The sequence below is a fragment of the Salvelinus fontinalis genome, chromosome 1 (assembly GCF_029448725.1).
Source record: "Salvelinus fontinalis isolate EN_2023a chromosome 1, ASM2944872v1, whole genome shotgun sequence".
Lineage (NCBI taxonomy): Eukaryota > Metazoa > Chordata > Actinopteri > Salmoniformes > Salmonidae > Salvelinus > Salvelinus fontinalis.
Window position 1 is genome coordinate 25,732,913 of NC_074665.1, and position 144,179 is coordinate 25,877,091.

A 144,179-nucleotide genomic window follows, 5' to 3' on the forward strand; every position below is an offset into this window, starting at 1 on the left:
GGGGTATGAATACTTTCTAAAGGCACTGTAGCTCCATCGCCTTAATCTCAATTTCGATTGGTGGTGGTTGACCCTCGCCCTTTTACCTCTGTGGATTACAGGCTATGGCATCTGATAGCTGACGATCCTAAAGCTTTGAAAACTTCTACTGTCAATGTGAAGGGTGTGGATAAAGTGTGACTAAGCAACCCAATAACAACACATCCAGTATATATGGTTGATGAGGAGTCACACTTTGTAGATTCTGCAAACTGTGTCTTACATTATAATATTTTGTTCCAGTTTTTGATATGAGTTCCTTAATTTCAGCTCAAAATGTTCTCCTGGGTTTCAAAATAAAACAGTGCTTTGCATAAATCATAGAAAGCCATCAGATGATAATTATGCATACTAGGCAGATTCTTCTATCAGGGACTGTGAACTGTGAAGCCAGAATAGGTGAAACAAATTGGCTTGGGATGCAATCTAGGTCAAGGTGTGAGCCTGAGTGTGAAACTGAATATGCAGATGTAGAGTAGGTGTGTCTCAGATTTGCGTGAGTAGGCGTGTTTGTAGGGACAGAAAAAAGGAACTGAGCTTTAAAAAGCACCTGCGAATGAACAATAGTGCACTTTGGAACTGCTGATAAGCGTTACACCAAATCCACAGTTTTCACAGGAACAGGTGTGAGCTCCACAGCACGAGAGGGGTGCTGTGGCTAACGCTGAGGTAGCTAAAGCAACAGAACAAAGAAACTAGAGAGGAGCACTGGAACAACACAGACCCGACCCTTTATGAAGGTAATAAGAGACATTAAATTGGACAGGACAAGTTATTATGCCTTCCAATCCTTCCTATTACCACATACATGCATGGCTTTGTATTATAACTTAATTCAGTCGGTGACAGGTGGTTATATAAGATTGTTACGGGTTTGTATGCAGATAAGAGTTTCAAAGAGTGTCCAATAGGTCAAATGTTTTGCTGTGTTGTACCATATGGTCCTGTTCCTTTATGCACACATACGAATGTCCTATATGTACACAGCACAGGGGATCAAATGCAGCATATGTGGCACTTTCATTTTGTTTGCTGTCGTGGACATAAACATGGACATTAGTATTTTGTCTTGTGGGTATCCCGGGAGACAGGAATTAGATCAACCATTTATCTACAATATGACAACATCCAACTCCCATGATGCTCTCTGGCACAACCCCAACACACCACATCTCCTCCCCACCTACTTTAATTGTCCCCACTATGAACAACAGTCCTGAGAAGGTGACTTTAAACCCCTAGGTGACGACTGCTGGGTCAGGGTGTCACCTAGTAACAGTTCTAAACCACTCACGACTTGTGGTTCTGTCTGTGTTACTTTTCTCAACAGTAACTGATCTGTGTGGCTTTTCCAGACTACGGCCTCTGCAGTCTGGACAATGTAGGACACAGGACGAGTCTGAGCAATGACTGTAGCAGGAACCCACTTTGGTCCGTTGAGGTAGTTCCTAGCTAAGACAGTTTCTCCAGGATTGAAAACTCTGTCCTTTGCTCTCAGTTCACAACGTTTGACTTGACTCTCCTGTTGACGTAGGACTGTCTCATTTGAGTTCGAATGTTTGAGTAGATCGAAACTTGTGCGTAGCTCTCTCTTCATGAGTAGCGATGCAGGCAAAGCCCTCGTGGTTGCATGAGGCATGTTCCTAAAGGATAGCAGGAAGCTGTTCTAGCGTTGGTGCAGTGTCCCTTGACCCTGAGATGTTTCATGGTCTGTACGAACCTCTCCACCAGCCCGTTGGTTGATGGATGATATGGCGTGGACTTGATGAGTTGTACGCCATTCACCTGTAGGACATTAGCCATTTCTTGAAACACTAGCTGTGGTCCGTTGTCACCAATGAGTTGGAGTGGCAAAAATTAACACTGATGATTGACATTTGTCCTTACGAACTTGCAGTTCATAATCTTTTAATCTCTGTAAGGTCGCATCCAAGTTCTGGAGATGGTCCTCTTCGTCCTTTCCAGTAAAGAGGATGTCATCCAAGTAGCATTGTACTCCTGGCAATCCACTCAAGATCTGGAACATTGCCCTCTGGAACAGCGCTGGCGCACTTGTGAATCGAAACGGTAATCGACAGTACCTGAAAGGCCCCTTTTGTGTCCTTTGACTTTTCATCCACGTGCATCTGCAAGCAGGCTTGTCAGAGGTCGATTTTGCTTAACTTTTGATTGTCAGCTAAACCCTCAAAAAGTTTGTCTATGTGTGGTAGCGGATACTGCTCAGCGGACCACACAGGGTTAACTGTGACTTTAAAGTCTCCACATATCCTGATTCCACCATCCTTCTTAAGGACTGGTATGATGGGTGTTGCCCATTCACTCACGCTGACAGTTCTTTGTTTTTACTAAAGCGTCCAAGTCAGCCTCGACTTTTGCTCTGAAAGCATAAGGTACGGGCTGTGCTTTCAGAAATGTTGGTTTGCTGTCTGACTTAATGCTTAGCTTCACTGTAATGTCTTTAATGCTACCCAGCTTTCCATGAAAGATTTCTCCATATTTCTTTAAAAACCTCTACAGGATGGGTGTCCCTAAACCGAGACGGTTGTTGCTAACGTGCGCTAATGTGACTAGAATGACGTTGTATACAACAACCAACTTTCCGGGACATAGACATGTCTTATATGGGCTGAAAGCTTTAATTCTTGTTAATCTAACTGCAGTGTCCAATTAGCAGTAGCTATTATATAGCATTTTTGTATGTTCTCTATAGTTATGTACTTGAAAATGTATCAATTGGGGCCTCCCGGGTGACGCAGTGGTCTAGGGCACTGCATCGCAGTGCTAACTGCGCCACCAGAGTCTCTGGGTTCGCCCCCAGGCTCCGTCGCAGCCGGCCGCGACCGGGAGGTCCGTGGGGCGACGCACAATTGGGCTAGAGTCGTCCGGGTTAGGGAGGGTTTGGCCGGTAGGGATTTCCTTGTCTCATCGCGCTCGAGCGACTCCTGTGGCGGGCTGGGCGCAGTGCGCGCTAACTAAGGGGGCCAGGTGCACGGCGTTTCCTCCGACACATTGGTGCGGCTGGCTTCCGGGTTGGAGGCTCGCTGTGTTAAAGAAGCAGTGCGGCTTGGTTGGGTTGTGCTTCGGAGAACGCATGGCTTTCAACCTTCGTCTCTCCCGAGCCCGTACGGGAGTTGTAGCGATGAGACAAGATAGTAATTACTAGCGATTGGATACCACGAAAATTGGGGAGAAAAGGGGATAAAATAAAAAAAAAAATAATAATAAAAAAAGAAAATGTATCAATTGACCAATTCGGCACATTTGGGCAAACTCCTGACAGACTTGATACAAAATATTGTGCAGTAATGTAATTCTTCACAGGATCAGTTTGAAACTTTGCACACACACTGCTGACATCTGGTGGCCAAACACTAAATTACACCTAGACTCCTATCTGAAAGTCTCTTGCATTTCAAAATGATTTTAAAAAGTAAAACAAATTACCGCATGTTTTTTTGTTGTTGTTGTATTATCTTTTTCAAGTCCCATGACTTGAAAATGATTTATGCCACACATGTTAAAACATGAACATGTGGAAACAGTGCCAGGGAAACTAAACCAAAGCATGGATTGCTGTCATACCTTGTCCACAGACTACTTACAGGGAAAGGAAACCAATGTGCCTTTTTGTAATACCAAGAAAATAATGTTTTTGTTGTCAAGTTCCTTAAATGTGCTGAGACTGTATCAAAGCCAAGCAACTATCCTTCACCATTCCCAGAAAGTTGTGGGAAGGTTGTATGCAAAATAACACATGGTTCTGAGAACGTTATGTGCTAGCTGGAACTGCTGATATAAGGTGTTTTTGTAATGCTTATTCAAATGATCATGGATAGTTTGCGCAAAGAATTGGGGAGTTGTTTGTGTGTGCAGGGAGTAGTAGGGGATCTATTCAGTGAGCCGGGTGTATCAGCCATGTTATATCTGAATTATATCTGAATGCATGCAGCTAAGGCTTTCCTGTCACAACAATGCCGGGAAAGATATCACGGCCATGCTAGGGCATTGCTGTTGCTGAGATACTATCAGGGTTGTATGATAGTGGATCTCATTTAATTTCAGTTTGCAACAATATGGTTTGCCAGCTGGAGAAATTTACTGACGAATGACATTTGTCTCAATCTGTCTCCTTACCCTTCCTTACGCCTGATACTATTTAGGTCCTAAAACTGTTACTGTAATTGGTACAGGTGCCCTCCCTGACATTGTTCTTAGCTGTGAAGGCTGTTGGCCAGCAGGATCTTCCACAATCCTCCATCCCTCGCTGACTCTCTCTTTGAAATCTGACTTTTAATCCCCACACGTCTATCCCTGCCACTGCCCTCCTCCAGATGTTCAGTCTGCCGTAATGAGACTTTTGCTCCTAATACTAACACTACCTCCCTCCCCTCCCCCCAGAACTTCTACTAAAACAATCCCAACCCCTGTACTTGAAATACTGCACAAGTGTAGCCCATCCAATCACACACAACCCCTACCCTCACCTCGGTTAACAATGCAAAAAAACAATATTTTTTTTATCATAGCAGCATGCACTAAGCACCGCTAATTACCAAGATCAAAGATTACTTGTGTTCCTTCTGCCAGATACATATCATTATTCCATTTGAGCTTCTACAGATGTACAATTAAAATAACCCAAACAAGGAAATGTGATATGTCTGACAAGCTTTGTTATGACTGCCTTTTGTTTGATCACACATTTTCTGTCTTACACTCAAACCCCCTGTCTGTTTTTATTTTCCACCTGTTACTGCGGTGAGGAGTGGTCCTTTACTCTGGGTCCCCATCCCCCGGTCTTTACCCTCTTGTACAGCCAACAAACTCTCACTCACACATCTGTAAATTAGCCAGGTTTGTCTGACTAGCATGTTAGCAAAGCAGGATACAGTAAATTGACCCTGGATAATCATCTAAGGTCAGTTTTTCATTGTTCCCCCTAATGGTTAAGGTTTGATTTGGGAAGGGTAAGCTGATCCTAGATCTGTGCTTAAGGGCAACTTCTACCCATAGCCGTATGAACTACAAGAAATACTGTTTAATACTCCCATTACTTCCCATCTTAATGTGACTTCTCAAGCAAATGACATTACTGCTTTTTAATTAATTGTCATGCAAAACACGGACATACCATGGCATGTGACATCAATGCACAAAAAAATTGACATAAAATCACATTGTTCTCTTGTTACTTGACAACCATGAGCACTGTCGTTTCCCGGCTGACATGTTTTTGCTGTCTGTCGCCTCACAGCAACATAGAAAATGAACATTCATCAGAGTCCCATTGAGTATTGCAGTTTCCATAGCAACAGGGACAGAGTGATGGAGAGTGGGCGAGAGTGATGGGGAGTGTGTAAAGGAGTAGGTGAGGTAGGAGTCAAAACAATGTGTGTGTGCGTGGGTGTGTGCATATGTGTGTGTGTGTGTGTGTGTGTGTGTGTGTGTGTGTGTGTGTGTGTGTGTGTGAGAGAGAGGAGGATGAGTGGGAGAGAGAGAGAGAGAAGAGGATGCGAGAGAGACAGAGACTGACTGTCTGTGTGAGGGGAGGCTGTTTTATCGCCGTGAAACCTTCTATTCGATAACACCCATTCATGCATTTTTCTGTCTCTTTTTTTTCTCCCAGGTGGATGGAGTGACAATGACGCTGTCTTCCTGACTATCTGTGCATCTCATTATCATTCCCCCTCCCCCTCTCTCCATCCAATCCCCTAGTCCTATCTACCACCCCCCTGTACACCACACACAAAGCCAAACAACCACCACCACCCATCCTCTAAAAACGTCACACACACACACACACACACATATAGACACACACACATTCGCACACACACTACTCTTGTCTCCTGGAAAGGGATTTAAAGATTCGCAGCCTCTCATTTGTAATCAGATGAAAGAGAGGATTATCTCAAGGTTTCCTCCATCTTGTTCACAGCCAGGAAAGAGGGAGGGAGGGAGAAGGAAGAGGAGGAGACTAGTCGAAGGGAGGGCGCTGTGAATGGTGCGTGGTGAGAGAGGGGGGGGTCACCTGTGGATTTGAGGGAAGGAGAAGCGCTTTCCTTTTCCTTTCCAACATCCTGGACTAACAGGGGTTCTCCTGGGATCCTGGGGGATAACTGGACTCTGACAGAGAGTGATTGAGGAAGAGAGGGAGAGGAGGAGGAGAGAAAAGGAACATAAGGCACGGATCTCATATTCTTCCTGAAAGGTAAGCAGGGGTTACAACAGAGACTTTTCAGGATGAAATGGTTAAATCTCTGCGTGTGGATGTGTGTGCATGCGTGGCTTGCATGTGTGTGCGTGCGTATGTACTGCATGCATGTGTGTGTAGGGTGGGGGTGGGGGGGGGGGGGGGGGGGGGGGGTTGATGTAGGCCCTTGAGTGAGTCAATACATGCAGTCAGTCACAATCTGCCCCTAGTCTCATACAAAGTTCAGATAGTTGAGGCATTATTATTATTTAGATGTGTGTATAGCATAGCAGAAAGAATATCCATTTGTTGCATTGTGTGAGGAGGTATATTCTGAAATATTATTGTAAAAAGAAACATTATTGTAAAAAGAAAAAAGGCCACGAATTCATTAATTTGACTTCTCACATCTCTATTTTCAGACTACCACAGATCAGATGTTTTGTTCTCGTGTCAGTGGGCAAAGTGTTAGCACACCATTATTTTTTACTGGCTAGCCACATGTTCCTACACTTTATGGCATATCATCTGCCTGTTCTGTCTATTGTCAGAAGTGACCTTTGCTTCAAACCAGCTTAGATGTAGCCAATTTACAGGAGAAAGACAACTCCGCGCTTCGGATCAACAGCAGCTTGTTAGCTGTGGGGAACATGCGGCTAGTCAGTCAGTATTAAAGAGAGGCATGCTAACACTTTGCCCACTGACACCAGGCCATACAGTGATTTCACTGCACAACATTAAATGACTTGAGCGTTTGCTGTTATCTGTCAACATTGTAAACATTGAATTGAATGGGTTTGTCTTGTCTGTAGACAATAGGATTTACATATGTTGTAATTCACTGTGGAAACATTCAGCTTGTGAGCTGTCAACACAGATTCCTTCAATAAGTACACTGAATAAGGCACAGAGACCAACATGGTCTTTATCATGCATGTTATCCCAAAAAGACTGTAACTGATATTCATTATTCATTATAATATTCATATTCAGCCTGTAGAGCCCCTCACAGAGACCCTACATGTAAATAACGAGGAGGTGTACCATGGGACTGGGGTGGGATGGAGAGCCACCATGGGGCATTTGGCTCCAAGGGTAGAGCAGACTCATTGGTGATGCTTTTTAAACTGCCCCTAGAGGCCTCATAAGTAAAGTAGAATAACAAAACATCAATGGAAAATTAAATGCACATTTTTCAAAAGCCCATAAAAGGTACATGATCATTTATGTTTTGTGTGTATATAATATAAGGGCATTTGGCTTAAAGGTTATGTGATTGAGGTTCAGCACTCTAGCCGACATCGTATCATCACGCCATGTCACAAGTTAACACATCCACTACCAAAGCTTTAGAGAGCCTACATTGAAGACACCCCCTAATGCTCTCAAAGAAGACATAGACAATCCTGTGTTTCTCTTGTAATCTTATGGATCAGTGAGGGGCTGATCCAGACCCAATCTGAACGGCCTAATCTCTGCCACTGTGAGTGAGAGATACCTGACCAGTTTGCTCATGGCATGCCCCCTTCTGTAGTGGACAAAACCAATGACCCTCTGGTTTAGGCTGGCACCACAATCTGTGTACAAGAGATAATCAAGGCCTTAACGTTTAAGCTGCAGAGACCAAATGGTTGTGTCTGTGTCTCTCTTGTAAAGCAACAAAACAACTACACTAACACTTTGAAAACACTTGGGACTAGACTCAACTTCAATTATAAAAATGTAAAAAAACACTGTGAAATTCTAGCTGTCAAGTCTGGCGTTACACTAGACTACTCCCAGCCGGATGATGACTCATCTCATAATGAAGCAATTAGCAAGGTACCAGATGACTGGTTTCATCAGGGCGTCCTCATGCATAAACTGTGTTAGCTCTCCGTATCATACAACAAGAGCTTATATCCCTGAGCCATATTGTTGATGCTCTGTCTGTTTCCATTGTGTTCCAGGGCTTTCCCATGGCAGAGAGTGAGCGTCCTGTGTCTGAGTTATACCCACCAGAGGGCAGTGTTTCCCTTGACTCTGCCCTCATTACCGACCCCTTTCTACCCCTCTCCCAGAGCTCCACAGACGGGCTGACAGGTCCCCCGAGGCAGGAGGAACTCAGGAAGAGCTCCAGCGAGCATACAGCTCTACGCTCTAACAGAGACAGAAAAAATTACAGCCAGGGTCCTACTCAGGCTGTCCAGCACACCATCCAACAACACACACCTGACCATGTGGACCCCAGGACTGCTGTTCGCCCTCACAGTATGGCTGAGTCATCATACACAGCCCATCGCCATGAAGAGGGCATCACCAGCCATGGTCACCAAGCCAGCGGGGACGTGTTATCAGCCTTCGGAGAGAACCAGGAGCCCTACCCCTCGTCATCATCCCAGAAAGACCTGAGAGGACTCGATCTGTCCAGGCTGCCTGTCCAGAGGAGTCACTCAGATACCCTCCACATGCTCAGGGAGGTCCCTGCCCCCCCACCCCGCAGTGAGACCAGCTGCCCTTTGTATCCAGGGAGAGACTACCTTTTCCAGGATGCCTCTCCTCAGGCCTTCTCCAGGTTTGCCTGCAAGCAGCCCATGCAGGTCCAGAACTGCAATCCTGTCAACACCACCTGCAGAGGGGGAAATGGTGGAGGAGGCAGCCCCACACAGCAGCCTCAGGCCGGGAGTGTCAGGGTCGGTGCCCCTGGCCCCTCTAACACAGCCGCTGAGGTCAGCGATGAGACCCAACAACAACATTCATGTGAGGAGGCCATCTGCTATTGCGCTTTTGTCCACCACCACGGGGCGTTGGAGGACACGTTTGCGGCGTACTGCCACCCCCAGCCCATCCTCGCCCCTGCCCAGCTGCTGCCACGCTTTCCAGGCACCGAAGGTAAGTTCAGGGACCAGAGGGTGCTGCCACCTCACCCGGCACCTACCCTCATCTCTCTCCCTTGCCTCATGTCCTCCGTCAGTGAGACAGGACTGGATGCCAAGCGCCTGCTGCAATGCTGCAACCTCAATTGCAACCTCAACTGCTCCTGGGCCAACACTCTGCCCCCTAGTGGAGCCCTGCAGCAGCAGGAGTATAGCTGTCCTAGCAGCAACAATAGAGCCACCAGGAACACAGGGACTATGACATCCCACAGGGAGCTCAGGGACGTGGGGGTGCAGACTGGGCAGATCCACGAGGTACGCCTGGCCCATATGTTCCCCCAGGTCTGCCTGGTGGAGAAGAACAGGAACGAGAATGGGAACGAGAGCGGGAATGAGACGGATACATCCCAGAAGTCCCCAGTGAAGGAGGTGAAGTGGGACGCGGAAGGAATGACGTGGGAGGTGTACGGGGCGTCCGTGGACCCTGAGGAGCTGGGTCTGGCCATCCAAAAGCACCTGGAGCTGCAGATCAAGGAGACGGCTGGCCGCGCTGCTAACCTTTCCTGCCAGGATACGGCCACGTCCAGGAAGAGCAGTAGTGGCGCCGGCGGCAGGAAGAAGAGGGGAGGGGTGATGGGCTCAATCAGGACCCCAGCCTGCTGCGCAAGCTCCAGCACGACTGTGGACTGACAGGGGGAGACCTGAACACTGTGCTTAGTGGTCAAGATGGCTGCAGCTTTATTATGCATCAAATGTGACCCCAAAACACCAGAGACAGTGTGACCAGCCTCACGTAGTGAATAAGATCATCTGTGTGTCAGTCAGAATATTGGCATGTGTACAAGAACCTACCATCATATTGATAAAAGAGGTGAATGGACAGAGAGTGAAAGGTTGTATTTGGATGGAATTCATTCGTAATTGTACCTTCATCATCAGCATAGATGCCCAGTGATAGAACAGAGCGCTGCCACAACAGTCAAACAAAGGGATACAATTATTTCTTTATCATTTAGAGTTGATTTATTTACTAGGGGGGAATAACTAGGGGTTTCTGTAAATAGACAAGCTAAAGGTTATTAACAACACAGAGTGGGAAAAGAAAGCATCAATACACCATAGACTTCTAATCACAATGGCTAGAAATATATGTCTATCTTCCTCTCATTTCTAATACTAGGATTTAATCAAATTCTGTGTGAATGTTTGAAGCATACAGTAGTTTTCGTTTTTGCATTTCTTTTCACATTATTTCTACTGCTCCATAATCACATTAAAAATCTAGAAAAGTTATCACAATCCTGATTTATCAGTACTTCATTCGACTGGCATAAAATAAGTCTTTAACTAACCTCAAATTCTGTGATCTCAGATGATTCGTCTGACACTGATGCAGCTGAGAACACCGTGACATAGAGAAAGGGTTAACAGACTGGAAAACGTTGATCAAGAAAGCTGAAATCTCAGCAGATATCATTCAATATATTAATGCACATAACAATAGGCCAAATAGCCTATTTGTGAATAATATTTTCTTTACATTTTTCAACTTTGTCATATGAACATTTATTGCATTTGACCCTGTACTTTAATATGTCTCTAAAACATTATGGGTAAAGGATCTAATGTGTTATATGTTCTGCATGAGGATTGTCTCAAAACTACAGCCAATGTTTTAGTCATGTACTGTATCTAACCAGAGGGTTAAAGTTTAACTAGCACCACTGTAACAGTATCTCATCAATTTACTGTGCCATAAAAATGTACTGAAGTGGTAGGCCTATTGTAAAATGGATGAGTTACAACTAGCCGGTCAGTTTGATAAACCTTTCAAGTATGTCATTTCCATATTGCGTTTGAAAGAGATTTTGCTCAATCAATTATAACCAGATTTAAAGTAGCTTTTACTGTTGCTACAATGCGGGAATAACTGTTTTATCATTAAATCAGTAATATGAATGTTTAAGAAAGTTATTCTTGTGTATTAAATCATTACCAAGCTTGGCATTAAAGGGCTCTTTTGTTCTTTACAGTATAGTTTGAATACAATTCCTTTATCATATTTTGCCATTTCAGGTCACAGCACAGGCTGTTCATCATTGTTGGGTTTGTAGTGGAGGGCGTGATTGTCACGCCCTGGCCATAGAGAGCTTTTTATGTCTCTATTTTGGTTTGGTCAGGGTATGATTTGGGTGGGCATTCTATGTTCATTTTCTATGTTTTGTATTTCTTTGTTGTTTGGCAGGGTGTGGTTCTCAATCAGAGGCAGCTGTCTATCGTTGTTTCTGATTGAGAACCATACTTAGGTAGCGTTGTTATTTTTGTATTTAGTGTTCAGTTGAAATAAAAGCATGAACACTTGCCACGCTGCGCTTTGGTTCATCTCTTCTTCAACAGACGACCGTTACAGAACTACCCACCAAAAGAGGACCAAGCAGCGTGGTTACCTGGAGAGTTGGACATGGGAGGAAATCCTGGGGACAGACGAGAGAACATTGCCGTCCTGAGGAGGTGGCACAGCGGAGCAGGCACGAGAGGCAGCCCCCAACATTTTCTTTTGGGGGGGGCACACGGGGAGTTTGGCTCAGTCAGATTGTAGACCTGAGCCAACTCCCCGTGCTTACTGGGTGGGGCGTCGTACTGGTCAGGCACCGTGTTATGCGGTGGAGCGCACGGTGTCTCCAGTGCACATTCACAGCCCGGTATGCTACATCGCAGCTCCTCGCATCGGCCAGGCTAGAGTGGGCATCGAGCCAGGAGGGATGGTGCCGGCTCAGCGCATCTGGTCTCCGGTGCGTCTAATCGGCTCGGGGTATCTTGCGCCAGCCCTACGCACGGTGTCCCCGGTTCGCCAGCACAGCCCAGTGCGGCCTGTTCCAGCTCCCCGCATTTGCCGGGCTACAGGGGGTATCCAGCCAGGATGAGTTGTGCTAGCTCTGCGCTCGAGACCGCCAGTGAGCCTCCACGGTCCAGTGTATCCAATGCCTCAGCCAAGGACAAGGCCTCCTGCATGTCTCCCCAGCCTGGTGAGTCCTGTGCCTGTGCTAGGAACTAATCCTCCTGCATGTCTCCCCAGCCTGGTGAGTCCTGAGACTGCTCCCAGAGCCAGGCCTCCTGTGTGTCTCTCCACTCCAGTGGTGATCCATGGCACAAAGCCTCCAGTGATGATACATGGCAAGAAGCCTCCAGTGATGATCCATGGCACAAAGCCTCCAGTGATGATCCATGGCAAGAAACCTCCAGTGGTGATCCATGGCACGAAGCCTCCAGTGGTGATCCATGGCACGAAGCCTTCCAGAGACGGCCTCCAGCCCGGAGCCTCCAGAGTCGCCCTCCAGCCCGGAGCCTCCAGAAGCGCCCTCCAGTCTGGCCCCCGCTACGAGGGTCCCCAGTCCGGGGTCGGCGGCGAGGGTCCCTAAGTGGGCCAAGCCAGAGGTGGAGCGGGGTCTACGTTCCGCACCAGAGCCGCCACCGCGGTGAAATGCCCACCCAGACTCTCCCCTATAGGTTCAGGTTTTGCGGCCGGAACCACACCTTTGGGGGGGGGGGGGTGGTACTGTCACGCCCAGACCGTAGAGAGCTTTTTATGTCTCTATTTTGGTTTGGTCAGGGTGTGATTTGGGTGGGCATTCTATGTTCATTTTCTATGTTTTGTATTTCTTTGTTTGGCCGGGTGTGGTTCTCAGAGGCAGCTGTCTATCGTTGTCTCTGATTGAGAACCATGCTTAGGTAGCTTTTTCCCACATGGTTTTTGTGGGTAGTTATTTTCTGTTTTGTGTTTCTGCACCTGACAGGACTGTTTCATTCCTTCTTTTTGTTATTTTTGTATTTAGTGTTCAGTTGAAATAAAAGCATGAACACTTACCACGCAGCGCTTTGGTCCACCTCTTCTTCAACAGACGACCGTTACAGTGATGATACGTTAATAGCAGTCCTTATCAGTAGAATATTACTGCTGTTATCAGGTCTTTAGTAACCTGTATTAATGGTTATGTCTAATGTATATCACTGGAGGTTGCTGAAGGGAGGATTGCTCAAAATATTGTCTGGAATGGATTAAATGGAATGGTATCAAACGTGTTTGCTACCATTCCATTCACTCCATTCCAGCCATTATTATGAGCCGTCCTCCCTTAAGCAGCCTCTACTGATGTATATTAGGACATAACCAGTTTATTAGGTACACCCAGCTAGTACCAGGTTGAACCCCCCTTTGCCTCCAGAGCAGCCTGAATTCTTCGGAGCAATCTACAAGGTAAACTTTCCACAGGGTTGTTGGTCCATGCTGATGTGATGGCATCACGCAGTTGCTGCAGATTGGACGGTGGTACATTCATGCTGCGAACAGCCCGTTCCATCTCATCCCAAAGATGCTCTATAGGGTTGAGGTCTGGGGACTGCGCAGGCCCCTCAAGTTAACTGAACTCCCTTTCATTGCCCGGGCAATGTTTTTCAACTCTTCAATTGTCCAGTGTTGGTGATGGCGTGCCCACTGGAGCTTCTCGATGAGTTGTGCGTTCCGAGATGCAGCTCTGCACACCACTGTTGTACTGCACCGTAATTTGTCTGTTTGTGGCACGTCGGTTAGCCTGCACCATTCTTGCCATTCTCCTTCGACCTCTCTCATCAATGAGCTGTTTTCGACCACAGGACTGCCGCTGACTGGATGTTCTTTGTTCGTCGTACTATTCTCGGAAAACCCTAGACACTGACGTGTGTAAAATACCACGCTCAAAGTCGCTTAGGTCACTGGTTTTACCCATTCTAACATTAAATCGAACAGTAACTGAATGCCTCGATACCTGTCTGCCAGATTTATATAACAAGCCACGTGACTCACTATCTATAGGAGCGATCCATTTTCGTGAACGGGGTGGTGTTACCTAATAAAGTGTATGTCTCAGATAATGCATTCTAGGCTACTGTTGATGCTAGCAATAAAGTCTCTTAGATGAAGTCTGAAGTGGTGGTAGCATCTAGGAAACTGTTTCCCCTTTTGTATTACTGAGGTTAAACTAACCTTTGGTGACACTGATGTCAGGTATTTAGAATGTCACACTGTAATTCAGTCACTACAAAGAATTAAAATATGTTGTGTCTCATTGTCTACCTTGCTGTAAAGCTATCAAAAACAAAGTCACTGGAGCGGAAAATTCACAAAATGCTAAATATTTTTCACCTACGGAAGGTTCAACCTGCAGTTGAGAGCTTGAGAAATGTAACCATGTTCTTAGGCGATACAGTTTTTGTTTATAATCAAGGGAGTAAAACAAGCTTATCTTTTGGAATATGATCGGGTATGACAGTTGAACTAAGCTCACGGGGTATTTAAGAATCAATGGGTATATATAATTAATTTAAACGTTTAAAAAAAATGAATGTACTAACGGAGATTGCCCCTTTAAATGAAACTTAAAAAAGGTGTGTTTAATTAAAAAAAATATTTCACCTTTATTCAACCAGGTAGGCCAGTTGAGAACAAGTTCTCATTCACACTGGCCAAGATAAAGCAAAGCAGTGCGACACAAACAACAACACAGAGTTACACATGGAATGAACAAACGTACAGTCAATAACACAATTGAAAAAAGTCTATATACAGTGTGTGCAAATGGCGTGAGAAGGTAAGGCAATGAATAGGCCATAGTAGCGAAGTAATTACAATTTAGCAAATTAACACTGGCGTGATAGATGTGCAGATGATGATGTGCAAGGAGAAGTACTGGTGTGCAAAAGAGCAAAAAGTAAATAAAAACAATATGGGGATGAGGTAGGTAGATTGGATGGGCTATTTACAGATGAACTATGTACAGCTGCAGCGATCTGTTAGCTGCTCAGATAGCTGATGTTTAAAGTTAGTGAGGGAGATATGTCTCCAACTTCAGTGATTTTTGCAATTCATTCCAGTCATTGGCAGCAGAGAACTTGAAGGAAAGGCACCCAAAGGAGGTGTTGGCTTTGGGGATGACCAGCGAGATATACCTGCTGGAGCGTGTGCTACGGGTGTGTGTTGTTATCGTGAACAGTGAGCTGAGATAAGGTGGAGCTTTACCTAGCAGAGACATAGATGACCTGGAGCCAGTGGGTCTGGTGACGAATATGTAGCGAGGGCCAGCCGACGAGATCATACAGGTCGCAGTGGTGGGTAGTTTATGGGGCTTTGGTGACAAAAATGATGGCACTGTGGTAGACTGCATACAGTTTGCTGAGTAGAGTGTTGGAGGCTATTTTGTACATGACATCGCCGAAATCGAGGATCAGTAGGATAGTCAGTTTTACGAGGGTATGTTTGGCGACGTGAGTGAAGCAGGCTTTGTTGTGTAATAGGAAGCCGATTCTAGATTTAATTTTGGATTAGAGATGTTTAATATGAGTCTGGAAGGAGAGTGTACAGTCTAGCCAGACACCTAGGTATTTGTAGTTGTCCACATATTCAGAACCGTCCAGAGTAGTGATGCTAGTCGGGCGGGCAGGTGCGGGCAGCGATCAGTTGAAAAGCATGCATTTAGTTTTACTAGTGTTTAAGAGCAGTTGGAGGCCACGGAAGGAGTGTTGTATGGTGTTGAAGCTCGTTTGGACGTTTGTTAACACAGTGTTTAAAGAAGGGCCAGATGTATACAGAATGGTGTGTGTGTGTGTGTGTGTGTGTGTTTGTATGTGTATTCTCATTCATGTTTCTGTCTCTGTCCTCTGCTGCCTGAGGAGGTCCAGCTGTATGAGTTGCTCCAGGAAGCCAGAGTTTGGTCCGATGGATCTGTTCAGATAGAGAAAGGCTCTTGTAGACCATCAGATACCCCAGGGCCAGAACATTGGATGTCCATGGCACAGTGAACAAACACCTTGCCTTCAGGACACACAGAGCATTATACCTTAGTAACCATTTTGTTTCAGTGTGTGTGTGTGTGTGTGTGTGTGTGTGTGTGTGTGTGTGTGTGTGTGTGTGTGTGTGTGTGTGAGATGGATAGATGGATAAGAGGAGAGAGGGATGAGGTGAGAGAAGCGAGGGATGAGAGGAGAAAGGGATGGCTGGTGGTCCATCAGTGGGCTAACAGGAACTCCAGCAGCTCAGAGACAGATGGAGGTTCATAGCACCGCTTCTTTAGAGACATGCTGACACCGTCTGGAAAGGAGGTGTGTGTTAGTTACAGAGACAGAAAAACCTAAGCGGAGCAGAAAACAGTCTGGTCAACAACAATCAAACAAAACCTCTTTCCCATTTGATCCAAGTCAACTTACCTTAACAGGCAGCACAGTCCCTCCTCTTACCGGGTCTGCTCCTCTTCATACACACACACGCACATGCACACGCACGCATACACACAAACACACGCACACACACACCTCTGCAGTTAGCTTCCATTTTTAGCATTCTGCAATTCTTTACCTCCTCACCAGTGACGAAGCATCCTCCAGAATTTACTGGACAGATGACACTATTCATAATGTAAAGGATTTATAGTTCCTAATATAGTAGTAGTACACGCCTGAAAGTAATATAATGGACACCAATCTGAGAGAAAAAAGTACCTATAAAATGTGGAATCTCATTATTAATGTTTCCACTGATAGATTCCCAGGAGACAACGCTCAGCTGCACAACTCACAACGGGCTCAACATGACAGTGTGCATTGATTGTCATGTGCCTTTCTTTTACTGAGGAGTGGCTTCCGTCTGGCCACTCTACCATAAAGGCCTGATTGGTGGAGTACTGCAGAGATGGTTGTCCTTCTGGAAGGTTCTCCCACCTCCACAGATGAACTCTGGAGCTCTGTCAGAGAGGCCATCGGGTTCTCCGTCACCTCACTAACCAAGGCCCTTCTCCCCCGATTGCTCAGTTTGGCTGGGCGGCCATCTCTAGGAAGAGTCTTTGTGGTTCCAAACATCTTTAATTTAAGATGAATGGAGGCAACTGTGTTCTAGGGGACCTTTAATGCTGCAGAAATGTTTTGGTACCCTTCCCCAGATCTGTGCCTCAACACAATCCTGTCTCGGAGTTCTACGGACAATTCCTTTGACCTCATGGCTTGGTTTTTGCTCTGAACTGCACTGTCAACTGTGTGACCTTATATAGACAGGTGTGTGCCTTTCCAAATCATGTCCAATCAATTTCATTTACCAAAGGAGACTCCAATCAAGTTGTAGAAAGATCTCATGGATGATCAATGTAAACAAGATGCACCTGAGCTCAATTTTGAGTCTCATAGAAAAGGGTCTGAATACTTATGTGAATATGTTTAAAAAAAAAAAATTATGTATAAATTTGCTAAAATTTATAAAGCCTGTTTTCGATTTGTCATTATGGGGTATTGTGTGTAGATAGATTTTTTTTATTTAATACATTTTAGAATAAGGCTGTAACGTAACAAAATATGGAAAAAGTCAAGGGGTCTGAATACTTTCCGAAGGCACTGTATCCATCAGAGAGAAAGGGTTACAATACAGGGTTGATAAATGAGAGATTGAAATGGGGAGAGAAGGGGAAAGAGAGAGAGAAAGAGCAGAGAAAGAAAGAGAGTCATGTAACAGGCATTATGTCACAGCTGAGGTCACCAGATGACAGGAGGGAGGAATGGAGGGGTGTGTGTGTGTACTGCGTGTTTATCATGTGTGTGTGTCAAAATGTGTTGGTTGCGTACACAGTTTTGCAGATGTTATTGCAGGTGCAGCGAAATACTTATGTTTCTAGCTACAACAATGCAGCAATACAATAATAATACACACATAACCCCCCCCCCCCCCCCCCAAAAAAAAAGAAAGAAATTAAGACATATCAGAACGAGCTTGTGTGTCAGACCTGGGAAGACCTGGGAAGACAATTGTTGTATTTGTAGTTTATTTGAAAATACCAACTTTAAAAATACTCAAGGCAGTTGAATATAGGCAATTATTAGTTAAATACACAAAAAGTAATTATTTCCTTTGGCATTCAAATACAAGTTTCAGAAAAACAAATCATTTCCTTTGGCATTCAAATACATGTTTCAGAAAAACAAATCATATTTGAAAGTATTTTGAATATCTCTCAGAAAAACAAATAATATTTGAAGGTATTTGAACATATGCAAGTTATTTGAAAACAAAAATATATATATTTGATGGCTGCCAAATATTTGATGAAGAAACATAAACTACAACAGTTAGTTGAATTAGTCTAAATCAGTGTTCACCAACCTTTTCTGAGTCAAGATCACTTCCTCAGTAAAAAATCAAGCCGAGATCTACCACTCAGATTTTTTTTAAGCATGACTTACATTTTTTTTTACATTAACCTAATAAAAACTGTTCTGTAGGAAAGAGGCTGGGCAGTAGGCCTGCTACATTATCACAGCATATTGGCTATATGTCTGGCCTGACAATATTGTTATTCTCAGACCATATTACAGGCTATTTCAAAACTCAATCTTTGATAACAAAATAGATCGGTGGGTGTAGAACTTGAGAGTTACTGCTGAGCATTAATTTAAATAATTCGCTTTTTTATTTTACTGGACTGATGGTACATCAGCATCTTGTGGTAATGGTGCTGGGACAACTGGGAACTCTGAAGAAAAAAACCCGATGTCAAATCATAACGTCATAGATCTTCAGGTCGGAAAGTTGAAGCTCTAGAAAGATTCCCGAGTTCCTGATTTGGAATTCCGAGTTGGATGACCGTTCAAAAAAAATCCCAGTTGGAGCTCGTTTTTTTCAAGTTCCCAGTTGTCTTGAATACACTGAATTCGGAAGTCAGAGATTTCCGAGTTCCCAGTTCCGAGTTGTTTTGAATGGTGCATCTGTTTCCCACCTGATGGCGAAACTCTAGTCGCACCGCATCTGCCATGCACAAATTCATGTTGTTCCTATGACCAGAGAAAGTTAAATATTCCTCATATTAAAATAGACATTACGAGCTGCTAATAATAATAAAAACGCAGGCCTATCGATACACTTGGCTAGGCCACTCAAGCGCATGTTATGTTTTGTAATAGTGTTGAAAGTGCTGAATAAAAAGTGAATCATGAACTCATTCGTAAAAACAGCAGCTATTTGCTGTATTCTTTGACATTCTCTCTGTGGCCATGGTTTTAAAAGTTGTAAAATCTTACTTAGGCTAATATCAATATTTGCTGTGGCGGAGGTCTTGGAAGCGCTGTAGGTACGGTGATTTGAGCTATCCGATTGGCCAGCGCAGTAGGCACACTCGCACGATCCACAGATGCCCCTGTCCCCCGGGAAAGGCGGAGTTAGTTTTTCAGACAAATTAAATTGTTCAAAATGGGAACACTTTGTTTACCCTGTGCGCAGGGCTTCTGAATCAATCGCACCGGGAATAAAAAACGAAATGTTTAGTGATCGACTAATAATGACTTGAAGATCGACGAGTTGGCGACTGCTGTAAATATCTAGTGTGATCATTTAATGTTACTGAGAATGCTAACAGTAACTGCTAAAATATGTCAGTTAATTGTCTAAGGGAACTAAATATCCCTAAACTGCCTTCTTGAATCAACTACAGACAAGGTAGGTTGAAAATCATGTTCATTTGTATTCTGAGTAAACTATCCCTTTAAAGATAGTGTGTGTTTGATATTTTAAAAAATACAAAGAGTTGCACACTACATATGATATATTTCGGGGATATGTTGTGTAGTGTGTATTTGAAACAAAAACTCTCAGATGGACAAAGAGGTTCAAAATAGTTTTTTCTGAGCATCCAACTTCCCGTTTGCAATGTTTACAAATGGCTTTGAATTTCTCTGAAGTATTTTCTGGTATCATAAAATTAATTACAGTTTTTGACCGTTTCAGTTCTGTTCTAAAGAGTCATACACTGAAAAAAAACAACAAGGTATGAATACTGTTGTGTGCATGTTTTGTATAATATCTGTATAATTACAATTTTTTTTTATTCATAAACTTCCCCCTCCCTACACCTCTGAATATAACAGGAAACCTGTTTGATCACCATGCACTGCAAAAATCATTCTGGCTATGGATAAAGAGAACATCAACACATTAACATCAACACGCCAGAGGATATGTAGTTGAGCATCACAACTCATTTATACTTATCTGTACAAAATATGATTGGTTTGACTTGATTTTCTACACCTGGGGCCGGTTCAGGAGATTGGAAATGTACAGAATGTTCAGATATAAATGCATTATGTACATCAAATATGATCGACTGCAAGATAGATTTGAATAGTATAGGAAATTGTGTTTGCTCTATTCATTCTATTTCTATCTGCAACATGCATTTCCTGATACAGCCATGCCTTTAGTTGAAGGTAGCTAATCCAATAGTTTATGTGCCAGATACAACCCTACCATTAGTTAAAGGCATCCAATCGTTAAAAAAAATAAGTGGTTACTTTCTGAGATCTGTATTTAAAAAGTAGTCATTTTGGGATCTATAGTCACAGGTATAGTTACTTTCCACAAATAATATTCAAAACTATAGTTATCCCAGGTCTGGTGTGTGTGTATTCAGTCCCTTCTCTCTCTGTGAAGAGTGTAGTCCAGGTTAATAAGCTGCATTAGGAATCCTCTGTTGGGGAACACCCATCGTTTTTGCTGCACCAGCCGGATGGCTGCCAGCAGAGGATGATGATGATAGATCATGAGGAAGGCTAGGACCAACGCAGCCGACCGACTCACTCCTACAGCACAGTGCACTAACACCTTGCCTAGGGAAGACAATAAAATATATACAGTCACGCATCAGTCACTCACACTCACGCACACACTCACGCACAGACAACACACACACCAGCGCACTGTATGGATCGTGGCTTACCTCCTGACTTTAATGCCTGGTGGATGTACTGAGCAGCAGGGTAAAAGAAAGGTGAGAGGTCAAAGGTGGGTAGGTCATTGGCAGGAACACCGTAATAGCTGACTGTGGTACCGTAGTAATCATCACTGCCTTTACAACACATCTTACCATGGGCTGCATTCAGAACATGAGTGATGCCCAACCTCCACAGCTCATACTTGTTATGAGACATATACCTAGGAGAAACAACGTAGAGATATCACCACAATAACACGCATCTTCACGCACACACACGCCAACAGAACATACTGATTCAGCCCATACCTATCATGAAACATGTAGCTGAGACACACAACACACCATCACACACACCATATCCAAACATACGTGATGTGTAAGTATAGGTGTGTGCATGCACATGTGTGTGTCTGTGTAATTACGACTGGAAAAGCAGGTGTACTCACATATCCCCCAGGTATAGGTTGGGCCACACCTCGTCTCCATGCCTACAGGAGCTCTGGGCTGAATGTAGCACCTCTTCCAGCTCTTCCAGAGATGGAGGCTCACACACAGCTGGCTCACATTCACACCTCTGCCCAGAGTCACATGAGCCTGAGACACCTGACACACAACCCAGTAGCTCACCTGTCTTGCTGGACACTGTACTTGAAACTCCCTCACTGGCCATTGTAAAGCCGAAATATAAACAGTGACAGTCCTCAGCTCATACAGGTCTCGAACATAAACAGACCATTGCCTCTGTACTGCAAACTCTCACTAGGCACACTTGTTTTTGCTTGCCTGGTGTGCCAGGTAGGAAGAGTTTTCAAGCTTGCGTTATGACAGCAAGTGACTGACATGAACAGGTGGAACAGTTAGCGGTGTTGACAAAATCTATAACTCCAACTTTATACCCCCTCTAGTGGACATTGAAGCCCAATGGCTTCAATGTCTGCAGGGTTGAAAAAAGGAAGAATGCTATTACAACCCTACTACATCTCTGGCTGCATACAGCAGCATACAGCATGATTCACAGATCCACACATTTCGGGGAGTGACAGTCTAAAACGCATTTAGGTTTGTCAGCAAATATACTGATAACTAGTTTTCCCTTTTGTCTTTGTTGTCAGTTTTCATTTTATCTGACGCCTGAGAGCGCCACAATAAGTAGAGCGAAGCTTGTGACGTCAATGAAAACATTGGCTAAAATGGCAGCGACCATGAGCAACGTGGATGAAATTCGGGATAGAGTGATATTAGGTGAATTTGATATAAAAAATGTAAGTGATTTAAGATTATACAATGAAATCAGATAAATTAAGATACTGTTTGTGTCTGAAAAATATGTGCAGATCTTATTGGAATTAACGGGTAGCCAACATTTGCTGGCTAAACATAATGTGCAGCTAACGCGTTAGCTAGCTAACGTTAGTACGGTAGAAAAAACAACACAGTTCGCACACAGCATATTTGTCATGAAATATATGTACTGTGTTTAATACGCCAATACATGAGTTGATCTGCGACGTATAAGTACTTTAAAACTGTTCAAATGTTTCCAGGTTCATACAACAGATTACCCTGGCAATTATCCAGGCTACGATGACACATGGAACTTGCAGAAATTTCAAAAGGTATCTAACTTAGCTAGTTAGCTAACTATTATCATGCTGGTCTAATTTTACATTCAGGTCTGTTGAGTGGAATGCCAAAAATACCCTTTACGTCAATATTATGTATATATTGCAGAATTTCAGAATCGACGTGGTGCAAATGGATGAGACTTTTCTGGAGTTCGACATGGTGGGCATAGATGCTGCTCTCGCCAATGCCTTTCGAAGGATATTGCTAGCAGAGGTAGCAACTACTCAAAAGCGCCCTGGCAATAAAAATATATAATAATTAGTGGTGTCCATGTTTATTATGTTTTTATATGGTACATAGCAACATGACGTGTATTAATCCGCCCTCTCCTAGGTCCCCACTATGGCTGTCGAGAAGGTGCTTATTTACAACAATACATCTATCATTCAGGATGAGATCCTTGCCCACAGGCTGGGCTTGATCCCTATCAAGGCTGACCCACGACTGTTCGAGTACAGAAACGCAGGTACATTTATGCTGCATACCTTGTCTCCCCTTCCTCTGACAATGTTAACAGAAAGTTCCAAGACTTGTCTTGTAGAGGGTCACTGCCAACTACATCAGTTTTAAGGCATTTGTGCTTTTCTCAGGGGACGAGGAAGGCACAGAAATCGACACAATTCAACTTCAACTGAAGATCAAATGCACCAGGAACCCCAGAGCCACCAAAGACTCCGCTGACCCCCGGGAACTTTACTTGAATCACATGGGTAGGTAAGGCCGTGGACTAGGACCAGCTCCAAGCATAAGTGGTCACTGGACGCTCAGGGGCCCCATTAGGAAGTCGGTGGGAGTCTCAACTTACTGTTGAGAGTTAGAATAGTAGAATGCACATGGTGCAAGTTTGAAATTTGGTTGTGTGTCAGTAGTTTTTATGTCAGTCACTGACAGTCACTCAATTAGCCATGTCAGCTAACAATTTTTAGATTGTTAAGTTAGTCTAGCCAGTTATCTAAACTTGTCGTAATCGTTGTCGAATACCGACCAGGCATGCAGGGCACGTGGCCAGGGCCCCTGACCTACAGGGGGCCTCTATTGATTTTTTTTAGTTACTCATATGATTAACATGGCATAAGTCATGGAAAAATGTGTAGACTTGTAGGAGATTTGCTTTAAAACTGCAAAGATTTCTCTGTCCCATGGTAAAATGAGTAGAATTGTATTACGTTTTTTATAATGTTTTTCCTCAGTGTACTCTAAGGACATGAAGTGGGCCCCTATTGGGAACCAAGCTGATGTGTTTGCAGATGCCAACATCGGTCCAGTACATGGGGACATCCTTCTGGCGCAGCTCCGGCCTGGACAGGAGCTGGATATAGTCATGCACTGTGTGAAAGGCATTGGTGAGAGGACTTTCTCTGCAAAATGTTATAATGTCTGCACAATGGCAATCTCACTACAGTTTAACCTTTCTCAAGCCCTGTAACCAGTGATGTAGTATACAATTTAAATAATGTGGGTAAATCCTGATATTTGTCTGAATAAGTTGATGCTCCCTGTATTTTCAATGCATTTTTAGCAATGGGTGGATAAACACTCGTCCAAATAAAAATACTTTACGTTAATTTACCCTCGCTACACCATTGCCTGTCGCTACAGATCTCCGTCATATTCTGTGGAAATTAGTGATCTTTCTTAGCTGTTCTGATTGCTTAATCCTATGCTCTATGTTTCCAGGTCAAGACCACGCCAAGTTTTCACCTGTGGCTACAGCCAGTTACAGACTCCTTCCTGAGATCACACTAATGGAAACAGTGGAGGGGGAGAAAGCGGAGCGACTAAAACGCTGCTTCTCACCTGGAGTCATTGAAGTGGAGAACCATGGGGGTAAAACAGTAGCTATAACATTTTGAAGCATTGTCCTTTGCACATACTGAAATTGTACTTTTACTGTAGCTATTTAAGTTCCATGTAGTTAATTCTCCGTCTCTGTCTCAGGAAAGGTTGTTGCCAAGGTGGTGAACAGCCGCTTAGATACCTGCAGTAGGGAGGTTCTCCGACATGACGACCTCAAGAATGCTGTGAAACTTGCAAGAGTGCGGGACCATTTTATCTGTAGGTACCCAGTGAATTTAGAAATCACTATGTTGCTGTTTCGTGAAATGTACAGTCATAATGTCTAGTAAACTCAGCATAAAAACAAACGTCCCTTTTTCAGGACCCTGTCTTTCAAAGATAATTCGTAAAAATCCAAATAACTTCACAGATCTTCATTGTAAAGGGTGTAAGCCCTGTTTCCCATGCTTGTTCAATGAACCATAAATAATTAATGAACATGCACCTGTGGAACGGTCGTTAAGACACTAACAGCTTACAGACGGTAGGCAATTAAGGTCACAGTTATGAAAACTTAGGACACTAAAGAGGCCTTTCTACTGACTCTGAAAAACACCAAAAGAAAGATTCCCAGGGTTCTTGCTCATCTGCGTGAACGTGCCTTAGGCATGCTGCAAGGGGGCATGAGGACTGGAGATGTGGCCAGGGCAATAAATTGCAATGTCCGTACTGTGAGATGCCTAAGACAGCGCTACAGGGATACAGGACGGACAGCTGATACATGTGGTCTGCCTCGCAGTGGCAGACCACATGTAACAACACCTGCACAGGATCGGTACATCACACCTGCGGGATAGGTACAGGATGGCAACAACAACTGCCCGAGTTACACCAGGAAAGCACAATCCCTCCAGTGCTCAGACTGTCCGCAATAGGCTGAGAGAGGCTGGACTGAGGGCTTGTAGGCCTGTTGTAAGGCAGGTCCTTACCAGACCTTACCGGCAAGAAGTGCTCTTCACTGACAAGTTGCAGTTTTGTCTCACCAGGGTGATGGTCGGATTCACGTTTATCGTCAAAGGAATGAGCGTTACACCGTGGCCTGTACTCTGGAGCGGGATCGAGGTGGAGGGTCTGTCATGGTCTGGGACGGTGTGTCACAGCATCATTGGCTTGAGCTTGTTGTCATTGCAGGCAATCTCAACGCTGCGTTACAGGGAAGACATCCTCCTCCCTCATGTGGTACCCTTCCTGCAGGCTCATCCTGACATGACCCTCCAGCATGACAATGTCACCAGCCATATTGCTCGTTCTATGCGTGATTTCCTGCAAGACAGGAATGTCAGTGTTCTGCCATGGCCAGCAACGAGCCCGGATCTCAATCCCATTGAGCGCGTCTGGGACCTGTTGGATCGGAGTGTGAGGGCTAGGGCCATTCCCCCCCCAAAAATGTCTGGGAAGAGTGGGGTAACATCTCAGCGCAAGAACTGGCACATCTGGTGCAGTCCATGAGGAGGAGATGCACTGCAGTACTTAATGCAGCTGGTGGCTAGACACTGACTGTTAATTTTGATTTTGACACACATTATTACATTTCTGTTAGTCACATGTCTGTGGAACTTGTTCAGTTTGTCTGTTGTTGAATCTTATGTTCATACAAATATTTACACATGTTAGGTTTTCTGAAAATAAATGCAATTGAACGTTAGAGGACGTTTCTTTTTTTGCTAAGTTTAGTACATAGCCCATAGTGTTTTCACTAGAATATTTTTGCAAGGGTTGTGGGAAGGGGGTTGGGGGAATTAAGGCTTTAAGTTTTGTTACATTTTTATTTTAGGTTTTCACACAATCAGTCCTTTTTTTTCTTCCTTTTTTTTCCAGAACATCCAATTTTTGTTGTACATAAAAATGTTAAAACCACACCAGGAGACCACTTTTGAGGTCTGGGAAACATTTATGAAATTCTAACTTTTGCTTCAGTTACCCCTTAATTCAGGTACATATGAACAGCATTTGTATCTTTGGTTAGCTGTTTGTAGCTCACGTGAAGGACTTGCAAAACAAATGCCCACTGGATTGATGCAAATAATAATGATAGCATTCTGCCAGGTAGATAGGAATAGGTTACTTTGTAGCTAGTTAACATTTAATTGAAGGTTTTTGGGAAAGCCTTTCCATCTATCAGAAGACCGATCATTAGCATAGCTATATTTTTTTCCCTGTTCAATATTTTGTTGTAGTGGCCCATATTGTTTTGCACTGTAGAAGCTAATTGTTTTTCCTCAGTGATTCTAGTACTTCGTTCGTTTAGTATAGTTTGGCATTCTGTGCATGAACACTGTCATCAATCCTGTCTTTCCTCTTTCCCATACAGTTTCTGTAGAATCCACTGGCATCCTGGCACCTGATGTCCTGGTCACAGAGGCCATCAAAGTTCTCATGACCAAGTGTCAGAGATTCCTCAGTGAACTCGATTCCACAGAGATGGAATAAGAGCTATTAAGTTGGGCCAGATGTAAATACCCACTACATGGGTTAGATATATGTGTGTGATGAGCCGGTGTCAACATGCTTTGGACAGTAGAATACAACACCAGTTGGAATAGCAGAACAATGTGTGAATCCTGAGGATTTCTTTTATTTTTTATTTTGTCCTTTTGGGTATACAAGAAAAATAGGTTGAGGTCTTTACTGAATGAAGAGGGATTTAGAACTAATTTGTCAATGGCGGGATTGGCTCTTCTCAGCCAGGTGCACAGTTATGTGTTGTTCTGTATGAACTTGTTTCATGAAACAATAAAGGTAAAGCATATTACTCTATATACTGATGTTGCAACATCTGTGCATACTTTAGATTTTACGGATGCTCTTATCTAGATCAATTACAGGACTAATTGGGGTTAAGTGCCTTGCCCAAGGGAACATTGACAGATTTGTATTTTTTTACCTAGTCGGCTTGGGAAGTTGAACCAGCGAACTTTCGGTTACTGGCCCTGCGCTCTTAAGTCCTAGGCTACCTGCCTATACGTTCCCCCCTCCAGTGCTATTCCACAGTGAGTTTGTTATTTAAAGGTACAATATCTTGAACCTATACTGAACAAAAAATATAAACGCAACGTGCAACAATTTCATGGGATTCACTAAGTTACAGTTCATATGAGGAAATCTGTCAATTTAAATCAATTCAGTAGGCCTTATCTATGGATTTCACATGACTGGGAATACAGATTTGCATCTGTGGGTCACAGGTACCTTAAACAAAATGGGCCTCAATGGGTCACGGTATTTTTGTGCATTCAAATTGCCATCGATAAAATGCAATTGTGCTCGTTGTCCGTAGATTATGCTTGCCCATAGTATAACTCCACCGCCACAATGGGACACTGTTCACAACGTTGACATCAGCAAACCGCACACAATGTGGTTGTGCGGCCGGTTGGAGGTACTGCCAAATTCTCTAAAATGATGTTGGAGGCTTATGGTAGAGAAATTAACATTACATTTTCTAGCAACAGCTCTGGTGGACATTCCTGCAGTCAGCATGCCAAATGCGCACTCCCTCAAAACATCTGTATCATTGTGTTGTGTGTCAAAACTGCACATTTGAGTGGCTTTTTTATGTGTAATGATCAAGCTGTTTAATCAGATTCTTTATATACCACACCTGTCTGTCAGCTGGATGGATTATCTTGGCAAAAGAGAAATGCTCACTAACAGGGATGTAAACAAATGTGTGCACAACATTTTAGAGAAACAAGCTTTTTGTGCATATGGAACATTTCTGGGATGTTTTATTTCAGCTAATGAAACATGGGACCAACACTTTACATGTTGCGTTTATCAAATCAAATGTTATTTGTCATATGCGAAGAATTAAACAGGTGTAGTAGACCTTACAGTGAAATGCTTACTTACAAGCCCTTAACCAACAATGCAGTTTTAAGAAGAAAAAATATAGAAATATAACAAATAATTAAGGAGCAATAATAAAACAACTGTATTTTTTGCAGTGTAGATATGACATGCGCTAGTCCATATGAGGTTTTGTTGTCAGCAGGCTTTCATTACTTTTGCAGATTTTCACAACCCAGATACAGAAAAAAGATTGGGTAGCGCAGCTTGATTATTGCTTCTTGAACAATATCAGTTGTAGCCAATGCGATGACTAAAGTGTAAATCAGATTGAACGAAGGGTAGGTACATTATAATTGTGACACTATAACCCAGGGCTGGACACAGCTGTTTGTAGGGACGAGTGGGTTAATGCAAAATAGTTGTGTACAGTCTTGCGAGACGTTTTCGAGCGTTGTTCAGAGAACGTTCCCTATGAAACGTCATTTCCCCCTATCTAGCAATTGAAGATGGCTGCCGTGGTAGAAAGAGTCGAGGGAGGTTTTGGAGCCCTGGATTGCGACTCGGCGTTACCGAGATTGTCTACACCACCACCGGATCAACCACACCAGAACAACCCGCTTTTAGGACTTCCCATTGTGGCGATTGAGACGATTCTCAATTTCCTGTCTTACGACGAAATCAGTCTCCTACGCTTGGTGAGAGAAAACAAAAACAAACCATGAAGCAAATACCAATGCAGCGTCTGGCTAATCTAGCTCCTGCCAACGTTAGCTATTTAACGAAAGCTAGTAGTAGTAGTATTAGTAGTAGTACTAGTGTGTTTAACTTTCGATAAGTCACTGCTTATATGTTAAATGTGGATGTCTTTCCCACTTTTAATAATGGCTAAGGGTACCGACATATAGACAACTAGTTAAGCTAGTTTAGTTTATTTGCATCGTCTTTTATTTCAATTCCATTTCCAGTTGCTTTAGCCAGCTAGGGCCCTGTCCTGGCTGGAACTAATGACAAACATGTCAAATTCAAACAAACAAATGGCTGTTTTGTTTAAATCTCTACTTTTCTACCTAAGTAAATGCGTTATCTAGTTACTTAGTATGTTTGTCAAGATTTAGCAAAAAATCTGTGTAATTCTGAATGTCCACACTAAATTGGCTTGCTAAACATTCAAAGTTGGGTTTTATTTCTGCTTTCCACCAAGTACAGTAAGACTTCCCTTTAATTTACAGTGGTGCAATAGGCCAATTGACATCTAGATGTTTGTTTGTGTGTGTTGGGGAGGAGTAGTAGGCTATTTCAGCTCTACCTCAGCCCTTTTTGATCTGGCCATTGTAGAGTCCCAGTCGGCGTTAAATTGGAATTGACAGCATTATAGCAACATGAAATCTTATTCAAATCTGTTCGTATACACCCTCAGAAATGACACATACCTGACACGTGTTCACTTAGATATGGTAATTTGTACAATGTTTGCGAATTGTCTACTAAGGCATTTGTGAAAATGTTATCGTAATAATAGTGTGAAAGCGGCCATGTGTTTGGACAATTTAATAGACACTGCAGTAAATACAAACATCTGTCTCCTCCAGGACTGGAGTCTACGCAGACCGGTGCACCATAGCCAATCAGAGCTACAGTAGGTCTTTATGCAAACAAGAAATTGCCACAGGCCTGCCATCATTCACTTTGAACTGGTCTGTGTTTACAGGCAGTTGTAACAGCATGACTTTAGGTCAATAGAACAAATTCACCGAAAGCCACAAATACACCTGAATGGATTTCTGCAGATGTCAATACCACGAGTTCTTACGTTTGGTAATTTTGCAGTCCTATTGCTCAAACCATGAAAAGGTAGGCTCTCTCCCTCAATTATGCACAAGATCAACAACTAATGCTAGCCAGAGCAAGAAGCTTACTGACCCCGGTCATATTCAGCAGGTGTTGTGTAAATTCATCAGTTATTCTGCACTCTGGCACACAGATGAATGCTCTAAAATTGACATAGACAGCCAGAGTAAATTTGCCAACACAAGAGAGGCTAGCTGGATATAAGTTTCAAGTTCTTGCTAGCAAACCAAATGACCCCTGCGTCTTTAGCTGTGTATAGCCACCGAAAATTAGATATGAGGGGGGGGTCACTCAATGACATTCTCCTAGCAGCTAGCTAACGTTAGTCTATGTGTTTAAAGCTTGCTACATAAATGGGTAGCTAGCCTATTAGCCATGTTATGACTGACTTGTAATCATTACCCTTGCTAGTTTGATTGTAGTGACATTCCCAGCCTTAGTTACATTTGTCTGCGATATTGAGTTATTGAAACTGAAACGGTGCATCCTGAATGGAGGCAGCAAACAATGTACCAGGCCAGCTGTGATTTACAACCTAATAGCAATATTTTTGGGACTACCAAGAAATGAATTGGGGGAATTATATTAATCATGCATTGAACTGCATCCAACTATTCTACCAAAAATGCCTTAGTGTACGTCTTGGAATGTTGAGTCAAATAGAACCTGTTTATAAATTTGGTTTTGTAGCATCAACTGGGAGTTTTATATCGCTTTCATATCTGCAAAGTAGTTAAAAAGCTGCCAGTTCCACTTTCAGGGCAGCCAAAGTTCAGTCTACTGTAGGGATTCTTCAAAGGTCTTTCATTTAACAAAAGATGACAACATTTTCGTGCACATTTTATCATTGTTAGATGTAAAATTGCACGACTATCATCTCCTTGGCAAAACCGTCAAAATTAATGTCAGATTTCTTAAAAGAGTATGCAAGCACACTCGTTTTCCTAGCCTTTAGATAGGTCACTGCCCCGCACATCTGTGGGAACACAACCTGTGGTTACCTAGGTTCAAATGCAATTTTTCTTGTCTGCTTGGTTCAGTCATTACAAAACTACATTAAAGAAAAGTACATGTTTTAAGAGTACTTTAAAACATTGCATAAGGGCTTCCCTTATGCCCCTTTTCATGACTGCGAGCAGCCATGTGAGTGCTAGCTACTCAACATTAAGCTAGCCCAACTGCACTCAGATAGATGTAAATGTAAATACGGGACACTCCAATTAGTGTATGCTATGTATTCATTTATGGATGTCAATCATCCATTTCGTACAAAGTGTTAAATTGGAATTTGTGGTGGCTAACGCTAGTTGGGTTAGGGACAGGGTTAGTTAACATGCTAAAGTTGTCTGTGGTGAGATTCAAACATGCAGCCTTTTGGTTGCTAGATGTTTGTTATATGCTCACCCATCCGCCCTACTTTTATTGTTTTTTTTGCCTTAAGTTACCTGTCATGTATGTGTGTTTTAATGTTACATTTGATGTGTGTATATGATACATTTCCAACCATATCAAATGTAACATTAAACTCATTTGAGTGTCCCGGATTTACATTTACTATGTTACGTGTAGTCTGAGACCAGGTGGGCTAGCAAAGGCCAATGCAAATAAATAGATTATTCAGCTACACTCAGAGTGGTGTTAAAAACGGACTATACTAAACAAGTTAAGTCTTACCTGTGATGTTTGTATTTATTTCCGCACGCATTGCTACGCCTACGTGCAGCCTACTTAGACACCGGGTCCGCACATTTCCCACTCTCCCATGCTGAATAGCCTGAAGCCATATGGCTCTTCTCACATGCTCGATTTCCCTACATGGTTGTATTGCAGCATTTTTGACCTTGTTACATGTACATTGAACAGCAGCTTTTCGGCATGTTTTGTTATTTCTGTATAACAAAAAATCCATAACGAAGTTAGCTCTTTTCTTTTCCCCAATTTGAGGGCGTGGTCAAGGGGAATGGATTCTTAGTATGAGTATACTGAAGACAGTACAGTATGATGGGCAGAAACTGCTTCTCAAATAGAAATCCCCGATCACACTTGTAGCCGATGTCATGGCGACATTGGCTAGCTAGGCTCATGTGTAGACCTGATGACATGTTTCTAATGGTTGTCTTGCGCCGAACTGCACCTGTGCAGGCTGTGCACTCTTTCGACAGTTTTTAACGTGTCAGTATGTCACTTTCACCAGGTTAGAGTAATAACATTGGCTGGAATCTAGATGGACTTTTTCGATTTAGAATGAACTACTCATTGGGCTTGTTCAACATTGCACCCGACAGTGCAGGTGACTGCTGACTGATCTACAAATCACCTTGCGTCATAAATAACGACTCGTTATTTGTAAGTCAGTCACAATTTACTCATGATTCATCACGGTTTTGATGCTCTCGAACACGGACAGATTTCTCACACCTGGGTCTGTTTCGCAAGCATTCCCGGAAGTCTTGCGATGTTGTTTCTGGGTTTAGAAACTTTGTGGCCGTACCACCCTGCAGTGCAAACTGTCACTTTAGTTTGAGTATCACAGGCTGTATGTGTCATGCAAGGTAATGGAGAGGTTGGAGGAACGTTAAAAGACATGCTCCTCAACCATACCTTCCCGACTCTGTTCTTTTCCTAGGTATGCAAGCGCATGGACATGATCAATCAGCGCATGCTGAACCAAGGCTTCCTCAAGGTGGAGCGTTACCACAGCCTGTGCCAGAGGCAGGTTAAAGCCCAGCTTCCAAGGTCAGTCTCAACACCACTGGAGGGAATTCTATAGTATTTGATGTGTATGCTATTTGAATATACATGTTTTTGCTTGGTCTATGTCCAGTAGCAAATCAATGAGTAAAAGTTGGTCTATTGCAATTCAGGAAATTAAATCAGAAGTGCTTGAGCTCTGTAGGAACTAGGGCAGTCTTGTTCTTTCGACCAATTGATTGGTATACATCTTAAAATGTGTGTTTTTCCATATAAACACCATATTTTATAAATCAACTAAGCTCAACTGAGCTTGCTTTACTCATTTTGCTAATTAAAAAAAGCTAGCCGATATTAGACTAGCCACCTATTTATTTATTATTTTTTTTTAACCCTTTTTTCCTCCCCAATTTCTCCCCAACACTCTCCCCAATTTCGTGGTATCCAATTGGTAGTAGTTAGTCTTGTCTCATCGCTGCAACTCCCTTACGGACTCGGGAGAGGCGAAGGTCGAGAGCCATGCATCCTCCGAAACACAACCCAACCAAGCCGCACTGCTTCTTGACACAATGCACATCCAACCCGTAAGACCCAACCAAACCGCACTGCTTCTTGACACAATGCACATCCAACCCGGAAGCAAGCCGCACCAATTTGTTTGTCGGAGGAAATCCCTGGTGACCTGGTCGGCGTGCACTGCGCCCGGCCCGCCACAGGAGTCGCTAGTTCACGATGAGACAAGGATATCCCTGCCGGCCAAACCCTCCCTAACCCGGACGACCCTGGGCCAATTGTGTGTCGCCCCATGGACCTCCCGGTCGCGGCCGGCTGCGACAGAGCCTGGGCTCGAACCCAGAATCCAGAATTTGGTACAGCTAAGTGATTTAAGTGGTCTAAGGCACAGCGATGCAGTGCCTTAGACCACTGCGCCACCCGGGAGGCCCCTTAGCCAGCTATTTTAAATGTCCATTTGTGTTTTCTCTTAGTGAATTCAATTGTTGAATCATGTTTTGTTTCATTTTCAAGTAACTAGCTGCAGGCTTAAAAATATTCCCTCATACAGTGCCAGTCAAGTTTGGACACCTACTCATTTGAGGGATTTTCATTAATTTTACTGTTTTCTACATTGTAGAATAACAGTGAAGACAACTATGAAATGACACTTGGAATCATGTGTTAAACAAATCAAAATATATTTAAATTTTAGTTTCTTCAAAGTAGCCACCTTTTGCCTTGATCACAGCTTTGCACACTCTTGGCATTCTCACAACCAGCTTCATGAGGAAGTCACCTGGAATGCATTTCAATTAACAGGTGTGCCTTGTTAATTTGTGGAATTTCTTTCCTCAATGCGTTTGAGCCAATCAGTTGTGTTGTGACAAGGTAGGGGTGGTATACAGAAAATAGCCCTATTTGGTAAAAGACCAAGTCCATATTATGGCAAGAACAGCTCAAATAAGCAAAGCGAAATGACAGACCATCATTACTTTAAGACATGCAGGTCAGTCAATCCGGAACATTTCAAGAACTTTCAAAGTTTCTTCAAGTGCAGTTGCCTAAACCATCAAGCTCTATGATCAAACCGGCTCGTGAGGACCGCCACAGGAAAGGAAGACCCAGAGTTACCTCTGCTGCAGAGGGTAAGTTCATTTGGCTTGACTGCCTCTGAAATTGCAGGCCAAATAAATGCTTCACAGAGTTCAAGTAACAGACCCATCTCAACATCAACTGTTCAGAGGAGACTGCATGAATCAGGCCTTCATGGTTGAATTGCTGCAAAAAACTCCTACTAAAGGACACCAATAAGAAGACGACTTGCTTGGGCCAAGAAACACGAGCAATGGACATTAGACCGGTGGAAATCTGTCCTTTTGGTCAAAATTTGAGATTTTTGTCGTGTCTTTGAGACAGAGTTGGTGAACAGATGATCTCCGCATGTTTGCGCTTAGTGGAACTATCATTTGTTTTTCAACAAACAATGACTCAACACACCTCCAGGCTGTATAAGGGTTATTTGACCAAGAAGGAGTGATGGAGTGCTGCATCAGATGACCTGGCCTCCACAATCACCCCACCTCAACTCAATTGAGATGGTTTGGGATGAGTTGGAGCGCAGAGTAAAGGAAAAGCACCAACAAGTGCTCAGCTTATGTGGGAACTCCTTCAACACTGTTGGAAAAGCATTCCAGGTGAAGCTGGTTGAGAGAATGCCAAGAGTGTGCAAAGGGTGGCTACTTTGAAGAATCTAAAATATATTTTAACACTTGGTTACTACATGATTCCATTTGTTATTTCATAGTTTTGATGTCTTAGCTATTCTACAATGTAGAAAATAGTAAAAAATAAAGAAAAACCTTTGAATAAGTAGGTGTCAACTTTTGACTGGGACTGTAGTTTGCATAGAAACCTAAATAAAAGCATGTAGATGGAAATATGCTAGAATGGAGGTTTAAAAATGAAATGGTGAGTAGCACTTGGTTGATCTCTGGAACTGAATAGATCAAGTGAAAGAAGAATTATTATAGTGTTTTTGTTTGCTCATACAGGAGCAATAAAGGCGGAGTTCACAAAAAATAAATTGGTAACGGCCAATGTTTCGCATTCATTGGTCGGCACGAGAGAAGCTCGCTCTGTAAAATTCCAAACGGTCTAAACCATTCGCTTTCGAGAGGCTTGTCCGGATCGGCCTTGAACCAATTAGACGTCTGTTTGGACCGTTCTGGACCAGCCTTGATTTGGCCCCAACTTTGATGTCCATGTTAGGTTCAGATTTGGTGCGGTCGGATCGGCCTTGATTTGTAGGCTAAATTTTTTGTAGTTCTGTCTTTTGAGCTGTTAATGCTCTGTATTATGTCATGTTTTGTGGACACCAGGAAGAGTAGCTGCTGCTTTTGCAACATCTAATGGGATCCTAATAAAATACCAAATTTCAATGTCTACGGATGTAGATTTTTGGTCTGGAATAAATCTGAACCAATCAGACGTCCATGATTTTGACTGGACCGGCCTTGATTTGGTCCAAAAATAGACGTCTATAAGAGACTTAGTTTCTGAATGAAAGTTGAATATAACTTCAATGTCTGGGGACATAGGGATTTTAGACAACTTTTCAACATGTTTGATTACTGGGTCTACTCTAGATTTGTGGGTTATAGGAGAGCATCAATTTATTTGCCTTGCCTAGGGTATCAAGATGGCCAATTTAATATAATGCAGCTTTGGATTTTACCCCAGTCTCGAAAGCGAATGGTTTGGAATATTATGGAGAGCTTTTCTTGTGCCGACCAACATTACATAATACAGAACATTTAATAGACAATAGCTCAAGGACAGCACTACATCAATAAAAACTCAATTTAAAAAAAGGTGCCTACAAATCAACGCTGATCAGACCGCACCAAATCTGCATTTAACATGGACATCAAAGTTGGGGCCAAATCAAGGCTGGACTGGACCAAACAGACGTCTATGATTTGGTTTAACGCTGGTCCCAACTGCACAAAAATACAATGGGACCAAAAACAATACGTCCAAAAAATGTTGGCATCGGTCCATGCTTACTGGGGTGTGGCCTACAGTGTCTGCTGCAATGGAATTTTAGAAATGCCCATCCATGTGGCAGCCCTACTGTTTGTAAAATAGGCAGTTTCATTGACTTTATTAGTCCTGATTCCTGTGACTAATCAATTTGCCTATTTGAGCTCTGAATATCAGCTACTTAACTTTATCAGGAGTTATCCTGAGACTATTTGCAATGTGTTTACAGAGTGGGAAATGCATATCACAGGTTCGGCATCAGCACTCGCCTAAAAATACCATATTCCACTGGTTAAGGTTTAGTTTCTTAATTTGACAATTTTTAAAAAACAAGCACACACCTTGAAAAAGCCATACATGCACATGTATAAAATCATTGAGGATAACACACAATAAAGACTTATTTCCATTGTGGTCCTCTTGAGACAAGATCGAACACAGTATGGCAGTGAAATAATAAAGCAAAAACAGAAGAACAACTATCTCATCATTCCAGTTACATCATAGGGGTTATTCATATGGGCATAGAAGACATCAAACATATTTTTACTTTATTTTTGAAGCTGCCCAGAGAGGATGCTGTTTTTATGGGCAGAGGCATCTCATTCCATTCTGAGGCTCCAGTATACAAGAAAGTACCTTCCCAGCATTACTCCTGAACCTGTGTAAGCACACATCAGCATCACCTGATCTGGTGCTGTGATTGGGTGCATCCCTAACACAAGGAAAGTAATCATTTAGATATCTGGGTGCAGGACCATAAATACTCCTGTAAACCAAACCTAGTCAAATCTTGAACACCCTAGCCTCATCAGGCAGCCAGTTTAGTTCCTGAAAGCAGCTCCTGCATATGTGAGTACGTGGACTCACCTTCAATACTACCATGATCAGCTTATTCTGGGCTATCTGGCGCTTCCCATTCATAAGTTTAGATAAGCCCCCAAACCAGGAAGTACTAGCATAGTCAAAATGGCATTAAATGAGGGCAGTAGCTAGCACTTTCATGGAGTCCTTATCAAGCAGCTTGGACTATCTAGCCAAAAACTTAGTCCTGGCATTAACCTTCCCTAGCACCTTATTGGCCATGCTCACACCTCCCAAGCTTCCATCTAGGATACATCCCAAGTAGCGAACAGAGGTTTTAGTAGTCAGCACCTCACCCCCCAACTCCACTCTGATTTCAGACGACCTACACAATTATCTAGGTCTAGATCCAAAAATAATTGCTTCAGTTTTCCCTAAGTGCAGAGATAGCTTATTATCTCTAAGCCATTTGCTAATGCAAGCCAAGAGATTGTTACTGTTTTGGGGCATAATTATGTGAGGTTTTGATGTTGGTGTGTCTTGGTCAGTTAAGCTTTGACAATGTTGCCCTCGTTAATCTGCCGCCGTAGGTGAACTCCTAATCCTGCCTAATGTGCTAAATTCCATGCTTTCTAAATATAAATATTGACATGGTGCTAGCTCAACAAATTAAGTTAATCAATGGATGTGAGTGATTTCTGACTTTTAAAAAAGACAAATCAAATTTCCCACACCCCTAATCTGATTGTCGGGTGGAGCTCAGTCTGCCCAATGGCTCAAGTGCCCACACACACAACATTGACAGACGCGCGCACACTAGCAGAGGGCTACTCGGCATAAAGTCCTCTGACAGATCCAGCTCAGAGGCCCAGCTTCTGAGATCCCCCTCAGCAGCAGATATTAATTAAATTAAATGGAAAATCATCTTTATTGACACTTTTTTAAATATATATATCAATTTGTGCCCCTACTCAAAATGAATCACTTTAAACTAAAACGTATTGGAACGTTGCAATTCTAGAGCGAATCGTTCATGGAAGGAGGTCCATGTTTTCTTTGTTACAATAAGAAAGATGCATTGTGGATAATTAGATTAAATGAATAATTTGACCATAAACTTGTGCATGACTAGCCTAAAATTATAGCCTACTCACCCCAGTGTCAGCAGCACCACCAGTGCATTACAAAAGTGATTTACCTCATGCCTCGAGGCAATTTTTTTCTATGGCTATACTTTTATTCCAAACCATTCAGCAACTTCACTTTTTGATGATCCCTCAAGTTTGCATTCAATCGTGATAATGTTACTTGTATCATAAAGTTCTGCCATCTTGTCCAATGTATATATTTGGTGTGCTTAGGCCTCCCGAGTGGCGCAGTGGTCTAACATACTGCATCGCAGTGCTAGCTGTGCCACTAGAGCTTCTGGGTACGAATCCAGGCTCTGGGCATGCTGACACGGTTGCCAGGTATATGGCATTTCCTCTAACCCATTGGTGCAGCTGGCTTCCAGGTTAAGTGGGCATTGTGTCAAGAAGCAGCGCGGCTTGATTGGTTTGTGTTTCAGAGGGCGCACGTCTCTCGACCTGCGCCTTTCATGAGTCCGTACGGGAGTTGCAGCGATGAGACAAGACTGTAATTGGAAATTGGAAACCATGAAATTGGGGATAAAATATATTTTGTGCTTTGTCTGGTGGCAGGCGGGAGTCGGAGCGGAGGAACCACTCACTGGCCCGTCACGCTGACATCCTGGCTGCTGTAGAAACGCGCCTCTCGCTACTCAACATGACCTTCATGAAATATGTGGACTCCAGTCTTTGCTGCTTCATCCCTGGCAAGGTGCCTAGATTCATCTTCTTTAACCTACCACCCACTAACGACCTGCCACATCTGTACATTAGATGCTAATTTCTTTTTTTTATGGTGTTCTTTTACATTGACTAACTTTAGAGCTTCTCACGTTTGGCCACAAGATGGCACTCCTGTTCTTAGATTAACTATAGTTTAGAAACATTATTTGATTAAATGATCAAAGCATCATTTTTTAAGGGGCAGACCAGTTCCATCCCAAAATGAACATGCTAGCTACTTCCATTAACTTGGATAGTCTTGGCCTCAACAACATTACACACACACACCAGGATCACATTCTTAACATTCTAAGCCCAAGCGTACAATTTATTCTAAGCTTAAGGTTCCCGGCATGTGACTGTGTCTTTCCCTGAGGTGATTGATGAGATCTACCGTGTGCTGCGCTATGTGAACTCTACACGTGCGCCCCAGCGGGCTCATGAGGTGCTGCAAGAGCTGCGGGACATCTCTTCCATGGCCATGGAGTACTTTGATGAGAAGATCGTCCCCATCCTGAAAAAGAGGCTTCCCGGGGCTGACCTGTCAGGGCGCCTCATCGGATCTGCGCCAGGTAATGGACAACTACACTGATCTTTCTATGGCCAATAAAGATTCTACAGATGGCCATGTTACTTAATATGAATACAATTTAACATGACGATATTTATTGTTCAACTTCGCTACCCATTTAAGATTGAACCTAAGATCATCACCCTCCCTATTCTCTCTGCCTACCCCAGTGGCTGGCCCCTCCACCTCCCTGACCACCATGTCCCTGCTGGCCAAGAACACACCGTCACGCTCTGAGATGACCAAGGTGCAGCAGCAGGTAAAGGTGAACGGGGCGTCTATGACGGTGCTGCGGCGGGAGAATCAGGAGGTGCGCGTCAAGCAGCTGGAGCAGCAAAAGCAGCTGCAGGACCAGGAGCAGAAGCTGCTGGAGCAGACTCAGGTTATCGGGGAGCAGAACGCCCGGCTGGCTGAGCTGGAGCACAAGCTCAGGGAACTGATGGACAGTGCGGTGGAGGGAGGTTCCAGGCCGGCCGTAGCCGCCTCCACCACAGCAGCTTCTTCCTCGACGGGCTCTTCTGCCGTCGCCACGGCATCCAGTGCCATGGCCGCAGCGGTGGAGACGGTGGGTAGCCCGCTCTTGAAACGCACCAGGAAGAGCTCAGACCTCCCGCGCCAGTCCAAACGCCTGCGCAGCAAGAAATAGGACACAATGTTTTTTGTTTTGCCTGATTGCACATCCCACCATGTCCTGTGACATTTATTTTAATTTTCATTGTTTGGAATGTCTTTAGGAGAGGGGGGTCATGGTAAAGGAGTCCGGAGTTGCTCTGTTTCCCCTTGCGTTGAATTCCCTTTGTCATATCCTTTTCAAATTCCTACAGAAACTACACCATGGACATGTTTATGCTGATTTGGCCAGCATATTTGGGCTAGAGTGCCAGTAGTCTCCACAGTTTAACCACTGACTCTTAAAGCCACTAAGAATTTGCACACTAGTTGACAAGGTTAGGGTTAGTTTGAAAAGTCAAACACCAATTTTGGTGTTCACTCTTTCTTGTCCATCAACAAAAGTCAATCCACATTAGGTTGTTGGCTCCTAGTTGGGAGAGAGTCTTTGCAGTGAGGCAAGAAGTAATGAGAGCTTTCTAATATGCATCGCTTAACTACTGAAGAGGTTGACTTTGGTTGGTTAAAAATGCATTTGAAATATTGGCTAGACGAGACCACTCAGGATAAAGGATGTTTAAATTCTGGCTTTGAGACAATTTTGTTCTAATTGATGCGAATAACACTTAGTTTTAAGATGTCATTTTCTTATTGTTCTGTCTGTTGGCCAGGTGGGATTGCTTGAAAAATATCCTTGCGCAATATTCTTCATTTTCTGAGAAGGGCTAAATTTAAAGTATTTGATTCCTGCATCGAGAGGATTATATCCCAAATGTGGCGTAATAAAATTAAAGGTTAGTCTCTTATTTCCAAAAAATAGAAATTTGTTTATTTTAGCCAGGTCCTGGAAGATAACACATCTTCATGAAAAGGACAGTTTGAGGGTTCCTGTTGTAATGAACAGTGTTCAGCTAGCATTAGTGAAATGACACAATTGATTTTAAATGCATTTCTGTGTTCCACATGAAGATGCAGTCTGGCACTCCCATGTTGCGTTGAAGACAGGCAGGCTAATGTGGCTATTTATCATGTAGCCAAGGACGCGTCTAAAGCCATGGTGCCTGGGGAACTTAAGGGAGTCTTTACATTGAGCAATGGAAGGACAGCTATAGGATCCTACTAAAGACTTATAGTTTTCAGAGATCAATCATTTCTGAAAATAGTTCTCGGACACCATGAAATCTTCCTTCAGGGCTAGAGTATTTCTGCTCCACTGTTATCTATAAGTTTTGCCAATGCTTGTCATTGATCAAATACTAATCTGTGTAAAATGGGATTTATATGCAGTCAAGTATCTGCTGTTTTTGGGGAAGATTAATCAAGCTTTATCGAAGAGGTAGAAATGACCCTCTGTATTGATTGACCAGACTGGTAATTCTGAGGTCAAAGGTAAATTTGCCAATTAGAAAATGTCTCCACTCCAGGGTATTTAGTCAGTTGTCATCTAGACCTACTGATCTTATTGTTACGCTGTCTTTGTACACAGTTTAGTCCCATGTAACACAAAGTTCATCTGTTCAAGAAATATTCAGATTTACCAAATGACTGTTGTGCAACTACAGTAGTCTTGTCTACCAATGTAAGACCTACTGAAGATACATTGTGGAAGGCGTTCTACTAAAAGTGACAAGGTTTTTAAGTCTTAGGATTCTCCCTGATTTGCTATAAACACTCTTGGACAACAGCACCCTTCCCATTTCAAGATCTCAGCACACAGTTCTCTTTTCAGCTTGAGCCCATAATGCGGCTGGAAATGTAAGAATGACCTCAACTACTTGTGGCATGAAATCTCTGTGTGGCATACTGGGAAACGCAGTTCACAACTGAGTGGACTCAAGCGTGTATTCTAAACGGACTGGGCAGGGCAGGAAACAATGTTATCTAGTGGCTTAATGTGAGACTGCAGTTTAGAAATGAGTGTACTGTAAACTTCATGTACTTAAAGTGTAGATTGTGGATTATAATGTATGTATAAGAGTGTAAATCGGCCAAACTGTATGGGTTGCGCACTTTACCGTTACAAGTACAAATGACGCATTAAAAGATGTTAACATATTGAGATATCGGTGTGTGTTTGAATAGTTTTGCATAACTTTTTTTTTTTTACTGTAAAATTTGACAAGTGACCAAGCCTGATCCATATGTGGAACATGTGACCTATTCTTCCAGTATGGCTCCTCCTATCCAAAACCTTTTCATAAAAGGTAGCTGTAGTATGAGATCTCGTATCAGGCCTTTTACTTGATGTATTGGTCTGGCTTGTTTCCATTCCACGTCTGATCAGATATTATCTACAGGTACTAAACTCTTACCTGGGTAGTCCTGCACCATATATGCCATGCTCTGAAAATGAGTTAGAACCCCACACACAAGCACACTGCAACACGTGGAACTCAAGTCATTACTGTACCCTCCCTCCCAACAGTGACTCATCCGAACTTCAGAACAGTTTCATCAATACAAAAGACTGCATGAAAGGAGACGTCTGTCCTGCTGTGGGTATGATTGAGGAACAATTTCACAAAACTTGAAATGCCTTGGCTGATTTATGTATTTATTGTTTAACAAATTAGCTTTCATAATACATACTTTGCCTGTATTAGAATGCCAATGTTTAACCTTTTTACTGTAGCTGATAAGTGGATTGTTTCAAGATGACACTGTCTTCTGCACTTTGCAATTTTAAACTCTGCTGTGCAACTACTATAGAGCCTGGTGTAACAGCGACATAGATTAATTTACATGCCAGAGCAAGTTCCTGTTACAGAATTGGAAGGAATTTACATTGCGATAAGAAACGATGCTGTATGTTGGTTTAGTAACCCTGTAGGTATTTGCTTACCGGTATCTTAATTATATTTGTATCACATGTATCCTCAGTTTCCTTTTGGATAAAACAGGAAATGTTGCTTCCACACTGCAAAAGTGAGTCCTTCGATGGCAGACTGGATTACATCCGGAAGAAGAACATGATCATTAAGAACAGCAGCTAGCCACTGCAGTGCATATTTTTGTTTTTATGTTCACTTACAGTGGAGAGAACAAGTATTTGATACACTGCCGATTTTGCAGGTTTTCCTACTTACAAAGCATGTAGAGGTCTGTCATTTTTATCATAGGTACACTCAGGGGCGAAAATCTGAGATCAACCTTGGAGGGGACAATTACATTAAATTTTCTCAAGAGCAATTCCTGAGGGGGACACCAAAAGTAGTGCTGTAACACATAGCATACGTTGTTAAATGTATATTGAGGAACCATAATTCCTACAACTGGATAATTGATAGGTACAGTAGTTAACTGAAGGGTTTTCCCAACTTGTTCAAATGTTTAAATCATTATAATTCTACTACTAATAATTATAGCAGTGCTCCTTACCAGTCCAGTATGTATGCAGGTATTCGTACTTACAACCAGCAATATCAAGAAAGGTCAGTAGGTGACAATGGTACTGTACACTGTATGGGTGTAGTTTTCATAAATACAATGAACATGGTGTGATCACATCTAAAAGAATCTCCATTGAGAACCATCACAAAGTTGGTCTCCGTATTGAATTGACCTTTTAATTTGACTTTTTCTGATACATTTATATAGTCATTAAATATGTGCACCTGGCCTGAGTCTACAATATCTTTGCAAGAACAAAAAGCTTAAAATAAGTACAGTTCTAAAAGCAAAATAACTACTTCAATGAAAAACCCAAATAAATCAAACAAAATATCCTTCAGTGTCTCAACTCTTCAAACAGCAGCTATGGACAAGTATGTCGCACAAAGTATGCCATTTTAAATAAAATAACATGAAATAAATCATTTGTAAGTGTACTGAAAACTACTAAACAAAAGAACAACTATCAATTACACCATGGGTTCTCAAACAGGGGTCCATGGACTAATTGCAAGGGGTCCGTGAAATAAAAAAGTGTAATGAATGTAGTCAGTACCACAAGGTTTCCAGTAAGTTTACATATAATATAGAGGGGGTAGAGGTCCCTGAGGACCGCTCAAAACCTTGCCTGCCTTGCCTCAAAATATGCAGGGGTTCCAGTACCCCAAAAAGGTTGAGAACCACTGCTATACACACTACTGAACAAAAGAACCGAGCATATGTTTGCGGGTTTCCTCAACAACACATCAGTTGGCACTTTCGCAATGCCCTCGCCTGTTGTCTCCGACACCCTGTATAGCCCAATAAACTCCTCGTGAGGGACACGGTCATGGTCAACACAACGCAGACAGACATTCTCCTGTTCAGCACCAGAGACATCTTGAGTACCATCAACAATTAATGAAAATTGTACAATCGGAAGAGACCTAATCTCAGCTGCAATGCCTCGAATGACTATTGGCCATGATGTTCAGAATTTCATTCTGTGCTTTTGGGCCTGTGTACATTGTGGTACGCTCTGTTAACCACTTCAGTAAAATGGGATCATCCTCTTCTGCCCTAAGTTTCAAAATCTGGTATAAATTCCCACTGTCATCCGTGTGGCCTCTAAAGGCTTGTCCCTGTCTTACTACATGCCGCACCGAACTAACAATTTTCATCAAGCAATGCCTTGCGTCATCCTGCTGTTTACCCCACGCGCTGGACATAACTGGACACTGATTGGATTTAGCTGGTGTGCTGTTACAATTACAAAGTGGCGGTGGGTTTGGCAATTTTGATGTGCTGTGAATTTTTCAATGCCTTTTCTCCAGTTCCTAAATCCTGCACTAATGAAGGCAGCATCAGCTCTTTGGCCAAAAGATGGCTGGCTTGAAAACCCTTGGCTACAGTGAAAACACAACACTCCTTTTATTGATGGATTATAATGTAGCCAGGGGAAATCGCGAAACCATCTCTCTTGAAACGTCAACACTCTGTTGGCAAGAGTTTGCGGTTCTATAAATTGTGGGTGTGGCTGATATGGTTTTGTGCCATCACTGTGGTAACTGGACAATGCTGTGCCACTGTCCCCTATACTGGTGCTGCTGGCAACAAGGGTGACACTTGGTCCTGCCGTGGCTGTGACACTGTCCTCTGAAGTCTCTCTCCCTGGCTCTTTCCCTTTCACCACCCTAACTGACTCAGTCTGTCTCCTAGAAAATAAATAAGGTGTTTGCCGTACTCCTAACTACCGGTACCCAAAACTACACAATTAATCACAACAGCAATACCATTGCCGTAAACAAATCTTAGTTTAGTCACCAGTTTAAGTTGAGAGTGGGGGTATCCATGGCATTTTCCAATTATGTCCCTATTTTACAAGTCAAAAAAATTGAGAACCTTTCATAATGTTGCCAAACAAAGACTCAACAAACTTACCTGAGACTCCCTGTCTGCCAATCTGTCCCTGCATATCTGTCCCCAACTCTGCTGTCTGTGTGCCATCTGTTGCCTGCTCTGCCTAATGACATCATTGTGAAACATTTCCATTAGCATTTCACTTCTTTCTTATGAACATTTTATCAACTAGTCTTTGAGATATTAGGATACTAGAGTTCTTACTATGCGTTTTGGTGTACTGACAAATACTCTGATGTCCGTCTTCTTACTTTTTTCTGCCATTTTTCTACCTGGCTGGCCTGCTGGCCTAGCTGCACACACACACATTTACACAACACATGCTGCAACCTTTTGTAATTTAAATAGTTTGTTTCATATTGGCTGGCTTCCAACAATAGCTGAATTTGTAAAGCTAGCGAGCACCAATTCCGTTTCTGTGTGTTTGCTATAATCTTTGCTACCTGGTTAAATAAAGGTGAAATAAAATAAAATAAAAAAAGTTCACTAGCGACAATTTATCTTTTGCAACGAGACCATTATATATATTTAAGACAATGGTAGAAGAGAGTGTAGTTCTGTTCTGTTCAGTTTGGACTTCAGTTTATTGCTAACCTTATCACAGGGACGTCGAAGCACTACAGCTGCATGCTGATCTTGGAATAAACTGACGATAGCAAAGATTCCATCTTTGACGACGCCACATAAATGGAATAGGTACTAGCTAGCTTGATAGTTAATGTTTGCTTTAGTTTGCGCGCTAGCTCTGCAAATTCCCCTAGTGTGTGAACCCTGCCAACATAAAAATAAATAAATAACATTGCTATGGACCTGCTATGGATTGACTGGATTAACCTCACGTCAGTTACGTACATGTCCCTTTCGGACAGTAGATATGAACTCTCTATTACCTTGCCAGCTAAAGAACTGGCAGTGGATCAAACCATTGTGCGGCAAAGGGCGGGGGGGGTCGCAATCTTTTGAAATTTAAATGCGCTATTAAGTGTCTATAATTGGCACAAGTGCTTTCATTGCGTATTATTAATATTATTGAAATTACATAGTTATGTTTACAGTGATATATTGGGGGGGACAAATCATATTTTTCCCAAGATGGGGGGGTCATGTCCCCCCCGTCCCCCCTGGGATTTCCGCCTATGGGTACACTTCAACTGTGAGAGACGGAATCTAAAACAAAAATCCAGAAAATCACATTGTATGATTTTTAAGTAATTAATTTGCATTTTATTGCATGACATAAGTATTTGATACATCAGAAAAGCAGAACTTAATATTTGGTACAGAAACCTTTGTTTGCAATTTTTGCAAAAAAAATACAGAGATCATACGTTTCCTGTAGTTCTTGACCAGGTTTGCACACACTGCAGCAGGGATTTTGGCCCACTCCTCCATACAGACCTTCTCCAGCTCCTTCAGGTTTCGGGGCTGTCGCTGGGCAATACGGACTTTCAGCTCCCTCCAAAGATTTTCTATTGGGTTCAGGTCTGGAGACTGGCTAGGCCACTCCAGGACCTTCAGATGCTTCTTACGGAGCCACTCCTTAGTTGCCCTGGTTGTGTTTCGGGTCGTTGTCATGCTGGAAGACCCAGCCACGACCCATCTTCAATGCTCTTACTGAGGGAAGGAGGTTGTTGGCCAAGATCTCGCGATACATGGCCCCATCCATCCTCCCCTCAATATGGTGCAGTCGTCCTGTCCCCTTTGCAGAAAAGCATCCCCAAAGAATGATGTTTCCACCTCCATGCTTCACGGTTGGGATGGTGTTCTTGGGGTTGTACTCATCCTTCCTCCTCCAAACACGGCGAGTGGAGTTTAGACCAAAAAGCTCTATTTTTGTCTCATCAGACCACATGACCTTCTCCCATTCCTCCTCTGGATCATCCAGATGGTCATTGTCAAACTTCAGACGGGCCTGGACATGCGCTGGCTTGAGCAGGGGGACCTTGTGTGCGCTGCAGGATTTTAATCCATGACGGCGTAGTGTGTTACTAATGGTTTTCTTTGAGACTGTGGTCCCAGCTCTCTTCAGGTCATTGACCAGGTCCTGCCATGTACTTCTTACTGGTAGTAGGTGATCAAATAATTATGTCCTGCAATAAAATGCTAATTAATTACTTAAAAATCATACAATGTGATTTTCTGGATTTTTGTTTTAGATTCCATCTCTCACAGTGGAAGTGTACCTATGATAAATTACAGACCTCTACATGCAATGTAAGTAGGAAAACCTGCAAAATCGGCAGTGTATCAAATACTTGTTCTCCCCACTCCCCATGCTGTGAGCATTTTGTGAATTCATCATTCTGTATTTACTTGCGCTAGGATTAAACATTTGTATGGACCACTATTCAATTGTTGTAATAAAAAATAAAATGCTATTGCCACCATTTTAGCGTACTTTAAATGTTCAATGCAGCCTACAAAATATATATTTATGATTTCTGGCTAACAAAGTACCTTACTGTGATTGTTTTCAATTAAAATGCCCAAAAAATAGCTTCTTGGCAACGGGCTATTTCTCAAGCAAATAATTTAGCTAGGACTGTCTGAGTGAGGAGGGGAAATTTGCTGTTAGACCGCAATAGTAATGACACTAACTTCGTTGGACAAAGCCAATGGGGAAATTAATGAAGTTTTTGTATGGTTTTTGGCTAAACGGTAAAAATAAAGTCTGTAGTAAACAGGCTTAGATCTTATACATTTGTTCTGAGATAATCATCAGCTAACATCACTTGTGAATTTTGAAGCATTTATGTAGTCAGAAAATTACAAAAATGCTTCATAATTAATAAAGGTCATGTTAACTGACTGATTTTATAACAATATATAAGATCTAAGCCTGTTTTAACCTCAGACCTTATTTTTCCAATAGAAATGGCTGAACGAACTAGAGGTAAGTAATTTCTGTTTATTAGGACTACAAACTGGCGAGGTCTATTGGCAGAGGTTCGGAACTTAAAATCAAATCAAAGTTATTGATTTCGTACACAGTTTGGCGGGTGTTATAAACAGCTGCAGGAAAATGCTTATGTTACTAGCTCCTAACAATGCAGTAAAATGTCAAACCAGAAATCAAGAACGGCAAGACTAATCTGATTATCAACCCAAATAGCATTGTAGCAGTAATCAAATGCAATCTATACGTATTAGAGTGAGCCATGTCAAGAATAAATATGCAGTGTGTATAAACAGTGTAACTAAAATACAATGTACAGTAGTAGAAATATTATGAGCTACATTAGGGATACAGTATTTAAATACACCGTGTGAAACGGGAAGTGATCATTGGTTAAATGTCTCTATAGCATGGGACAGCAGTGTTGGTTGTGTGTGTGTGTGTGTTCGTTAGTGTGAGGTGTGTGTGTGATAGCTTGTGTGAATGTTTGAGTGAGTGAGTGTTCATCACCTGGTACATGGCTAGTGATGGCTGTTCAACCGTCTGATGGCCTGGTAATAGAAGCAGTTGTTTAGTCTCGGTCTTGGCACTGATGCACCTGTACTGACTCCATCTGTCGGACAGTAGCCAAGTGAAATGTCTGTGGCTCGGATGACTGAGGTCCTTAATGATCTTCATGGCCTTCCTTTGACACCAGGTGCTGTAGGAACTTGAAACTTCTGACCCTATCCACTGTGGCCCTGTCAATGAGGAAGGGGGCATGCTCTCTTCTGTCTCCTGTAGTCCACGATAAACTCCTTTGTTTTGTTGACATTGAGGGAGAGGTTCTTTTCCTGGAACCATTTTGCCAGGGCTCTAACCTCCTCACTGTAGGCTGTCTCGTCGTTGTTAGTAATCAGGCCTACCACTAGCACTCAGATCCACAAAGTTCTACAGCTGCACCATCAACAGCATCTTGACTGGCTGCATCACAGCTTGGTATAGAAAATGTACTGCCCTCGACCGCAAAGCGCTACAGAAGGTGGTGTGTACAGCCCAGTCACTGGAGCCAAGCTCCCAGCCATCCAGGACCACAATATCAGGCAGTGACAGAGAAAGACTCCAGCCACCCAAGCCATAGACTGTTCCGTCCGGCAAAAACGGTACCAGAGCATCGGCTTTCGGAACAAAAGGCTCCAAGACAGCTTCTACCCACAAGAAATAAGATGGCTAAATAGCCATAAGATTCCAAATAGGTAATTAAATGGACTATCTGCACTGACCCTATCTTGCACTGACTCGATGCACACTCACAAGACTATACACTGTGCTCATACTCCTTGACTTATTCCACATTTTGTTGTGTTACAGCCTGAATTCAAAATTGATTAAATATATATTTTTCTCACCCATCACCCATACCTATTGTTCACCTAATACCTTTTTTCGGCACTATTGGTTAGAGCCTGTAAGTAAGCATTTCACTGTAAGGTCTACACCTGTTGTATTCGGCGCACGTGACAAATAAACGTTGATTTGATCTACACACAATACCCCTTAATGACAAAGTGAAAACATGTTTCTAGAAATTTTAGCAAATATATTGAAAATGAAATACAGAAATATTGCAGTTACCGAGTTGCGCAGCGGTCTAAGAAACTGCATCTCAGTGAAAGAGGTGTCACTACAGTCCCTGGTTCAAATCCAGGCTGTATCTCATCCAACCGCAATTGGGAGTCCCATAGGGCAGCGCACAATTGGCCCAGCATCGTCTGGGTTTGGCCGGGATAGGCCGTAATTGTAAATAAGAATTTGTTCTGAACTGACTTGCCTAAATTAAATAAATAAAAATGACCAATGTACATTGACCCCTGAGTCAATACTTTGTAGAAGCACCTCTGTCAGCAATTACAGCTGTGAGTTTTTCTAGGTACGTCTAAGCATTTTCCATACCTGGATTGTGCAACATTAGCCCATTAGTCTTTTCAAAATTCTTCAAGATCTGTCAAATTGGTTGTTGATCATTGCTAGACAAACATTTTCAAGTCTTATCATAGATGTTCAAGTATATTCAAGTCAAAACTGTAACTCGGCCACTGTAACTCGGTAACTCGGTCTTCTTGGTAAGCATCTCCAGTGTAGATTTGGCCTTATGTTTTAGGTTATTGTCCTGCTGAAAGATTAATTCATCTCCCACTGTCTTGCCATATTTTTTGCAGTAATACTTTAGTGCCTTGTTGCAAACAGGATGCATGTTTTGGAATATTTTATTCTGTACAGGGTTCCTTCTTTTCACTCTTTAATTTGGTTAGTATTGTGGAGTAACTACCTTGTTGATCCACCCTCAGTTTTATCCTATCACAGCCATTAAACTCTGTAATTTTTTTTAAGTCACCATTGGCCTCATGGTGAAATCCCTGAGCAGTTTCCTTCAAATCGACAACTGAGTTAGGAATGACTCCTGTATATTTTTAGTGACTGGGTGCATTGATACACCATCCAAAGTGTAATTAATAACTTCACCATGCTCAAATGAATATGGAATGTCTGCATATTTATTTTTTATCCATCTACCAATCAGTGCTCTTCTTTGCGAGGCATTGGAAAACCTCCATGGTCTTTGTGGTTGAATCTGTGTTTGAAATTCACTGCTCGACTGAGGTCCATTACAGATAATTGTATATGTGTGGTACAGAGGTGAGGTAGTTATTCAAAAATCCTGTTAAACACTAGTTTTGCACACAGTGAGTCGATGTAACTTATTGTGACTTGTTAAGCAAATGTTTTGAAATTATTTAGGCGTGCCATAACAAAGGAGTTGAATACTTATTGACTCAAGACATTTCAGCTTTTCATTTTTTATTCATTTGTAAAAACATAATTCCACTTGGACATTGTGCGTAAGCCATTGACATCGATAAGGGATCATATCTTTCATCTGTCTGTCATGGAAAGAGCAGGTGTTTTTCATGTTTTGTATACTCAGTGTATACACACACATACATGTATTTAAACTCGGCAAGAAAAGAAACCTCCCTTTTTCAGGACCTTGTCTTAAAAAGATCATTTGTAAAAATCCAAATAACTTCACAGATCTTCGTTGTAAAGGGTTTAAACACTAATTCCCATGCTTGTTCAATGAACCATAAACAATTAATGAACATGCACCTGTGGAACGGTCGTTAAGACACTAACAGCTTACAGACGGTAGGCAATTAAGGTCACAGTTATGAAAACTTAGGACACTAAAGAGGCCTTTCTACTGACTCTGAAAAACACCAAAAGAAAGATGCCCAGGGTCCTTGCTCATCTGCGTGAACGTGCCTTAGCCATGCTGCAAGGAGGCATGAGGACTGCAGATGTGGCCAGGGCAATAAATTGCAATGTCTGTACTGTGAGACGCCTAAGACAGCGCTACAGGGAGACAGGACGGACAGCTGATCATCCTCGAAGTGGCAGACCACGTGTAACAACACCTGCACAGGATCGGTACATCTGAACATCACACCTGCTGGACAGGTACAGGAAGGCAACAACAACTGCCTGAGTTTCACCAGGAATGCACAATCCCTCCATCAGTGTTCAGACTGTCTGCAATAAGCTGAAAGAGGCTGGACTGAGGGCTTGTAGGCCTGTTGTAACATCACCGGCAACAACGTCGGCTGTGGGCACAAACCCACCGTTGCTGGACCAGACAGGACTGGCAACAAGTGCTCTTCACTGACGAGTCGCGGTTTTGTCTCACCAGGGGTGATAGTCGGATTTGCGTTTATCGTTGAAGGAATGAGCGTTACACCAAGGCCAGTGCTCTGGAGCGGGATCGATTTGGAGGTGGAGGGTCCGTCATGGTTTGGGGCGGTGTGTCACAGCATCATCGGACTGAGCTTGTTGTCATTGCAGGCAATCTCAATGCTGTGCGTTACAGGGAAGACATTATCCTCCCTCATGTAGTACCCTTCCTGCAGGCTCATCCTGACATGACCCTCCAGCATGACAATGCCACCAGCCATACTGCTTATTCTGTGCGTGATTTCCTGCAAGACATCTTATAACTCTTCTGCAGTAACATCTCGTACACCAAGATACTTCTCTGCAGCTGCCACCTCCACTCATTAAAATTAAAAACCCACTACACCATTCCACTACTTTGACCCTATCTGCTCCTGCACCATGCCAACGGCCTGGGAGGGCGGAACACCACCCCTCGACACACCCTGTGACTCTCCTGAAGTCAAGTCTCGTATACCCAAATACTTCTATGCAGTTGCCATCATAACATCTATTTTCTGAGATGTATGTTCCATTTCTGTGGTAGTTGATAACCATTGCTATGAAAGCTAAGAAGCCAACCTTACTGAAGCATAAATCACTCGTTGGCCTATCCCTCTGTGCTGGCACAAATCTACTACTCATTGGGATCATCTCAGGATCCCTCATGCTTGAACCATCCTCTACTTTCTTCACTGACTCGGCATACGACACCTTCTGCACTACTCTGACCACTTCAACCTGCCTCTCTCACACCGGACACTTCTGATCCCGCAATTGCACCCTTCTTCTTCTTCTTCTTCTTCTATGATATCATCACTCTTCCTCCCTTCAAATTTTCTTTAATATCTACAGTGGACATAGATATTGGGACCCCAGTGATGACTGGCTTTTAATCTTATTCCCATTAAGCTTTTCCATTTTCAGAATCTTCTCTTGCTGAGCCTGGCTACTACAACATATGAGCAATCTACCATTTCCAATGAACCAAGCTAATTTGACTTCATCTACCTCTTTCTCTGCAGCGTTGGTTAGTCGGATAGGGTGTAAATGAGGCCCTGTGGACTCAAATACAATCACCACTTTCTACTCCAACACATTATTACTCTTGCTTCCTACATTGGCCCTTTATGCTTTCTTTACTAGACGCTCCATTGCTTTCTGTATTATGATCTCTCTTCTTCCTCCTATGTCTTTCCACTACTGACCATTCCAGTCCTTGCCCCTCATCCTCCCATACCATCAGAACTGACACACATATTATTCACATTACAGCACAGCTTTTGCTTCACCAACTTTTTCTGAATTTCCTCCATTTCATCCGCACTACTCGCCGCAACTTTCCGACTCTCCAATTAAACAACCTTCCCCCGGTCCTCTTCTCCACCCGTCTCTCAAAGGTGACCCAATTGCACCCTTCTCAAGTTGGAGGCGTGTAAACTGAATTTTTTATTGAAAGAAAGAAAAAGTGGGCAGGCAAGCAAGTCCCAGCCCTCAATCAAATAGGCTAAATGACCAGAAACCGTGCACTGCGCTGTATGATGTAGAGGGAGAGATTGTGTGAAAGGGTTAGGAGGCTGGACAGGGTTGGGGTAGGAAGTGGTGTCTAGGGCTCTATTTTGCCTTCTTAGAGGAACAGGACTAATGAAGAGAATTGAATGTAGGTAGGCCGTGACTGGCCTTTCACTCCAGTACAGTAGGTGGCGGTGTATGCATCTTAAAAGTTGGATGCGATCCGCCAAACCACTCTCAAAGAAGAAGAACGGCGCACAGCGTGATCTGCATTCTGAGTCTTTTCAGTGAGTCATTCACAGATACGATTCGGTTCCCGACGTTCACCAAAAAGAGCCGTTCGTTCACGAACGACCAATCGTCATTACTGCGCAGTCCCACAGGGCCGGAGAGGGTGGTGTGAGTCCGTTAGGTAACCAGGGAGTCAATTTGACACTTTTAGTAAAGCAAATGTTTTGAGACGTTTGTTTTCTGTTACTTACACCAACAAAAAGATATGGGCAACCGTGTCGCTCGTGAGGATTACGAATGGGTTTATACAGATCAGCCACATGCCGACAGGAGGAAAGAAATTTTGGGTGAGCAATCCCCACACCCCAGTAACGTTAGAAGCTAACATTAGCTTGTGTATGTTTTTAAATAACTAGACCTGATATCTAACTTGCTAATGTAGAAACCACATGTTGTTCGCTTAGCAAGCTCATGAATCAATCATTTAGCTCATGTTTATCTTGTCTTGCATCACAGCTAGCTGGCTGCTAACTACAAGTAACTAACGGCAACCCTCTTCTGTGTGGTACGGTATGCTAGCTATGTAGCTAGCAGTAGGTCATTGCATCCACGGATTCATGGTTAGTTAATTAGCTAGCGTTAGTAAATTAGCTAGTTAGCGAACATTGGCTAGTTACTTACATTGTTAGCCAGACAGGGAGAGGGGTGTTAGCTAGCAGCTGATCTAGTTTCAACAATAACTGTTGCTAACATTTTTCGTCGTCTAACGTTAGCTAGCCAGGCCAATTATTCGGTGTAAAGATTTCTGTGTACGTGTGTGGTTTTGCTAAATATTGCCTAGTTAGCCATTTCTCCAATTAAGCACAAACTGGAAACCGTTACAACAAAGTCCCTGCCATGACCCGGGCCCTAGACTCACTGACTGCGCCACTCCCTGAAAGTGAACAGTTAACTAGTCAGCATGTAACGTTAAGCTATTTGGAGCTTGCACGATGGTAAAGATTCAGGAGAAAAATACCGTTGGCGTATGCTGGTAAATGATAAAATCATGAAGCTAGTTACAAATAATGATATGTATTATTGTTTGCCAACTCGCCCATTGAGCATTGTCATGGGATTGGAGTGACACAACTGTAACTGAGAACAAAGGGGCGGGGGCAGCGCGTACAATTACAAAAGTACTGTAGCTAGAGGTAAGCCAGAGGCACTGGCACAGCTGATCTCTAGGGCTAGTGTGGCAGCCAAAGCCTTGTGGGTGTGGTACCTGTAGTCCCTTGGCCATACTTACTGTGGCCTTCTTTTGAGGCGAAAAGGACACCTGTAATGAGCAGTAGGTGGTCTTCTGTATGCATTATCTTGTCATGGTTGATTGGGATTGAGTGAGCTTTCTGAGGGTCCAATGTTGATATAGTCCCAACATGTTTTGCATGTCAGCAATCAAGTTTTCAATAACTTTGGAAATACAAAAATACAGTATTTAATACTGGTTATATTTCATATGATGCTAAGTGCATTATACCAGCAGTATTACTGTATTTTGAAACTTGATTGCTAACTTGTAAAACATCCCTTTGTGCTGAGTTCGGGCTCTGTTGATGTCATAAAGAACTCATTGAAAAAGTTAACATATCCTGTCTGAATAATTCATTGTATGCCCAGGGAGTACAGCAGCACCAGGAGGCACAGATGGACAGTGATAGTTTCTATCATAGAAACAGGGTGGCTACGGGCTAGTATTTCAGTCTGGTGATCGCTTTTAACTTTTTATCTCAGTGTAGTTTACTGTAGGACAGCCCATGTAAGGTATTTAGACCCTTTCTGAGCTCATCACGTTGAATCAAGCATGTAAAGGCTTATGTTAATCACATGATCAGTGATCACACATGCCTCAGGCCTCTCCCACCACACAGCCCCTTGACTCAACACAGAACAATGTAGCCTACACAGGAAGTGGCATTTCTTTGCATGGACTTGTCCCCTAGATTAACTGCAATCATCATGGCCTCTCTAAGTAGCCTATTAAACAAAACAAAAAAACATAAGTACTCTTGAAATATGAATAAAAACACCGATTTAAAAAAATAACTATTTACAACTTTATTTCTAGATTTTCAGATATAACAACAAAAACAGTACAACCCCCAACCCCTCATTCTTCCACTCCCACCCTCCACCCACCAACCAAGGCATCTATAAAAGTAAATTAAATAGGAAAGAAACTAAAAGTAATAGAAACAAAAACAATGGGGGGAGGACAAGTTCTGATTGTGCTGGTTCTTATCAGCACAAATGGCCACTAGAACAGCTTACCAAAATATGCAAGTTACACTAAGTAAAAGACAGGCTCTCAAAGTATTGTATTAATAGGGACTAGGTTAAGTCTAACTTTTGTCGGGAACAGTATGGTTTCTTAATAGTGAAAATTAAACTGTGCTTCCTGGCACTGGTAAAAATGGCCCTAACGAGATGGAGCGTGCATGTTGCTTTTGTCCATCCACACCAGACGTGATAAGGACACAGGTTGAAATATCAAAACGAACTCTGAAACAACTGTATTCATTTGCAGACAGGTCGAAACACATGAAGCATTCATGGCCATTTAGCTAGGTAGCTTACTGTTGCTAGCTAATTTGTCCTTGGATATAAACATTGGGGTGGTATTTGACCTGAAATGGACAAGGTCCTTTTTTCTGTATATTTTTTGAATTTTCAGTCACACACAATTGTGTGTTCTCTACTCCAGTAATTAATCCACAGATAAAAGGGGAATCTTACTTAGTTTCTAGTATCTCTCCTTCAGTCTTCTTCTGTGGACTTCATATGGCGATTGGCAACCAACTTTAAGGTGCATTACCACCACCAACTGGACTGGCGTGTGGACCTCAGTTCATCTTTCAAACACGTATGTGGGTATATGCTCCTAAAAACCAATGAGGAGATGGGAGAGACGGGACTTGCAGTGCATCAAGCATCAAAAATAGAACCAAATTCTATTTTAGCGCCTGGCTACGCAGACGCTCGTTGACGTGTGCAAGTAGTTTGGATGAAATGATTGAATGCATTGGATGCATGTCTACATTTATTTTGCAACGCACGCAACGCGGGCGACGTGGTCAGCAAGTAAGGTAAATATTTTTAAAACCATAATGCAAAGGTGGCGCTGTTATGTTTTGGAGACTTCTCTGAATTCTAAGATTTCTCACAGATTCTCTTATCCCAGAGAAATTGTAAGTTCCCAGAAGTGGTAAAGCTGACCTTTAGAATAATTAGTCCAGACATCACACCAAAATCAAATTATTAATTTGATCACTCCACAAAGTGATAAGAAGTGAAATTAGACAGGATCACTGGAATATTGTCAGCTAGCCAGCCCACCTCCTTCCACCTGAGTTTATCCTGTCTCTGTCAGCCTTTATCATCCTTATCATTCAGTACTACTGAGGAAACCAACCAAAGTGTGTTACCCTGTGATGGGACACTGCCCAGAAATCCAACAATGTTACTTAAATTGTTGAGTAGGATTTGGTTATAACTAGGGCTGGGAATTGCCAGGGACCTCACGATATGATATTAGCACTATACTTAGGAGCCGATACGATATGTATTGCAATTCTCATGATTCTATATGTATTGCAGTTTGATACTGTGATTTTTATTGCGATTTGATTTTCCAAACATATTGCTCACCATATGTCTGTCCTTTGCTGATGGACACGCGAGAGCCATGAGAAGACAAGTTTTGATCAGTCATGGAAATAAGTGCTGAAAAGAAATGATGTCCCTATTTAAAAAGATGGAAAAGAAGCTATGAAGGAAAGGTTTTGGTGCAGGTACAACCTGTCAAAACGATACGATATATATCGTGAAAAATAATATCCCAATGTGTAACTGTCAAGTTTTTCTCCCCATCACTAGTTATATCATTGCCTTGATAAACACCACCATCCCCCATTGTTACGAAGTTGAAAGTTCATTAATCAAGAAGCACTGCAGTGAGTAGGCTGAACAGTCCATCCACACAAGTCCTGTCTGTCCACACATCCATTATAAAGTAACACAGTAAACTCAAGGTCAGCATGGCCCGTCTTTCACTTTGTAGTTTATAGCCTAGTTAAATAAATCCATGTGATAATGTAGGCTAGGCCAACACATACACACAAAATAATCTTAACTTTTGTCCACAGCAGTAGGCGCTACCAACACTTAAAAAAAAAAAACATTTAAAGTAGGCTACTACAAGCTGGAGATGTTGTTTAGGTCCCAGAAATTGTGGTTGGATTAGGAAGTATCACCATATGCATTGTTAGAATGACTTCTCCCTACCTGCTGTAAAGGTTTCCCTATTTCCCTTTGTACATAACTCACATGTATGTGTTTTTGTCCAAAACTTTTCAAACTGGTGTTTGTGGAGAGTTCTTCAAGTTCTACATTTCCCCCATTCTCCATCAGCTGTGAAATCAAGGCGATAAGGATAAGTCAGTGTCTGTTTGGTGTTGCTTCCATTTACCTGTAAACTACTAGGCCTGCATCTAAAACCCTCTGCCCTCTGTAACCACCCATGTCCAAGTCTTGACCTCCTGTATAGTTTGTTCTCATGAACATTAAATGTATTTCAGGTCTTTTTTTTTTTTGTGGGGTGGACCGCTCACCCAACAGTTTGGTAACCACTGCTGTAGTAATCCATACCCTCAGTGCTTTGCTTTTGTCAATCATCGTCTGGGCCCTAGTTGTTGTAGGCCTAATCTGAAACCACCCTTTGTGCACATTAGGTTACTTTTTAGTCAGGAGTGATAAGATTAATTCTCAATGACATGACTTCATTGTCACAAAATGTAAGTTGTGACTCGCAGACTGCTTTATTTGCAAGTGGAGGGTGGATTTGGTAACCTTGTTTGCATTGCCCTTATTCTTTGAAAGTACTTGTATCATTGTGGTCTCATATCCTGGTGTGGCTGCTAGCCAAATAAGATACTGGTATAATTGGTGTATTTTTGAATTGCATTTGCCAGACTGTTCCTGCAGGCACCTTTTATAAATTGTGTTTTGTAGTTGACCGTTTTGGATCTCTGGGCCTGTCCTGTCTGGGTTTTAAGGGTCCATTTGACTGAAGTAGCAAAGATGCAAAACTCCAGGGCTTGAGGTCCTGCAAACGGTTACAAAGATGACAATTTGTAGGAAATGGCTGATTGGTTTGTAGCAATTAAAGTTCTGAATTGGAATGACATTACAAGAACGGAGTTGTGTATCAGTGTTTTATGAATTCTTGATTAGTGCTTTGCCAAATTTGAAAATGAACCAAACTTGTATTCTTTCTCTTCTCTAACAGCAAAGTACCCAGAAATAAAGACACTAATGGGGCCTGATCCCAGGCTGAAGTGGATTGTTTGCATGATGGTAATCATCCAGTTCATAGCGTTCTACCTGGTCAAAGACCTAGACTGGAAATGGGTCCTGTTCTGGACTTATGCCTTTGGCAGCTGCATCAATCACTCTATGACCCTGGCCATCCATGAGATTTCCCACAACACAGCATTTGGCAACAACAGGGCCATGTGGAACCGCTGGTTCGCCATGTTTGCCAACCTGCCCATTGGGCTGCCATATTCGGCCTCCTTTAAGCGCTACCACCTGGACCACCACCGCTACCTGGGAGGAGACGGTATAGACGTAGACATCCCATCTGATTTTGAGGGCTGGTTCTTCTGCACACGCTTCCGCAAATTTGTCTGGATCATCCTCCAGCCTCTGTTCTATGCCATCCGCCCTCTCTGCATCAACCCCAAGCCCATCACCGGCCTGGAGCTGGCCAACGTGGCCGTGCAGCTGTCCTTCAATGTGGCCCTCTACTGGCTGTGTGGAGCCAAGCCTGTGGTCTACATGATGGCGGGCTCCTTGCTGGGAATGGGCCTGCACCCCATCTCTGGACACTTTATCGCCGAGCACTACATGTTTCTCAAGGGCCATGAGACCTACTCCTACTATGGCTCCCTCAACCTGCTCACCTTCAATGTGGGCTACCACAACGAGCACCACGACTTCCCCAGCATCCCAGGACGTAGGCTACCTATGGTATGGATGTTGAAAACAACATTGGGGGGGGACTGTATGGAAAGGGAAGAGGAACCAATGTAGCATTATAACTGTTGTCATCCAGTAAACATATATAAAGTATTTAGAAAAGATAATTGACCTATATATTTTAAATAATATAATCTTTGACAATCACCAAAATAAAAGTTAGATAGTCATGGAGAATTAAAAATTCCAAAAACAATTTAGCAGTATTGATTTTGTTATGTTTCAGCAAAAGAACACAGCATTAGCCATGGCAAAATGCATTGAATTATAGGAAATTAGCTATAAAACTGCAACATTTTCTCTCGGCTCCAAGGAGAAATTAGTATAATTGCAGGAAATTTGCTTAAAAATACCAATTTTTCTACACTGCCAAGATGGGGGGCCTCAACTTTTCTCTAAAATTAAACTCTGCCGACTGGCTGACAGTGCCCATTGCCACGCCTACCACCTAAGCCCCTTTTTGATTCAGAAAAAAACCCTGCTAATAATTATCTTTATTTACTTACTATTTGCATTTGCTTGCTTATCGCGATGAAACAGGATAAGTAATACAACACGGGGGGTAATACTTTAAAAATATATATTTTTAGATACAACCATATTCCTCCAAATATGTTTAGGCAGACTGTGTCCGGGCTCATCCATAAGAAAAGCATTTGACTCCCTCAGACACATTTCGCAGAACATTCTGTGTTTGGAGACGTAAATGATTTAAAGGATGATACACCATTGTGCAAAGAATGTCTACATGTTGGTTTATGGGGAAAGGTGTTGCATCATGAGTGTTATATGATTCAGGACTGCTGCGCTTTATCTGTTGTAGTGCACTTGATTGGTACAGAGAGGTGAAAGGGGAATTTCAGATATGTCACATGGGGTAAAAACCTGAAGATTCCGGTTAGAACTTCCACTCAACACCTAATATTAGGGCCGGGACGATACTAGTATTGCGGCGCTCGTTTGTGTCAAGGAAACTTTTTTAGGAAAGTCGTAATGTTGGAAACAAACATCATTATGTTGCGTTTGTAGATTTTAAAGCTTTAGCATACAATATTTTACATACAGCAGGTTTTTAAATTCCCCAAAAGTTTACCCTGCTTTGTGTTATATTTTTTGCCATGGAAAAAATATTGCGATACTGGTATTGTCATAGCCCTACCAAATATGGTGATGAGTGGAAGTCCAGTGGCAGGCAGAGGGGGAAGATGAAGCTGGGCTAACGTTCTGCTTATTTGATCATCGATTAAACATCCAATCTCTTACAGTTTTTGGTTCCCTAAACAAGAATCTGTTATGAGTGCACTAAGTTTTGTAGAATTGACCCTCTGCCAAAGTATAAAAAAAATTATATTGTTTAGAAGGAGTGCAAGGGCGAATTTAGTTATTGCACACGGGCACTTCTGAGTAGGCAGAAGTGCATGTGTGCACTTATGGAAATATGTGTTCCCTAATGGAAATATGCAAATACATGTTAAAACATGCCAGGATCTCGCTAGCTTGTGCTTGGCTCTGCCCACCTCCTTGTTTGTTCTGACCACTGTGTGTATAATTGGTTCCCAATGTCAACAACGTATGTCCTATCTTGGGTTAGTTATAATCATCTTTGATTGTAGCAAACTAGACTAATGTTTTTTTCTTCCGCTAAACCTAGGTGAAGAAAATAGCATCAGAGTACTATGATGACCTGCCCCACTACACATCGTGGGTGAAGGTCCTGTATGACTTCATTATGGACGACCAGCTCAGCCCCTATTCTCGTGTGAAGAGGAGGCTGAAGGGAGATGTCAAGCAGGAATAAATCCTTTGCGCTCTCCTACTCTCGAACAAAACGACACTGACGCACCTGACACCAGCCCCAACTCGCCACCAAGACTTTTTACAGCTTTTGCATATTAATACACATTTGCACTGAATGTGAAGAGAATGTGTGGACAGGACATGTGCGACATGTATGTAAAAAAAAAAAAAAAATTCAAAATCAGTCCTTACAAACAAAATAATTTGTTCAACTAGAAATTACACACAATTACAGTTGTCATTTCACCTATTTCTTTGCACTTGTGGTCATTTTAGAAACTTGTAATGCGGACATTTTTTTCCAGTCAAATTTTATTCCAGAATTAATTTATATGTATAATTGGCATCTTTAGATTTGGGTTTTGCACTGGTTTCTGCATGTGTTGAATATATTAGATCCTGTTTTTTATAGTTTATTATATGATCATTCCGGATTTATTTAGTCTCTTGAAAGAGTCTGTATAGCAATATACACTTACCCATTTCAATGCTACTGATCTGCATTTGCTGTGGATAGTTAGTTTGTTCACTCCTCACTCAATCGTAAAATGTCCCTTTCATTCCATGTAGACGGCACTTAGCACATGACTGTGTGTGTGGACATATTGTCTTATGTTCTGAGCTTTAGTTTAGCTCATTTTGATCCAAGTGCCATTTTGTATTGTGCTTTTGCCAACACCTCAGTCCAATATCTGATCCACATAGCCTGAAGCACCAAGTTCATTTGCTCTTCGCTAAATGTTGTTTTTGATACAATGGGGAGAAAGATGGTTCATAGCAAGGTTAGGTAAGACGAGGGCCGGGATTCGATCGTGGGTTGGAGACAGTGCAGATTTGAATCTCAGCCAAGGTCAAACGTTGTCTTTGTTTTGTTTAGTTGAGCTTTAACCAAATGCGGCCTTAAATGTGTAAATTACTGTGATGGAGAAGAATCATTCATATTTTGTCTGATGAGCTTGTATACGCTCCAAACATCAACTTTTCCGGACTTATTTTACAGGTTCCCCTTCTATAATTAATACTCAATCTTAGAAATATAATGCGTGTTAAAGCTAATTTAGATTTTAGACTAGTTAAGTCTTTTGACAATAGCTATATTGAGTTTCTTATGGAAACCCAATCGAAGGCCAAATTTATTTAAACCAAATGTCCTTTTGTTCATATACTGTATGGTTTCATATTTTTTTTACACTTTCACTTCATTCTGAAAGTCTGATTATTTCCAATTGTGACCTTTAACGTTTTTCAAAGCAGTATGCAATGCCGTAAGTAGCCTAATTAATGTGAGAGAAAACAAAATGGCTTTCTTTAGCAGTGATTGACCTCAAGAACAGAGCAATGCCCCCTTAGTCATAGAGTCTGAAAGACACTCAAATGTTTAACTTTAAAGTAGCTACCCATGAGGGAGTGAAACCAAATTGATGCATCACATTATATAAACCATGATGTGGATGAATATTGTCCAAAGTAGAATGGAACCTTGCTGACAGCGGTGTTGAATCCCAAATTGACCCTTAACCCTAGACACTCCACGTAGATCTGGAATGAACCTTAGCAGTATGGTAATAGCTCCATCTTGCCATCTGATTGGCTTGGAGGGAGATTTGCAGTATTGAGTAGACTTGGGGCTGGATTCAATCTGTACCGCAGAACTAATATGGAAGATATATCTTTAAAGGCCAAGTTCCCGCGTTGGCAGAGACTGCATTCATGGTAGATGCCTCATGTCGGCTCAATCGTAAATTACCTTTACATATTTAACGCAGATCTTCCACTATATGGATTGAATCCACCCCCTATACTTATCTAAAATAGATGTCGCTGGGGGTTGATTTGGGATTCAATGGCTTCTAAAACAGGGTAAAGGAGCTGTTTGTTACATCTACATCTGTATTAAACACAAGCTGAACTCATGCTGGATAGCACCTCATGAGGCCATTTCACAGTTGGGTTTATTGGATTAAGGGTGAAAGACTACTTTATATAATTCTATCTTCTTAAATCAAGCATGTTCTTTAATGTAGAATACTCCTCAGCGCTATGGGAAGGGAGGAGTCACGATTTCACCCTCATTATGTAACACATGCCTTTTGCATTATTGAGTTTTGTCTGATTGTCATCCTTTTTGCTGGGCAGCCATAAGGTCCGCAACGTTGGTAATAAAAAGTTTGCATCTGAGCTCCTAGAGTGTGCGGCTCTCCTTTATTTTTAATCCATAAGGTCCTGTCATAAGATGGAGTAGCAGGTCAGATCTATTGGGTATATAGGCTAGAGCTGTACTGGTAATCGGAGTAGGACTAACGCCATCTCCCTTTCACCTCATTTAACACCTGATTTAAGGGCCTCTTTACACTACACTACTTTGACGACGCAAACTTGGTCCAGGCGAGATACTTGTGTCGTGTAAAGAGATGGATCTAGATTCAAATCTGTCTGTAAGAGATGTCTCCCACACTTCTTACAGCGGTAGTGTGGGAGACATGTACGCTAGTGATGCCGATCCCTACGATTATATCAGCGGGTTTAGGGTAATTAAATATTGTGTGGATGAAGGGCGGGTTGAATAAAGAGAAAACAATACCTTACATGTATCATTCTTGTACAATTTATATCCATAAGATCTATAAGGTATATTGAGGTTTTTATTTCATAATTTTAGGTTTTTATTTCATAATTGTAGGCTATCTGGCAGCCTAAGCTTTAGGGCTTAACTGTAAGCTTGCCAAATAGCTTACATGCCAAATGCTTTTGGGAATGGGCAGAAAAATAGATCCACAGAGGTAAAAATTAGGAGTTTGGGAGTTTAATTCAATAAGAGTAAAAATAAAGACGAGTAATGTTCGGAAAAGATTTGGTGAAGTGGTAAAAGAGGATGATAGCAGTGCCTTTTATGTTATGTGTGATTGTAAGGCGCTTTACAAATTCAAATGTCACTAGACTGGGACTTTAAATAGGCCTATGGCACGTCAAGGGAACTGTAGCCAACTGTTGAGATGGGTTAAATGGAAACTGAAATCTGGACACTGACTAGGTCTAAAACCTCACATAGCCATAATATTAACTCTTGCAGAATTAAGCATTTCTTGCAGTAAAATAGTACACCAAATGTTGGTACAATTTTGACTAGAGAACAGGAGTGGAAAAATATAATTTCTTTCAGCATCTTGAGAGAATGCGCAGTTAGCACCTCCACAGCCCTATCTTGAGTGGAGAAATATAATTTCTTTCTTTCAGCATCTTGAGAGAATGCGCAGTTAGCACCTCCACAGACTTTCTATCTTTATCTGCATCATAAAAGCTGATAGTATTTCAATGACATAAAATATGCATCTGAGTCGAACTGAAATCTTATCAGAAATATGTTAGTTTGGTTTTACAGCTTTCTATTTCCTTACAACTGGTCAAACTGATGTTATTTGGAAATGTTGCACAGAAAATCTTTGCAGTTTTTTTTAGTTAGGCCCATTGCATTTTCTCCCCGGTCCCTAAACGTCTTTGCTGTACGGAAAAAGAAGAGATGACCGAGATCATTACGGATTCTATTGAGTTATGACATTATTCTGGTGAACAATGGTTTATTTAGTCTTCTAGGGCAACATCTACACTGAACAAAAATATAAACACAACATGGAACAATTTAAAAGATTTTACTGAGTTACAGTTCATATAAGGAAACCAGTCAATTGAAATAAATTAATTGGGCCCTAATCTATGGATTTCACATGACTAGGAATATAGATATGCATCTGTTGGTCACAGATACCTTTAAAAAAGGTAGGGGCGTGGATCAGAAAAGCAGTCAGGATCTGGTGTGACTGCCATTTGCCTCATGCTGCATGATACATCTCCTTCGCATAGAGTTGATCAGGCTGTTGATTGTGGCCTGTGGAATGTTGTCCCACTCCTCTTCAATGGCTGTGCAAAGTTGCTAGATATTGGTGGGAACTGGAACACACTGTCGTACACGTCGTTCTACAGTACCAGACAAAGTTTGAATGAGTAGGTTTGTTCAAAGGTTTTTCTTTATTTTTACTATTTTCTACATTGTAGAATAATAGTGAAGACATCAACACTATGAAATAACACATGGAATCATGTAGTAACCAGAAAAGTGTTAAAACAAATCAAACTATATTTGAGATTCTTCAAAGTAGCCACCCTTTGCCTTGATGATATCTTTGCATACTCTTGGCATTCTCTCAACCAGCTTCATGAGGTAGTCACCTGGAATGCATTTCAATTAACAGGTACATTTGAGACATCTGTGGCATTGTGTTGTGTGATAAAACTGCACATTTTAGAGTGCCCTTTTTTTGTCCCCAGCACAAGGTGCACCTGTGTAATGATCATGCCATTTAATCAGCTTCTTAATATGCCACACCTGTCAGGTGGATGGATTATCTTGGCAAAGGAAAAATGCTCACTAACATGGATGTAAACTAATTTGTGAGAAAAGCTTTTGGTGCGTATGGAACATTTCTGGGATCTTTTATTTCAGCTCATGAAACATGGGACCAACACTCTACATGTTGCATTTATATTTTTGTTCATTTAATTATCGACAAGTTGACGAACAAATAGCCTACCAAAATGTCAGAAATGATGAGCAGAAACATGGCCTATCTAAATCAGGCATAGAAATACTGTACCCCCTGCCATAAAATCTTTCCGCCGTCTCTGACTGTAGCCTACAACCATTTTTTTTATGTTGGGTTAGGTCCAGGTGCTGGCCTCAGATTTTCACTTTCATATAAAATTGTATTGGTCACATGTGCCAAATACAACAGGTGTAGACTTTACAGTGAAATGTTTACCCACGAGTGCATTCCCAACAGTGCACAGTCAGAAAAGTAAGGAAAAATGTTTGCTAACTAAAAAGGAACAATAAATAGGCTATATACAAGGAGTACCAGTACTGAGTCAATGTGCAGTGGTAAGAGGTAATACCGTATGTGGTTAGGGGTTAAAGTGACTAGGCAATCGGGATATACTGTATAATAAACAGTCTACCAGCGACTTGTGTGTGCGTGCGTGCGTGCGTGTGCACACAGTGCATTCGGAAAGTATTCAGACCCCTTGACTTGTTACGTTACAGCCTTATTCTAAAATGTATTCGTTTTTTCCCCCTCATCAATCTACAAACAATTCCCCATAATGACAAAGCAAATGTATTAAATATAAAAAATTTATATTACATTTACTAAAGTATTCAGACCCTTTACTCTGTACTTTGTTCAAGCACCTTTGGCAGCAATTACAGCCTCGAGTCTTGGGTATGAGGCTACAAGCTTGGCACACCTGTATTTGGGAAGTTTCTCCCATTATTTTCTGCAGATCCTCTCAAGCCCTGTCAGGTTGGATAGTGAGCGTTGCAGCACAGCTATTTTCAGGTCTCCAGAGATGTTCGATCCGAGCTCTGGCTGGGCCACTCAAGTACATTCAGAGACTTGTCCTAAAGCCACACCTGCATTGTCTTGGCTGTGTCGTTGTCCTGTTGGAAGGTGGACCTTTGCCCCAGTCTGAGGTTTTCATCAAGGATCTCTCTGTACTTTGCTCCGTTCATCTTTCCCTCAATTCTGACCAGTCTCCCAGTCCCTGCCACTGAAAAACATCCCCACAGCATGATGTTGCCACCACCATGCTTCACCGTAGAGATGGTGCCAAGTTTCCTCCAGACGTGACACTTGGCATTCAGGCAAAAGAGTTCAATCTTGGTATCTTAGTTTCATCAGCCATAGAATTTTGTTTCTCATGGTCAGAGAGTCCTTTAGGTACCTTTTGGCAAACTCCAAGTGGGCTCGTGCTTTTTACTTAGGTGTGGCTTCCGTCTGGCCACTCTACCATCAAGGCCTGATTGGTGGAGTGCTGCAGAGATGGTTGTCCTTCTGGAAGGTTCTCCCATCTCCACAGAGGAACACTGGAGCTCTGTCAAAGTGACCATCGGGTTCTTGGTCACCTCCCTGACAAAGGCCCTTCTCCCCCAATTGCTCAGTTTGGCCGGGCGGCCAGCTCTAGGAAGAGTCTTGGTGGTTCCAAACTTCTTCCATTTAAGAATGACGGAGGCCACTGTGTTCTTGGGGACCTTCAATGCTGCAGGCATTTTTTGGTACCCTTCCCCAGATTTGTGCCTCCACACAATCCTGTCTCGGAGCTCTATGGACAATTCCTTCAACCTCATGGCTTGGTTTTTGCTCTGACATGCACTGTCAACTGTGGGAACTTTTATATAGACAGGTGTGTGCCTTTCCAAATCATGGCCAATCAATTGAATTTACCACAGGTGGGCTCCAAGTTGTAGAAACATCTCAAGGATGATCAATGGAAACAGGATGCACCTGAGCTCAATTTCGAGTCTCATAGCAAAGGGTCTGAATACTTATGTAGATTAGGTATTTCCATTTTTTTTTAAATATACATTTGCAAACATTTCTAAAAACCTGTTTTCACTTTGTCAGTATAGGGTATTGTGTGTAGACTGATGAGGAAAACAAAATGTGGAAAAAGGGAAGGGGTCTGAATACTTTCCGAATGCACTGTATGTTGGAGTGCAAGATACAGTGAAGTTGGAAGTTTACATACACTTAGGTTGGAGTCATTTAAACTTTTTTATCAACCACTCCACAAATGTCTTGTTAACAAACTATAGTTTTGGCAAGTCGGTTAGGACATCTACTTTGTGCATGACACAAGTAATTCTTCTAACAATTGTTTACAGACAGATTATTTCACTTATAATTCACTGTATCACAATTCCAGTGGGTCAGAAGTTTACATACACTACGTTGACTGTGCCTTTAAACAACTTGGAAAATTCCAGAAAATGATGTCATAGCTTTAGAGGCTTCTGATAGGCTAATTGACATAATTTGAGTCAATTGGAGGTGTACCTGTGGATGTATTTCAAGGCCTACCTTCAAACTCAGTGCCTCTGCTTGACATGGGAAAATCAAAAGAAATCAGCCAAGAACTCAGAAAAAAAATTGTAGACCTCCACAAGTCTGGTTCATCCTTGGGAGCAATTTCCAAACGCCTGATGGTACCACGTTTATCTGTACAAACAATAGTACGCAAGTATAAACACTATGGGACCACGCAGCCGTCATACTGCTCAGGAAGGAGACGCTATCTATCTCCTAGAGATGAACGTACTTTGGTGCGATTTTTTTTAAAATCCCAGAACAACAGCAAAGGACCTTGTGAAGATGCTGGAGGAAACAGGTACAAAAGTATCTATATCCACAGTAAAACTAGTCCTACATCGACATAACCTGCCGCTCAGCCAGGAAGCCACTGCTCCAAAACCGCCATAAAAAGACCAGACTACGATTTGCAACTGCACATGTGGACAAAGATCGTACTATTTGGAGAAATGTCCTCTGGTCTGATTAAACAAAAATAGAACTGTTTGGCCATAATGACTATTGTTGTGTTTGGAGGACAAAGGGGGATGCTTGCAAGCCAAAGAACACCATCCCAACCTTGAAGCACGGGGGTGGCAGCATCATGTTGTGGCGGTGCATTGCTGCAGGAGGGACTGGTGCACTTCACAAAATAGATGGCATCATGAGGTAGGAAAACTATGTGGATATATTGAAGCAGCATCTCAAGACATCAGTCAGGAAGTTAAAGCTTGATTGCAAATGGGTCTTCCAAATGTACAATGACCCCAGGCATACTTCCAAAGTTGTGGAAAAATGGCTTAAGGATAACAAAGTCAAGGTATTGGAGTGGCCATTACAAAGCCCAGACCTCAATCCTATAGAAAATGTATTGTGGGAAGCTTGTGGAAGGCTACCCGAAACGTTTGATCCAAGTTAAACAATTTAAAGGCAATGCTACCAAATACTAATTTAGTATATGTAAACTTCTGACCCACTGGGAATGTGAGAAATAAATCATTCTCTCTACTATTATTCTGACATTTCACATTCTTAAAATAAAGTGGTGATCCTGACTGACCTAAAACAGGGAATTTTAACAAGGATTAAGTCAGGAATTGTGAAAAACTGAGTTTAAATGTATTTGGCTAAGGTGTATGTAAACATCTGACTTCAACTGTAAATTAATAATAAAGGAGGTCAATGTAAATAGTCCAGGTAGCCATTTGATTAACTGTTGAGTCTCATGGTTTGGGGGTAGAAGCTGTTCAGGTGCCTTTTGGTACCAGACTCAACACTCCAGTACCACGGCAGGAGTCTTTGACAATTTTTAATGCTTTCCTCTGACACCGCCTGGTAAAGAGGTCCTGGATGGCAGGAAGTTCGGCCCCAGTGATGAACTGAGCCGTACGCACTACCCTCTGCAGAGCCTTGCAGTTGGTTGTTTAGAAATTGCCATATGAAGTGGTGATGCAGCCAGACAAGATGCTCTCAATGGTGCAGCTGTAGACTTTTTGAGGATCTAAGGGCCCATCGCCATCGATGTGAATGGGGACGTGTTCGGCCCTCTGTTTCCTATAGTCCACGATATACTCCATTTTCTTGCCCACATTGAGGGAGAGGTTGTTGTCCTGGCACCACACTGCCAACCTCCTCCCTATAGGCGGTCTCATCGTTGTCGGTGATCAGGCCTACCACCGTTGTGTCATCTGCAAACTTAATGATGGTGTTGGCGTCAGAGTATGTGAGCGGAGATAAGCGGTCGGAAATACATGCTTGCACACGTTCTTTCTAACCGCTCAGCTAAAAACCGCTCCTCGATCAAAAAGAAAACAAAACTGCCGCTCCAAATTAGCTCCATTCATTAAAATTACAATTTAACCAACACCCATCTATTTTTGTGACTACGTTGACCTACCATTTGGTTTTGAAGTATTACAACCAAACCATATGATTTGAATGAAAGGTATTTTAATAAACAGGAAAAGGTGACTATATGGGCAATATTAAACAGCAAATAAACACTAAATAGGTCAGGAGCCAGACAGGTAGCCTAAGAAGGATCGAACATTTATTATTTAGGTTATATTATTTAAATTGTTTCAAAACTATAGCCTACAAAGAAATACATTCTGAAGCATTTGCGAGTGCGACACAGTAGACTGGCTGGGACATAAAGCGCTCAGCATTTAAACAACATTTAGTTGTATTAAATCATTATAGTTTATAAATTGCGCATATAGGCTGTGACTTACTTAGAATTAAATACAAATTAAACAAAAAATCAGTCTAAAGTGCCTGTGAATTCATTTTTAGTAACATGAGTTTGGCCAGAGTACAGCTTCAGGCACGTGATGGTGCCTGGAGAGCAGGCCAGCAGTAGAGAATACCCTCTCTGTGTTTGCAGAACCACTGGGGATGCTAAACACCCTTCGGGCCACTCTTGCCAGACTGGGCAGGGATGCCTAGTTGTTTATTTTTTGTTGGCCTAAAGAATTTTGGGCAAAATAACCCAATGGAAAGCTCCTTCAAAGAGGTAATATGCCAGGCCTATTGGGCCAAAATCAATGATGGCCTATTGTATAGATAATAGAACGAACATAAACAAAACTTTTAAGAGATAGGATTTTTAATCTATAAATGCTTAGCTACAATGACACACTTAGCTATGTGGCTACCCACCTCCGTTCCTTTCTGTTAGCATGTGCATGTAGTAAATACACCATCATGCTTTCGGGATACTTGTCTTTTCAGATTCCACAATGATTATTTAGCTGTAGACACTACATCACCACACTCCCTCTCTTGCTCTTGGTCGGTCCTCATCTTTGTAAGTCACCTTGATTTTTCACCTGTGTGTTTTATCCGTTTCTTTATGAAAATATTTAGTATACTAGATGACAGTAGCTAAAGCAGGGGGCTATAGCAGCACACAAGTAAGTTACAAATGCATGCTGGGCCGGGAATGCCCTGAGCCCTTTTAGTGAGCTCTATTGGAGCTGGCGAGAAGACCGATGGTCCAGGTTTTGGGGAACTCACTCTGCACTCCAGTCAAATTGGGCATGGATGAACAAGGAGTACAGGAGGGGACTGAGCATGCACCACTGAGAGGCCCCGGTGTTTAGGGTCAGCATGGCGGATGTGTTGTTGCCTACCCTCACCACCAGAGGGCGGTCCGTCAGGAAGTCAAGGATCTAGTTGCAAAGGGAGGTGTTCAGTCCACGGGTCCTAAGCTTGGTGACAAGGTTGGAAGGGACAATGGTGTTGAACGCTGAGCTGTAGTCAATGAACAGCATTCTCACATAGGTATTCCTCTTATCTAGGTGGGTGAGGGCAGTGTGATGTGCGATTGAGATTGTGTCTATGGATCTGTTGGGGTGGAATGCAAATTGGAGTGGGTCTTGGGAGTCTGGGATGATGGAGTTGATGTATGCCATAACCAGCCTCTGAAAGTACATTGTCCACAGACGATGCGATCACCATCACACTGCCCTATCCCATCTGGACAGGAGGAATACCTATGTAAGAATACTGTTCATAAGGCGCTCCCGAGTGGCGCAGTGGTCTGCCACTAGAAATTCTGGGTTCGAGTCCAGGCTTTGTTGCGACTGGGAGACCCTTGGGGCGGCGCACAATTGCCCAGCATCGTCCGGTTTAGGGGAAAGTTTGGCCGGCAGGGATGTCCTTGTCCCATCACGCACTAATAACTCCTATGCTGGGAGCAGTGTACGCTGACACAGGTGTACGGTGTTTCCTCCGGCACATTGGTGCGGCTGGCTTCCAGGTTAAGTTGGCATTGTGTCAATAAGTAGTTTGGCTTGGTTGGGTTGTGTTTAGGAGGACGCACGGCTCTCGACCTTCGCCTCTCCCGAGTCTGTACAAGACTGTAACGGTAGTTGGATACCACGAAATTGAGAAGGGGTAAAAAAATAAATAATGCTGTTCATTGACTACAGCTCAGCATTCAACCCCATAGTACCCTCCAAGCTCATCACTAAGCTTGAGGCCAAGGGTCTCAACCCCGCCCTGTGCAATTGGGTCCTGGACTTTAATGGGCCGCCCCCAGGTGGTGAAGGTAGGAAACAACACATCCATTTCACTGATCCTCAACACTGGGGTCCCACAAGGGTGCATGCTCAGCCCCATCCTGTACTCCCTGTTCACCCATGACTGTGTGGCCATGCACGCCTCCAACTTAATCATCAAGTTTGCAGACGACACAACAGTAGTAGGCTTGATCACCAACAACGATGAGACAGCCTATAGGGAGGCGTGTGGTGTCAGGAAAACAACCTCTCACTCAACGCCGACAAAACAAAGGAGATGATTGTGGAATTTAGGAGACAGCAGAGGGAGCACCCTTCTATCCACATCGAAGGGACAGCAGGTGGAAAGTTAAGTTCCTCAGCGTACACATAACGGACAAACTGAAATGGTCCACCCACACAGACAGGAGGCTGAAGAAATTTGACTCGTCACCTAAAACCCCCACAAACTCTTACAGATGCACAATTGAAAGCATCCTGTCGGGCTGTATTACCGCCTGGTAAGGTAACTGGGACCGAGAGACTGAAAATTAGCTTCTATCTCAAGGCCATGAGACTGTTTAACAGCCATCACTAACACAGAGGCTGCTGCCTACATACAGACTTGAAATCATTGGCCACTTTAATAAATGGATTACTAGTCACTTTAATAATGTTTACATATCTTGCATTACTCATCCTATATGTATTTACTGTATTTCATACCATCTATTGCATCTTGCCTTTACCGCTCGGTCATTGCTCATCCATATTTGTATATATTCTTATTCTATTGCTGTACTTAGATGTGTGTATTAGGTAGTTGTTGTGGAATTGTTAAGATTACTTGTTAGATATTGCTTCACTGTCAGAACTAGAAGCACAAACATTTCGCTACACTCACAATAACATCTGCTAACCATGTATGTGACCAATAAAATTTGATGATTACAGATGTGAGTGCTACATGGTATTAGTCATTGTAGCATGAAGCCTTAAGAGTTCTTGGGAACCGGAATGATGATGGCCATCTTAAAACGTGAGGGAATTACAGACTGGGACAAGGAGAGGTTGAAAATGACTGTGAATATGCCTGCCAGCTGTTCTGCGCATGCTCTGAGAATGCACCCTGGAATACCATTGGGCCCCGCAGCCTTGCAGGTGTTGACCTGATTAAAGACTTTACATAGTCCCTAGCATGAGTCATTTACTGTCAGCCTGGGTGTAAAAGGAGAGAGGTAATTGTCTCATGGAAGATCAGTTTACAGATGTAAGATTGTGGTGGATTTGGGTATATGTATCAATGAGGACAAATTGATTAAACACACCATACATATCTCAATAAAAGTCATTACATACAGTAATCCATACAGTAATCCATTTATATATTTTCTTTCATAAAATGTGTTATAAAACATGGTTTGGATTAGAAAACAGCAATCCTCCAAAAAGTTAATATAGTCAAAATGTTGAGGTGTCCAAACAGTTGGTCCTTGGCACTATCCTCCATTCTGAAGGACTCTGGTCAAATCCTCATAAGAGACTCCTTTAGCTGCTCATACATATGCTGGTCCTATAGAGAGGGGACAATAAAGTGCATTTGTTTGAGTCATTAAAAATTCTGACTTTCTCTCTCTCCGTCTAACGCAGTTAAGCCAAAACCACGCCCCATTATTCGGAGGGATGTTCTACTGCGCTCCCATTGGCTAGCTAGCTTGTCTCACTCACAGGCGATCAGTGCAGAGACAGTGACCTTCCAAGGTAAGGATGGAAAGTGTAATTTAACAATTAGCTGCCTACCGTAATGCAGGCCTATTATCATCATCGTGTTTGTGTAATGGATGTGAAATGGCTAGCTAGTTAGCGGTGGTGCACGCTAATAGCGTTTCAATCGGTTACGTCACTCGCTTTGAGACCTTGAAGTAGTGGTTCCCTTTGCTCTGCAAAAGCCGCGGCCTTTGTGGAGCGATAGGTAACCATGGTTGACTGTTGTTGATGTGTGCAGAGGGTCCCTGGTTCGTGCCCGGGTCGGGGCGAGGGGACGCCATAAAGTTAAACTGTTACATTTTTGATGTTGATCCGGGTCACAGCACCAATGTAACAGTTTAACTTTACGTCCGTCCCCTCGTCCATACCCGGGCTCAAACCAGGGACCCTCTGCACACATCAACAAGTCACCCACGAAGCATCGTTACCCATCGCTCCACAAAAGTCTTACATCCGTTACATTTGGTAACATTTGCAGATGTATTTATTTTCAGAGTTTCAATGAGTTGTAAAAATGGCTCAAGATAATTCCCTCCACTGAATGTCAGCTAAATTAACCTAGGCTACTAGCTCGGTATTTGAAGTTGTTATATTATCATCAGTAGTCTCAGGTAAAAGCATATGCTTATTTTCCATCATTTCTCAAATATTGATTAGCTAATCATTCTGTCGAATACGCTATGCTACAGCCATTGAATCTGTCTTTGAGCGTTTAGGGACGTTATACTATTGTAACAGTATTGCTTCCGTCCCTCTCCTCGCCCCTACCTGGGCTTGAACCAGAGACCCTCTGCACACATCAACAACAGCCACCCTTGTAACAACTACTTCAGGTCTCAGAGCGAGTGACGTCACCGATTGAAACGCTATTAGCCATTTCACATCGGTTACACTATTATATTTTTCGAACTTGGAAATACAAGGGCAAATGTTATTAATCCGTGACTAAAATGTCGCGCTACGTGATATTCACTTCTGTACTTGGAGAGCGCCCCTCTGAATAACGGGGAGTGGTTTTGTCTTAACTGCGTTGGGAAAAAGAAAGACGCGTCTACAGCGGGTGGTCCCTAAAACCACAGAGTATCCATTATATTGACCAGATAGTCTAGTGGCCACTCTAACAATGAAAATAAATGTATTCAAAAATGGAAGGCAGTCGGAAGGAGGCAAGATCAGGTGGGACGATTCTAGCCAATGAGCGGGTAGGTTCGCTTTTGAACAACAGGCACAACGGTTTCCATTAGTTACCACAGACAGAAATTCATTATCATTAAAAGAAAATGCTTTTTGGTTTTAATTTAATGTTAATCATACGGGTAGCAGTGTGGTTAAGGTTTGGTTAAAAATTACATTTTAAAAATATACATTTTAAAAATAGGCGGTGTTTACCAGGCGGAAATCCGATAAAACCCCTTTATTTCTCGAAGTCGCTGGGATGCCATGTGTCCTACTTATATCAGTACACTTGTAACAACTTACTCATTGCGACACTTATATTAGACCAAATAAGCCACATGTAGCAAATAAGCCATTCCATTTAAAATATATATATAAATATTTTTTCTACTCATTGGCCTCCATACAAAAAAAATGGAGAGCTCCCAGTTATCCCTCTTGCTATGCCTTTTCCTCTCAGCTAAATCACAGTGTGTAAGTAAAAAGCACACGACTTCATTGTATGACCACAGGCTAGACCACGTTTACTTTGGGCTTAATTTACATCTGTACGGGCCTCCCGAGTGGCGCGGTGGTCTAGGCTGTGCCACTCGAGATTCTGGGTTTGAGTCCAGACTCTGTCACAGCCGGCCGCGACTGGGAGACCCATGGGGCAGCGCACAATTGACCCAGCGTCGTCCGGGTTAGTGGAGGGTTTGGCCGGCAGGGATGTCCTTGTCCCATCGCGCACTAGCGACTCCTGTGGCAGGCCCGGGCGCGCTGACACGGTTGCCAGGTGTACGGTGTTTCCTCCGACACATTGGTGCAGCTGGCTTCCATGTTAAGTGGGCATTGTGTCAAGAAGCAGTGCGGCTTGGTTGGGTTGTGTTTCGGAGTACGCACGGCTCTCGACAGCCGCCTCTCCCGAGTCCGTATGGGAGTTGCAGCGATGAGACCAGACTACCAATTGGAAACCACGAAATTGGGGAGAAAACAGGGTAAAAAAAGAAAGATGTACATCTGTATGCAAATAGGGATGGAAATAGTAATTACGGAACAGTTAGTTCCCCAGAGTCCACAAACCCCCTGAGGCTGTGTGGGAATAATGTGCTGACCCCCTCCTTCATTGTTAATGATTTAGGAATGCTGAGCCTAAGGATGACTGATGCAACTCAACAAGCCATTACCAGACACACACTCACTGGGGACATAACTAAATACTTAGACTTGTCTAATCGATTTGGATTCGAGGTGAGTCACTCACTGGGTAAATGATGATAGTGCAGATTTGGGGTTTAGTTACATGTGTGCAGTCATTCATTTGTCCATGTCCCAATACATCTCACCTTTTTAGACACAGACGGCTGTACTTTCTTGAAGGCGTCCTCAAAGTTGCTCAAAGTGCTTGCTGACCCTGATCACGGCCACAGGGCCGTTGGAGTAGCTATGACCTGAGAGGTTAATAAGTACAAACTCAGACGGAGAGGAAGTGGACTGGTGACCTTGAGGCTATAGCGCAAATCCCTGGTGGAGGATACTGTACAATTGCTATGACCTTGGCTACTGTACTTATCTTGCCTTAGAAAGCATTGTAAACAGAAATCCAGCTTTCTAAATGGCAGACATGGGGAAATGCATGTGAGCAGTAAACCAAGGTTGCAGAGTGTTCCATAAAAAAATAAAAAGAGTAAAGAGGCAGAGAGGACCTAGATGTCTTTAGGCCAGTATTATCTATGTAAGATGGGTTGGGTTGAGTCAGGAGGTAGGCTCTCAGAGCATTGACAGAGGCTTCCCTCACCAACACAGACAGGTCTGCCCCACTGCATGGAACACAGACACACATTACACATACACTCAAACGCATAATATCCACTGTGTTATTATAGCCACTGTGTTGATGAAGGCGGAGTGAACATCTGTAACAAAATCATCAGGGTGTTCTAAGGGAGTGGGTTTTATTTCTCCCGGTGGAGCAGACAGACAGGTTTAGATGCATTTTGCTCCCTCCTTCCTTCTCTGGGACACTCACGTGAAGCAGTCACTGCGCACGTCATGGGCTATCTCTTCCAGACTCACGTCCTGCTCCAGATGAGGTTTGCTTCCCCCCTATGACAGACACAGTAATCATGAAACAACCCTTCTCCCAGCAACAAACATTATGAGGCTCATGGACCATTTTGAGCTTCCCTCCATGGCATTCCACGTTACCCTGGTGATGGTGAGTAAGATGGCGTGTCGGTCTGACGGAGGTGGGAGGCCCACATACAGGTTCTTGTCCAGACGGCCTGGTCTCAGCACAGCAGGGTCAATAATATCTACAGGGACAGCGTCAATAATGGTGAATAACTTCAAGGATTTTGATTGTAGCTTCATATACAAAACTGTACATGTGTCAATATAATCATACCCCAAAACACTGAATAATAATCTTTGTGATAGGTGAATATCCATGTCAGTGAGGGAGTGAAATTATGCCAGACGTCCACCTGGTCTGTTGGTAGCCGCCATGATGAAGACCTGCCGCCTGGCCTCCAGTCCATGTCCGTGTGTCCATGACCACACGGACACTGGCTCCAGACTGAGGACACACCGCCACCATCACCCACATGTCAACAATACTATTCTCATCCTCGCGATGGTGACCATCAGATAGCGGATTATTGGCCCCTCTCACCTCATGCCCGGAGCGGCGGGGGCACAGTGAGTCAATCTCATCGAAAAAGATGACACAAGGGGCAGAGTTCCGTCCTCGCTGGAACACCTGTCGCACAGCCCGCTCGCTCTCTCCGACATACTGAGGAACAAGAGACGCAACGATGTCTAACCCATGTCGAAACGCACAGCTCGAATAAAAGAGGCGCAAAGATGTCTACGCTACATAACGCTAAGATAATAATTCAGGACCCCAGGACCTTTGTGTTTTACTTCACATTATATAAAGTCAGTGGGCATGAGTTAGGAATGTTACCTCCCAGTGTGAACGGTATCTGATGTAATGCCAATTAAGGTTATAGATGGCTGTGACTACAGGTAACGGGAGCCCTCTCCAAGTAAATAATGCACAAGGCTGTTGGATCAGTTCAGCCTGCTCTCTGTGAGTACGCTTTCGAGAGCTACGGCGATGCTATTGATTTCAGTGGGGCACTTCAGTTACAAATATACATTTCAGCAGATCTACCAACACAGAGGCAATATTACTGGACAGGGCAAAGAGTCACAGGGAAAAGAGTGACGTCGAGGCACTCCAGGAATCTGTATAGCTGGATGTCTCACCATGTTCAGCAACTCTGGCCCCTTGACAGAGATGAAGTTAAATCGAGACTCATTGGCAACAGCCTGAAATAAGAGAAAACGGTATAATGTTTTAAATGATTAATTACTTAAAACTACCACAAGCCTTCAACATTCCACTTATTTTAGCAGCTGGCAAATGGTAACTTGACCAGCAGGGTCTTTCCATAGCCTGGAGGCCCAGCTAGCAACACCCCTGCAGGAGCACTGAGACCCAGGGCTTTGAACTGCTCAGGAGAACACACAGGGGCCTATGGACACACACACAGTTACACACACACTGCCCTTATTCATCTAAACAGCACACTGCCCGCATTCCTTCTGATGTCAACCACATTGAATGAATGCTGGCATGCTACCAGGACTATTTGCATTGTCCCCCCTCCCCCATTTTTACGCTGCTGCTACTCTGTTTATTATCCATGCGTAGTCACTCTACCTCTACCTACATGTACACATTATCTCAATACCTTGACTAACCTGTGCCCTCGCAGCAGTACACCCTGTATATAGCCTCGCTACTGTTATTTTATTGTTGCTCCTTAATTATTTGTTATTTTTGTATTTTTCTTATTTATTTTTTACTTCAGTTTATTTTAGTAAATACTTGAACACTTATTTCTCTTAAAACTACATTGTTGGTTAAGGGTTTGTAAGTAAGCATTTCACTGTAAGGTCTACCACACCTGAAATACACCCTACCACAATCCAGTCTGAATCTGGTGTTTAGAGCTAGATAGAGATAAAAGGCCTGTCATACAATTTTAATGCATGTATAACATTTACAATTAGGGACGAGATGTTACCAGTATCACTATACTCGTTAGTATTGTAGCAAGGAGACAAAACACTGACAAAACAGTAACTTCTTTAGGAAAACAGCCCTAATGTTAGAAACAAACACCATTATGTTGTCATCCAGAGTCAAATGTATTTTCCAAGCTGTAGCACACAATACTTCACATACAGCAGATTTTTAAAGAACCAATGAGTTCGGTCAGCTTCTTGTTTAGATTTTTGCCATGGAAAAAATATATAGATAATGGTATCGTCCCGGGCACCATTTACAATGTGCCATTAACTCTGTGAACACTGCTATTGACCGTGTAAATTGACTGACATCATGCGGTTGTTAAATGAACCCAAAGAGAACATATGGTTCCTTGTGTTGCTACTTATTCAAATCATAGCAGTTGAGTCAAACTACCATGTTGTTGGTGAGGAAGTCAATTATATATGGTTAAGTTCCCACTGTCAATCACATGCTCAGAACAGGTATATTTCCTTTGTTCTGATGACAATACCTTCTAGGGCGGGGACAATTGCTGTATGGTGTTATGCTTTTAGAGTAGATAGTTTAATGTTTCTTAAAGAGCTAACTGAGATAGAGGTTGATATTTAACTTGACCAACTTAGATGCTACAAGAGCAAAGGAACTGTTCAATTATACTTTAAGGAGGAGGCAAGGAGTTTTTCCTGACCATGTGACCTGACCAGAAAAACTCCTGGCCCAAATTAAGTCAAAATCTTAATATGTTGGTGCGCAGTGGCAACACTGAGCCCAACATATTAGATATTTTGTTTCAGGCCTATCGAGGCGATACCCACCAGGAGGGCCATGGTGAGCTCTTCGTGGATGTCATGCAGGGCCCCCACATCCTCCCAGGTGACGTCTGGCACCGTGGCGAAGCCTTCACGCTTGGCAGAGGGCTGCACGCTGGCCTGTTCCTCAAACAGAGATTCACTGCTCTTCAACAGAGACAGCAGGTGACACAGCTCCCCCTGGTGGTAAAGACAGAAGTGGAACATTTTCACATCACTGAATCTGGTGAACATCCCACCTTAATAGTCAGAGGGAATAGTGGATCCCATACTATGTACAGCATTCTGCCCTGGTGAAAAACACAACTAGTCTACACTTATGGAGTCAAATATATCACCCTGAAGATTGTCTCTGTGGCCAGAGGCTGCTGCTCATCTCTCGGTGGTACATTGCTTAGGTCTGTCATCTCCTGGCTTTCTGTGTCTGCTAAAGCCTGACAGCTCTCATCACCTGCTCCCTCCTTGGCCTTTGGGCCCTGTGGGAGAGGACATGCGCCCTGAGGCCGTTCTGACTCTCCCCTCCGCCTTGGGGACCAGCCCCTGGTTCTTGTCCTGCATCTCCAGCAGGACCCTGTTGACGGCGCCCATGGCGGCCTCGCGGCATAGTGCCATGAGGTCAGCTCCCACGTACCCAGGGGTCAGACGGGCCAGCTGCCGGTAGTCAAAGTCCTCAGGGAGCTTCAGCTTCCGACAAAGGGCCTTCAGAATTCTGAGAGCAGGAATCAACACATGGCGGGTGACTTACAGTTGCAACACCAGAGCTAGCAACCACATTCTTGTCAACACCACTATTATTATAGGAGACAAGCTCACTCACCTGAGACGAGCTGCTTCGTCAGGGATCCCCAGACAGATTTCTTTGTCAAAGCGTCCAGCACGGCGCAGCGCTGGGTCCAGAGAGTCTGGCCGATTGGTGGCACCAATAACCATCATCTGGGCTGTGACAGCTAAAGAGTTCAGGTCTGGAGGAACATATCGATGAGTGAAGGGAAGATAAAAGTCAACCAAAAGTACCAGAGAACGTGAATTGATCCTCTCCCAAGCCTGCCAACAAAATATGTCATATTGATATTTTTATCATAAGTACTAAAACAGAGATATTCCTATCAACAAAATGAAATTATGAAATCAACAAATGTATTCCACTAGTATCTCTCACCATCTATGCAAGTGAGCAGCTGAGCAACAATCCGTCTCTCCATGTCCTTGGATGCCACCTCTCTTATTAGGAGTGATTGCATCAATCTCATCAATGAACAGGATGCAGGGGGAGCTGGTCTGCAGGGGTAAAAGGACCAGAATTGTTAGTTTGAGCAAGCTGTCCTTAAAAAAAAGGCACAGTTAGCTGTAAAATGAAATATAAAAAACCTAACTGTGTAGCATCCTGACAGTAAGGACTCGGGAGTAGGGCTTTCCCCAACAACAACAAAACATCTTGGTTCCTAGAGTTGGAACTTTGAGACTCGAAATTGAGCTCAGGTGCATTCTGTTTCCATAAATCATTCTTGATATGTTTCTAGAACTGGATTGGAGTCCACCTGTGGTAAATTCAATTGATTGGACATGATTTGGAAAGGCACACACCTGTCTATATATAAGGTCTCACAGTTGACAGTGCATGTCAGAGCAAAAACCAAGCCATGAGGTTGAAGGAATTGTCCGTAGAGCGCCGAGACAGGATTGTGTCGAGGCACAGAACTGGGACATGGTAACAAAAAACATTCTGCAGCATTGAAGGTCCCCAAAAACACAATGGCCTCCGTCATTCTTAAAATGGAAGAAGTTTGGAACCACCAAACTCTTCCTAGAGCTGGCTGCCCAGCTAAGCTGCGCAATCGGGGGGGGGGGAAAGAGCCTTGGTCAGGGAAGTGACCAAGAACCCGATGGTCATTCTGACAGAGCTCCAGAGTTCCTCTGTGTATATGGGAGAACCTTCCAGAAGGACAACCATCTCAGCAGCACTCCACCAATCAGGCCTTTGGCCAGACAGAAGCCACTCCTCAGTAAAATGCATATGACAGCTTGCTTGGAGTTTGCCAAAGGCACCTAAAGACTCTCAGACCATGAGAAACAAGATTCTCTGGTCTGATGAAACCAATATTGAACTCTTTGGCCTGAATGGATCAAGGGAAAGATGAACGGAGCAAAGTACAGAGAGATCCTTGATGAAAACCTGCTCCAGAGCACTCAGGACCCCCGACTGGGGTGACGGTTCCCGTTCCAACAGGAGTGGCTTCGTGACAAGTCTCGATGTCCTTGAGTGGCCCAGCCAGAGCCCGGACTTGAACCCGATCTAACATCTCTGGAGACTTGAAAATAGCTGTGCAGCGACGCTCTCCATCCAACCTGACAGAGCTTGAGAGGATCTGCAGAGAAGGATGGGAGAAACTCCCCAAATACAGGTGTGCCAAGCTTGTAGGGTCATACCCTAGAAGACACAAGGCTGTAATTGCTGCCAGAGGTGCTTCAACAAAGTACTGAGTAAAGGGTCTGAATACTTATGTAAAAGTTTTTTTTATATACATTTGCAAAAATGTCTAAACCTGTTTTTGCTTCGTCATTATGGGGTATTGTGTGTAGACTGATAGGAAAAATAAAATGTAATCCATTTTAAAGGCTGTAATGCAACAACATTTTGAAAAAGTCAAGGGGTCTGAATACTTTCCGGATGCACTGTATGTTTGCGACTGCTCGACCCAAATCTCGGTCGGCCAAAAGCCTATCCACCAAACAATCGACTAAATGGTGTCAGCCCTACTTAGGAGTGACACTTACCACAGCCTGCTCAAACAGCTCTCTCAGCTTCTGCTCAGACTCCCCAGACACCAGCTCTGGCACAGACACCTTCAGCAAGGGCAACTCCAATTCCTGTTAACGCAGAGGGAAATGAATAAGTCACCTAGAAACCACTATATTATTTGCAGATTTTTCCAGGAAATGTGTAAAAAGAGCTACCAAGAAAACAGGTTTTGCACATTAGTGAGAAAAAAATGAAATCACACAACCAGCTACATATGGACAACATGCAGACCAAGGTTATTAGTCAACAAAAAAAGAATTAAAACAAAATCATTAACAAACCCGTTTGAAAAACTAAAACTATTATACTTGACTACAAAACTAACTAAAATCCATCATGAATTATGTTCAATTAGATTTTTCTCTAAACTTCAGCCAAAAACCTAAGCTTTTTGAAGGTTGTCTAGTTACTGAATCTGGCAGGTAAATGTGGCTGGGAGATGGCAATGTTTCAAATAGGCCTAGCGTGTGCATCCCTATTACTAGCGATCACTAGATAACAGAAAATAAAAAAACGTCTAGGTTGCCTGCTAGATTCTGCCTTTTCTACTAAAGTTAAAAAGCAGTGGATTGGTGTAAACATGGGCGAAAGAGTTTCTCTGTAACAGAGTTAAGAACGTACCATAAGCTCACGCCACAGCTAGCTTGTAATGTTGCCGATGGAGCTATCGATTAGGTCTTTTTCGATAGCTCAAACGGTTGGTACGTTGTCAAGTAAATCAAATTGTCACATGAGTCTAATACAACTGTTGTAGACTTTACCTTGAAATGCTTGCTGACGAGCCCTTCCCAACAATGCAGAGTTTAAAATAAAATACACAAGAATGGAGCTATATACAGAAAGTACCAGATCAATGTGCAGGGATACGAGGTAGGTATTTGAGGTAGATATGTACATGAAGGCAGGGTAAAGTGACTAGGCATAAGGATAGATAATAATACGAGTAAAATAAATAACTGAGTAGCAACACACTGACGTCCATTTCACTGGTGCCATGACCCAAATCGGCAGTTGGGCTCAGCTCAACGGCTGGGTTGGCTCGCTGTGTAGCGAGTTTAAAAGGAGTGAGTGTAACAGAGTTAAGAATGTACCGTAGGCGCACTCCACAGCTAGCTTGAAATGTCACCAATGAGATATTTTTCGATAGCTCAAACGGTTGGTATGTTGTCAAGTAGGGCGGTCACGTGCGTCTGCGAGCAGAGGACAACTGGTTTGAGCCCAGTATGGTGACAGGGAAAGAAGCTACACTGTTAGCAGTTTCACTTCCACCATATTTTTTTTACACCAGTCTCTCACAGACTATTCCTTTAAAATCCAAGTCACATTGAGATGGGTTTAAAATTATATAATCAAACCTATAACCTGACCCGTCACCTTGTATTACTGCCAAACAGTTGCAAAATGACATCCCAAAAAAACGATTCAACACAAATGACTAGCCTAGCCTCTCATGCATGCTTTCTATCCCTATCACTAAATAATATAAAAAACGAAATATTTGTATACAACTTAAACTAAATAAAAACTAGCAAACCAGGTCTGAAAACTAACTGAAACAAAACTGCAAATAAAAATCCCAAATTTTACAGAAATAAACACTATAACGGCAGGTAGCCAAGCGTATAGGAGCGTTGGGCCAGTAACTGAAAGGTGGCTGGTTCTAATCCCCGAGCCAACTAGGTGAAACATCTGAAATAACCTTGATCCAGACTCGCCACAGTCATGAAGGGGCCATGGAGCAGAAAACCCCAGTCATGGGGGGCCATGGAGCAGAAAACCCCGTGGAGGGACAACCCCCAGCTGCTGGTACATCTCTGGGTGACGCATATGGATCAGCAGCTTGCACACCTCCTACAGTTACAAAGAGCCAAGCCATTATGGTTCAGCACCTGGGTCATCATGTTCAGTAGGATACAATGTAGCAAAATGCTTTGAAATGAATACGAGCATTCTTCATCTGTACAAACAATAGTATGCAAATATAAACACCATGGGACCACGCAACCGTCATGCCGCTCAGGAAGGAGATGCCTTCTGTCTCCTAGAGAAGAATGTACTTTGCTGCGAAAAGTGCAAATCAATCCCAGAACAACAGCAAAGGACCTTGTGAAGATGCTGGAGGAAACAGGTATAAAAGTATCTATATTCACAGTAAAACGAGTCCTATTTCGACATAATCTGAAAGGCCGTTCAGCAAGGACGAAGCCACTGCTCCAAAATCACCATAAAAAGCCAGACTATGGTTTGCAACTGCACATGGGGACAAAGATTGTACTTTTTGTATAAATGCCCTCTGTCTGGTCTGATGAAACAAAATTAGAACTCTTTGGCCATAATGACCATCATTATGTTTGGAGGAAAAAGGGGGAGGCTTGCAAGCCGAAGAACACCATCCCAACCGTGAAGCACGGGGGTGGCAGCATCATGTTGTGGGGGTGCTTTGATGCAGGGAGAACTGGTGCACTTCACAAAATAGATAATGGCATCATGAGGAGGAAAATTATGTGGATATATTGAAGCAACATCTCAAGACATCAGTCAGGAAGTTAAATCTTGGTCGCAAATGGGTCTTCCAAATGGACAATGGCCCCAAGCATTCTTTCAAAGTTGTGGCAAAATGGCTTAAGGACAACAAAGTCAAGGTATTGGAGTGGCCATCACAAAGCCCTGACCTCAATTCTATACAAAATTTGTGGGCAGAACTGAAAAAGCATGTGCGAGCATGGAGGCCTACAAACCTGACTCAGTTACACCAGCTCTGTCAGGAGGAATGGGCCAAAATTCACCCAACTTATTGTGGGAAGCTTGTGGAAGGCTACCCAAAACGTTTGACCCAAGTTAAACAATTTAAAGTCAATGCTACCAAATACGAATTGAGTGTATGTTAACTTCTGACCCACTGGGAATGTGATGAAAGAAATAAAAGCTGAAATAAATCACTCTCTCTACTATTATGCTGACATTTCACATTCTTTAAATAAAGTGGTGATCCTAACTGACCTAAGACAGGGAATTTTTACTTGGATTAAATGTCAGGAATTGTGAAAAACTGAGTTTAAATGTATTTGGCTAACGTGTATGTAAACTTCCGACTTCAACTGTTTATATTTTCATGTCTATCAACATTAACGTTACTTTCACTGAGAACATACACTATATAAACAAAAGTATGTGGTTACCCCTTCAAATTAGTGAATTTGGCTATTTCAGCCACACCCGTTGCTGATAGGTGTATAAAATCGATCACACAGCCATGCAATCTCCATCGACAAACATTGGCAGTAGAATGGCCTTACTGAAGAAATCAGTGATTTTCAACGAGGCACCGTCATAGGATGCTACCTTTCTAACAAGTCAGTTTGTCAAGTTTCAGCCCTGCTAAAGCTGCCCCGGTCAACTGTAAGTGTTGTTATTGTGAAGTGGAAAAGTCTAGGAGCAACAACGGCTCAGCCGCAAAGTGGTAAGCCACACAAGCTCACAGAACGGGACCACCGAGTGCTGAAGCGGGTAGCTTGTAAAAATCGCCTGTCCTCGGTTGCAACACTCACTACCGAGTTTCAAACTGCCCCTGGAAGCAATGTCAGCGCAAGAACTGTTCATCGGGAGCTTGCATAAAAGCACTCTAAACAACTGCAAATTGACTGATATATTTGTATAATTCACCAGGAAAGTGATCCATGAAGCCATTGGAGACCTTTTGAATTTGATAGGACAACTCTGATAGGGCATTGTACTGAGTGTACAAAACATTAGGAACACCTTCCTAATATTGAGTTGCACACCCTTTTGCCCTCAGAACAGCTTAAATTAGCCGGGACATGGACTACAAGGTGTCAAAAGCGTTCCACAGGGATGCTGGCCCATGTTGACTCCAATGCTTCCCAAAATTGTGTCAAGTTGGCTGGACGTCCTTTGGGTGGTGGACCCTTCTGGATACACACGGGAAACTGTTGAGCGTGAAAAACCCAGCAGTGTTGCAGTTTTTGACACAATCAAACCGGTGCGCCTGGCAACTACTACTATACCCCGTTCAAAAGCACTTCAATATTTGCCCATTCACCCTCAATGGCACACATACACAATCTATGTCTCAAGGCTTAAAAAACATTCTTCAACTTGTCTCCTCCCCTTCATCTATACTGATTGAAGTGGATTTAACAAGTTACATCAATAGAGATCATAGTTTCCACCTGGTCAGTTTGTCATGGAAAGAACAGGTGTTCCTAATGTTCTGTGCATATAATCAGATGCACAACTCGACAGTGATCACCTTACAGAAACATGACAACTAAGAATTCTCATATGCACTTAATGGACTTCCTCCGTCAATTGCTGACACCTAGATTATAACAGAGGACAATACATGTCAAGATTTACAGTTGAACTTCTCCATTATAAAATAATTCCATCATAACAGTTTCACATCAGGGAAAAACACAGTACATACTTCAAATGAAAGTTGACATTTAATTGCAAAAATACATTACATAATATTTGCAGCACTAAATCAAGGTTGAACCAAGTGAAATATAAACACAAACAAATGTCACCATGGCCCAATATGAGAGTTTTTTTAAATAAAAATGTACAGTAAGTTAATTGTCAATGGGATCAGTGGCTGGCAGCAAAACGATTCTGAACATGATAAATGCTGTATTCATCTGGAATGTCCTGTCCTCCAACAGCATTTAATGAAAAGGTGTTGTTATCCACTACAACACAAAAAAACGAATTGTTGAAAAAAGACAACCTCAAAAGGAGAGAACAGGTCACAGGAATACAGTTTCCTTCTCACTTTCAAAGCTACAACTTCTGAAACAACCGCAATGCCAAACTTACCTAATGCCAGGTCATCCGCAGAAACAATCAAACCAGGACATGCAGTACAGCAGCTAAGACTTCTCATCCTTTTCTTTCTTTTTCTTTTTCTTCTTCTTCTTCTTTTTGTGGCCTTTAGGAGATTTACTTTTCTCGTTGTCACTGCTGGAACTGCGTTCTCCATTATCTTTATCCTTTTTGTCACATACTTCCACGGTGGGCTTTCCTTTGGTCTCAACCTCATCTGGTTTCACCCTACCGTGTTTCCCACTGGCAGGGCCAGAGAAAGCAGCACCAGAGCCCTTATCCACCATTCCCTTCTCCTCTCTCCCCCTGGACTTCTGCAGACCTGATGGAGTGTGCCCACAGACCATAGTCATCTTTATCCTGGGGCTTCCAGGTTGTTCCTCTTTGACATATATCTTCTCCCTGTCGTTCCTGTAACCCTTTGGGCCCTCGCCTAGTTTGCATTTAAGATCAGGATGCCTGTGATCCCTCTGGTTCTCAGGATTCCTCTGATCTCTTGGGTCTCTCTGGTCCCTCCGCTTTGGGGCCAGGGGGTGTCTGCTGTGATGGTTAGGGTGCCCTCTGTCATCTTCAGGTCGTCTGTCATCTTCAGGTCGTCTGTCTCCATGCTTCTGCTATAGACAAGGTGAAACAAGTAGCTAGAAATTATATTGATACAGTTTGGGATTATAATACCGAAAATAGTATCTGGATGTGCGCATGTTCTTCAGCTTTTGTACCAAAAATAATACCACAATTATTTTTGGGGAATTTGACGTTTCTATGGATTCTCAAGACAAGTGGACTGGAAAGAAACCTAAAGTTTATACTGAGGGGTGTTCTAGGTTATGAACAATGCAAGGGTTTAACTAGACTTTCTTTTGTCAATTCAGTGTAACTTCTACAGTTGGGTAGTGTGTGTGGGGAGGTAGCCTAGTGGTTACAGCGTTGCGCCAGTAACCGAAAGGTTGCTAGATCGAATCCCCGAGCTGACAAGGTAAAAATCTGTCGTTCTGCCCTTGAACGAGGCAGTTAACCCACTGTTCCTAGGCTGTCATTGTAAATAACAATTTGTCCTTAACTGACTTTCCTAGTTAAATAAAGGTAAAAAAAAAAATTGTCAAGTACTTGCCATGCTAAGCTCATTCCACCAGTGGGTTGCTGCGTGGCTCTCAGCAGTGGTCATGTCTTCAAAGAACTCCTCACACTTCTTGCAGTAGAACCCGATGACAGGAATTAAAAAGCTAGACCCTTAAAAATATAGGAATGAAAAGGCATTTAAGAGTCATTCTATTAGCTAGTAATGATACAATCAACAAATTATGCTTAAATTATATAGATAGAGAAAGACGGGTCTATAATGAATAATATTGTACCATCCTGCTTAAGCAATTCCTTCAGTTCCTTCACAAGAGTCTCTTTCCTTTTCATTTGGTCCTGTCTCGATCTCATCTGACTTGCCTGGTCATCTTTGCTCTAGAAAGTCCCATTTCATCAGAAAATTAAAATGCAGTGTTTTACAGTTTACACATCACAACATACTGTACACAACATACAGTACCTGTCAAAAGTTAGGACACACCTACTCATTAAAGGGTTTTTCTTTATTTGTACATCAAAACTATGAAATAACACATGTATTGTGTTAAACAAATCAAAATATACTATATATTTCAGATTCTTCAAAGTAGCCACCCTTTGCCTTGATGGGAGCTTTGCACACTCTTGGAATTCTCTCAACCAGCTTCATGAGGTAGTCACCTTCATGAGGTAGTCAATGCATTTCAATTAACAGGTGTGCCTTGTTAAACGTTAATTTGTGGAATGTCTTTTCTTCTTAATGCGTTTGACCCAATCAGTTGTGTTGTGACAAGGTAGGGGTGGTAAACAGAAGATAGCCCTATTTGGTAAAAGACCAAGTCCATATAATGGCAAGAAGAGAAATGACAGTCCATCATTACTTTAAGACATGAAGGTCAGTCAATCTGGAAAATGTCAAGAACTTTGAAAGTGTCTTCAAATGCTGTTGCAAAAACTCTCAAGCGCTATGATGAAACTGGCTCTCATGACGACCACCACAGGAAAGGAAGACCCAGAGTTACCTCTGTTGCAGAGGATAAATTCATTAGAGTTAACTGCACCTCAGATTGCAGCCCAAATAAATGCTTCACAGAGTTAAAGTAACAGACATCAACATCAACTGTTCAGAGGAGACTGCATAAATCAGGCATTCATGGTTGAATTGCTGCAAATAAACCACTACTTAAGGACACCAATAAGAAGAGGAGAATTGCTTGGGCTAAGAAACACAAGCAATGGACATTAGACCGGTGGAAATCTGTTCTTTGGTCTGATGTGTCCAAATTTGAGCTTTTTGGTTCCAACCGCTGTGTCTTTGTGAGACGCAGAGTAGGTGATCGGAAGATCTCTGCATGTGTGGTTCGCACCGTGAAGCATAGAAGAGGATGTGTGATGGTGCTATCCTGGTGACACTGTCAGTGATTAATTTAGAATTCAAGGCACACTTAACCAGCTTGGCTACCACAGCATTCTGCAGCAATACGCCATCCCATCTCGTTTGCGCTTAGTGGGACTATCATTTGTTTTTCAACATGACAAGGACCCAAAACACACCTCCAGGCTGTGTAAGGGCAATTGACCAAGGAGAGTGATGGAGCGCTGCATCAGATGACCTGGTCTCCACAATCACCGACCTCAACCTAATTGAGATGGTTTGGGACGAGTTGGACAGCAGAGTGAAGGAAAAGCAGCCAACAAGTGCTCAGCGTATGTGGGAACTCCTTCAAGACTGTTGGAAAAGCATTCCTCATGAAACTGGTTGAGAGAATGCCAAGAGTGTACAAAGCTGTCATAAAGCCAACTTTGAAGAATCTGAAATATAAAATATATTTAGATTTTTTTAACACTTTTTTGGTTACTACATGATTCCATGTGTTATTTCATAGTGTTGATGTCTTCACTATTATTCTACTATGTACAAATAAATAAAAACCCTGGAACGAGTAGGTGTATCCAAACTTTTGACTGGTACTGTACATCAGGAGAACTTATCATCAGCAAGAATTAGTTTTATCTCAGAGAAAAGAGTGTGATTGGAATGATACTGCCAGGTCAATTACCTTTTGTTTGTCTGAATTCCTCTGGGAATGGTTGCTATCATGTGGATCACTATCGGCCCTTTCCTCCCTTGTTGCTAAGAAAGCAAGTGAAATGCAATTAGTCAGATAAGTAATATAGATTCACGTTTCCTGCAAGATGAATGTGTTGTATATAGACTGCTCTAACCTTTAATAATGGACTTTAAAGACTCCAGTGCTTGTCGTATTGGTGCTGTTCCAAGTGCTGGCGAGGCCAGTCTGGGCTCCTGTGATTCCCCAGCTACAAGAGGAAGAGGCAGCATTGGTGCTGGTAACGGCAGTTTCTCCTCCTGCTTCTGCTCCGGCATCTTCCCATCCGTTTGCTGATGCAGCTTGATCATCATCTTCCTGATTTCCGCCGTGCCCAGATTCATCCCAATGGTTTTCAGCATGGTCTTGATCTTCTCACACTCCTTCACAGTGGGGTCGGGGGCAGGTTTCACATCAGGAGCAGGGACAGGCTGTACCCTCGGTTCAGGCCTCACACTGAACTGGACCAGTGGAAGAGGCATCGTGAAGTCCTGGATTTCACCATGGTTCCCGAACAGAGGCATGCTTTGATAGTAAGGAGGGCCTGCCGGTGAGACCTCTGCAGAACTTTTCTGGGTAATGGTTGTGGACTGTGCAAAAGGCAGGGTGGCAGGTCGTTGTTTTGCCTGGTTATCCTCATTCCCATAAAGGAAGTCCTCCTCATCCTCAACCTCCTCCGGTTTCTGAACAGGCGAGACCTCCCTAGTACCCTGCAGCCAGAATAAGTCACAGCCCACTCTCTCATGGGGGATGAGATTGCTGTCAGTTTCCTGCTGTCTCATCTGAGGAACTTCCTGTCCACTGACTGGATTAGGCCCATCCGGAACTTGAAGAATTCCTGTCTTCTGGCCGAGACTGGCCAACCTGGAATACTGCTGCTCTGGAGTTCTCTGCTGAAGTTATTGGTCTGGAACAAATTGAAAAGACAATGGGTTTTATTGTGAGAATTTCTTTTACATTTGTTAGATTGCCTAGCCTTCTTCACTGCAGATATAATTGATAGTTTTACAGAAAAATGGATCTCGCAAGGTTTGTAGAACATTCATTAACTTAACATACCCCATGATGACACGTCTTTCTCATATTATACCTGGATTGTGAGAATGGCATTCTTGATGAAAGGCATACTGTCCTCCAGTTTGAGGCACTGGAGCAGTTCATTGTAAGCGGAGGCGTGACTACTGATGCTGCTGCCGCTACAGCTCCGACTGGGGCTCCTTTTGTCCCTGTGGTCTGGGTGATGTTCCACTCGGCCCTGACACTTTCCACGGCTGCGACTCCTACTCCTTGCTCTGCTTTTGCTCCTTGTCTGACTTTTCCCTTGGCTCCGGCTGCTACTACGAGCCTTGCTTTTGCTTCTGACCTAGCTCTTTCCACGATTGTGACTCCTGCTCTGTGGTCTGCTTTTCCATCTTGCCTGGCTTTTTCCTCGGGTACGACTTCTGCTGCGCGGACGGCTCTTGCTTCTCACCTGGCTCTTTGCTCGGCTCTTGCTCCTGCTTTCCTTTGCTGGACTACGAGATTTTCTCCGGAGTCTTTGCCTCTCATAGCCCCGGTCTTCTGGTACACCTGGTGCATTGACTGCCTACCCTGCGTCTGACAGGTTGAGTCCTTTGAGGAAGTCAGGGACTGGCTTATTGGTTGCAAAGCATCTGAAGAATTCTTCACCAGCTGTCAAGTTCTCACTGATATACAAGTAAAAGCTGTTTAGATTCCTGTCCATTGCAAGCAGCTATAATTGAATGAGGTTGTGAACTAGGGGGCAATTCCACGTCAGCGTAGGTGGAAAATATTTTTGGTATGTCAGATTGTTCTGACAATTCTCACATAGAAAGGATGTTTAACATGCTTTTTACATTTGTATTACAAAACATTATTATTATTTTATCATTATGAAAGAGGCCATTTTAGGCCCTTTTTAGAACTATACATGCCTCCTGTGATCCGTGAACTGTTCAAGATACAGATAACATCTTGACGTCATTATGCCCCTTATAGTGTGCTCTCAAATATGGAGTGTATAGATTCTGAAATACAAATGTTCACATTCACTTATTCAACATTAAAATATGAATATTAAAATCCTTAAGAGTCCAAGTAACATAATCCTTATCCAAATTCGTCAGTTTAAGGTAGAGATTTTTTTTGCATGGGCTGCGTCTCAATTAACCACATCTGCCTATGTCGGCCTTCCGTATCTGCGGTGGAAGGTGGCCGAGCTAAATTCTCACAAAAACGTCTGTGCGTCTGTGGAAAGGGGAGATGGTGTTCTCGTTTTGTTCTACGTCCCCCACAAGTGTCACGGGACTCATCTGAAGGTAACCCACACAAATGAATGGAAGTATAAAGGTAGTTTTGTGCCAACAAATATAAGACGTTAAATATGTGTCCAAAAAAAACCTCAAACATTTCCTGAGCTTTCTTATATGTCCTAGATATAGGACAGACACTTCAAAACCTTATTCCTTAAGATGTATTTTTGACTGTCTTTTTTGCCATTTATGAATATGTTATTCAATGTGTTTCTATGGGCTATAGTAGTAAAGGCCATTTTTACATAAAATTTGACATTATAGGTCACAGCCCTCATTTTGGATTGCACATTCAGCAAATTACCAGCAGAGGGAGTTCCCTTTAAAACCGTTTAAACAAAAATAAATGTCCATGTCAAGAAAAGCTTACCAGCAGCCATCTGCAGTACTTTTTTAAAGCCAATGTAAAATAATCCAGCAAAGCTCCGTATCCACTGGCACTTAAAATTAGGGCGAAATTTCAGCTGGCTCAAATTTAACAACTGGTACCAGATTCACAACTGGTGTCAGATTGATTAGAATTTGGGCTGATGCCAGAGTTCCTATGCAACCACCAGCTGATCACTGCTAACACCACAGATAGGGTTAGTTATAAAAATCTTTGCAGACACCACGTTTAGTTAGCTCGTCTGGGCTTGTTGCTGTTAGCTATCACATAGACAAGCAGTACTGCAGTAGTTAGACATGACACAAATTACCACCATAGCTGGATCCTTCATTTATTTTTGCACTACACAAACTTATGAGAACAGTCAGCCCTCGAATGCTAGCGACCTAACATTAGCTTGCAAATCAGCGTTGAAACAAGCTAGCTAGCTAATGTGCGCTAGCAGGAATTTTGCTGGCCAGGTCATATCGAAAGCTAGCTAGCTACATCATATCAAACCTGCTTGGTTAGCTAGCCAGCTAATAGTCAATGCCATGGCAATCAAGACAGGAATTAAGCTCGCTAGCTAACCTGTTACGCTAGCGATGACGCTAATTGTTTTGCTAGCTAGCTAACATTAGCAAGCTAAATACGTTGAGCAAAAAAATAACGCAACATGTAAAGTGTTGGTCCCATGTTTCATGAGCTGAAATAAGAAATCCTAGAAGTGTTCCATATGCACAAAAAGCTTATTTCTCTCAAAACAAATTTGTTTACATCCCTGTTGGTGAACATTTCTCCTTTGCCAAAATAATCCATCCACTTGACAGGTGTGGCATATCAAAAAACTGAGGAGTATTTCTGTCTGTAACAAAGCTGGGCCTGGCTCCCCAGTGGGTGGAAATCCATAGATTAAGGCCTAATTAATTAATTTCAATTGACTGATTTCTTTATATTTTTTATTTAAATGTTTACCTTTCTTTAACTAGGCAAGTCAGTTAAGAACAAATTCTTATTTTCAATGACGGCCTAGGAACAGTGGGTTAACTGCCCAGTTCAGGGGCAGAACAGATTTTTACCTTGTCAGCTCGGGGATTCGATCTTGCAACCTTTCAGTTACTAGTCCAATGCTCTAACCACTAGGCTACCTGCTGCCCAATATATAAACTGTAACTTAGTAAAACCTTTGAAATTGTTGATTGTTGTTTTTATATTTTTGTTCAGTATTTGAAAATACTGTCGGCTGTAACTATGTTATAACCAGTTAAGTGTACAGTAAGTGTATATTTTGCATAGTGAAATTATTTTGATGTGAAAGTAGAGGGCTTTATGTTTCCAAAACCGCATCTCAAGCAAGATTTATTAACGCTTCTAAACGTTAAAACAGAGGTTTGGGATTGTAGTTCACATGGAGCCAGCGGTGAGCGGTACTAATGGCTAAGAACCCTAAGAGTAAGGCAGGGGTTCAGTTAAAATGGCGCCGAAGAGGATGGCTGATGTTTTACATGCTCCTAACCAATTGTACAATTTTTATAGATTCTTTTGTTGTTGCGTTGTTTAACTTATTTTGTAACTTATTTTGTACATTATGTTGCTGCTACCGTCTCGTATGACTGAAAATAACTTCTGGACATCAGAACAGCGATTACTCACCACGAACTGGAAGAAGCTTTTTCCTTTAACGAGTCCAACGAGAAGGATATACTGCTCTCCCGGGAACAGGCCCAAATCCCTGTCATTTGCGTGAAGAAAAGACAGAGGAAAAGATAACGCAGATCGGGCTGCCTTCTGAGAATCTGTAGGTGAGCGAATAAACTCCCACTGCCATCCGTCCTACTTGCTAACATGCTGTCATTGGAAAATAAAATTGATGACCTACGATTACCCTACAAATCGACGACGTCATCCCCACAGTGACCGTATGTACATATCCCAACCAGAAGCCATGGATTACAGGCAACATCGAGCTAAAGGCTAGAGCTGCCAATTTCAAGGAGCAGGACACTTATAAGAAATCCCGCTATGCCCTCGGACTAACCATCAAACAAACAACCAACAAACAAGTGTCAATAGAGGATTACGATTGAATCCTACCAAACCAGCTCTGACGCTCGTCGGATGTGGCAAAAACTATTACGGACTATAAAGGAAAACCTAGACGCGAGCTGCCCAGTGACGCGAGCCTACCAGACGAGCTAAATGCCCTTTATGCTCGCTTCGAGGCAAGCAACACTGAAGCATGCTGTTCTGGATGACTGTGTGATAACGCTCTCGGTGGCCGATGTGAGCAAGACCTTTAAACAGGTCAGCTTTCACAAAGCCGAAGGGCCAGATGGATTACCAGGACGTGTACTCAAAGCATGCACGGACCAACTGGCAAGTATCTTCACTGACATTTTCAACCTCTCCCTGACTGAGTCTGTAATACCTACATGTTTCAAGCAGACCACCATAGTCAGTGTGCCCAAGGAAGCGAAGGTAACCTTTCTAAATGATTACCACCCCGTAGCACTCACTTCGGTAGCCATGAAGTGCTTTGAAAGGCTGGTCATGGCTCACATCAACAGCATCCTCCCGGATACCCTAGACCTATTCCAATCCGCATACTGCCCCAACAGATGTACAGATGATGCAATCGCACTCCACACTGCCCTTTCCTATCTGGACAAAAGGAACACCTATGTGAGAATGCTGTTCATTGACTACAGCTCAGCGTTCAACACCATAGTGTCCATGAAGCTCATCACTAAGCTAAGGACCCTGGGACTAAACACCTCCCTCTGCAACTGGATCCTGGACTTCCTGACGGGCCACCCCCAGGTGGTAAGGGTAGGTAACAACACGACTGCCACGCTGATCCTCAACACTGGGACTCAGGGGTGTGTACTTACTCCCCTCCTGTACTCCCTATTCACCCACGACTGCATGGCCAAACCCGACTCCATCACCATCATTAAGTTTGCTGATGATACAACAGTGGTAGGCCTGGTCACCGACAACAATGAGAGGTCTGGCAGTGTGGTGGCAGAACAACAACCTCTCCCTCAATATGAGCAAGACAAAGGAGCTGATCGTGGACTACGGGAAAAAGCGGGCCGAACAGGCCACCATTAACAGCACCGTGGCTGTAGTGGAGTGGGTCGAGAGTTTCAAGTTCCTTGGTGTCCACATCACCAACAAACTATCATGGTCCAAACACACCAAGACAGTCGTAAAGAGGGCACGACAACGCCTTTTCCCCTCAGCAGACGGAAATTATTTGACATGGTCCCCAAATCCTCAAAAAGTTCTACAGCTGCACCTTTGAGAGCATCATCATGACTGTAAGGCGCTACAGAGGGTAGTGCGTACGGCCCAGTTCATCAATGTGGGCAAAGCTTACTGCCATCCAGGACCTATATAATATGCGGTGTCAGAGGAAAGCCCATAAAATTGTCAGAGACTCCAGTCACCCAAGTCATAGACTGTTTTCTCTGCTACCGCACGGCAAGCGGTACCGGAGTGCCAAGTCTAGGGCCAAAAGGCTCCTTAACAGCTTCTACCCCCAAGCCATAAGACTGCTGAACAATTAATCAAATGGCCACCGGAATATTACATTGACCACTCCCCCATTTATTTTGTACACTGCTGCTACTCACTGTTTATTATCTATGCATAGTCACTTCACCCCTACACACATGTACAAATTACCTCAACTAACCGGTACCCCGATATATTGCCTCATTAATTTTATGTTATTGTGTTATTTTTTACTTTAGTTAATTTGGTAAATATTTTCTTAACTCTTCTTGAACTGCACTGTTGGTTAAGGGCTTGTAAGTAAGTGTAGACCTTACTGTGAAATGCTTTTTGTATTTGGTGCATGTGACAAATAAAGTTTGATTTGAATGCCACCTCGGGTTCTGGAGAGCATGTACAGGTCTAAAAAGGGACTAAAATAGCCACTGAAATCATAGTTTTGTAAATTGTTTGTGATACAAATGTAAAAAACCTGTCAAACATGCTTCCTCCCAATCAAGTTTCTATGTGAGAATAGCCTGAACAATCTGAGATACCAAACATATTTTCTGCCTATGCTGACATGGAATCATCCCTAAACTATGTATGCATCATAAAATTCATGAACCCTGACATTTCCCAACCTCTCGTTTCTTTGACGTGGTTCCAAAGGATTGGTGGGCCACTGTGGCATCTGAAGATGCTGTGTGTATGGTGGGTGAATCTGTTGACTGCCCAGACTTATCACTGTATTGCGGTCAATGGAGAAACTGCTGCAGTGTGGGGTCTGGTTGAGGTACAAACAACATGTAAACAAACTGACCATTGTAATCATCAACATTTTGGTGCTTTGGCTCTGTGCACCATGTCTATCAGCATCCTAGTTTAAGTATAAACCAAGTAGTTAGCGAGCTACAGTAGCGATTCCAACAGCAAAATATTTGATGAAGAAACGAACTCGGTACGGTATGACTTGTTGAAAAGCACATTCGCTGACACGTACATTCATATAATGCTCTCTCATGGGCCCGTGGAGGTATTCACTTCCCGATCCAGGAGGTAAGTGTCCAGGCGGTGGAATATGGAGTGGCGGGCCGAAGGGCCCTCCATAGCAGGGACCGGGTGGAGGTAACGGTACATGACGGGATGGGTGGACAAACGGTCCCCTGGGAAGTTCTTCCGGATTGTGAAAACCACGAAACATTGTCGTGGCACTTCAATTAATGATAGCTATCAATCTTATCAGGGATACGACCAAATGTCTAACAAATAATGTACTCGTCGTTAGCTAGCGATTGTTATGAGCTAACGACTGTGTCGAGTTTCTAAACAGAGGCGCAACTTCGCAATACTTCTGGGAACGCTTGCCAAACAGACCATGCCTGGGTTTGAGAAGTCAATGAGTGGAACGTTCTTCCTTGTTAATTTTCTAGAAATCTAAAGGCACAAACTAGATTCGAGCCAATGTCTTAGGTAGTTGAACATGTTATTACTCCAACCTCGTGAAATTGACAAACTGACACGTTTTCATTCTCGTCAAAACAACTTTATATCGAAGTTGACAAACTGACATGTTTTCATTTTCGTCAAAAGAACTTTATATCGAAGGAGTGCCCTTGAGTTGACGACATGCGCAGTTTGGCGCGAGATGACCGTTATACCCATGACGTGTCTACAATAAATTTAGCTAGCCTACAAATCTGACACACATTCAAGCAGTCTTTCTTACATCCAAGTATGTACACACTTTTGTCTATAAGCAGCATTAGGTGGCGTCTTTCATTAAAGTAACTGAGGAGATACCAGACAAAACTATTTGCAACAGCAAAAATCTTCAGCAACTGCAGCCTCTTTTTACACCATTCCTAGTTATAACAAGCTAACGTAAACAAAAACACACTGGTTTCTTTTCAAGTAAAACTACTTCCACAATTGTCAGCTTACAATATGTAGTTATGATGTAGTTATGATATATACAATACTTTGAAAAGGTATTTGCTTCCTTTCTGATTTTTGCATACTTTTGCTACTGAATGTTATCAGATCTTCAACCAAAACCTAATATTAGATAAAAGGAACCTGTGTTTACAAAAAAAATGTATTTATTTAATTAACAAAGTTATGTAATACTAAATTCCCCTGTGTGAAAATGTAATTGCCCCCTTACATTCAATAACTGGCTGTGCCACCTTGTCACGTTCCTGACCTATTTATGTTAGTTGTTATGTGTGTTAGTTGGTCAGGACGTGAGGTTGGGTGGGCATTCTATGTTTTCTGTTTCTGTGTTGGTTTTGGGTCGCCTGGTATGGCTCTTAATTAGAGGCAGGTGTTTGGCGTTCCTCTAATTAAGAGTCATATTTAGGTAGGCGTTGTCACAGTGTTCGTTGTGGGTGATTGTCTCCTGTGTTTGTGTATGTCGTTGCGCCACACGGGACTGGTTTCGGTTTGTTTGTTAAGTGTCATTTATGTGTAGGCTTTTTCCCTGTTCGTGCGTTCTCGTGTGTTATGTGAGTCCGTCGTTCAGATCTGTTCTACACCGTTTATTTGTTTTGTTAGTGTATAGTCAAGTTCGTGTTTTTTCCGTCTTGTCATTAAATTCATTATGTATTCAAACTCCACTGCGCCTTGGTTCAATCCCTGCTCCTCTTCGGATGAAGAAGAGGAGGACAGCCGTTACAGAATCACCCACCATACCAGAGCCAAGCAGCGGAGTCAACGGAGTAAGGGACAGAAAAAGAAGGAGCAATGGACATGGGACGATGTATTGGACGGAAAGGGTTGCTACACTTGGGAGGAGATCCTGGCTGGGAGGGATCGCCTCCCATGGGAACAGCTGGAGGCACTGAGGAGAGCAGAGGCTACCGGAGAGAGGAACCGGAGCTATGAGGGAACGCGTCTGGCACGGAAGCCAAAAAAGCCCGTAAGTAATTCCCAAAAATTTCTTGGGGGGAGGCTAGGAGGAAGTGGGCCAAGGGCAGGTAGGAGACCTGCGCCCACTTCCCAGGCTTACCGTGGAGAGCGGGAGTACGGGCAGGCGCCGTGTTACGCAGTAGAGCGCACGGTGTCTCCTGTACGAGTGCATAGCCCAGTGCGGGTTATTCCATCTCCCCGCACTGGTAGGGCTAGATTGAGTATTGAGCCAGGTGTCATGAGGCCGGCTCAACGCGTCTGGTCTCCAGTGCGTCTCCTCGGGCCGGCATACATGGCACCGGCCTTACGCATGGTTTCCCCGGTTCGCCTACATAGGCCGGTGCGGGTTATTCCACCTCCCCGCACTGGTCGGGCGACCGGGAGCATTCAACCAGGTAAGGTTGGGCGGGTTCAATGCTCAAGAGTGCCAGTACGCCTCCACGGTCCGGTATTTCCGGCACCACCTCCCCGCCCCAGCCTAGTACCTACAGTGTCTACACTACGCACTAGGCTACCAGTGCGTATCCTGAGCCCTGTTCCTCCTCCACGCACTCTCCCTGTAGTGCGTGTATCTAGCCCGGTGCCTCCAGTTCCGGCCCCACGCACTAAGCTACCAGTGCGTCTCCAGAGCCCTGTACAAACTGTATCTTCTCCCCCTACTAATCCTGATGTGCTTGTCCTCAGCCCGGCGTCACCAGTGCCGGTACCACGCATCAGTTATAGAGTGGGCTTTGAGAATACAGTGTGCCCTGTCCCTGCTCCCCGCACTAGTAGGAAGGTGCTTATCCTTAGCCCGGTGCCTCCAGTTCCGGCACCACGCACCAGGTCTACAGTGCACCGTATCCGGCCAGAGCCATCCGTCTCCCCAGCGCCATCTGAGCCATCCGTCTCCCCAGCGTCATCTGAGCCATCCGTCTCCCCAGCGCCATCTGAGCCATCCGTCTCCCCAGCGCCGTCTGAGCCATCCGTCTGCCAGGAGCCTGCAAAGCCGCCCGTCTGCCATGAGCCTGCAAAGCCGCCCGTCTGCCATGAGCCTACAGAGCCATCCGCCAGACAGGAGCCGCTAGAGCCGTCAGCCAGACAGGAGCCGCTAGAGCCGTCAGCCAGACAGGATCTGCCAGAGCCGCCAACCAGACAGGATCTGCCAGAGCCGCCAACCAGACAGGATCTGCCAGAGCCGCCAACCAGACAGGATCTGCCAGAGCCGCCAACCAGACAGGATCTGCCAGAGCCGCCAGCGAGCCATGAGCAGCCAGAGCCGTCAGAGAGCCATGAGCAGCCAGAGCCGTCAGAGCGCCATGAGCAGCCAGAGCCGTCAGAGCGCCATGAGCAGCCAGAGCCGTCAGCCTGCCATGAGCGTCGAGAGCCGTCAGCCTGCCATGAGCGTCGAGAGCCGTCAGCCTGCCATGAGCGTCGAGAGCCGTCAGCCTGCCATGAGCGTCGAGAGCCGTCAGCCTGCCATGAGCGTCGAGAGCCGTCAGCCTGCCATGAGCGTCGAGAGCCGTCAGCCTGCCATGAGCGTCGAGAGCCGTCAGCCAGCCATGAGCGTCGAGATTCGTCAGTCAGCCATGAGCTGCCCTTCAGCCTGAAACGGCTAGATACCCAGAACTGCCCATCAGTCCAGAGCTGTCTCTCTGTCCGGAGCTGTCTTTCAGTCCGGAGTTGCCCCTCTATCCTGATCTCCCTCTCTATCTTGATCTACCTCTTTATTCTTATCTATCCCTCTGTCTTGATTTATCTCTCTGTCCCGGTGCTGTCCCTATCAGTGATGATACTAAGAAGATTTTGTGGGGGTAAAAGGAGGGTGGACATTCTTAGAGGGAGATGGAAGCTAGGATGGATTATGGTGGGGTGGGGACCTCGCCCGGAGCCTGAGCCACCACCGTGGTTAGATGCCCACCCAGACCCTCCCCTAGACTTTGTGCTGGTGCGTCCGGAGTTCGCACCTTGTGGGGGGGGTAATGTCACGTTCCTGACCTATTTATGTTAGTTGTTATGTGTGTTAGTTGGTCAGGACGTGAGGTTGGGTGGGCATTCTATGTTTTCTGTTTCTGTGTTGGTTTTGGGTCGCCTGGTATGGCTCTTAATTAGAGGCAGGTGTTTGGCGTTCCTCTAATTAAGAGTCATATTTAGGTAGGCGTTGTCACAGTGTTCGTTGTGGGTGATTGTCTCCTGTGTTTGTGTTTGTCGTTGCGCCACACGGGACTGGTTTCGGTTTGTTTGTTAAGTGTCATTTATGTGTAGGCTTTTTCCCTGTTCGTGCGTTCTTGTGTGTTATGTGAGTCCGTCGTTCAGATCTGTTCTACACCGTTTATTTGTTTTGTTAGTGTATAGTCAAGTTCGTGTTTTTTCCGTCTTGTCATTAAATTCATTATGTATTCAAACTCCACTGCGCCTTGGTTCAATCCCTGCTCCTCTTCGGATGAAGAAGAGGAGGACAGCCGTTACACACCTTCAGCTGCAAAGACTGCAAACAAATGGTTCCTGTAGTTTTTGATCAGTCTCTCACATCTCTGTGGAGGAATTTTGGCCCACTCTTAAACTCTGCTACATTTGTGGGTTTTCAAGCATGAACTGCTTGTTTCAAGTCCTGCCACAACATCTCAAATTGTGATTAGGTCTGACTAGACCATTACAAAACTTCAATTTTTTTGCTTTTTAACCATTTTCATGTTGACTTGATTGTGTGTTTTGGATCATTGTCTTGCTGCATGACCCAGCTGCTCTTCAGCTTCAGCTCAGATGGATGGCCTGACATTCTCCTGTAGAATTCTCTGATACAGAGCAGAATTCATGGTTCATTCTATTAAGGCAAGTCATCCAGATCCTGAGCAGCAAAGCATCCTCAGACCATCACACTACCACTAACATGCTTGACCATTGGTAGAAGGTTCATACTGTGGAATGCAGTGTTTGGTGTTTGTTAGGCATAACGCAGGGGTGTCAAACTCATTCCACGGAGGGCCTAGTGTCTGCAGGTTTTTGGTTTTTCCTTTCAATAAAGCCCTAGACAACCAGGTGTGGGGAGTTCCTAACTAATTAGTGATGTTAATTCATCAATCAAGTACAAGGGAGGAGCGAAAACCCGCAGACACTCGGCCCCCCGTGGAATGAGTTTGACACCTGTGGCATAACGGGTCCCATATTGTCCGAAAAGTTATACTTTCCACAGAACATTCTTCCATAAGTCTTGATGATCATCCAGGTGCTTCCAGGTGATTTTTGGCATACTTGAGTCAACTTTTTGGATGAGATGAGTCTCATTATGTCTGGCGAAAACCAAACACTGCATTCCACAGTAAGAACCTCATACCAACAGTGAAGCATGGTGGTGGTAGTTTGATGGTTTTGGGATGCGTTGCTGCCTCAGGACCTGGATGGCTTAATAGGAGGAACCATAAATTCTGCTCTGTATCAGAGAATTTTACAGGAGAATGTCAGGCCATTTGTCTGTAAGCTGAAGCCAGGGGTGCAACTTTCACTGGGGACGGGGGGACATTCTGAAATTGCCGTTTTGTCATTGGAATGTGATACAATACGAGGCAACGGTGTGCTTTACGACCATGCGGATGCCTCAGAGGTAGTCCCCCCCACTTCTAAAACCAAAGTTGCACCCCTGGCTGAAGCTGAAGCGCAGCTGGGTCATGCAGCAAGACAATGATTCAAAACACACAATCAAGTCTACATGAAAATTGTTAAAAAGCAACAACATTTTTTTGTTGTTGTAATGGCCTAGTCAATGTTGTGGCAGGATTTAAAACGAGCAGTTCATGCTTAAAAATCCACAAATGTCTCTGAGTTAAAGCAGTTCTGCATGCAAGATTGAGCCAAAATTTCTCCACAATGATGTGAGAGACTGATCAACAACTACAGGAAGCATTTGGTTACAGTCATTGCAGCTAAAGGTGCCACAGCCACTTGTTCAGTGTAAGGGGACAATTACTTTATCACACAGGGAAATTTAGTATATCTTTTTTTTGTTATTTGTAAACTCAGGTTCCCTTTATCTAATATTAGGTTTTGGTTGAAGATCTGATAACATTCAGTTAAAAAAATATGCAAAAGTAGAGAATCAGAAAGTGGGCAAATACTTTTTACAGCACTGTATCTCATAGTGAGTCATTTATGAGATAGTAAGTTGTTATCTCATTATGACTTATGAATTTAATTATGACTTACATATCTCATAACAAAGACTCATAATTCTGACTTACTATCTCATAACTGGTAGTCAGGTTTATTTTTTTCGTGGCAGGAATGAGCTTCCATATCACTTGGCATGTTTGATTTACAATGATAAATTGTAGACGGTCTGTGCCATTTAGCCACCACTAGAGGGTGATGGCTGATAACACACATTTTACATGTTTACATTTCCCAGTTCACTTTAGTGATTCCAGACATCTAAATAGAACATGAAAGGCATTTTTCCAGATGTTGCTTCCTCTTTCTAAATTAGATCTAAATTGACCTGTACCTGCTCCCTATGGGAGACATCATGTTGTGGACACCCCATCTTCCCTCTCTACGTCCCACTGGTTCAACATGTAAAAAATACTGGTACTCCAGTCTGATAAACAGGAGTCAATTTTTTATTTGGTCGTTTACAGTGTAAAGGTCGATAGATTACATGCCACATATGGAGAAACATAATTCTTAGCACTCCAGGTGATATCTTTAAGACATGGTGCCCCCCCAGTGAAGATACAACACACATAGGTCTACTAAGCAGAGATAGAGAAAGAAGACAGAATTGGCAGATCAAACCATAGCACATGGTCGACAAGATGGAGCAGGACAACATTGACACACAGTATAGAGCAGATGTATACATAATAGTGAAATATGAAAATAAATGGGAAATGAGTAGGCTACTAAGAGCAGATGGTTCATAGGAATTATGTAAAACTTCTATAAATACATTATATTATCATCACTTTATTTTTCCTTTGTTCAAAAATACACTATGTTTTTAAAGACCATAACCCCAACATAATCCATCAAGGTAATGCATTTAACACATAAATAAAAATGGTCATTTTGACCAAGGTAATGTATATATTTGGATGTAGCCTATGAAGTAGCATTTTTTTGTTGTTGCTTTTTAACCATTTTCATGTAGACTTGATTGTGTGTTTTGAATCATTGTCTTGCTGCATGACCCAGCTGCGCTTCAGCTTCAGCCAGGGGTGCATTCATATTATATACATAAATCCAATATTCAAGTTTTTATTAGTTGGTGAATTCTGCCTCTCTAAAAATGCATCTGATATTGGACTGCAGTGACAGTTGTTTTTGGCCTCAGAATATGTGTTGGCTTTACTTTTCCCTCAAACATAGACTGTCAGCAGGTAACAGGGCTAGAGACGGTACATTGCACTGTTTCAAAAATACGCAAGGAGTAGAAACACCGCCATATGATTGGTTTCAGGAAAGCATTGAATGAGAGTTTTCTGTGGTAACCGTCAATAACAATCTGACAATTCTAAACTGAATACTAGGTGCTGAAAATCTGTAGTTTTATTTACAGTACATAAAAATGTGTATAAATTTGCCACATCAACAAATAAAATAAAATTGGCACAGGCTAATTAAACAATGCTAGAAAATGCTCTCCATAAACAATACATTAGACAGTATGAAAATAGATGACAAACGTACAATCAAGTGAGAACACACTTTTCTCAAGTAGACCAGTTAATGTTGATAATAGTGTCATCAATATTGTTGACAATAATTTAACAGAAATAATATAAAGTCTTGTTGGAATGTGTCCTGAATATTAAAAAAAGGATGTCGTTGTAGAAGTGAAGTTGTCATTGTCGTAATATCCCTTATAGGCATGATAACTCAGAACCTTTTTCAAAACAAGCAATAAAGTCATTTTGTGGTAATTACACAACATGACCAAAAGTATGTGAACACCTGCTTGCCAAACATCTCATTCCAAACTCACAGGCAATAATATGGAGTTGGTCCCCCTTTTCCTGCTATAACAGCCTCCACTCTTCTGGGAAGGTTTTCCACTAGATGTTGGAACATTGCTACAGGGACTTGCTTCCCGTTCAGCAAGAAGAGCATTAGTTAGGTCGAGCACTGATATTGGGCGATTAGGCCTGGCTCGCAGTCGGCATTCCAATTAATTCCAAAGGTGTTCGATAGAGTTGAGGTCAGGGCTCTGTGCAGGCCAGTCAAGTTCTTCCACTCCGATCTCGACAAACCATTTCTGTATCGACCTCGCTTTGTGCACGAGGGCATTGTCATGCTGAAACAGGAAAGGGCCTTCCCCAAACTGTGGCCACAATGTTGGAAGCACAGAATCATCTAAAATATCATTGCATGCTGTAGCGTTAATATATCCCTTCACTGGAACTAAGGGGCCTAGACCAATCCATGAAAAACAGCCCCAGACCATTATTCTTCCTCCATCAAAATGTACAGTTGGCACTAAGCATTCGGGCAGGTCGCGTTTTCCTGGCATCAACCAAACCCAGATTCTAGCTCGTCTGGTAAGCTCGCGTCACTGGGCAGCTCGCATCACTGGGCAGCCCTACAAAGTTTCTCTTTGTAGTCCATAATAGTTTTTGAGCCCTACCACATCCAACGAGCGTCAGAGCCGGTGTAGTAGGAGTCAATCTTAAACTTGTATTGACGCTTTGCTTGTTTGATGGTTAGTCTGAGGGCATAGCACTATTTCTTATAAGCGTCCGGATTAGTGTCCCGCTCCTTGAAAACGGCAGCTCTAGCCATTAGCTCGATGCAGATGTTACCTGTAATCCATGGCTTCTGTTTGGGATATGTACGTATGGTCACCGGACGTCGTCTATGCACTTATTGATGAAGCCGATGACTGAGGTGGTATACTCCTCAATGCCATTGGATGAATCCCAGAACATATTCCAGGCTGTGCTGGCAAAACAGTCCTGTAGCGTAGCATCTGCGTCATCTGACCACTTCCGTATTGAGCGAGTCACTGGTACTTCCTGCTTTAGTTTTTGTTTGTAAGCAGGAATCATGAAGATAGAATTATGGTCAGATTTGCCAAATTGAGGGCAGGGGAGAGCTTCGTATGCATCTCTGTGTGTGGAGTAAAGGTGGTCTAGAGTTTTTTTTCCTTTGATTGCACGTGACATGCTGGTAAAAATTTGGTAAAACGGATTTAAATTTTCCTGCATTGGCTCCGACCACTAGGAGCGTCACTTCTGGATTAACATTTTCTTGTTTGCTTATGGCCTTATAGAGTTGGTTGAGTGCAGTCTTTGTGCCAGCGTTGGTCTGTTGTGGTAAATAGACGACTATGAAAAATATAGATGAGAACTCTCTTGGTAGATAGTGTGTCTACAGCTTATCATAAGGTACTCTACCTCAGGCGAGCAATACCTCGAGACTTCTTTAATATTAGACATCGCGCACCAGCTGTTATTGACAAAAAGACACACACCCCCACCCCTCGTCTTACCAGACAAAGCTTCTTCTCTGTTTTGCCGGTGCATGGAAAATCCTGCCAGCTCTATATTATCCGTGTCGTCTTCAGCCATGATTCGGTGAAACAAGATATTACAGTTTTTAATGACCCGTTGGTAGGGTAATCGTAGGTCGTCAATTTTATTTTCCAATGATTGCATGTTAGCAAGTAGAACGGATGGCAGTGGGAGTTTATTCGCTCGCCTACAGATTCTAAGGCAGCCCGACCTTTTCCCTCTTTTCCTCCGTCTTTTCTTCACGCAAATGACGGGGATTTGGGCCTGTTCCCAGGAAAGCAGTATATCCTTCTCGTCGGATTCGTTAAAGGAAAAAGCTTCTTCCAGTTCGTGGTGAGTAATCGCTGTTCTGATGTCCAGAAGTTATTTTCAGTCAAACGAGACGGTAGCAGCAACATTATGTACAAAATAAGTTACAAAATAAGTTGCAAAAAAACTGTTGGTTAGGAGCATGTAAAACGTCAGCCATCCTCTTCGACGCCATCTTATCAAAACATGGTTTCCATGTGTTTAATGCCATTCCATTTGCTCAGTTCCAGCCATTACTATGTGCTGTCCTACCCTCAGCAGCCCCCACTGATGGAAACCCATTTCATGAAGCTCACAACAAACAGTTATTGTGCTGACGTTGCTTCCAGAGGCAGTTTGGAACTCGGTAGTGAGTGTTGCAACGGATAATAGACAATTGTTAGGTACTGCGTGCTTCAGCACTCGCCGGTCCCGTCCTGTGAGCTTTTGTGGCCTATCACTTCGAGGCTGAGCTGTTGTTGCTCCTAGACATTTTCACTTCACAAGAACAGCATTTACAGTTGACCGGGGCAGCTCTAGCAGGGAAGGAATTTGAAGAACTGGCTTGTTGGAAAGATGGCATCCTATGACGGTGCCATGTTGAAAGTCACTGAGCTCTTCAGTAAGGCCAATCTACTGCTAATGTTGTGTGCTTGATGTTATACACCTGTCAGCAACAGGTGTGGCTGAAATAGCCAAATCCACTAATTTGAAGGGGTGTCCACATACTTTTGTATATATAAGTGTATGTGAGTGTGAGACAAGAAGAGAATTCAAATGTCAGATTAGTGGCATTCATTAGTGTAACATTATACATGCATGTGTATGTTCTCAATACCCAACACGTAACAACCCCAGTAGAGCTATATAAGATCTGGCAACAAGATCAATGAGAACTTATGCAGACCAATGTACTCGAAAGCAGCTCAGCCAAGCATATGGAAAGAACCTCTGTGGCATCACAACACTTTGCTGTTCTTGATTTCAGCCAGGTATGATGATACTGTGGGTTTAGGAGACCTTGCAGGAACAACACATTATCCATGAGTAGTCCAGCAGCATAGAGAGCGATATTGCTCTGACTCATGTCACCCACTAAGCACTGAATCATTGTCATCCCTTAAAGGCCCAGTGCAGTCAAAAACGTAATTTCCATATGTTTTATATACCGTATATTTCCATAATGCCCTTTGCGTAAAAAGACTGCCTGAAATTTCAGCCTGTTTTGGTGGGACAGAGCTTTGGTCTGCCTGGTGACATCACCAGGAGGTAAATTAGTTAATAGACCAATAAGAAAGAGAGTTCCAAACCTCTGCCAATAACAGCTAGTTTTCCCCTCCCCTCTCAGACCACTCCCAGACAGTTCTAGCAAAATGATTGCTTGAGAAATTGCTCTTTGCTAAGAATCTATTTGTTTCATTTTGACCATTTTAATTGAAAACAATCACAGTAAGGTACTTAATTGTTACACAAAAATTATTTGATGTTGAGATAAAGAAAAAGGGCTGCATTGGACGCCTTGGATATCTCGCTAATATACACAATATTTCCCCCATGCTCCTCCCCCAACATGGAGTCCTCTGACCCTGCAGTCCTGTTCTTGGCTCTGTCCTACTGTGTCAAACAGAGGTCAGACTCTATTGTCATTACAGAGACCTCCTTGTCAAACTCACCTGCCGTACCTACTTGTCCCTACCTTGAGGCCCTACAAGAAGTCTCTCTACAGATGAAAATAAACTCCCTCCCCTTACATAACCTGCTGTATCCTTGGTGATGGAGGAACTGACCTTTCTCACTCAACTGATGCCTGGCAACCACAGCACAAGCACCTGGGTTCACACCTGGTGCCACTGTAAGCAAGTGCGTAATCAGTGCTCCACTGACTGAAGGCTTAGTGGAGATTCCATTACCTCTGCCTGAATGCAACAGGCTTGATTCTTCAGCTGATGAAAATAGGTCAAAGGTCACTCAAATGGTGTCTCTATGTGGACAATGAGAAACATTGTTGACTCATATTCACATATTCAGCCTGCAATGCTTTGAAATAACCGGAACACTTTAAACATTGAATCGCCTGACTATATGAAATATCACATACCTAAACCCATAAATAAATGTAAAGTCTCTGTAGTTTACCTCATTGTCCTGAGTGGATACAGAGTTCAAATCCCTTTGAAATAATAAGGCTGAAAACAATAAGGCTTTCTTGACTAACCAAAAGACAACTATTCCTTAAATTTATAGCACAAGTCTCAGTGGTTGTATTGTTCTTTTCCTCATGCTAACACAGCAAGTACCATTTCTTGTATTCCAGACTAAGATATAGAACTGGCACATAAACGATCATCAGTTGTCGTGCTACATGTCGTGCCACTTTTAATCCATTACCCTTAGGAACAATGTACCTGCCACTTTTTCCCTCATATTCATCTTCACCTTTAACTTTCTATTGCTTTACATCTTGATCTCTTAATGCATTCTCACATCTCCAAATGCATTCTCACTTTGCATCCCCCACCCAGTCCATCAAAAAACGTTCAGTGTCCTCAAAATGTCAATCAAACAATATACATTTTTGCAACTAAGCCACGTGACCCAAAGAACTTATTTTTTTCAGCAAATCAACAGTAGATAACACACATGTGTGCTCCACAGACCACACACAAATTAAATAGGAAGCATGTACATGCTCCGACATTCATACAGGCACAGGTAGACACCCGCTCATTTACGTTCAGTCAGTCAAACACTGGTGAGCCCCAACAAACCTAAATCACATGTACTGTAAGTAGTCCAGGATCGTTTTCCAATGACACTGATGGGTTGTGAAGGCAGGGTGTGTAGAGCTGGGGAGCATTGAGGACAAGGGCTTTTTCAGTCCCATCACTCACATCCCTGTTTCGGGATTAAACATCAGTATTCATATGTGGTTCACTGAAGACCTGTCTGGATAGGTCAGAGGAAGTCCATCCTACTCCAGGTCACCAAATGGGGGCCTCAAGCAGCCAAGTACTTCGCCCAGTGAGGAGAGCTTCCTGATGCTGGCTTCCAAGGGCCTCCTGGAGCCCTGGGTTCGGCCCTTGGTGTCTCCAAGTCAGCTGTCCTGAGTGCAAGAGGAGAGACACGCACTGTAGTCACATACTCAGAGCTCACGATAGAGGAGAGAAGACAGGAACACACTAGCCAGGTATTCCCAAGAAGTCACTACTGTAAATAGACATTCAGTTATTGTATTCTTGTTTTTCTTTACAATTAGATTGCATTGGTAACAAATAGGCCAATGATATGGTTTTATGTTCTGAAGGCTTGGCCTAAAATAGTGTATAAGAGATCATACAGGTTCTGTAGTGATTCCTATGTTGAAGATGTAAAGAATATTGTGTTGTATTGTTTATTGAGGAGCAACCAGACGCCGCACTTGACATATTTATAAAAACTATTTCAACAATTTTACTGAGTTACAGTTCATATAAGGAAATCAGTAAATTTCAATAAATGAATTAGACCTGGGAGGGCATAGGCCGACCCACTGGGGAATCAGGCCCAGCAAATCAGAGTTTTTCCCCACAAAAGGGCTTTATTACAGATAGAAATACTCTTCAGTTTCATCAGCTGTCCGGGTGACTAGTCTCAGACGATCCCGCAGGTAAAGAAACCAGATGTGTAGGTCCTGGGCTGGCGTGGTTTCACGTGGTCTGCGGTTGGACATACTGCCAAATTCTCTAAAACAACATTGGAGGCGGCTTATGGTAGTGAATTAACAGAAAATTCTGGCAACAGCTCTGGGGGACAATCCCGCAGTCAGCATGCCATTTGCCCACTCCCTCAAAACTTGAGACATCTGTGGCATTGTGTTGTGTGACAAAACTGCACATTTTAGAGTGGCCTTTTATTGTCCCCAGCACAAGGTGCACCTATTTAATGATCATTCTGTTTAAATCAACTTCTTGATATGCCACACCTGTCAGGTAGATGGATTACCTTGGAAACTGAGAAATGCTCACTAACAGAGATGTAAAATGTGTGGCCAACATTTTTGAGAAAAAATATTTTTGTGCATATGGAACATTTCTGGGATCTTTTATCCAGCTCATGAAACATGGGACCAACACTTTACATGTTGCGTTTATATTTTTGTTCAGTATAATAATCATGCACCCAGTAAGAAACTGACTCTAAAAATGGCTAAATCCCTGTGGATTGATGAGAAAGTGAAGCATTATTGTTGAGAGGGACGAGGCAAAAGGAATGGCAAATAAGTCTGTCTACACAGCCGATTGGCAAACGTACTGTAAATTGAGAAATCATGTGACTAAACAAATAGAAGAAGAAACTGTACTATGAAACAAAAAGAAATGTAAAAGATTATAGTAAAATCTTTGGAGCATCATAAATTATATTTTTGGGAAAAAGGCAAACTCAGCTCCATCCTGCATTGAATCAGTGGCTCATTCATCACAAAACCCTCTATTACCAACTACTTTAATGACTTTTTCATTGGCAAGATTATCAAATTTAGGTATGACATGCCAACAATAAACTCTGAACCTTCATATCCATGCATAACTGACCAAATTATGAAAGACAAGCATTGTCATTTTGAATTTTGTAAAGTGAGTGTGAAACATTTTTTATTATTGTTGTCTATCAATAATGACAAACCACCTGGTACTGACAACTTGGACGGATTTTACTGAGGTTGGTAGCGGACTATATTGCCATTCCTATTTGCAATCTCTTCAATCTAAGCCTACAGGAAAGTGTGTTTCCTTAGGCCTGGAGGGAAGCAAAAAGATTTCCGTTATCCAAGAATACCAAAGCACTGGTTCAAACAGCCGACAAATCAGCCTGTTATATATCAAAAACTAAAATCATTGAATTTGGGACAAATCATTCACTAAACCCTCAACCTTGGTGTAACCCTAGATTGTAAACTGACATGGGCAAAACATATTGACGCAACAGTAGCTAAAATAGGGAGAGGTCTGTCTGTGATATAGTGCTGCTCTGCTTTCTTGACATTGCTATTAACAAAACAAGTCCTATTGGCCCTAGTTTTATCACATCTGGACTACGGCCCAGTTATATGGTCAGATGCCAAAATGAAGAACATAGGCAGATTACAGTTGGCCCAGAACAGAGCAGCACGGCTGGCCCTTAAATGCACATGGAGGGCTAATATCAATAATATGCATGTCAATCTCTCCTGGCTCAAAGTACAGATCAGATTGACTGCATCACTACTTCTTTATGAGAGGTATTGACGTGTTGAAAGCACCTCACAGCACATTGCGGACTGTGAAGAGACACACACACACACACACACACACTCTCTCACATGCGGCTGTGGTGGTCATGAAATTTTGTCAGCCGGTGATTGTCCTGCAAATAACTGGCAGTCTCACAGTAAGCACATAAACACATTTAGCATCTCCTGGCTTCCACGCAAGTCTAATAAATCTATGTAATTTAGCCTACACTACACAATAAATCCATTATTTGTTTTAGACAGGTCTAAAGAAACATGACATGAAGAAAATGTAGTACATTTTCAGAACAGAATAGCATACTCTGAGTTGGTCTTACGTTAGGCTCTGATCTGGCTATGCCATATGGCGGTGGGCTACACTAGTTCACTTAGCAGACAAGATTTGTTTAGAATTCCGTGGAATTATTTTATAGTAGTAAGAATACAATTGAACAAAACTGAATAGAATAGAAAGGATATTTTCTCCAAACGATTTGAGCTGTTAACAAAGAAATATGTACTCCTATATGCTTAATTTAGAGTTATTTATGCAACTTTAGTTTGTTTTCAAACGTTGGGCTATATGTTTTGATTTTTAATACATTCTAACACTGCATGATGAGACTCTAATGATGATTTGAAAAAAGTTGTTTGAAAGGCATGGCCTCCTCTTTGTTTTTAGCGCAGGCTATACACACTTCATCAGTCTCTCATTCACAAATTGAGAAACACTTGATAATGCCTCAAATTACTCGGCGGCATCCCCTTTGTGTGGCCGTAATGCCCCCTAAAAAAATCCATGCCTTTTGCGGTCAGTGGCGGTTGTGCCCTTGGGCTGAGTATGTGGCCACTGTGGCTGTAATACGGTCATCGTAAGAGTCCTAACTCTACACACATGTTATTGTGTATTTTATATTGTATGTTTGTAATAATTGAGTAATAATGTAATGTCTTTTGATATTTTCTTTGATGTTTTCAATGTAGGTTGTTGTGTTTTGATGTAGTTGTTTTAACCATATTTGGACCCCAGGAAGAGTAGCTGCTGCCTTGTCAGCAGCTAATGGGGATCATAATAAATACTAAATACAGTATCTCATAATGGGATAAAGGAATATTTGGTAGTGAGTTTTATTGAGGCTCTTAGGATGGAAATCATTTTCAAATATGTTTGATTGAATGTCTAAAAATAGAGGAGTCAGCATGTTCGCAAGTCACCTTCCATCCTTTCATGTATATCCCAAAATTCTTAAAGTAGATGACTTAATAATACCATTAGTGCCTCAGGTTATAACAGCATGATTTGTCTCGATAAAATATTGAACGCCCTGCTTTTGAGCCAAAATATCAGGTCTTTATTTAACCTCTGTAAACTGATGAAAATCAACTTTTTGACACAAGCCACCATCTTTTTTTTAAAGTTCATTGTTGGACATAAAATACTTTAAAAAAACCAGGAAATCAGCTTCAAGAGATTTTAATTTTGGAAATTTGTGCCCAAATATTCCAGGCATAATAGAGAGACATATGTGATCTTATACAAATAATAATAAATAATAATTGATTGGATTTAGGCCTATGTAGCGCTTTTCTACCAACTGAGGTACTCAAAGTGCTTTACATTTTAGGGGGAAATTCACCTCATCCACCATAAATGTGTAGCACCCATCTCAGTGATGAACGGCAACCACTTTTGTGGCAGAACGCTAAGCCCACCTCAGGTATCAAGTGGAGAGGTGATATATGCCAATTCGCAATGAAGGGGGTGATTAGGTGTCCATGATGGAATGTAGCTAGGTTGGGAATTTAGCCATGAAACCAGGTTGAACACCCCAGTGGTCTGTATTTATTTTTCAGTGGGCATTGCATATACTCACTTCCCCACGATGCGTATCACAGTAGTGTAGTGGAGGTATGCGCCGTATCAATAAATAGGGCTGATAGAACAGATCGGAATGTTTAGTTTAAAATGTTGATAAAACTATTATTTCTTCACGTTTTAGGTGCAGCATTGTACACACGGTAGTAGGCCTATGCGCGAATGTTCCAAAATGCAATTTGCGGAAAACACATTTCTAAAATATGCACCCCACATGCACGCTGGACAGAGATGGAAATATCCGTTAGAAAGATTGCCTCCACATTTCTATGGTGGGATTTTGGCTACAGGATACTTTGAAGCAAGGTAAGACATGCCTCATAATATGAAGTAAAACGATAGGCCAAACCGTCTTCTGGTAGATGGAAAGTCTTTCCCAAAAACCACTATTAAAATGTTAACTAGCTACAAAGTAGCCCATGCCTAGTTACATTTACATTTACATTTAAGTCATTTAGCAGACGCTCTTATCCAGAGCGACTTACAAATTGGTGCATTCACCTTATGACATCCAGTGGAACAGCCACTTTACAATAGTGCATCAGATCTTTTAAGGGGGGGGGGCAGAAGGATTGCTTTATCCTAGGTATTCCTTGAAGAGGTGGGGTTTCAGGTGTCTCCGGAAGGTGGTGATTGACTCCGCTGTCCTGGCGTCGTGAGGGAGTTTGTTCCACCATTGGGGTGCCAGAGCAGCGAACAGTTTTGACTGGGCTGAGCGGGAACTGTACTTCCTCAGTGGTAGGGAGGCGAGCAGGCCAGAGGTGGATGAACGCAGTGCCCTTGTTTGGGTGTAGGGCCTGATCAGAGCCTGAAGGTACTGAGGTGCCGTTCCCCTCACAGCTCCGTAGGCAAGCACCATGGTCTTGTAGCGGATGCGAGCTTCAACTGGAAGCCAGTGGAGAGAGCGGAGGAGCGGGGTGACGTGAGAGAACTTGGGAAGGTTGAACACCAGACGGGCTGCGGCGTTCTGGATGAGTTGTAGGGGTTTAATGGCACAGGCAGGGAGCCCAGCCAGCAGCGAGTTGCAGTAATCCAGACGGGAGATGACAAGTGCCTGGATTAGGACCTGCGCCGCTTCCTGTGTGAGGCAGGGTCGTACTCTGCGGATGTTGTAGAGCATGAACCTACAGGAACGGGCCACCGCCTTGATGTTGGTGGAGAACGACAGGGTGTTGTCCAGGATCACGCCAAGGTTCTTAGCGCTCTGGGAGGAGGACACAATGGAGTTGTCAACCGTGATGGCGAGATCATGGAACGGACAGTCCTTCCCCGGGAGGAAGAGCAGCTCCGTCTTGCCGAGGTTCAGCTTGAGGTGGTGATCCGTCATCCACACTGATATGTCTGCCAGACATGCAGAGATGCGATTCGCCACCTGGTCATCAGAAGGGGGAAAGGAGAAGATTAATTGTGTGTCGTCTGCATAGCAATGATAGGAGAGACCATGTGAGGTTATGACAGAGCCAAGTGACTTGGTGTATAGCGAGAATAGGAGAGGGCCTAGAACAGAGCCCTGGGGGACACCAGTGGTGAGAGCGCGTGGTGAGGAGACAGATTCTCGCCACGCCACCTGGTAGGAGCGACCTGTCAGGTAGGACGCAATCCAAGCGTGGGCCGCGCCGGAGATGCCCAACTCGGAGAGGGTGGAGAGGAGGATCTGATGGTTCACAGTATCGAAGGCAGCCGATAGGTCTAGAAGGATGAGAGCAGAGGAGAGAGAGTTAGCTTTAGCAGTGCGGAGCGCCTCCGTGATACAGAGAAGAGCAGTCTCAGTTGAGTGACTAGTCTTGAAACCTGACTGATTTGGATCAAGAAGGTCATTCTGAGAGAGATAGCAGGAGAGCTGGCCAAGGACGGCACGTTCAAGAGTTTTGGAGAGAAAAGAAAGAAGGGATACTGGTCTGTAGTTGTTGACATCGGAGGGATCGAGTGTAGGTTTTTTCAGAAGGGGTGCAACTCTCGCTCTCTTGAAGACGGAAGGGACGTAGCCAGCGGTCAAGGATGAGTTGATGAGCGAGGTGAGGTAAGGTAGAAGGTCTCCGGAAATGGTCTGGAGAAGAGAGGAGGGGATAGGGTCAAGCGGGCAGGTTGTTGGGCGGCCGGCCGTCACAAGACGCGAGATTTCATCTGGAGAGAGAGGGGAGAAAGAGGTCAAAGCACAGGGTTGGGCAGTGTGAGCAGAACCAGCGGTGTCGTTTGACTTAGCGAACGAGGATCGGATGTCGTCGACCTTCTTTTCAAAATGGTTGACGAAGTCGTCTGCAGAGAGGGAGGAGGGGGGGGGGAGGGGGAGGAGGATTCAGGAGGGAGGAGAAGGTGGCAAAGAGCTTCCTAGGGTTAGAGGCAGATGCTTGGAATTTAGAGTGGTAGAAAGTGGCTTTAGCAGCAGAGACAGAAGAGGAAAATGTAGAGAGGAGGGAGTGAAAGGATGCCAGGTCCGCAGGGAGGCGAGTTTTCCTCCATTTCCGCTCGGCTGCCCGGAGCCCTGTTCTGTGAGCTCGCAATGAGTCGTCGAGCCACGGAGCGGGAGGGGAGGACCGAGCCGGCCTGGAGGATAGGGGACATAGAGAGTCAAAGGATGCAGAAAGGGAGGAGAGGAGGGTTGAGGAGGCAGAATCAGGAGATAGGTTGGAGAAGGTTTGGGCAGAGGGAAGAGATGATAGGATGGAAGAGGAGAGAGTAGCGGGGGAGAGAGAGCGGAGGTTGGGACGGCGCGATACCATCCGAGTAGGGGCAGTGTGGGAAGTGTTGGATGAGAGCGAGAGGGAGAAGGATACAAGGTAGTGGTCGGAGACTTGGAGGGGAGTTGCAATGAGGTTAGTGGAAGAACAGCATCTAGTAAAGATGAGGTCAAGCGTATTGCCTGCCTTGTGAGTAGGGGGGGAAGGTGAGAGGGTGAGGTCAAAAGAGGAGAGGAGTGGAAAGAAGGAGGCAGAGAGGAATGAGTCAAAGGTAGACATGGGGAGGTTAAAGTCACCCAGAACTGTGAGAGGTGAGCCGTCCTCAGGAAAGGAGCTTATCAAGGCATCAAGCTCATTGATGAACTCTCCAAGGGAACCTGGAGGGCGATAAATGATAAGGATGTTAAGCTTGAAAGGGCTGGTAACTGTGACAGCATGGAATTCAAAGGAGGCGATAGACAGATGGGTAAGGGGAGAAAGAGAGAATGACCACTTGGGAGAGATGAGGATCCCGGTGCCACCACCCCGCTGACCAGAAGGTCTCGGGGTGTGCGAGAACACGTGGGCAGACGAAGAGAGAGCAGTAGGAGTAGCAGTGTTATCTGTGGTGAGCCATGTTTCCGTCAGTGCCAGGAAGTCGAGGGACTGGAGGGACGCATAGGCTGAGATGAGCTCTGCCTTGTTGGCCGCAGATCGGCAGTTCCAGAGGCTACCGGAGACCTGGAACTCCACGTGGGTCGTGCGGGCTGGGACCACCAGGTTAGGGTGGGCGCGGCCACGCGGTGTGAAGCGTTTGTATGGTCTGTGCAGAGAGGAGAGAACAGGGATAGACAGACACATGGTTGACAGGCTACAGAAGAGGCTACGCTAATGCAAAGGAGATTAGAATGACAAGTGGGCTACACGTCTCGAATGTTCAGAAAGTTAAGCTTACGTTGCAAAAAAATAAGAATAAAATACAAGATCTTATTGACTAAAATGATATAGTACTGCTGGCTGGTGAAGTAGCCTGGCTAGCAGTGGCTACGTTGTTGAAAGTGAAGCTGGCTAGGTAACCTCGACAATTTCACTAAATTTCTCTAAACTACACAATTATCATGGATACAAGGACAGGAAAGACAACTAGCTAACACTACGCTAATCAAGTCGTTCCATTGTAATGTAAGTTTCTACAGTGCTGCTATTCGGTAGAAGTTGGCTAGCTAGCAGTGTTGGCTAGGTAGGAGGACGGCAGCGCGGCAGGCGAAAAATAGCTGGCTAGCTAACCGATAATTACTCAAAGCTACACAATTATCTTAGATAAAAAGATAGCAGAATGATATCATGATGATTATTTGCATTAATCCAGTGGCCATTTATTTTGCTAACTCCATCTCGTGTGCTACACTGCTAATCAAACAATAGTGCTAGGTGCCTGCACACTTGAATTAAGGGGTAATTACTCTAAAAAATCAAAATGTCTCAGATTTTCTCAGAACTCAAAAGTGGTCTCCTAATGTGGATTAACTGTCGGAGAGGGAGGTTAATGTTATGGGCTTAGAACATATACTTTTTATGTTTTTCTGTTTAAAAAAGTGTGACTTTGAGAACGAAAACCTGAAAAATGTGGGAAAATCTGAAACCTGTGAACTTCGTACTCAGTTTCAATAGTAGGCCTACTATAGGCCTACTGCACAGTACAGCTAGGGTTGGCTTGACTGTGAAAGACCAATATGGGATTTATAATTTACAGGTCATTCAGAGTGTATGTCACTGTTTCACCACTACAACACTGGAACACCCCTACTCATACAATAAGTGCCATGGGTTTTTGAATGACCACAGAGTCAGGACACCCGTTTTAACATCCAACCCGAAAGAATGCACCCTACGCAGGGCAATGTCCCTGTCACGTTCCTGACCTGTTTTTGTATGTGTTTAGTTGGTCAGGGCGTGAGTTGGGGTGGGCATTCTATGTTATGTGTTTCTATGTTGGGTTAAATGTGTTGCCTGATATGGTTCTCAATTAGAGGCAGGTGTTTGACGTTTCCTCTGATTGAGAACCATATTAAGGTAGGCTGTTCTCACTGTTTGTTTGTGGGTGATTGTTCCTGTGTCTGTGTCTGTTGCACCACACGGGACTGTTTCGTTTGTTCGTTCGTTTGGCTAGTCTTTCCTGTTCGTGCGTTCTTCGTGTCTATATGTAAGTTCTCAAGTTCAGGTCTGTCTACGTCGTTTGTTGTTTTGTAGTTTGTGTAAGAGTTTTCGTGTTTCGTCTTTCTTTAATAAATTCATTGTCTACATTCAACGCTGCATTTTGGTCCGACCCTTACTCCTTCTCCTCATCCGAGGAGGAGGCATTAGACAGCCGTTACAGTCCCCAAATGTAATCAAGGATTGAAATGATTATGTTTTAGTCAAATATTATATCTGTTTAGGCTTCTTGCGGTCAATTTGCAGTCGACAAATTATTTGTTTTATTATGATCCGCCCCCCCCGAACATCCGTTTAATAAAAAATTGGCCCATGGCTGAATTTAGTTGATGATCCCTGATCTAGATACTCCCAATGAATGAAAGAGAAAATGCCCCTCTGTACCCTGTAACTGAATCCCTTGTTTCCAAAGGGAGGGAAATAAATGAGGCTTTAATAACAAAATATTATGAGGTTGTGAGGCTATAGGTCAAATAGATTCATCACTCACTGTATTATTCTGCATCCCTGAATCTGACCCGGCCAGGTTATCCATTTGGGGCTTGATAAGAAAACATGTATAACACAATAATAACTGTAAGGCTGTAATTGGGCTTTTATTAGAAAGAAAAAGACAGTCTTCAAACATCCATGAGAGAGGATCAACATGAACAACAGAATGTGGATAATAACCACTTGGGGGAGAATGAGTGATAATGGGAGACTCAATGTGACATATGTTGTGTCACAGATAATTAAAATAACCTTAACCTTCACTAAAGACACAAAACAATACACACACACACACACACACACACACACACACACACACACACACACACACACACACACACACACACACACACAAGTACTCACACTTTCCAACACACAGACCAATATACAGAGATCCCCTGATCCATCTACACACTCATCACACACACACCTCAGCAGCAATTACCTTCTCTCTGTGTGGTATTATCCCGTTCTGCACCACCTCTGCAGGTCTGTCCGTCTGCTCCTGGGATTCCCGCCGACCCCTGGGCTCCTCCTGGGCCTCGTTCTCCCAGCGGGCAAAGCCTTTGCTCTTGGAGGCCTGCCGGTGTGGTCGATACTTCATCTTGGGGAAGGTGTGGGAGCCCCCATCCCCAGACCCCCAGGTGTGCTCTGGCCACAGGTGCTCCGTCTGCGTGGCCTGGCTGGTGGTGGCCCGCTGTAAACCCACAGAGATCCGCTGGGCTGAGCCCGTCATCAGGGTGATGGACTTATGCTCCAGGTCAGAACATCCAGGTGTCACCGAGGGGAACTCAAACATCTCGTCCTCATCTGCATGGAGGACAGTATGACAGGAATGAAATACACTGACCAAGACCATGTTAGTTGAAATGCTGTTGGTGTATCACTGTAGTGCTGCTGTACCCTTGAAGGTGGGCATGGTGGGGCTGCTGGGTAGAGAGCTGTGGGTCAGGCCTCTAGGGGAGACACTTTGCAAAGAGGTGGAACGCGGCAGCTTCCTACAGGCCAGTACCAACAGCTCCCTGCACTGCTTATGGCAGTTCACGCCGCAATCTGAAACAGAACACAAAACAGTACCGTCAGGCCAAAGCCCTCACAGTGCATGCATTGAAAAACCCCAAATGTCTTAAATATGTAGTTCTATACACATGTGAACATTTCAGTCCATAGAGCCTACCTTTGCACTTGTATCCCTGTTTGATTATTCCCCAGAGCTAAGAGCAACATGTCCAGAGGGGCAGGAATTGGAGGGAGGTGGAAAAATACAAAGGAATGTTAGGATTTGTAATGTGGAAGCATATTCATGCTGCAAATATGGTCAGAGGTGTCATAGTAAACCATTGTGTAATTTTCTTTTTTTACAATCGCTTTGGTGCAATTTGCACAAATATGTAGTATACTTTCACAACTCTTAGCATAAAATTCAGTAACACTTTATTTGGATAGTCCAGCTGTAGATTCTCTACAGACTGTCAATAACATTTCAACTATCTAGTAACCCTAACTGTAACCTTAACCATTATTCTAAACCTAACCGAAACCATAGCCTGCAGTTACCTATCAACAGATAGTATGGGCATCTGTAGAGCATCTACAGTGCCTTGCAAATTATTCATCCCCCTTGGCGTTTTTCCTATTTTGTTGCATTACAACCTGCAATTTAAATGAATTTTTATTTGGATTTCATGTAATGGACATGCACAAAATAGTCCAAATTGGTGAAGTGAAATGGAAAAAATTACCTGTTTCCAAAAATTTGAAAAAAAACAAAACGGAAAAGTCATGTGTGCATATGTTTTCACCCCCTTTGCTATGAAGCCCCTAAATAAGATCTGGTGCAACCAATTACATTCAGAAGTCACATAATTAGTTAAATAAAATCCACCTGTGTGCAATCTAAGTGGCACATGATCTGAGTATATATACACACATGTTATGTTCTGAAAGACCGCAGAGTCGGCAACACCACTAAGCAAGGGGGCTCACCAAGCAAGCGGCACCAGGAAGACTAAGGAGCTCTCCAAACAGGTCAGGGACAAAGTTGTGGAGAAGTACAGATCAGGGTTGGGATTTTTTAAATATCAGAAACTTTGAACATCCCACAGAGCACCATTAAATCCATTATTAAAAAAATGGAAAGAATATGGCACCTCAGCAGCTCAGCACCTCAGGAGCTGCAAAGCTCCACAGCGGAGATTGGAGTATCTGTCCATAAGACCACTTTAAGCCGTACACTCCACAGAGCTGGGCTTTACGGAAGAGTGGCCAGAAAAAAGTCATTGCTTAAAGTAAAAAATAAGCAAACACGTTTGGTGTTCGCCAAAGGGCATGTGGGAGACTCCCCAAACATATGGAAGAAGGTACTCTGGCCAGATGAGACAAAAATTGAGCTTTTTGGCCATCAAGGAAAACGCTATGTCTGGCGCAAACCCAACACCTCTCATCACCCCGAGAAGACCATCCCCACAGTGAAACATGGTGGTGGCAGCATCAGGACAATGACCCTAAACATATTGCCAAAGAAACACTCGAGTGGTTTAAGGGGGACATTTAAATGTCTTGGAATGGCCTAGTCAAAGCCCAGACCTCAATCCATTTGAGGATCTGTGGTATGAATTAAAGATTGCTGAATCCAGAACCCTTGGATTTGAAGAATGGACAAAAATCCAGTGGCTAGATATGCCAAGCTTAAAGAGACATACCCCAAAAGACTTGCAGCTGTAATTGCTGCAAAATATGGCTCTACAAAGTATTGACTTTGGGGGGGTGAATAGTTATGCACGCTCAAGTTCAGTTTTTTGTCTTATTTCTTGTTTGTTTCACAAGAAAAATATTTAGCATCTTCAAAGTGGTAGGATGTGGTGTAAATCAACTGATACAAACCCCCCAAAAATAAATTTTAATTCCAGGTTGTAAGTCAACAAAATAGGAAAAATGCCAAGGGGGGTAAATACTTTCGCAAGCCACTATACAGATGGGAAATCAGTACTTTCCAAGTAAAATGTGACCAAAATTCAAAACAGACCATTAAAAAGGCAGTTGTTTCAAAACTCTAAGCACATTTTCAATTGACTAAGTATAACAGACAAAATCACAGTCACTTTTTCACCAAACTTAATCAGGGATTCATCTAAAGTAATTGGCTTTCACAATGCAATGCTCACATTACCTTTGATATGATTTTCTTCTAATTTGTTAAACCCATTTTACTATTACTTAATCCGAATGCTTTTAATTGATAATCACTTAACCTTTTGTTAAACCTACTGGTTTATCTACTATAGATTGAGAACTACATAGTGAAAATGTATGTTTGTAAAGTATAAACATACATATAAAGTTTGATATATACTGTAATGTACTATTATGACTTCACAGTAAGTTTTACAAAATATGATATTGACCCAAACACAGATGTATTGTATGTAATGCATCCTATATACAGTAAACTTGTATCCAAAATGAAGTTGCTAGGGTATTGTAACATCTGCTTCCAACTCACACTCTCAAACATGTAGATCCCTTGAACGCAGCTCACTTTCCAGACCACTTTCCAACTCACACTCTCAAACACATAGATCGCCTGAACACAGCTCACTCTCCAGATCCCAATCACCTGTTCACACACCTGTATGTCATTACACACACTATTTAGTTCAGTTCTTTGCACCACATCATTGTGAGGTATTGTTTGTTTTGTGACACACTTCTATTTGAGTGCTGGTTTGTCCAGTAATTTAATCCTCCATTTGTACGATAGTTGTATGATTGATTGTTGTATGATAGTTGTGTGATTGATTATTGCATGATAGTTGTATGATTGATTGTTGTATGATGTTTTTTTCCTGCCTCACTAACAACGCCTATTGGATTTCCTGGATGAAGTTGCTAGCCATTTCCCTGCCGGTACTGTTGCCTTTTTGGACCCCTCTGTTTGACCTTCTGCCTGCCCCTGGACCCAGCTACCTGCCTCCTGTGGTCCTTTACAAATAAACACCTGCTGCGCCCTGCGCTTGAAACCAGCTCTGTGTCTCCCATGTTCTTTACAGGTATTTTTGATGGTGGGGTTTCACACTGCTTTCCTAAAACTGCATTGGCCAATACATTTACAGTACTATTGTGATGTATGCCATTTACATAGCAATTGTTTTATCCAAAGTGACAACAGTGAGTCCACACTTTCTTTTTTTTAAGTGACCCCAGTGGAAATCGAAACCACTACTCTGGTGTTGCTAGTGCCGTGCTTTTACTAACTGAGCCACACAGGACCACTACAATACAATAATGTAAAATAAAATGCAAGATTACAATACATGTGGAAGGTGTATGACCGCCATCCCCATGAGCATGCCACCCTCGTCCAGGCCATGGATGAGGTGTGCAATGACATCAATCCAGACGTATACAAGGCTTGGATTCACGATGCCAAAATGTTTTTCCACAGGTCCATGAACAATGAGGGCATTTACTGCAATGTCAACGAGAACCTATAGCCAAATGCACAAGACAGGCTTGATGCAGACTACAGTACACCTATGCTGTAGTTATATCTGAACAATATATTTTTGCAACAATGATTGTGAAAGCTGTCTTCAATTATCACACATTTGATTGCACATGGGATAGAAACGATGGAAATGTGATTTAACATTTTTGATGGGTCAAATTTGATAGGTAGTGTAAGTTTATTGCCTAATGTGAAAACAGTGTAATGTACTGTACTTTAGCGTACAGTAGTATATTACATTCAAAGGGCAATTTTTGAAACCTGTATCTTGCATTTTTTTGGTATTGAATTAAATTGTTAAAAAAACTACATTGAAAAGATCTCATTATGTTGTGTTCTGGTGAGTCAATCAACGTTCTCATGGTATTTCACAGTAAACTTATTTTGGTTGTGTGGTGAAAGATGTCTCCAAACAAAATGAATGCGCAATAAAAAGGTTTTGAATATAAGACTTGCTGCATTGCAAGTGTTAACAGTTTGGAGTTTACTAAGAGTTTTGAAAATGTACCACACTTGTGAAAATAGCACCAAAGTGATGGAGAAAACTAAACAGGATATAACCCCTCTATACACTGTGAATAATCTCTGTCTCAGAAGGTCATTAAGAACCGTGGGGTATCGACTTCAAGGAATAAAGATGGACATCATCTCTCAGCACTGTATCGTTTGGTAGCTGGCTGAGGGCTTGCACTAAATTGACGGCAATATATAGCACAGAGTTTCTGACAGAAACTACCAGAAAGCCTATACTTTTCACCAACCAAAACTGCACTGTGTCTCTGAGCATAAACTGTTCATGTTTCTCACAAGGTGCACAGTATACATACAAATCCAGCACAGTGCTCGCAGAAGGTAGGCTTCAGATACGTCATCTCCGTAAAGTTGTGGATAAAACCAGGGCCCATTTTACACTGGAGCAAGGGGTTGGCCCTCAGGAAGTAAGCCATCATCTCATCCTTACTAATCAGGCCATCTCTGGAGTGGGGGAGGGGGGGGGGGGGGGGGGGGAGAAAGACAAAGAATATAGATAAGAGAATAATAAGATGGAGAGAATGACAGCTATTGTTCTGCAAACATTACAGTAAATCCCAACCCTTATTTCTGTCTTATCCAGACATGGAGAGACCTACAAAAATGCTCTAGATCAGACACCCAGGTGGTTTGTGGCAGCTCCAGCCCCTGCATGTCTTCCGTCTCCCTCCTAAGGAGCTTAGCCTCCCAGACCTATTTCCTGAGTCATGGAGCTGCTCAGGCGATCTGAAATGTGATTTGAGGCGTTCCAGTGAACAGATGAACCACCCAGGACACGAGGGCAGAGCACTGTGTGTGGCGCTACGTGTCCTTCATGGGCTGCCATAACCTTCACCTCCCCCCTCCTCAAGCCATGGTGACAAAGCACCACTCCTAGTCAAGGCAGGGCAGGGCTAAAAGCAGACGTAACTCTGTTGTGACTTCAGAGTGTTTTCCTGCAGATTTACGATAGGAGGTTTGCCAATACCAATGACCTCATTCATACTGTAGGTTTGTGTGGTGAGAAATGGGTGATGATGGCCAGTTATCTTGTTGTGAAATCACAGGGCTTATAGAACACCCACATTTGAGGTCTCATTGCATCTTGGATGCTTGTAACTGCTTTGAAGGCAAATATTAGGCACAAGAATCAGATTACTGTGTTTGTGTATAAGAGAGATGGAGAGAGATATGGGGTGCATATGTGAAAGGCAAACAAGGTGAGATGTATGAGGAGATGGGTTAAATGTGGAAATGTCAAAATGTGGCTGCATGTGTGGAACTTGAGTGTGTGGGTGGGTGCGTGCGTGCTTGTGTGGGTTGGATGTGCGTGTTCGGTGCCTGTGTGTGTATGAGTGAGAAAGAGGCGATGTGAGAGAGGGTTTGTTGGTGACAGAAAGAGGGAGATAGAAGAGGAGGATGAGGTGACTTAGCTGTGACACTTCTGAAGCTTTCCTATTTCAATGGTAGACAGGGTCACTCACTGGTCCTTGTCCAACACACAGAAAGAGTCCAAGAAAGGAAAGTTGGCAGCAATACTCTCAAAGTCCTCCTGAGAGATGTAGCCATCATGGTCATGGTCGTAGTTCCTGAATACAGACTTCCCAGAATAAGACAAAAAACAAAGGACTTCAACTGATTTACAAGCACCAGCAATTGTGTGATTCATAGTTTAGTAGTTGTTGTGGAAATGGTTCATATACCTACTGAAATATTTGATGTTGTGACAGAAATAGCCACAGACTGATTCTTGAACTGATGTGTGATATTTCTGAATGGGTAACTCATCTTACAGATAATAACATGTTTAAGTGTTGTTGTTTTTTTTAAACTTAGTTTTCTACTACAATGTAATTTCATCAGTCAATCAGAGTTTCAGTTCAGACCACAGCTAAGCTATGTCCTCCTGGACTTTATTCAGGTGCCTTTATGTATGCAGATCAGTGCTACTGTAATGAAAGCAACTTACATCCACCACCTTCCTGATGTGCTTGTTCACCACATTGGGGTCAGGTTTGGTTGTCACACCTGATGCCCAGTCCAGAGGGCCCATTGGCTTGTTGAGGGTTGTTGGAGAAGTAGGCTGTGGAGTGGGAAAAGATGGAGTGAAGATAGGAGCACTCAGGAATCCAATATTATTTCTATACTTTGTACATTTCAGTTGATATTTATAATAAATATAGATCCAACAATGCAGCCTATAGACCCCAACATGGAGACTTACCAAAGACTTTGGGTTCCGTGGTTCCCTTAGCAAGGATAGCTCATATATCTCATCTTCAGTGTAGTAAAGGTCTAGAGAGAGCTGGGGAAATCACTTAAGATTTAACATGAAAATAGACTTAGTGTTTCTGCAATAACAAAGCCATTTATGATCATGTTACTCTTCTGTATGATCCTACAAAATGTGGTTTGAGACCCACTGAAATGAAAAAATGTGACAGAACGATTAACAAGTCCATTTCCTGTTGACTGGGGACCTTTTAGGCCGGGACACTCACAGTGAGCAGGTAGATAAGGTCCATGTTGGGTTCCACCTGGGCTGCAGAACTCTGAAGGGACACCAGCTCGTTGAAGGTGAGGTAGAGCTGCTGCATCTTTACGATGTTCACCTTGTTGTCGTTCACCCAGTCGGGGAAGACCACGTGCACGGCGATCAGGTCCTTCAGGTGGACTCCCAGGATGGGGACCTTGAAGCCTTCGGAGTCTGTGAAGGCCTTGCGGTAAGCACAGTAGTTCCCATTGGAGGAGACCAGCTCCGTCATCTCATTCCAGATCTGATGGGAGGGGTAGGACGGCAGGAAGTAGTGGACAGGATCGAAATTAGTGACCAGTGCCGGGGAAATCTACTATGAAAATATAGTTCACCAAGCTACCAATTACTTCACACTGGAAGAAGTTAAGCTACAATAAAGCTTCCCTTTAAAAAATGGGATGGAGTTCCAATAATTCTCTACACCACATGGCAAAAAAGTTATGAACTACTGAAAACACTACCAAGATTTTAATTTAGTTCAACTACCACCAAGCAACTTCCACCAAGCTAAATGTAATAAAATTACATGTGGTTCACAACTCCCCAACACTGAATGTAACATCAAATGGCAGGAAATGAAGACGATACCAATTCTGTGTGGTGTGCTTTCTGAAACCATCACTACATGGCAGTTGATGAATTGACCTACATTGTTCCTTAGCAGATGCTAAATGATTATGACCATGATCTAAAGTCAATTCAAGTGTAGAACCCGATCAGATGATATTAGTGAGGCTGTGACAGAGCACAGGCAGGCGTACGTGCTGACCTTGTTGACCTCGGGTGCCAGATGAGAGTGGGTCTCCTTCAGACGAGAGATTGAGCTGTGGCTCAGACCTCCAACCACGGCCATCAGCGTATTAAAATTCTGCAGTTGGAGGAGTTTCTTAAGGACAGAGTGGCATGGAACAAAGTGGAAGAGATTGGAGGTAGAGTGAGAGAGATACATAGAGAGACAGAGAGAAATAGAGATGACGAGGAAGAGAAAACAGTGCAAGAAAAAATTACAATAAACAACAAACCTAAAATATATATATATTTTTTACCCCCTTTTTCTCCCCTAATTTTGTGGTATCCAATTGCGATCCAATTACGATCTTGTCTCATCGCTGGAACTTCCCAACGGGCTCGGGAGAGGTGAAGGTCGAGTCATGCGTCCTCCAAAACATGACCCGCCAAACCGCGCTTCTTAACACCCGCCCACTAAACCCAGCCACACCAATGTGTCGGAGGAAAGACCGCCCTACTGACAACCGAAGTCAGCCTGCAGGCACCCGGCCCACCACAAGGAGTCGCTTGAGCACGATGAGCCAAGTAAAGTCCCCCCAGCCAAACCCTTCCCTAACTCGGACGATGCTGGGCCAATTGTGCGCCGTCCTATGGGACTCCCGGTCACGGCTGGTTGTGACACAGCCTGGGAACACACCCGGGTCTGTAGTGACGCCTCAAGCACTGCGAAGCAGTGCCTTAGACTGCTGCACCACTTGTGAGGCCACCTAAAATAACCTTAATAAAAAAACTGTACCTAAAATAACATAAACCAACATAAATTGATCTCTTTACACTGTGCTTATGGAATCAATTGCATGAGGGGAAAGTGCTTGAACATCTTATTTAAAAAATACGAGAAGCTTTACAAAAAAACTAAAGAGCCCTCTTGAGTTAAATGGCCACGCTTCTGCATTTAGAGGGTAGGCCATTTCATTGTAGCTGACAGATGACCTGCATAAACAATGGAGGCAGACATGAGCATGAGTGCTTGTCATTAGTCTTCTGAATAATTCCTTTATCTAAATCCTGGTAGATGATGATGGTAGGGAGAAGCCACCGGTCTCTGATGAGATTGAGAGGCCTAATAAAATGCATGATGCTTAATGTCTGTTAAGAAATATAGACAATAATTTCCACCCCCCCATGCATGCAGCAATTAGAAAAGGAGAATCACATTAATAGTGATGAAGTGTTTTTGCTGGAGGGATGCCATGTGCTTACATTGTCTTACGTCAGATAGCGCGAGGATTCCGCCTGCACTGATCTGTTTGGTTTATTGCAAAAAGAGCAAGGGGATGGATCAAAAGTAATTCAACGACAATGTGTCACCATAACTTTTGAAAATACTATGTGAGTTCGAGTTCGAGTTCAAGGTCACCTATGTAATGATTTTTGTGAAAGCTCCCGTGGATTAATGTTGAGATACGTTGTGATATGCAACCTGCTAAACAGCATTAAGAAATACAATTTCAAGCTATAGGACTAGACTTCAATTGTTGATGAGAAGGGTAACACTGAATCTTAGCCCTCATTCTCATGTTGGCCTTTCTCAACTCAGAGAACTCTAGTGGATAATGGTTGATAAAAGGGTCATCCATCTGAAATTGAGATTGATCCACAACATCCTGTATGGCATAGTCCCCATGCATCTTAAAAGCTATTTTACTTAAGTAATACCCTGACTACACCGCTCGCATGCGCAAGCGTTGCAAAATAAATTTAGAAATCTATATTATTCAATTATTGCACCCACACTGCTTATGTGCGTCAATGAGCGTCTGCGTTGCCAAGGGCTAAAATAGAAGTCAGTTCTATTTGTGACGCAGATTGCGCTGCCAGTCCTGCCTCTCCCATCTCCTCATTGGTTTATAGAAGCAGATACCCATGTGCCATCTCCTCATTGGTTATACCCACGTGGGTGATTGAAAGACGAACTGTGATGTCGGTCGTCGTGGCAATACTATGGAAGTTCACCATATAAGTTCAAAGAAGAAAAAGCCTGGAAGGAGGAGAGATGACTAGAAACGATTCGGTTGACCGTTTTATACATGGATTAATTGTCGGAGTAGAGTACCTCGTGCATTTCAGGTAAAATAACAACTTAATGTTTATATCCCAGGACAAATTAGCTAGCAACAGCAAGCTAGCTAAATAGGACACATTAGCTAGCAAGTGCAAGCTAGCGACAAAATAAATTGATGCCCGATGGAGCACGTCCTTAGCTGGTTTGGGTTCCGTGTAAGTGACTCACATTTTTACGCCACCAGAGGCAGTGCCACCGACTTTGTGCCATGTCGTTTTAAGAGTTTTTGTATATGTATCTGTTGCCGGGTGTAACGTTGTTATGTATTTTAAATTGTCAAACAAAATCAAATAAAAAATACACGAGGAAAGCATATAAGAGAAGGCCTTTCTATAAGAGAAAAGAAAGTATGTGTGGGCAGCAGTAGATTTTAATGACCGAAGGGTGTTATGATCTAATTGACAATGTTCCAGCTCCATTGAGACAGATGATTTAATGCAAGTCTGGCTCAGCAAACTGTCTGATTAATATATGGTACATGAGTCCCTTTCCCTTCCTCTTTCTCATTTGAGATGTTCACATACTTATAATGAGAGATGTTCTGCACAAACAGTTGGTGAAAGAAACCCCTATTCATTTTACAGTGCCGTACAGTTTATATATAAAAATATATATATTACCCCTTTGTCTTTCCAATTTTCGTGGTATCCAATTGGTAGTTACAGTCTTGTCTCATCACTGCACCATACGGACTCGGAAGAGGCGAAGGTCGAGACACATGCGTCCTCCGAAACATGATCCAACCAAGCCGCACTGCTTCTTGACATAATGCCCGCTTAACCCGGAAGCATGCCGCACCAATGTGTCAGAGGAAACACAATACACCTGGTATATGTGTACATGTCAGCGTGCACTGCGCCCGGCTTGCCACAGAAGTCACTAGAGCGCGATGGGACAAGGACATCCCTGCCGGCCAAACCCTCCCCTAACCCGGACGACGCTAGGCCAATTGTGCGCCGCTCCATGGGTCTCCCGGTCGCGGCCGGCTGCGACAAAGCCTGGACTCGAACTAGGATCTCTAGTGGCACAGCTAGCAACTGTGATGCAGTGCCTTAAATTCTCATTAACTGTACAGCACTAGCCTCCCGAGTGCCTGCACCACTCGGGAGGTTAGTGCTGTACAGTTAATGAGAATTTATGCCTCAATAAATTGCCCTCACCTCCTTTACAATTACTTGTGTCAAAGTGGGCGGGTTTTACACTCTAAATTGTGAGGAGTTATGGAATATAGGATATAAGTGGAATGAATGAAGAAGCGTGAAACAGCCCCTCCCCAGCTGTCAGAGCGAGAGAGACAGAGAGAGAACTATTTGCAAATCGTTACAACATGGTATATAGACATAATATGACATCAGAAATGTCTTTATTCTTTTGGAACTTCTGTGAGTGTAATGTTTACTGTTCATTGTTACTGTTTATTTCACTTTTGTTTATTATCTACTTCACTTGCTTTGGCAATGTTAACATTTCTTTCCCATGCCAATAAAGCCTTTGAATTGAATTGAGAGAGAGAGAGATACCATCTCTCTCTTCTTACCTGGGCCACGTTGATGTATTTGGTGATGACCTCAGCACGGTGTTGGGGTGTCAGCTTACTGAGCACCATGAGCTGAACCCACTGGGACACTCCGTTGAACAGGGCGATGGAGCGCTCCAGTGTTGGGTTATCCACCAGACATCCGTGCATCACATAGCTTTGGTAGTCTGTGAACTGGGTTTGGGGGGTTGGAGAAAGAGAGAGTTAGTGTACATAACATGTACAGTACTGCTGAGTTAATACCACAGACGTCATTGGCATATACCGTATACAGTGGGCCCTCAATCGCTGGTGAATTTACAAGTGAACTGCCCAGCAAATAAAACAAACTGAAATGTAGAGCAAACGTATCTAAGAACACATTCTGTGGTGGTGCGCAATTATCCTGGGGATGAAGTTAGTTGACAGCCAAAGCTTTGTTCTGTAGTTAGTAACAGAACTAAAAGGGGAAAAAGGAGTTCTGTGGAAAAAGCACTCTTGGAAAGAGTCTTGAGGAATGTTACACATAGGGGTTAGATACGGATGAAAGGGCACTAGTCTTTTTCCACCAGGGACACTCACTGATATCCTCCTGATGGACTTGTACTCCAGGAACGTGAGGTGTTCCGCCAGCTCCATGGGCTCTAGGTGGTCAAAGAGGAGTGAGGCTTTGCCCTTCTTGGCCTGCTTCTTCCTCTGGGTCAGCTTTCTCATCCAGTCATACGACGGGCTAGAAAGAAACACACACATTCTGTTGAAACTGGAAATTGTCTACTGACTGCGTGTGCACGTGCGTGCCCATCCTTGGGTAGTTCCTCACATGGTGGAGATGTCAATGAGTTTGTAGTGTTCCTCACAGCCCAGCTGAGCCGCCACGTCTCTGAATTCCTCAGTGAGGCGGATAAGGCCCATGTCCAGGTTAAACTCTGCAGGAAACACCGTAATCCAGTACCTGACACACACACACACACACACACACGGATGGCTGATTTAGCACTAATATGTTGCAGTTACGCAATATGTTTACTGTTTGCATGTGGACATTATGGCTGGGCAGTCTGGCTGAACATCATAGTGTGTAGCCCCAAGCAGCAGTGCCAATAGAATATGAATGATTCACAATGATACCATAGTCTCAGAGGGAAAAGGTAGAGTTGAGGGTACTGACCCTGCACAAGGACTGCCGGGGGCTCCTTGCTCAGTGATTTGTAGTGTGATGTGGCTAAAGGGGAGTGGTGAGATGGGCAAGTCCAGCAACCATAGTCATAAACGTGGCCTAGATTTTATCAACCCAACAAATCATGTTTCCCTACTGTGGAAATAACAAATGAATACAGAGAACCATTAACAAGGGAATGGCCATTGTGGTATTCCCCCTTCAGATACAAATTAAATGCAAAATATAACATGGACTTTAGTATGGCCCCTCGTTACAGTAGTTAACATTAAATTCAGATGATTTATTTAGTATTTCATTTCATATAAAGGTTGCACACAAAATAATAGGACCCATTTTTTAATGGATTGGCAGACGGTGGTAGATAATTGCTTAAAAGGGGTGACCAGTGAAAATGAGTGTCTGTGTACTCTGTTAAAGATTGCCTGAGGACGTTTTTGGCGTAAATAATAGATCACAAGACTCCTAATTCACTGAACGCCTTCGCCCCAAACAGTATCTCCACGATCCACGTCTCATGAGGACAGCCACTGGCTGTCAATTTTAATGGCATCCTCTCATCCCTCATTGCACCAGCCAGTCAGTCACAGAGCCCCGAGAGAGGAGCCCACAACCCTCATGGCATTTTCAGCCTAGCAATACAAAACATCTTCAATACTAAAGAGCGCAGAAACTCATTGGTATGTAGTAGTGTTTTCTTTACCTCATTAAATAGCAGATCTTCAGTCTCGTTCTTTGGCACTCATCTCCCTGGCAGTCACGGTATGTGGGGTTGTGTCAAGGACAGTTTAGCACTTTTCGGAGACGGTGTCCAAAGCCCTATTACAAATGGACACACATTCCACAACTCCAGCCCCCCCCCAACCCCCCCCCCCCCAAAAATACAACAATAAAACAGCGTCTTTCATGAGAAGCAGCTGTACATTTATCAGTTGGACGAAATGTCTCCTCTAATGAAGAATAACTGAAGTGTTCAAAGAGAAATGCACAGTGTGTGGAAATATAAAAACAATGAAAGGTCTGGCCATGTGATGGACCTCTCCACCAACGTATGTGCGCATTCTCTAAATAATTGTCACTTGCCAATGTTTTTCCTCCTTGAACTGTTGAAATATACAGGTAACTGCCACAATAAAGGAAACACTTGAGAAATAAGGGATACCAATGTATATTGAAAGCAGGTCCTTCCACACAGGTGTGGTTCCTGAGTTAATTAAGCAATTAACATCCCATCATGCTTAGGGTGATGTATAAAAAAATGCCCAGAATTTTGCAACTCTAACCATGGCTAGAGATCTCAGTGACTTTGAAAGAGGGGTCTCAAAAGGAGCATAATGGTGTGTGTGTGTGTGGGTTGACATATTTAACTATTTTCTGTTGGTTGACGTATTTAACTATAACTATTGTGGGGACAACTGGGGACATCTTGTTAGGCCCCACGGGGTCAAATGGTATTTCAAGGGGGTTTAGGGTTAAGGTTAGAATTAGTGTTAGGGTTAGCATTACGTTAGGGTTAGGGTTAGGAGCTAGGGTTATTTTTAGGGTTAGGAGCTAGGGTTATTTTTAGGGTCAGGGTTAGGAGCTAAGGTTAGTTTTAGGGTTAGGAGCTAGGGTTAGGTTTTTGGGTTAAGGTTATGGTTAGAGTACTCTTACATACGGTTTAGGGTTAGGTTTAGGGTTAGGGGTTAGGGAAAATAGGATTTTGAATGGGACTGAATTGTGTGTCCCCAAATGGTTAGCTGTACAAGATTGTGTGAGTGTGTGTGTGTGTGTGTGTGTGTGTGTGTGTGTGTGTGTGTGTGTGTGTGTGTGTGTGTGTGTGTGTGTGTGTGTGTGTGTGTGTGTGTGTGTGTGTGTGTATGCCTCAGTCACCAGATCTTATCCCAATTGAACACTTATGGGAGATTCTGGAGCGGCGCTTGAGACAGCGTTTTCCACCACCAACAAAACACCAAATTAAGGATTTTTATAGTGGAAGAATTGTGTTGCATGCCTCGAGTTCCAGACACTTGCAGAGTTTATTCCAAGGCGCATTCAAGCTGTTCTGGCTTGTGGTGGCCCAACGCCCTATTAAGACACTTCATGTTGGTGTTTCCTTTATTTTGGCAGTTACCTGTAGATCTTAGAAGTAGCTTTGGCGAGGCCTTGGGCAGGGAGCCAGGTCTAGAGCGTAGCCTGCCTACTATCACTTCCAAAAGGAACCCAGCTATTTCTCTGCCCAGGATATAGTCACAACCATGCAGCAGAGAAGACTAACCCCTGCCTTCTTTGTGGTACTATGAAACTCTCCCAGCATGGAGGGTCAGGATGGATGCTTATTGGATGTAAACATGACTGTAGAAAACACACACAATCAATTGGTCTCGCCTTCTCTCCAGAACACTGAAAGATATTCTCACGGGCTAACTCACAAACGTGGAGGCGATTCAATGAGATTTACATTAGGTGTAAGAGCTAAAAAATACATCTCAGCAACAGCTGAAGGACAACGATAAGTTCTGTATATTTTGTTGGGTTAATGCAAAAGCAAAAAGTGAGAGAAAGGGCAGAATAGTGCCTTTGTATTCTGTCACATAAAAGAGGCTCTCTGCTCTGGCTCTACTCTGAGGCAGCTTCATACCGCAAGATTTTCTGCAAACTGATCCCAGGTTAGATATTTGTAGCACTTTCCTTACGGTAAGGTTAGGATTGGAGGTAGGGTAACCGCTAATCTGATTATAGATCTGCAAATAGGGGAAACTTCCATCAGGTGCACTACAGCCATTACTCCATTTACATTACATTTACATTTAAGTCATTTAGCAGATGCTCTTATCCAGAGCGACTTACAAATTGGAAAGTTCATACATATTCATCCTGGTCCCCCCGTGGGGAATTGAACACTGGTCCCCCCGTGGGAATTGAACCCACAACCCTGGCGTTGCAAGCGCCATGCTCTACCAACTGAGCCACACGGGACCACTCCAACCAGCAGCAGGGAAAAGACGGGGTTCGTCAGTGGAGAGGCCTGACGCCAGGCATTGTAATATCTCAGGGTGTCTTTCCAGAAGCAAAGATATCAAACCACTTAGTGTCACGATCGTCATAATAACTGGACCAAAGCGCAGCGTGATCTGGGTTCCACATCTTTACTGCTATGTGAACCTCAAAGCAAAAGAAAACAATAAAAACAATAAACGAACAAACCGAAACGTGAAGCTACAATAGTGTTCACAGGCAACTATACATAGTCAAGATCCCACAAAGCACAAAGGGGAAATGGCTGCCTAAATATGATCCCCAATCAGATAAACAGCTGCCTCTGATTGGGTACCATACCAGGCCAACATAGAAATATAATTACCTAGATGACCCACCCTAGTCACACCCCAACCTAACCAACATAGAGAATAAAAAGCTCTCTATGGTCAGGGCGTAACACTTAGAGGTATGGAGTGTCCAGGAAAACACTGTCCAGGACCCTGCTAACTGTATCAGATTCCAATGCATAGTCAAGGCACACTAGGTAAAAATCATAAAGAGGAATGGAACGCTAATAGCTATCGATTCGATCCAGGTTGCTCTTCCTTTTGAAGCGGTTCTCTATCTCGAACGTTGCTCTCAAATGCATTTGCACTTAACACGTTTTATTCTTCCAGTAGTTTTGATAGGACAATCTGCCTTAACCCAGAGCTGTGCTAGAAATGACACAAACAGTTGACTGATATACTATCCCTCAAAATAAATTAGTATACTCAGATAAAGTCGGCAGGGAACACAGCATTCCATAGCGCCCATATAACAGTATATACTCTGCCATATCTAAACACAACCAGAAAGGCTTTAAATGGCGTATGACAACAGTTCTTTGTTGGTCTGGGGAGAATCCACATGGAAGGATATATCACGAGCAGCTTCCCGGCCAGCTCTGTGGACGTGACATACCAGCGGTGCATCAGCAGCAGGGTGCGAGGGAGCTGGTTGGACTGCAACTCCCCATTGTCATCTGTGGAGAGGGATCACACCACAGAAAAGGAACAATGAGAACATACCTACACTGAGTGTACAAAACATTATAAACACCGTCTCTTTCCATGACATAGACTGACCAGGTGAATGCAGGTGAACGCTATGATCCCTTATGGATGTCACCTGTGTAGCTGAAGTGGAGGAGACCGATTAAAGATGGATTTTTAAGCCTTGAGACATTTGAGACATGAATTGAAGTGCAATTCAGAGGGTGAATGGGCAAGGCAAAATATTGAAGTGCCTTTGAATGAGGTATGGTAGTAGATTCCAGGCACACCAGTTTGAGTGTATCAAGAGCTGCAACGCTGCTGGGTTTTACACGCTCAACAGTTTCCCGTGTGTATCAAGAATGGTCCACCACCCAATGGACATCCAGCCAACTTGACAGAAGTGTGGGAAGCATTGGAGTCAACACTGTCCAGCAACCCTGTTGAACGCTTTCGACACCTTGTAGAGCCCATGCCCAGTCTAATTGTGGCTGTTCTGATGGCAAAAGGGGGTGCAACTCAATATTAGAAAGACAATCCTAATGTTTTGTACACTCAGTGTATACTGTATGGATCACATCACACACCACTGAGATAGCTTCCCCACTGTGTTTCTGTGCCATACCAGGCAACTGCACCGCCCGCAACCGCAGGGCTCTCCAGAGGGTGGTGCGGTCCGCCCAAAGCATCACCGGGGCAAACTACCTGCTCTCCAGCACACCTACAGCACCCGATGTCACAGGAAGACCAAAAAGATAATCAAGGACAACAAACACCCGAGCCACTGCCTGTTCACCCCGCTATCATCCAGAAGGCGAGGTCAGTACAGGTGCATCAAAGCTGGGAACGAGAGACTGAAAAACAGCTTCTATCTCAAGGCCATCAGACTGTTAAATAGCCATCACTAGGCGGTTACCACCCGGTTACGTAACCCTGCACCTTAGAGGCTGCTGCCATATATATATATATATATATATATATATATATATATATATATATATATATATATATATATATATATATATAGACTTGAAGTCGCTAGCGACTTTAATAATGGAACACTAGTAACTTTAATAATGTTTACATATTTTTGCTTTACTCATCTCATATGTATATACTGTATTCTATTCTACTGTATTTTAGTCTGTGCCACTCCAACATTGCTCATCCTAATATTCTACACCTGCATTGCTTGCTGTTTGGGGTTTTAGGCTGGGTTTCTGTACAGCACTTTGAGATATCAGCTGATGTAAGAAGGACTATATAAATACATTTGATTTGATTTTGATTTGATATATTCCTTAATTCCATTATTTTACTTTTAGGTTGTGTGTATTGTTGTGAATTATTAGATATTACTGCACTGTTGGCGATAGAAACACAAGCATTCTGCTACACCCACGATAACATCTGCTAAACATGTGTATGTGACAAATAAATTGTAACATGATTTGATTGGTCACTCACCAAAAGCCTGAATGCAGGAATCCAGTAGCATGTTGAGGGGGGCTGCCTTCCCCAGCGTCGATGTTCCCATGGTCCCACAGGACGACTCCTCACAGCAGAGATGGGTTCACGCCCCCCGAGCGGGAGAACACATGGTACACCTCCACACCTGGAGGTCAGGGGTCAAAGCCTGCTCAAGAGCTCTCTGTGAGAAGAGGAGACACAGCCAGGCTAAACAAAGATGTCGTTTATTCATCAGCACACAATCATAATTGCTGTTCTAATTGTGAACACATACACAGTGAATTCACCAGGTGTATTTCCATGTACATTGCATATGACCACTACATGGATGCTATACTAGGTTTTTCAATAGACTACAGTGGCTAGTGAAAAAAGCCAGTTCAGTGCATTCCTCCAGCATCATACTCCTCTCCTCCACATCTGCAGGAGTTGGACCGTCTTCTGAGAACTCCCATAGCAGCCATCAATGTTTTATGACTTTCTGATGTGCTCAGTGCGTGATTCCACCAAAACAGCTTATGATTCCATACAAATTGCGTAATACTCTTCAGGCCCAGTGAGCCAGACAAGACTACCATGGCCTGGTTGGGGACTGGGTTTATGTAATCTGGATACTGTGGTTTCTCTCTGTCTGAAGAATATCAGTGATTGTCAGTTCGTATAGTATCGCCACTGATGCCAACACAAAGTTAAGAAAAGTACAGACAAGGTCATTTTAAAATGTTATTCTAGGGTTATAGATTTCCAGATTAGATTTTACAACACAACAATAAAGGTTGATATAGCAGAGCGAGTTGTCTGTAGTGATGACATTAGAGGTGGCGTCATCCAAAGGTTTGGTTGGTGGTTATGGAAACCGTGGCTGATTTGGATTGGTTGCAGTGGCGGTGCGTGGGTAAAATCCCTGAGGAAGCCAAGCCAATAAAAAAGCCATATTACAAACTATATTGTGATAATTGCGTTGTTTGTTCTATAACCCATTGGTTCATACACCACCGTGATATACATTAAGACCGGGACAACAAAAAGACAACAGTCACACAGTGGTGGAATAAATTCAACTACACGTGTGTTTGATTCATTACTAAAGCAGAGAGCAACATCTGTCCAGTGAAGTCCCCAAAGCAAACATTGCATGTAACAAACAGTTATATGACCTGCAAAATGGTCAAGCAAGTTGTTTTCGACAGTTTACTAAACAACTACTGATTTAGAACCACAGAGTTACCGCAAGTCAGCACAAAGACAACAGGAGTGCTGCCTCCACTACTCCCGAACCATTTCAATTGAAACATTTAAACATCATCAAATCAACAAGGCTATATATATGCATAGTTTAATACTCTGAAAACCAACTTAAAGATGCCAAAAACTATTTATGTTGTTAAATAACATGTGGCTGTCCATGGTACTGATTTCTGTCTGTGTGTGTGTGTGTGTGTGTGTGTGTGTGTGTGTGTGTGTGTGTGTGTGTGTGTGTGTGCGTGCATGCGTGCGTGCTTGCAAATATTATAATTTTTTGACTCACCCTACATGCATACTAGTTCAACGACAATGCCATCCTCCTCTCTTTCATGTTGGCAAAACGGTCAATGGTTCTGTCATACAATGCACTTTTAGTTTTTGTTGTCATAGGTTACCTAGATAAAATGCTTGCTTGCCTGACTTCCTCACATGAGCAACATTGAATCAACTACGTTAGCTAGCTAATTAACGTGTGCCTAAAAGGGCTAGGCTGCATATTGAACTTCCACCGTCTCAGACCAGTGGCACAACATATTAATTTATGGTTAGATCAGAATCGCTGTCATAATTATTTGTACAAGCCAATAATTTTGTCCAAATCCCATCTCCATCCATGGCTTAGGAAAGGGCTAATTTAGCAAGCTAGATACAGCAGGACATCAACACAATCAGACCAGAAATAAAAATGACGTTTGCTTAGAATGTGATTTGATTGGTGAGGCGCAAAATCCAAACTGGCCTCCAAACAGACCAGAAATGAAAATTACGTTTTGCTTAGGATGTGATTTGATTGGTGTGAAGCCAAATCCAAACTGGCCTTCAAAAAGACCAGAAATGGCTTCCCTTGGTGAGCATTTTTCTGCACCAGGACAACCCGCAGTTGAGCTCAGCTCAACGCTGATTGGCTAATTATTGGTGGGGGTTAGGGTCAGGAGTGGTGTGTGTGTGTGTGTGTGTGTGTGTGCGTGCGTGCGTGCATGCGTGCGTGCGTGCGTGCGTGCCAGCGTGCGTGACACATGCTTTTTCTGGAAATGAAATCAAGCCCTTGTCCCTTGACTGTAAGGTGATTAGTGAGCTCTCTCTAGCTGCAGACGGAGCTGATAAGATCTTAAAGGATGGCCATAGAATGGATGTGTTACCGTACTGACTAGTACGTGTCCTTCAACTCCGATTCATCTTCGTTAATATTAAGATGGATGATGTCCATGGCCTTGACTGAAGGCGACCTTTCTTAATTAAGGCTCGGCGACAAACATACGTAAATCAAGGCCTAGTCTCGGATTGCCTTGGTGCGAACATTAATCAACTCTGCCGTGGAGATTCATGTCAAGCTACCTACTTCAATCCCATCTCAAGCCTCCTGCCTATCACAGTTTCAGGTGCATTTGAAATATAACAAACTGATGTACACTAGTTCCGTGATTAAGTCGCTCTGGATGAGAGCGTCTGCTAAATGAAATGTGAAATGTTCTACAACATACAGTATATATTGCATTTGAATAGTAGCATACTGCATGCATATTGATATATTGATAAATACATATTATGTCAATAGCCTATGCAAAGGGAAGAGCAAATGCGTGAGGAAGATTTGATCAACATTCAACTCAGTGGAAATATGTGAATCTGTTACGTTATTACCTAGCCAATAGCCTATCACTGCACTGCAACAAAACAGCAGATGCTTAGAGCCGAACTGGACATCATGACAGATATGCCCAAGCTTGTCAATCTCAAGCAATTACAGTTGATTAATAAGCATAAAGGCACTAACAGCAGCCCTCCTAACAGATAAGAGGTTGATCATGCACCACTGTTTTCCATCATGATCTGCGACATGATCTCCACCTCAATGACTTTGAAGCAATTACAAGAGCCATAACAATTGGTCTAAAATCCTACTAATTTCTACCCCTTATTCTGGGTATTTCACCTCCAACTCCCTGTGCAGTCAGTCACACAGTCTGCCTTTGTGTAGCTCCGCACAGAGCCAGAGTGCAGACAAATGCCGAAAGCCAAGCAGCCTTGGAGTGTCACACTTCAATCAGCTGAGAGGAGCACTGATAAACGAACAACCAAAGGTCTCCAGCTCAGCTACTGCTTTGACTCCAGGTTCACCATACATTTTGTGCTCAAAGCATACAGTGAGCTATTTGGTCAATACAGTTGTAAACACAGAGTTGTACAGTAGCATCCTGAATGACATAATTAGTCAATGCTGTAGATGTTGTTCTGACCCCACAGTGCAGAGGGACAGACAGAACCAACATAATCATCAGCTGTCAACTGGAAACTGCATGTTTGTCCACAAGCATGTCCAGTCAAAATGGTTCTACCTGGAACCAACAAGGGTTCTTCAAAGGGTTCTCCTATAGGGACTGCCAAATAACCATTTTAGGTTCTAGATAGACTAACCACAGTAGCCCTGTGGTTAGAGTGTTCGCCCTGAAAGGTTGGGAGTTTGACCCCAGGTGGAGTCATACAAAAGGTCATAAAAATGGGACCTGATGAGTCTCTCCTTGGCTCTCAGCGCTAAGGAGTTAGATTGGGGGCAAGGCCCTGCGATAGACTAGCGTCCTGTCCAGGGGGTGTACTTGTACATCAAGCTGCCTCATACTACAGAAACAGGCTATTAACCGTTCTAGCTCACACAAGCCAAGGCTCGTTCAAGGCTACTTACTTACTTTATGGCAACACGAATGTTTGCAACACCTCAATTTGGTATATCCAATAGGTCCTCGCATTTATACTTCCACAAATACAGCAGGTAGCGTATAGGTAATGTTATTGCACCGACTACTGTATCTTACATGCCGTAGTTACATGACACCAAATGACTGTTGAGTTTGTTGTCCAGGGGTAAACGTCCCTTATGTGTCTTCTACATATACCCATGACACTGTTGGTCTTTGAATAGTTAAGACCACCCTGTGGGTGCTTAGATAACATTCTGCATGTCAAAGAGCCTTTAGCTCTGAACTCTGATTAACAGAATGAAATGTGAGCAGAATGTTTTGGCAGAGCAGTATGCTGTCTCAGGGATGTGCTAAAAGACATCTACTAAAAATGACCACAAAAATACCTTCTACAATTTCTCCTCAACCAAAAAAACCTTCCACAACCTCTCTAAATCAAACATCTTCTCCAACCAGAGAGAGACATCACGGTTAGCCACGCAGGGCAGTGATGTCCTGCACACGGCTCCCCGCGTGAAGAGTCTTCTGCCTTGAGCCTGAGGAGGACCTGGATCAGTAAATTGATTAATTGTACATGATGTGGTAATCATGGCAGGCAACTCCAGCCCTACTCTCCACAGGGACACTCCAAAGCTTGACCCCTTCTATCACCCTTTAGTCACTCCCCTGGTCCAGAGCTGATAGGAGCGGATGGATGGAAGCAATATGACGGAAACTACTTAGATATGGGTACCTTAGTACTATAGCAGTACTTAGTACTATAAGGTACTACTGCATATGAAAATGGAAGTGAATGAGGGCAGACGGGAGGTACAGTAAGTGAAAACATTTCTCTGTTGAAAAGCAGCCTTGCTTGACTCAGTATCACTATTTTATAATGCCATCCACAACACAAGTGAACCATAGATAAATAAGAGGGAAGGAAGCTTGTTCTGAAAATGTCAATTCGAAGTGAACAGAATTCCTCCCTGTATTAAAGAAGCGCAGAAGCCGAAACGGATCTTGAAGGAAAGGGTCATATGTTATTTATAATCTGCCGTTTTCATGTTTGACTCATTTCCTATACGCCTCATCAATATTTGATTGATTGTTTGGATGTGGATGTACATGTACGTGTGTAGGCTCCTGCTCCAAGGACGGAAACAGAACGCCTGTAGAGCTACAGTTAGATGTTGCTTGTTTAAAGGACCCCAAAGTCACTATTTGTATCACAACCCAAGGC

The 144,179-nt window shown here is 43.1% G+C and overlaps 6 protein-coding genes and 1 pseudogene across 10 annotated transcripts in view; 4 read left to right on the plus strand and 3 right to left on the minus strand.

Moving 5' to 3' along the window:
• Window positions 1–663: 663 nt before the first annotated feature.
• LOC129851205 (G protein-regulated inducer of neurite outgrowth 2-like) lies at window positions 664–11,099 on the plus strand. Its single transcript, XM_055917589.1, has 3 exons — window positions 664–779; window positions 5,666–6,250; window positions 8,182–11,099. The coding sequence occupies exon 3, from the start codon at window positions 8,191–8,193 to the stop codon at window positions 9,775–9,777; it is 1,587 nt and encodes a 528-aa protein (XP_055773564.1). The 5' UTR covers window positions 664–779; window positions 5,666–6,250; window positions 8,182–8,190; the 3' UTR covers window positions 9,778–11,099.
• An 8,400-nt stretch (window positions 11,100–19,499) lies between these two features.
• Window positions 19,500–27,083, plus strand: LOC129851226 (DNA-directed RNA polymerases I and III subunit RPAC1-like). 3 transcript variants are annotated; one of them, XM_055917640.1, is made up of 10 exons: window positions 19,502–19,588; window positions 19,877–19,916; window positions 22,409–22,480; window positions 22,596–22,703; window positions 22,824–22,956; window positions 23,081–23,200; window positions 23,681–23,833; window positions 24,168–24,317; window positions 24,429–24,545; window positions 26,638–27,083. In XM_055917640.1, the coding sequence occupies exons 4-10, from the start codon at window positions 22,620–22,622 to the stop codon at window positions 26,754–26,756; spliced, it is 876 nt and encodes a 291-aa protein (XP_055773615.1). In that variant the 5' UTR covers window positions 19,502–19,588; window positions 19,877–19,916; window positions 22,409–22,480; window positions 22,596–22,619; the 3' UTR covers window positions 26,757–27,083. The 3 variants fall into 3 exon arrangements, with proteins under 3 accessions (XP_055773623.1, XP_055773615.1, XP_055773608.1); XM_055917648.1 differs by lacking the exon at window positions 19,877–19,916 and having other exon boundaries at window positions 19,500–19,588; XM_055917633.1 differs by lacking the exons at window positions 19,502–19,588; window positions 19,877–19,916 and adding an exon at window positions 21,783–22,126.
• Window positions 19,552–21,677, minus strand: LOC129851244 (dual specificity protein phosphatase 13-like). The gene is made up of 3 exons (XM_055917659.1): window positions 21,311–21,677; window positions 20,868–21,082; window positions 19,552–20,757 (listed from the first exon to the last, which is right to left on the minus strand). The coding sequence occupies exons 1-3, from the start codon at window positions 21,532–21,534 to the stop codon at window positions 20,558–20,560; spliced, it is 639 nt and encodes a 212-aa protein (XP_055773634.1). The 5' UTR covers window positions 21,535–21,677; the 3' UTR covers window positions 19,552–20,557.
• Window positions 27,084–28,585: 1,502 nt separating the features above from the next.
• LOC129851212 (F-box only protein 28-like) lies at window positions 28,586–42,089 on the plus strand. 3 transcript variants are annotated; one of them, XM_055917620.1, is made up of 6 exons: window positions 28,724–28,813; window positions 29,708–29,754; window positions 32,593–32,702; window positions 38,699–38,837; window positions 39,225–39,420; window positions 39,590–42,089. In XM_055917620.1, exons 3-6 carry the CDS (start codon window positions 32,605–32,607, stop codon window positions 40,063–40,065), a joined length of 909 nt encoding a protein of 302 aa, XP_055773595.1. In that variant the 5' UTR covers window positions 28,724–28,813; window positions 29,708–29,754; window positions 32,593–32,604; the 3' UTR covers window positions 40,066–42,089. The 3 variants fall into 3 exon arrangements, with proteins under 3 accessions (XP_055773577.1, XP_055773595.1, XP_055773586.1); XM_055917602.1 differs by lacking the exon at window positions 29,708–29,754 and having other exon boundaries at window positions 28,586–28,813; XM_055917611.1 differs by lacking the exons at window positions 28,724–28,813; window positions 29,708–29,754 and adding an exon at window positions 29,767–29,969.
• An 11,695-nt stretch (window positions 42,090–53,784) lies between these two features.
• On the plus strand, window positions 53,785–63,756 carry LOC129851252 (sphingolipid delta(4)-desaturase DES1-like). The gene is made up of 3 exons (XM_055917670.1): window positions 53,785–54,050; window positions 59,030–59,772; window positions 61,433–63,756. Exons 1-3 carry the CDS (start codon window positions 53,969–53,971, stop codon window positions 61,577–61,579), a joined length of 972 nt encoding a protein of 323 aa, XP_055773645.1. The 5' UTR covers window positions 53,785–53,968; the 3' UTR covers window positions 61,580–63,756.
• Window positions 63,757–73,910: 10,154 nt separating this feature from the next.
• LOC129855733 (nuclear valosin-containing protein-like) lies at window positions 73,911–85,046 on the minus strand (annotated as a pseudogene).
• Window positions 85,047–109,357: 24,311 nt separating this feature from the next.
• Window positions 109,358–144,179, minus strand: part of LOC129851263 (ras guanyl-releasing protein 3-like) — a 53,718-nt gene continuing 18,896 nt past the window's right edge. Inside the window, exons 2-17 of the mRNA XM_055917682.1 lie at window positions 139,014–139,197; window positions 137,434–137,536; window positions 134,255–134,317; window positions 133,195–133,326; window positions 132,957–133,104; window positions 132,396–132,569; window positions 128,774–128,890; window positions 127,970–128,245; window positions 127,693–127,773; window positions 127,438–127,551; window positions 126,953–127,068; window positions 125,786–125,933; window positions 121,629–121,665; window positions 121,355–121,504; window positions 120,897–121,261; window positions 109,358–111,067 (exon numbers count right to left, since the gene is read on the minus strand). Coding sequence (XP_055773657.1) covers window positions 111,059–111,067; window positions 120,897–121,261; window positions 121,355–121,504; window positions 121,629–121,665; window positions 125,786–125,933; window positions 126,953–127,068; window positions 127,438–127,551; window positions 127,693–127,773; window positions 127,970–128,245; window positions 128,774–128,890; window positions 132,396–132,569; window positions 132,957–133,104; window positions 133,195–133,326; window positions 134,255–134,317; window positions 137,434–137,536; window positions 139,014–139,083 — 2,103 coding nt within the window. The 5' untranslated portion in view covers window positions 139,084–139,197 and the 3' untranslated portion in view covers window positions 109,358–111,058. The remainder of the gene's footprint in view (window positions 111,068–120,896; window positions 121,262–121,354; window positions 121,505–121,628; window positions 121,666–125,785; window positions 125,934–126,952; window positions 127,069–127,437; window positions 127,552–127,692; window positions 127,774–127,969; window positions 128,246–128,773; window positions 128,891–132,395; window positions 132,570–132,956; window positions 133,105–133,194; window positions 133,327–134,254; window positions 134,318–137,433; window positions 137,537–139,013; window positions 139,198–144,179) is intronic.

Bases quoted from the DNA above. Each gene is read 5' to 3' on its own strand.
- LOC129851252 (XM_055917670.1), top strand. From the start codon at position 53,969: ATGGGCAACCGTGTCGCTCGTGAGGATTACGAATGGGTTTATACAGAT. The intron at 54,051-59,029 runs GTGAGCAATCCC...CTTCTCTAACAG, and splicing joins CAGGAGGAAAGAAATTTTGG to CAAAGTACCCAGAAATAAAG. The intron at 59,773-61,432 runs GTATGGATGTTG...CGCTAAACCTAG, and splicing joins CAGGACGTAGGCTACCTATG to GTGAAGAAAATAGCATCAGA.
- LOC129851205 (XM_055917589.1), top strand. From the start codon at position 8,191: ATGGCAGAGAGTGAGCGTCCTGTGTCTGAGTTATACCCACCAGAGGGC.
- LOC129851212 (XM_055917602.1), top strand. From the start codon at position 28,625: ATGGCTGCCGTGGTAGAAAGAGTCGAGGGAGGTTTTGGAGCCCTGGAT. The intron at 32,703-38,698 runs GTCAGTCTCAAC...GTCTGGTGGCAG, and splicing joins GTTAAAGCCCAGCTTCCAAG to GCGGGAGTCGGAGCGGAGGA. The intron at 38,838-39,224 runs GTGCCTAGATTC...TCTTTCCCTGAG, and splicing joins GCTGCTTCATCCCTGGCAAG to GTGATTGATGAGATCTACCG.
- LOC129851226 (XM_055917633.1), top strand. From the start codon at position 22,037: ATGAAAACATTGGCTAAAATGGCAGCGACCATGAGCAACGTGGATGAA. The intron at 22,481-22,595 runs GTATCTAACTTA...TATATATTGCAG, and splicing joins ACTTGCAGAAATTTCAAAAG to AATTTCAGAATCGACGTGGT. The intron at 24,546-26,637 runs GTAGGTACCCAG...TTTCCCATACAG, and splicing joins AGTGCGGGACCATTTTATCT to TTTCTGTAGAATCCACTGGC.
- LOC129851244 (XM_055917659.1), bottom strand. From the start codon at position 21,534: ATGGCCAGTGAGGGAGTTTCAAGTACAGTGTCCAGCAAGACAGGTGAG. The intron at 21,083-21,310 runs GTGAGTACACCT...TGTTTCTCCTAG, and splicing joins AACCTATACCTGGGGGATAT to GTATATGTCTCATAACAAGT. The intron at 20,758-20,867 runs GTAAGCCACGAT...TGTCTTCCCTAG, and splicing joins CCAGGCATTAAAGTCAGGAG to GCAAGGTGTTAGTGCACTGT.